The sequence below is a fragment of the Eleginops maclovinus genome, chromosome 4, assembly GCF_036324505.1.
Source record: "Eleginops maclovinus isolate JMC-PN-2008 ecotype Puerto Natales chromosome 4, JC_Emac_rtc_rv5, whole genome shotgun sequence".
Lineage (NCBI taxonomy): Eukaryota > Metazoa > Chordata > Actinopteri > Perciformes > Eleginopidae > Eleginops > Eleginops maclovinus.
The window spans coordinates 34,835,750-34,974,843 of record NC_086352.1 but is presented as its reverse complement, the minus strand read 5'-3'; the positions used below and the strand labels follow the sequence as shown (position 1 = coordinate 34,974,843).

At 41.9% G+C, this 139,094-nt stretch overlaps 7 protein-coding genes across 17 annotated transcripts in view; all 7 read left to right on the top strand.

Moving 5' to 3' along the window:
- fgf19 (fibroblast growth factor 19) overlaps nucleotides 1-11,133 on the top strand; it is a 12,787-nt gene extending 1,654 nt beyond the window's left edge. Inside the window, exon 3 of the mRNA XM_063880608.1 lies at nucleotides 6,142-11,133. Coding sequence (XP_063736678.1) covers nucleotides 6,142-6,459 — 318 coding nt within the window. The 3' untranslated portion in view covers nucleotides 6,460-11,133. The remainder of the gene's footprint in view (nucleotides 1-6,141) is intronic.
- A 6,674-nt stretch (nucleotides 11,134-17,807) lies between these two features.
- vps35 (VPS35 retromer complex component) lies at nucleotides 17,808-37,211 on the top strand. The gene is made up of 17 exons (XM_063881436.1): nucleotides 17,808-17,910; nucleotides 19,422-19,517; nucleotides 20,870-20,966; nucleotides 22,422-22,545; nucleotides 23,889-24,071; nucleotides 24,361-24,580; nucleotides 24,807-24,890; nucleotides 25,937-26,046; nucleotides 26,266-26,362; nucleotides 27,631-27,779; nucleotides 28,823-29,030; nucleotides 30,928-31,083; nucleotides 32,045-32,167; nucleotides 32,250-32,429; nucleotides 33,364-33,603; nucleotides 33,835-33,978; nucleotides 35,810-37,211. The coding sequence occupies exons 1-17, from the start codon at nucleotides 17,908-17,910 to the stop codon at nucleotides 35,987-35,989; spliced, it is 2,394 nt and encodes a 797-aa protein (XP_063737506.1). The 5' UTR covers nucleotides 17,808-17,907; the 3' UTR covers nucleotides 35,990-37,211.
- Nucleotides 37,212-37,837: 626 nt separating this feature from the next.
- c4h16orf87 (chromosome 4 C16orf87 homolog) lies at nucleotides 37,838-47,140 on the top strand. The gene is made up of 4 exons (XM_063882075.1): nucleotides 37,838-38,104; nucleotides 43,039-43,138; nucleotides 45,411-45,590; nucleotides 46,237-47,140. The coding sequence occupies exons 1-4, from the start codon at nucleotides 38,039-38,041 to the stop codon at nucleotides 46,353-46,355; spliced, it is 465 nt and encodes a 154-aa protein (XP_063738145.1). The 5' UTR covers nucleotides 37,838-38,038; the 3' UTR covers nucleotides 46,356-47,140.
- A 1,587-nt stretch (nucleotides 47,141-48,727) lies between these two features.
- On the top strand, nucleotides 48,728-65,045 carry gpt2 (glutamic pyruvate transaminase (alanine aminotransferase) 2). Its single transcript, XM_063881684.1, has 11 exons — nucleotides 48,728-49,137; nucleotides 49,950-50,039; nucleotides 55,641-55,749; nucleotides 56,349-56,482; nucleotides 57,296-57,539; nucleotides 58,448-58,527; nucleotides 59,542-59,678; nucleotides 60,506-60,680; nucleotides 61,305-61,460; nucleotides 63,552-63,664; nucleotides 64,567-65,045. Exons 1-11 carry the CDS (start codon nucleotides 48,835-48,837, stop codon nucleotides 64,709-64,711), a joined length of 1,686 nt encoding a protein of 561 aa, XP_063737754.1. The 5' UTR covers nucleotides 48,728-48,834; the 3' UTR covers nucleotides 64,712-65,045.
- A 5,210-nt stretch (nucleotides 65,046-70,255) lies between these two features.
- mtfmt (mitochondrial methionyl-tRNA formyltransferase) lies at nucleotides 70,256-75,723 on the top strand. Of its 2 annotated transcripts, XM_063880522.1 has the most exons (9): nucleotides 70,256-70,554; nucleotides 71,379-71,576; nucleotides 72,045-72,167; nucleotides 72,250-72,352; nucleotides 72,429-72,504; nucleotides 72,577-72,668; nucleotides 72,746-72,824; nucleotides 73,564-73,637; nucleotides 75,079-75,723. In XM_063880522.1, the coding sequence occupies exons 1-9, from the start codon at nucleotides 70,394-70,396 to the stop codon at nucleotides 75,259-75,261; spliced, it is 1,089 nt and encodes a 362-aa protein (XP_063736592.1). In that variant the 5' UTR covers nucleotides 70,256-70,393; the 3' UTR covers nucleotides 75,262-75,723. The 2 variants fall into 2 exon arrangements, with proteins under 2 accessions (XP_063736592.1, XP_063736593.1); XM_063880523.1 differs by lacking the exon at nucleotides 73,564-73,637.
- A 2,477-nt stretch (nucleotides 75,724-78,200) lies between these two features.
- On the top strand, nucleotides 78,201-103,219 carry celf1 (cugbp, Elav-like family member 1). Of its 10 annotated transcripts, none has more exons than XM_063881463.1 (16): nucleotides 78,211-78,308; nucleotides 78,657-78,773; nucleotides 81,526-81,645; nucleotides 87,873-87,974; nucleotides 89,671-89,858; nucleotides 90,402-90,484; nucleotides 91,448-91,496; nucleotides 92,171-92,305; nucleotides 93,012-93,091; nucleotides 93,180-93,341; nucleotides 93,444-93,513; nucleotides 93,750-93,872; nucleotides 94,086-94,199; nucleotides 95,043-95,228; nucleotides 98,084-98,227; nucleotides 98,844-103,219. In XM_063881463.1, the coding sequence occupies exons 3-16, from the start codon at nucleotides 81,542-81,544 to the stop codon at nucleotides 98,969-98,971; spliced, it is 1,668 nt and encodes a 555-aa protein (XP_063737533.1). In that variant the 5' UTR covers nucleotides 78,211-78,308; nucleotides 78,657-78,773; nucleotides 81,526-81,541; the 3' UTR covers nucleotides 98,972-103,219. The 10 variants fall into 10 exon arrangements, with proteins under 10 accessions (XP_063737536.1, XP_063737533.1, XP_063737532.1 ...); XM_063881462.1 differs by having other exon boundaries at nucleotides 78,215-78,379; XM_063881464.1 differs by lacking the exon at nucleotides 78,657-78,773 and having other exon boundaries at nucleotides 78,215-78,379.
- Nucleotides 103,220-138,502: 35,283 nt separating this feature from the next.
- The window catches only part of tollip (toll interacting protein), a 10,643-nt gene continuing 10,051 nt past the window's right edge, over nucleotides 138,503-139,094 (top strand). The window contains exon 1 of the mRNA XM_063882125.1: nucleotides 138,503-138,683. Coding sequence (XP_063738195.1) covers nucleotides 138,651-138,683 — 33 coding nt within the window. The 5' untranslated portion in view covers nucleotides 138,503-138,650. The remainder of the gene's footprint in view (nucleotides 138,684-139,094) is intronic.

Sequence of the window (139,094 nt, the reverse complement as noted above, 5' to 3'; positions counted from 1 at the left end):
AAATTATTTGTTAGGCTTTTCTACTTTATTCCATTCATGTTGGCTGTTCTGATGTATTTAAGATCTCAAATTCGATATACACCTAGACATGTCATGAAATACTAAAAATAAAATAGAATCAATATCAGTTTTTGATTATGGTTCATTTTCTATTGTTACAAACAGAAAGAGTAAACTAACAGTTATCTTTTATTGTATTTATTTTATTCTGTATGCACCGTGGACAGTCTAAAACATAATTGTCACTATTTAAGATGCTGTACCAAACTACAGTTTCAGAAAGTTCTCATCTTTAGTCCTTTGGCAGGTCAAAAAAACACAATCAGTACAGAATAAACACATACAACACAGAGTTATACAAAAACAAACAGATTGACACATGAGTGTCAGGTAAAAGCAAGTCATGCAAACCATGAGATAAGATCCAAGGTCAGGGACAGAGAGCAGCAGCTTTTTAAAAAATGAGAGCTTTAAAAACTTGTCTAAAAACTTGCTTCACCAACATATACATACAGGAAATATGAGCGCAGCTGCGACCTGCAGTTGGCTGCGGCTCTTCATGTTGTTAATCTGCTCCATGTTGGGACAACACCGAGGCCAGTCAGTCATTCATTAAAACAGACGGCTGGTTCATGGACCTTTGTCCGGTGTGGTGCAGGGTAGGATGTGTTTGCAAAGTGAAAAGCTGAATGAAAGTCCCATCAGCAGCAACAACAACCTTGGCCTCTGACTGGGGCTCTAGTGCCAAAGCAAACAGCCGTCGAAGAACTTACAGCCTGATTCAAGTCTGTTTTTGGCGGTTTCTTGATAAAACGGACCTTATAAGTGCTATTCTAATTCAGGAATCATTTGGCTGTCCCAGCTACTTCCTTACCTGTAATCATACCAGTGAAAAGAATCAGTTTATAACTTAATATATTAAAATATACATGGGTAGAAATGTCCAGCAACATGTAATGGTGATTATTTGATTGATTAACAGTTTAAATACAAATAAAAGTTCATTACATATCATTGTTGGATTCGCACTCTGCTGCACAGAAGCGTTTTATCTTATCTCAATCGTCTGGGTTGTACAAATATAACTGACTTGTTCTGAAAATGTTTACCACAAGTATTCCTGGAGAGGAAGAGACCCAAGGATTTAACACAGTCATAATACAGTTTGATTGGAAATGTTAAAACATTTAACGCTAGCATAAGAAGGGAAGAGTCATCAGAGTAAAGAGTGACCTCAAATCTGTCAAGGAGGAGTATCCATCCAAATATAGCCGGTCTGGTCTGACACGTCAATTTGTTACTTACTCTGCGTTGTGTTGTGGATGACGTGGAATGAGATGAGACCTTCTGCCTTGGCAACCAAGATTTATTTTCTTCACACTGTGTGAAACACAATAACACCAAAACAGCAACTTCACTCGATAGGGCTTCAACATGCACACCTCTCCTCAGCAGATCCTGAAGCCGACTGAGCATGCCATGTATATTATTCTGTTATTAAAGTTACAATTTATTAATATAGAAACACAAAGAAAAAGAGAGATCACATACCTGTGTGAAACACAATAACATCAAAACAGCAACTTCACTAGGGCTGTCACTTTTTGAAAAAATCACAATCGATTGTAGAATCGATTATCCACGTCTACGTTTCAATTTTCAAAATAAAGGCCAACACACTGCCATTAGGACGAACGTAAAGAGGGCGCAAGAGACGTACAGGTCAGCATTTCTGATCATTTATTGCGTGAACTTCGCAACACAAACAGGAGCATTGTTGAAAAACAATAAGCAGTATGGACTGCCACAACATCAATGACGAAAAACATACTGCAGGCTTCTGGCTGTTTACCATTATAACTATGAAACACATTTCGCATAAGCAGGCGATTGTTAAATAGTTTGAAAATAAAACTTAAAATTCACTTGAGGACTAGCCAACATAAAAATAGGTTGAAAATATTTCACTTAGCCAACACGCAGGAACGCTACATTCTCCACAACAGACAGTGAACTGGAACATAGGCTATTGCAGTCTATAACAGGGCTGCATTTATGATTTGATCAAATGTCTCCTACACATTTAACCCATTCTATCCATTATAGATAATTGTTCAACAATGACACTTTTAACTGACTTACCGTACTTGAGAACAGTGGGTATTTTTTTAAACTGAACATAGCCGACACTTATGCTAGGCGTAGGCTACATGAAACGGGCAAATAAGGCCTATCCCAAATTATTGGACAGGAAAACAAGTCGATCAACATTTTCGGGGTTCAGAGCAGAGCGTTTTTAATTCACTATATGTCCAGCTGTTGAGAATACACGCTCTGACCGCACTGATGTCCCAGGTACACTCAGGTACTTCATGCGAGGTGGGGGTATTTCGTAGCTCCCACCTTCCACCACAAAAGCGGGTCGCTGTCAGCTGGCAGTGGTGGCTCCTTTTCATATGTCAGCATCTCCTCTAGGAGGTCGCTTTCGACATTGTGCGCTCTTTCGTAGCCCCGTGTGTACATGTCTCCAAACAGATCTCCCATTGCTGTTAAGGCAGTCTTTCCCCTGCTTGATTGCGAGCTGCATGGCTCCACGGGCTCGTCATTGTTGCCAGACTGCTGTGTCAATTCCTCTTTAATTTGTGCGTACACTTGCTGCTGCTGTTCCCCCGATAAATGAATTAAAGTATGAAAACGAGGATCCAAGTAAGCAGCTTTGTTCAAAAGCATAAATGTTGCTTCGTTTTGGGGGTTATAGCGTTTGCATAAATCTGTCTGGATTTTAGTGGCCATTTCCCTCAAGCCCTCTCGCCTGACTCTGCCTCGAGTTTTTTCACTTGAGACAACAATACATGCTGGAAAGGCACTACAGCTGAGGATGTGGGGTATTGGCATGTGGACAAGGCTTGGGCGGCGACTTTGAAGGGTTTTACTGTCTCTCGCACCTTTTCAACCAGGCGCCACTCAGTTGTGTTCAGTTCTAGAGCAGAATTTTTTTTGTCAAATACCACGGCTGCTACTGCTGCTTGTTGCTCAGATGCCCTACAAATCATATCGTAGTTAGAGTTCCATCGTGTGACACAATCGTTGATTAGCTTCTCTGGCTTTAGGCCTAGCATACGCTGCTTATCCTCCAAGAGGCTGCTGTCGGTGGTGGATCTGCTAAAATGAGAAGCAGTTTTTCTTAACCTAGAAAGCGCTGTGTCTATGGCTCTGACATCTAACCCTTTGCGTACAGCCAGGTTGATTGTATGGGCCAGACACGGTATGTTAACAGCACCCATATTTTAGTGCATTATCCGTAGTGACTGCACAGCTGAATCAGGCTGTATTGCAAAATCCCTCAGTATGCCTGAGATGCACTCTGCAACATGCTCTGCTGTATGGCTACCTCTCAGCTGCTTTGTTTGCAGTAGAAAATCACGGAGTTCCCGAGTCTCTGAAATGAAGTGTGCCGTCACTGTGATTATAGGCCTCTGTAGCGAGGGAACTCCATCCATCAGTAGTCAGAGCAACGTTTTTGCCACTCAAAATCTGCTGCATGTTTTCATGACTAGAGTCATAGATTTTTGCAATCTTCCTTGATACTGTGGTTCGGCAACGTAGGGTATATCTCGGCTGAAGTTTTTGAACAAAATCAATGAAACCTTCACCCTACACTATGCTAATTGGCCGCATGTCTTGACATATGAATTTTGAAAGCTTTCGAGTTTATAGCCTCTTTCCGTGCAGCAGGTAGAGGTGCAGACCGGGGAAAAAAGGTAGTCAGTCTTGGCTGTTTAACTGGTGTCTCTACTGGGTCAAGCTCTTTGTATTCATCGGGATGATGAGTCTGCATATGCCCCCTCGTAGTTGTAGTGCTGCTGTGATATGGGAATTCACGATCGCCAGTTTGCATACCACTTTGTCATTCTCCATAGTTTTGCCTTCTGCCCAAAATCCGAAGTGCTTCCATTTCGAACTCCTCATGTGATTAGGGGTTATCACTCGTCTCTCATGTTGCGCAGGTTGATCCGCGTTGCTCTCCATTTTTTGGCAAAACACTAAGCCGCGGCAGCCGACACTATCAGGCTGTTTCCGGTGAGTACAATTGGTGGGAATTTACTTTTTAGCCCTCGCAATGCCTACTGCACTTCGGAATTATTTTATTTTCTGCTTGTTTGCGAGTTATGTTAATAATAATCATAATGAAATAAAATATGTTTTACTTGTTTAATTTGTTAAAAAATAAGGTTTTATTTGGTAAAAATCGATTCTCTCTTTTCGTTTTCGAAACGTGTATTGGTCGGTCCAATCGATTCTCGAACGTAAAGTGACAGCCCTAAACTTCACTCGGCAGGGTTTCAACATGCACACCTTAAAAGGGAAAAACAAAGACCGGGAACTGCATGAAAAACCATGTGCGTATTCTATTAGCTTAGCTTGAGTTCAGTAAGCTAGCGAATTTGACTTAAGTGCTGTAAATGATAATAAAATACATCCACACAGGACAACAAACCGTCCTTTAACAACGAACAGTATTTGTGACGTGAGCAAAATACAATTTGAGCCTCTGTTAACTGTTTTCTTTTACAGGTTACTACAATGTTCACACTTGCACTGTATTGCTTACCTCTCCTCGGCGAGCCTGAAGCCGATTGTGGAAAGTAGCGCAAATATACCGGAACTAACAATGTCTAGAGTCACAAAATGAAAAAAAAGCATACTTATCAAAATAAAAGCTCCCCAAAATAAATATACAGTAACAAGTATTCACAAAGAAAACATGCATAGAAGTGGATTATTGGTGAAATAGAAATATGATAAATGAATACATCAGTCACACAAAGATTGCCCACATAAGCCAATTTAACAATCAGGTATATTAATAGTATAGTAAATAGATACAAACATTGGGATGAAACAGGTAAAATATGCTGACATGTAAAGAATAAGAGAATTTAGCAAACAAAGCATCATGCTGCTGTGTTACTACTAGGACAGGAGCACATAATACATACCTAAACGATTCACAGTTCATTTTTATGCAACGCATACCCCAGCCAATAACAAATAAAGGTAACTTGTTTTATTGTTGTTGTTCATTTATAGTTGTGTGTCTGGGCTCCCGAATCTGTCTCGGAGCCCCTCTGTCCCTCCTCTCTCCCCCTCCTGGGAAGTGTCTGTAGGCTAAATACTAGTTTAAGCTTTCAACACGTTTTAAAGTTGATCTTATTTTACATAGCTAAATGTTTTGTATTCATGCATATTTTACTAATCACTCCCGTTTTAAACTATATATTTGGTTTACTGTGCTAGAGTATACTACATTGGAATAATTTCATACCTTTTTATTCATCCTAATAATCATAAAGTTGTGCCTTGGAAATATTTCTTTACATAAATGGTGATCAAAACGTCTGAGATTAACTGAAAGGTAACTATCTAAACACTCAGAGAGTCCTTTACCTTACCTAAACTGTAGCTATCAGAGGCTCTCTCCCTTTTTATATCCGTTAGCGCAGCTAGCACCAGATGCTAACAACAACACCCCGTAACCCGCGCGCTCTGCACTTTGGCTGTGAGCTGCGGGCGCCTGATAAGTCTCTATCCCCCACTTTCATCACTTTTTAGTGGCAAATGAAAAATGTAACCGGGGTGAAAAGGGTGTTTCCTCTATTTAATTAGCAATGTATGTAAGGCAGAAAATTAGGATGAGCGCCAAAAATGTTTTTTTGTACCTATGAGATCTACCAGCGCAGATCTGGCGCCCTATGCGACCGCCTATTTCGCCTATGCCAAAAACCGGCCCTGCTTGCTGCATTGCTTTAAAAAAAAATACCATTAGACCACTGTATGATGCTTGGTTTTCATATTCACACCACTGTTTTTTTATTTTAATTTCAAGTATAGAATATGTTGTTCTTGAATTTTGCAACTTTTTTTTCTGTATTGAAAAAAAGAATGTTCTTGTGTTTTATAGAAAATTGTGATTTTTATTAGGCCAATGGGTTTTTTGTATCTCCTGTTTGTCATTCGTTATGTGATGTTTGTGTTTCATTACGCTGTGACAAACCTTTAAAACCATCCGTAGAGAGTCATAGAAATCTCTGTGGTGTCCTTTCAAAAACCTGTGATTAACTTGTGATGTGTCCTCCTCAGCCCACCTACAGCAGAGACGCCTGCACCTTCAGAGAGCAGATCCTGCCGGACGGCTATAACATCTACATCTCGATCTCACACGGGGCCCTGCTCAGTATGGGAACCCCCCGGCAGAGGAAGCAGGGCCGGGACCGAGGCGTTCCGGCTTTGGCTCAGTTCCTCCCCAGGATCAGCAGCCTGGATCAAATCACGTACCCCGGTCCAGATGTCCCTGAGCAGCTGGAACGGAGGAGGCCAACAGAAGAACCTGTGGACGCCATGGACTCATTTGGGAAGCTCTCTCAGGTCATTCACAGCCCCAGTTTCCACAAGAGATGAGACAGCAGTGAAGGGCTCGTCCTGAGGGATCTTTGTCAGAGAGCATGCACTCCTCCCTGCATGTTGTGGTAGCAGGAAGTGTCCAGAGGTTCAGCCGGCTTGCAACCAGAGATGCTGCTGGGACATCCTGCCAGCACCGTCCGGTCAGTCCAGACTGAACAGTGTAAGGTTCCATTCTGTCACTTTCAGTATGCTCATATAGACATGTGTTTGAAAAAGACCAGGAAACATGACAGAACGTTGAAGAGGAAAAGAAGGGCACAGTATAGGTCACACTGTATCACTGTGTAGAGCAGGGGTGTCCAAACTTTTTTCACTGAGGGCCACATATAGGAAACCATACGATGGGCTGGGCCCCTCACTAGAGGTGACGTATTTTGCCTTATAAGTTAAGTCATAAGTTAGCAAAATCAATGAAATGTAGGTCAATTATGTATCTCACTGATTCTTGAAATTAGGGAGAAAACATGTCTCCCGTCTAAATGTTGCAATTTTCCTTAAAAATCTATAAATTATTTCATTTAAAAAGGCTTTAAACGTTGGATATGAAAGATCTGTGAGTGTTTACACACTTAGTTTTGTATGTATTTATATTATTTCATAATAATTCATAAAATACCGGCACTGTACAATGAAAGTCCATGCAAATGAACTTGTCCTCCGTTAGAGGTCACAGTATCAAACTGCAAAAATAAGTGTTAAAAAATGCACAAAAATGCACAAAAATGTATTTGAAGTTAATTGGATGGCTTAATAAGAGATCACAAAATGCTTAAAGTGAACATTGCATTATTTTATCCATTAACAACAGCCTTTCAAAGTAGTGTCCTCACTTCATGTCAACTCCATCAGACTTTTTTCAAATTTGAAATAAATCAGGCATATCTTGGTCAGTTATAACCCTGACCCTCTTTTTGACTTCTTTCTCTTGATGGATGCAGCAGTACACCACATGGTCCCGTAAATTTACATTTTTTGTTAAATATTCAGAAAACAAGTTGAAATCCCTGTGGTCACAGCTTTTATGTGTCAACACTGTCTTCAAATTAGGGATTATTTCAATCAAGAATTTTGAAATAGAAGTTAGCATTTTAGTTTAGTTTGTAGTGGCAGTCGGCAACTGAGGGAAATCAAAATGGCTACCATGTACTAGACATGATTAGATTGAAAAAACATGTAGTTTTGTCAACTCCGTCAGGCGTCAACTCCTTCAGATATTTTGTCTGACAGTGTTGACATGTAAGCTGACGGAGTTGAAAAGTGCTCTAAATACTCAAGTTATTCAAATAATCCTTATACTAAAGTAATGCAAAATAACTGCATAACTTGATTATGATCTAATAACTACATGTTAATTGACTGAAAATATCTAAAATGCCAAATTGCAGCTAAAATGCATGCTTTTATCTGTACCGAAGGCAAACATGGCTAGAAAAAAACTATCAGTTGAAGATCAAAGGAAAAGAAACAGAGAATACCAGAGAAAAAGGAGAGAAAAGGTTAAACAGCAACCCAGAGAGCAGAAGGGAGAATTTAGAAAAGGAGAGAGAAAGGTGGAAAAAGAGGGTCCTAAAGAAAACTGTCAAACAAGTAGGACAATTAGGACCAAGAGAAAAGCGTCATCGCAGAAAATATTGGAGGAAAGCACAGAGAAAGTCTAGGAGGTCCAGAGCTATGCAGGAAAAAGATACCCCACCAGATAGTCCAGAGCAGAATGAGGAGCCAACTACCAGCAGGCATACTGTTGCAGCCATGAGGGAGAGGAGAAAAACCAGAAAGCGGCACTCGAGGGAGGTGAAAGCATTGAAAGAAAAGATTGGGAAATTGACAAAAGAGAGAAAAAGGCTAAAAAAACAGAAATGGCGGATAAAGAAAAAGGCTCAAATTGACCAATCAAATGACAAACGAAGTGATAAATTGATAGTAGATTCTCCACGAACAGCAACAGACAGGATGATAGCAGGAAGCCAACTTAGGAACCCTAACATTAGGAAATCTCTTCTTTTCCACAATGTTCTCTGCCGAGAGCTGAAAATGAATAAAACAACGCCTGTGGCACGGAGACATGCCATTGCTAAATCTGGTCACCCACAACTGGCATTATCAGGCAAGGTTTTAAAGAAGTATCGGCTTCTTCATAGGGTTCGCCAGTTTGGTGTTAGCTACAAGTTAATGAATGACAAAAAACAGACAACAAAGAAGGCGGCAACATATCTGCAACGTATCAGCCATACTGTTAAGGAGTTCATTGTAAACTCATCTCGCATGACAACTGATAAGACAGACACCATCACAAGGAACAAGATGAAACATCAACGGATGATTTTAACAGACTCAATGCTGAACCTCCATAGTGACTTTCTCAAGAAGAACCCGAGCGTGAGGCTGAGTTACTCCTCCTTCTGTGCTCTGCGGCCCTACTATGTTACAGCACCGAAGGCATCTGACAGAAGTACTTGTCTGTGTCGTCATCATGAAAATGCAGACTTGATGCTTCAGGTTCTAAGGTCATCGGGTGTACTAAAATCAAACAAACTGGAGGATAGTTTTCACTTAGTTTGTTGCACTCCAGCAAATGAGGCCTGCCTTCTTCGCAATTGCTTACGGTGCAAAACCAAGCATACAGCTCTGGCTCCAGAAATAAGTGGAATCAGTGTTCACTGGCGGCAGTGGGAGCGAGTTCAAGACCAAACAGCCAGTGGGATCCACTTCAACATGAAACTGAACATGCATAGTGGGAGTCTTTCAGAGTTACTTCATCTGTATGAGGAGAATTGTGTCATATTGTGTCATCAGTTCAGTTAGATATACAGTTTAGTTAAAATACTGTATAGATCACCTATAGAGGACCTCCAGATGGTCTACATTTGTTTTCTCTTTTGAGACCAGGAACATTTTGACCTTTTCATGTGTGCCTTAAATATCCTGTCACCAGGTGTTCTTAAGCTTGACATTCTTTCCCTTGATACTCTCTACCTTGTTCATGTCAAAAGTAGAGAAATATCTTTAATAAGTTTAATTTTCCATTAGTTTGTCAACACCGTCAGTAATGTGTCAACACCGTCAGTTGTGTGTCAACACCGTCAGTAATGTGTCAACACCGTCAGTTGTGTGTCAACACCGTAAGATGAAGGTTTTTCCTTTTTTAAAAGAAATTCTTTTGGCTTTTGTTCAATTGAGAGTCTTCATATATCAAAACTCCAAATGATCTACATGCATTAGTGTCTTGTTTGTGCAAAGCCACTGATTTTATATGGTTAAAATTAAAAAATGAGTAAACTAAATAGAATCGGAGGATGAAACATAGAATCGGAGGATGAAACCCTCTTTATTTGTCACATGCATGCACACAGCAGAGCACACACAGTGAAATTAGTCCTCTGCATTTAACCCATCCTAGTACTAGGAGCAGTGGGCACCTATCGTGCAGCGCCCGGGGAGCAATGGGGAGGGGGGATTGGAGGTGTCCGGTGCCTTGCTCAAGGGCACCACAGCAGGGCCTAGGAGGTGAACTGGGACCTCTCCAAGTAGCAGTCCACTTTCCATATTTCAAGTCTGTTCGGGGACTTGAACCGGCGACCCTACGATTCCCAGTCCAAGCCCCTACTGACTGAGCCACTGCTGGACGAAATGAAAATGAAGGTTGAAATGAAGATAATTTGAAATGGCTTGTCCCAAAACAATGAAAAATAATATTAAAAGTCTATGCAATGTAAATGTATCACTTAACTTTGCTGAGGCACACCAGTTCTACATGCTTAAAGATGTTTCAGTGTTTTTGAATTGATCAAACTAAAAAAATACATATTTTCATGTGTCAGACGGAGTTGACAATTGTCAAGTTACTAAGTAAGTAAAAGTATTTTTTTATGAAAAGTGGTTCAATAAAAAACCTGTTCCTTTTCATGGCATGATAGATAACACCCGTGTTTATAAAGATATCCAATTAAAATAACTGTAATGTAAATTTTTTTTTTTTACTTTTCAAAAGTAGTTTTGTCCCGAATCTCAAGAATCAGTGATCTAATAAATTAAACATTTATTTTAAGTGTTGGCAGCTCATTCCTTCAACAGAAGCCTCAGATTGCTCATAATAAGGAGAAATATGAACAGTAAATTTCAAGCTTGTTATGTAAATACGTGCTCTTTATAAACAAAGATTTGTTAGAAAATGTTTCAGCTTTAATTAACTGACTTTATTGAAAAAATGGGTTTACTGCTGCATAATATATGTTTACATATATATTTAAGAAGTACAATATACGACAAGCACAAGTTTCAGGATTGGGCCATAATCCATTATACTTTTAGAAATTGCTGGGGGCCAATTCAAAATGGAAAACGGGCCACATTTGGCCCCCGGGCCGTAGTTTGGACATCCCTGGTGTAGAGCCACATGAGACAGCACCATGTGGTCCGACATTTTGCCCATTCTGAATGTTGTACAAAGTGTGTTAAACACAAGGTGTTCCAACAGGAAGCAGAGATCCTGAGGACCAGGATGTTGGTCAATTGAACTGCAGTTGGTTAGTGAGCTAAAATATGACTGCTTTTCCACTCCTGACAAAAAGGAATTACGTGCTTGCAGTAATATGTATTTATTTTCTATATTTAAATGTTTTGCCGTGAATGTAAATATCTGTGTGACTTTATTAAAAGAATCATTACATTTTCTGTGGTTAGAATTCTTCATGTGAAAGAGTTGGTATCAAGTCTTAATATCAATAAAGAATTTGAAGCAGACACTTTGTCAATGCTTGTCAAACAATGAAAATAGAGTTTATGAACATTTAAAAACATTAATTGTTTTATTTTTAATAAGTGGGGGGAATTGTAGCCTTATTACTAACATTAGTGAGATGGTAGATACAAAAATAATATCCAATGTAAAAGTAAATTGTAAAGAATATCTGAAAGCAATCAGAAATATGGAGGAGGTAGCGTCTCCTGCACCCATCGGAGCTCCGAGAGAGGCCGGTACCCTTGGGACCACTGAAAGATGGGGCCAGTGGTGGAGCTGGGGTTGTGTGATACTGTTACACATGGTGGAATTTCATAGACCAGGAGGTCAGGAGGATGGGTCATGTGAGGCCACACACCGCAGACTGTCTCCATCTCCTTGGTCATGCCTGGACGTTGGACTGAGGGGGTGCCAGAGGAAGGTTTACCTTGGCTCCCAGGAGACTACAAAGTTCCACACAGGAACACGAGGTAAACTGGGCCTTGCTATGTAACCTAAACATCTGATCAAGATGATGTGTGCAGACTTGCTGGAGGAAGGCAATTTGGGTAAACAAAATGTTTACATTACAGTTTATTTAGCCGACCCTTGTATCCAAATGACTGACAATCAGTGCATTCAACCACATAGATACAAAGTGTAAACAGCAAAGCTTTCAATCAGCCCTTACCTTTGTAAGTACAATCACATTATCAGTATAAACTAAACAAATGAATAGAAGTGAAGTTTTGTTTTATTTTTAATTTATTGGCCAAGTTGGGTGTTCTGTTTATGACGGAATGTGTGTAGACCTTCTGTTGTCCCGATATCAATGGACATCTCGTTCCACCATTTTGGAGCCAGGATAGCAGACTAGCTTCAGCAGGGTGAAGTGTGAATGTGTGGTTTAACCATGTCCTCGATGTAAGAAGGACTGGATCCATTCACAGCACGGTACACAGCGGTGGCAAGTAACTAAGCACATTTACTCAAGTAATGTATTTAAGTACAATTTTGGGGTGCTTTTACTTTTCTTGCGTATATCCATTTTCTGCTACTTTGTTCTTCTACTTCACTAAATCTCAGAAGGAAATGTTGTACATGTAGTTAATTTTAAAATAAATACATTTGTTTTTATGATAAACAAATGTAATTATAAACTAATTTACTCAGTATTTTCAAAAATGTGCTCCATGATGACAAATTACAACGTTAAAAAACTCTGACATGTATGTTCAAATGATAAAAACTGAATAATATAATATTCTATAACAGTACAACACATTTATAAGAGGCATTGTGCACACTCCATCCTTTTACTTTTGATACTTAAGTATATAGCTCAGTGGTACTCAACCTTGTCCTAATCAGGAGCCACATTGACGAAAAAATATTTTTGCAAGAGCCACAATCCAAAAACGCTCCTTTCCTCCCTGAAACCATTATGCATTTGAGAATATGGATCATAGTAATATGTTACTAAGGAATGAAAAGCATAATGTACAGTGCAATAACTGTGATTTATTATTTTCACTGCAACCACAAAACACACATTGCTGATCATCACTGCCCATAACAACAGATAACAGACAGCATGTTTACTGATCATCACAGTCCATATAACAGCAGATTATAGACAGCAGGGGTTGTCAGAAGAGTAATGTTGTACTTACTTCACACTCAATGTGATTTCTGACACTCCTTCTGCCGCACAAGTGATTTGAAGTCGGGCTCTGTGCTGGAAACGGCGATCCGAAGGGCCTCTATTGTGTGCTGCAGACTCAATCTGTTTCGGTTGCGACATTTTATTTTTGAGAGCGCAGAGAATGCTGCTTCACACCGGTATGTGGACGGAAACATTGAGATGATGCGTCTTGCCAGTCTGGAGATATTTGGTAGATGCCCCACCAGTTTCCAAAAGTCCACGACATCTGTAATCCGAAACTGAAGCTGAAGTTCATCTGAGCTCTTTAACTCCACAAACTCCATTTGAAGCTGCACAAGTCCGAGCTGGTCGCTTATTTGCTTCATTTCATTGACCTCAATCAGGAATGGGTTTTTCACAAGTAAAAAAATATTGCTATGGTCCTTGAAGTCGTGGAATCTTGATGTGTAGTTTTGCTTGAGCTCAGTTAGCACGTCACAGCATTGTGATTGACAGGGCAGGAGAGCGTCTGCATGCATCGCCATCACTTTCTGCACGGTGGGGAAGAAACGGTAATCAGAACCACGGACACTTCGTTCAAGTACATCCAGTTTGTCAGAGAATACTCTGACAGCCGTGTAGAGCTCATACACGGTCTTGTTTCTTCCCTGCATCTTGAGATTAAGTTCGTTCAAGTGCTGCGTAATGTCACACAGGAACGCAACAGACAGCACCCACTCTTCATCATCCAAAAAGGAAAATCGGGAAGTCTCCCCTTGGCCGAAAATGAAGGATTTCAGGGGTTCAAGCAGGTCCATGAAATGTGCAAGCATACGTCCTTTAGACAGCCATCTGATCTCGGTGTGTAACACCAAATCTCCATAGTGAGTGTTAAACTCCTCACACAGCAGTTTAAAATTTAGGTGGTTTCTTGCACGGGCCCTGATATAATTAACCACTTCGATTACATTTGCCATCACTTCATTCAGACATTTGAACTTAGCAAACAAGGCTTGTTGATGCACAATATAATGGTATGAGAAAATACCCTCAGCAGCAACCCCGCCGTTTTTCAGCGTTTCTTTCAACAAAGCCACGGCTCCGTTCCTCTTACCAAGCATCGCCGGTGCGCCATCTGTTGTGAATGCTGTGATTTTTTCTGGTCCAATGTTAAACTTTTCTAATGTTTCCAGCACAGCGTTTTTTATTTCAATGCCCGTTGTTCCATTTTCCAGTGAAACCATGTCAAGCAGTTCTTCTGTAATGTCAAACTTACTGTTGATGGCTCGGATAAAGATGAGTAATTGTGGCGTGTCATTGATATCCAAGCTTTCGTCCATTGCAAGGCTGACAAACTCAGCGGATGACAGTTTGTCCTTAGGAGTATGTGCAATGTTCTCTGAAATGTTTGATGCCCTCCTAGCTACAGTAGAATCCGACAGTTGATTTTTTTTGCCTCTCGTTCCAGGTCTTTTTTCTCAGGAAACAACGTTGAACAAGCCAGCAGTATGCAATCCTTCACCATTTCTCCATCAGTAGCTATATGGCTTCATCTGTTTCATCAGTTCATGTGTGATTTTGTATGCCTCTGTCGCTCTTTCACTCGTATTAGTGTGGAATACGTTTTTTTGAGCAGTTCGGTTCTGTTTGAGTCTCGCCAGCTTTTCCGCCCTCAGCTCTCCACCTTTCGGAAAGTCGGTGCTGAACTTCGGGTGTTTAGTGTCGTGATGGCGCTGCAAATTGGACCTTTTAAATTGTGAAATGACGTTGTCACAAAGCAGGCAGATGCATTTTCCCGAACCGGTGGAGACGAAGAAAAACTCGAGTTCCCAGTCCTCTTTAAATGTTCGATATTCCTCTTCATATTTTCTTTTCCTATATTCCTTTGCCATTTTTGCGTAGTGCTGTATGCTAGTTTTCCCAGTGTGACGGAGCATTTATCCCGCGCACCTGCAATCAGAGCGGGAAACCTGAAATCATTTGTGATTGGTTGTTCAGAGGGAGGGGGGAGGGGCGGCTTAATACACGTGACTTGTGAGTGATAATGAAATGTTGATGAATTCTGCTGACAATGTTTTTGTTTTTCGTTTTTTAAAGATTTTTTGAGATTTTTATTTTTTTTAAGTGGGACTTAAAAGAGCCGCAACTAGTCTTAAAGGAGCCGCATGCGGCTCGCGAGCCGCGGGTTGAGTATCGCTGATATAGCTGATGATACTTCTGTACTTTTGCTGTAGTAACATTTTCAATACAGGACTTTTACTTGTAATGGAGTATGGCGTACTGTGATATTAGTACTTTTACTAAAGGATCTGAGTACTTTTTCCACCACTGACAGTACCAGTGTCTTGAAGCAGATTGGCTCAATCACCAGCAGCCAGTGAGGGGATCCGAGAGGGCTGTTGTATGAACTCAGGGAGGATGAAAAGCAGTCGGTCCGCTGAATTTTGGATGAGCTGCATGGGTTGGATGGCAGTGAAACCAAATGTGTAGTATCAGTCTCCAACTGTGAGGATGTGCTTCCCTCTGATGGTGGAGTGAGGGTGCATTGAGAAACCTCAGGGACAGCTGCAGCTTCCTCCTGGTTGAAGGGTTGACCAGTGGAGAAGCACTCTCATTACATTACATGTAAAACATGTAAAAGAAGTGCTTTGAGCGGTTAGTCAAAACATTCATCACCTGCATTCAACACAATCCAGCCACGGCTGCTGAGTGACAAGCTGCAGGCTATGAGGGTAGACACCTCCACCATCTCCTGGATTGCCAGCTACCTCACAGACAGGCCACAGTATGTCCGGCTGGGCAGTGTTCTGTCTGATGTGGTGGTTGGTAGTACAGGAGCCCCACAGGGAACTGTGCTGTCTCCTTTCCTGTTCACCTTATACACAACTGACTTTCAATACAACTCAGAGTCATGCCATCTGCAGACATTTTGGGATGACTCTGCAGTGGTAGGGTGTATGAGGGATGGACAGGAGGAGGAGTACAGAGCGCTGGTGGAGTATTTAGTGAAGTGGAACTGGAATAAACCATCTGCTTCTGAATGTGACCAAGACCAGAGAGATGGTCATTGACAAGTATTCGGGAGTGCTCCTTGACAACGGACTGAACTGGAAGGCCAACACTGATGCTGTGTACAAGAAGGGGATGAACCGACTCTATTTTTTGAGGAAGCTGAGATACTTCAACGTGTGCAGCAAGATGTTGGAGATCTTCTACCAGTCTGTTGTTGCTGGGGGGGTACAGGAGATCATTCCTGCCCACTGCAATAACTCTGTATAATTCACCTCAGGCTGAAAGAGAACTCTCTGCTCCATATAGCCTCTCTGTGACCACTGGACTTAAACCATTACATAATGTACATTCAATATTTATTCTAATGATATTCCACACTTCTCACACTTTTTGTACATATTACATCCTGCTTTATACATTTTTTAAAAATATTTTGTTTTTGTTAATATTTTCTGTACATTTTTTGTCAAAAATGTATATATATTTTTTTCATTTTTGTTTTGTAACACTATTGCCTTTTTTTCATGCTGCTGCAACATAAACACTTCCCAAATTGGGATCAATAAAGTAATTCTATTCTATTCTATACCTCCTCCCTCCCTGACTCTCTGGGCCCACTGCAGTTCACCTACAGAGCACACAGATCCACAGACGATGCTGTGTGATGTCAACTGGTATGATGTGATGTGGTATGCTGATATTTATGGTATGATGAGTTCAACAGAACCTGGGTTTCTTTGACTTGAAGGTGGTTATCAATGGTCTTTGTGAAGCCAGGCTTTCTGACCCAGGCTCTGTGCCTGTTCACATAAAAAAGGACGTATGGAGCATCATTTCACTCATGTACCGGACGAAATGGATTAATCACCACCTATTTCTATTTTATAAGAATCTAAAAAAAACTCACAAGATGAGACAACCCGTTGCTGCAAATAAGTATTAATCGTGAAAATTCACAAGTCACATTTTGAATTCACCACTCTATGCAATCTAAACACCTTCACCCACAAGGCTGCAGCTCTTAGACATGTACTGTTATCATATGACTTATAAACATTACATTAAATGGTAAAACTAACACTTCTACTCAGTGGTGTTGTCTGGCCTGGGCGTCCGGGGCTACACCAGTTGTAAAGATGCCCTCCTTCAGCCTCCTGCCTTCAGGGAGAAGGTTCCGCAGCCTCCGCTCGAGCTCCACCAGGCTGAGGAACAGCTTCTTCCACCAGGCGGTCAGGATGCTGAACTCTCTCCCTCCCTCCCTCCCTCCCTCCCTCCCTCCCTCTCTCACTCTCTCTCTATCCTCCGTCCCTCCCTCAATCATCTGTCTCTCTCCCCTCCCTCCCTCCCTACCTCTCTCCATCCCTCTCTCCTCTCGATCCCCCTCTCTCTCCCCCACTCCCCTACCCCCCGCACCCATCTCTCCCCTGACCTCTTTATTTGACAATAAAGTGGACTTTGACTTTCCTTTGGCACCACTTCTCCAGACAGAAACGAGTATAAATACTCAACATTAGTCCATTTATTTCTTCTTTCAGGGATAAATGGACACATTTTAAACTTAATAAACATACTGAACACTGGAAAAAAAATATTCAAAGGATTCTCTTGACAGGCTTGTTCCCTTCCTTTCAAAAATTTAGATAATTTCATCTACCGACATTAATATCAGTAATCAACCCATTGTTTTTCTCATTTGTTCAAATGTGTGCTTTAAGGGGGGGTTACCAGTCACTTTTTGCTGCTGAAAACCTTGCTGTGTGCCTGGGAAAGAAAGCCTGGGAACACTTTTTACAGTCTATGGTGTTACACTTTAAATATACATTCTATGGTAGTAACCTTTATATACATATATACAGTCTACGGTAGTACACTTCATATATATTTTCTATGGTGTTGAACTTTAAATATAAAGGCTATTGTAGTAGGCTACACTTTATATACAGTACACAGTCTGTGGTGCACTGGCCCCGCCTGTCCTAAGAGGTGTAGCTGAGTGCGGACCGTGAAGGCAGCATTAATGTGTCACATGACAGGCAACCTCTCGGACTGATCAGAGACACATCAAATAATCATGGTAAGCAGTGTCCTAAATAAAGCATTATTGTTTGCATTTAAACGCGTCCTCTGTTTACCTGCATGTGTTAGGTTTCGTTGAATGCATCACCTATTATAAAGTGTGTACTTCAGTCGGTGTAAATGCAGTATGTGAAGCTGCTGTGGCCTAACGCCTCTGAGGCAGCGTCAGACAGCGACTGGCTAGGCTAAAAAACTGCAGCTGAAAACAAGCAAGAAGATAGGGGTTTTACTTCAAGTTTATTGTATCAAAAGCACACTCATCACACCCTGATATTCCGTCTCATATGACGGCTTAATGGAGACAGTGAGTGTAGCCTGTTAAGATTTCCGGGACTAAAGAAGTGTAACAGTAAGGCTAGCTGTTGTTAGCCTAGCGTTTCTCTTCCGCCCTGCTGTGTCACATTTGCTGAGCTAATGTTATGGCCTGCACGGGATAAACAGCAGGAACTATGTCAGCTGATTAGCAGCGGTGCTATTCTAAAAGTGCCATAAGGGAATAACATATATACTGTAATATTTCATACAAGTGTTCGTACACATTCTATATGTACAAACGTTTTTCTTGCGGAGATGTCTGCGTCCTCCGTAAGCATTAGGATGTCTTTACGCTGGATGTGTGCTTTAGTTGGAATTGACAGACGTTAGAGTATTTCACTTATTTGCGGCCGCCAGGGTTTTGGAAGGCAATACATTCAATTAAAACTTTGTCATGTTTTCATTGTACTCTGTAAGTTTGTATCAAGCATTTAATTTACCAATTTGATGTACCCAAAGCTATGATTGTGTGAGGTGTTCAGGGTCCTTTTACGTTTCCATTTGTAATTCAGTCAACTGCTATGTAATTTAAACCATATTAATGCTACAGAGATGGAATGTAACTAAGTACATTCACTCAAGTATTGTAGCCTACTTGATTTAAAATGTAGGGTACTTGTACTTACCTGTGTATTTCCATGTTATGCTAGTTTTCACTGATGCTCCAATACCTTTTTGGAAGCCATTACTGTATGTTTTACTCCATTACATTTATCTGACAACTTTTGTTACTCTACAGATTCAAACGATTGGCTAATTTAAAAAAGAATACTCCTATAAATAAACAAGATAATATATCCAGCAGCAGTAAATAAAGTAATTCAAATTACCTCCTCATTTCCAGCAGTAACACCTTACTGCATCAAAAGTCACAACCCACTACCTAATGCATTTGATTCTAGAATTTCCCATTGCACATAATGAGTACTTTTACTTTGATACTTATCAATATTTTTTACAATATATTTTAATGCCAGTACTTTCAGACTTTTACTTCAGTAAGATTTTGAACGCTGGTCGTTGAGTTGTAACCAAGTATTTTTACAATGTAGTATCACTACTTTCACTTTAGCAAAACATTTCAGTACTTCCTCCCTCACTGGTTTAAGCATTACATGACTGTTAGACTGTATTGATTTATTCATCACTGTGTAAATCAAGCTAAGATTGAAATAAGTTGTGTTTAATCTTCAGCCCACCACGCAGTCTCCCCAAGACGAACAGGAGAAGCTTCTGGATGAAGCGGTGCAGGGTGTGAAGGTCCAGTCCTTCCAGATGAAGCGATGCCTGGTAGGGTTTTTCAGTATGATAAATATATGGGTATAGTTGGGATTATTGTTTAAAACCACAGTGTAGGTGTGCTGAACCCTGCTGAAGAGCTGCACAGCCTTAAGGACCTTTAATCAGGGAAATACTGTAACATCTTCTATCCCTTCTATCATTTTTCTTTATGGAAATGGATTCCTGATGTGGAGGACATTTGCGTATTTACCTTGAACATCTATAGTCAAGCAAGCATGATGTCACCATAACAGAAATGTAGAAGTTGCTACTATTACCAGTAAAATAACACCATTGTTGATACCCAATTTAATACAACGGTAATAAACTAAAAAACTATTCACATTTAGATCTAGTGTTTACAATCTATACATTTCGTTTCATATGAAAAGACTGCATTCAAGTTTCTCATAATTTACTATCTTTTATGACGTAACATTTATACATCACGGAAATATTATAATTTTACTTTGCCAAAGAGAATTTGAACGCATCATAATGTAACTCAATGGAACCTCGCTCTATTACCGTAACCAAGCAGGGCTGTGTTGCCCAATGGCTGCTAACAGCTGCTAGCTCACAGCTAACGTTAACCTTGCGCTCCTGCGGCTGGTTCTTCTCAACCAGGATTTGTTGCTCACAGTGTAGCTTTATCAGGGCAATCAACACACTTCTATCATCCCAGGGACAACAGTAAAACATTAGTATCCTCCTGTCAGCTGCAGTACCTCACGAAAAATCACATACACAGAATTTTAGCACGACACCGAGTTTCCTGTTCTTGTGACCCCCCCCCCCTCGTTCAGGTTTATGCCTAAAATAAATTACAGCTTATTCAACATTGGTTGTTCATATTGGTTGGACATATTGGAGTTAACGCATATTCAAAACAAAACAAAACAAAACTTCCAGAAAAACATGTCTCAGTACTTTGGGCACTGTTGCTAAAGTAGCTAAAAGAGTATATCAAGTCAGAAAACGTCTCATTGTATGTGGTCTCACTGGGAAGTAAATAACCCAGCATGTACAGTAGTAGACTACAGCATGATTATGTTTAATAAGATAAAATCAAACAAGATATACTTAATTAATCCCAAATTGGGAAATGTTTTTGTTGCAGCAGCATGTAAAACAAGTATTGCACATAATTAGGAATAAAAGAGAGTAGAAAACAAACAATTATACAATATAAACATTTAAAAATAGAAGATCAAACAGAACTAAATAAGTGAAAATATAAAAGTCGATGTGAAGAAAAATAGATGTAAACTATCTGACAAATAAAACACTGTTGAAGAGTTAGGGTTGAGCCCCAGTTGTGATTATTGTGCTTGGTAACAGCTTGATCGTGTTGCCTGCAGGACAAGAACAAGCTGATGGATGCTCTGAAGCACGCCTCCAACATGCTGGGGGAGCTCAGGACCTCCATGCTGTCTCCAAAGAGCTACTATGAGCTCTGTATCCTCAACAGCTGTAATTCATGCATGTTGCAAATTGTATTCAAACAAACCTATGGCTATGGTATGATACATTATGGTCACTTCACATACAGTTCTGATTTACTCGTATCAAATATCTAGTGCTGGCTTGTCTCCTAGAAAAGCATCTGAACAAAAATGTTTATATAGACAGTGACTCCACTTGAAGTCAGTTCAGGTGAGATGTGCTTGCTGATTATGGAATTAGAACAGATTTGCCACTAGATATATTTTTTGTATCGGAGTGTCATCATTAATCTTCTAACCCAGTGGTTCCCAACGTGGGGGGCGGGCCCTTCTAGTGTGGCGCGGAGCTACTGCAAGGGTGGCGCGTGAAGCTTAGGAGGAAGTTGTAAACAAACGTTGTTAAATCAGTCAAATATTTGTTATAATTAAAAAAATATATAAATATATGCATTACTTCGTATTGCTACATAACAGTTATCTTGCACATTTGGATGTTTTATCCGTAAAAAAAATATAAAGTGATAGTTGGATCTTTGTGTGTTCATATTATTAGAAGAGAAAATGTAATCTTTGTTCAATTATGTACAATTATCCTACAAATGGAGGTTGGAACCGGGTTGGGGGGGCTCGAAAATATTCCTATTTACTGACTGAAAAAGTTTGGGAATCACTGTTGTAACCCAACTCTTGATGCCCCATCTGAAAGTTAGCCGAGCCAAAGACATCAAGAAGGTGATCGTGACTTGTTTAAAGGTCACCTATTATGCAAAATCCACTTTTTCATGTATTTTATACAGAAACATGTGTCCCCTCTGTGTAAGAGACTCCATCCTTATAAAAACTTGTCTGTCTGAATGAGCTGATCAGATATTACCCACTTTGTGATGTCACAATATTTGTTTGGGTTGTGCAACCATTAGGCAATAGCCAACCATGGTAACCCCCACACACCTTATCTCTTCGATCTCTTGTTAGAGCACCGTTGTGTTTTTTTAAACCAATCATCTCTCACAGGGGCGTGGCCAAAGCAACTCATTAGCATTTAAAGCTACAGACACAGAATCAGCACTTTGGATCAGGGCTGAAACAGAGTGGGTTATGGGATGCTACAATGAGCTGTTTGGTGTTTCAGCCAATCAGAGACAGGTTCTGTATGTTTCAATTTTGTTTTAACAGTATTATCCTTGTGAAAAGGGATGGCTGGGAGCTCCAATTTGAGCAAATAGATATACAATGTGAGTAAAAACCAGACAGAATACAGGTCTGCACAAAGCGATACATCCTCGCCGGATGCCAGTGGAACTCCAGGGACTTGGTATTGGGTTTGAGAGCTGCTAAAGCTCTGGTGACCTGTACAGTACTGTGCCTAAACACTTCCTGTGTAGAAACGTGAGGGTGGGTTAAAGCAGTGGGCTCATGTTGTTTGTGGAGGGTCCATGGTGGCTGTGCTCCCTAACGGTCTCTTCAGATATGGCTATCTCTGACGAGCTGCACTACCTGGAAGTGTATCTGACCGATGAGTTTGCCAAAGGACGGAAGGTGGCAGATCTGTATGAGCTGGTGCAGTATGCAGGCAACATCATCCCCAGACTGTGAGTACCCACATCACACATGACCGGCACGTATACAAGCTGTCTTCAAAAGATCTGGAATTTTTCTATGCTATACAATAACATGTTTGGTGTTGCTGGTAGAATTCTGAGCCTGTAAATGCACAATAGGGCAACTCGAGAAAATAACACTTTATTTATTTATTTGCCCTTTTTATTATTTATTTATGACATTTTTCAGTTACGCTGACACAAATCTTCTCTCTATATAAAAAATAAAACAAGGGAAATTTTTTCGCCGACTGTACTTTGAATATTCTACAGATCCCTGATTATTATTATTATATCTTCATATATGTTAGATTTAAGCAAATCAAAATTTGAAAACTCAAAAATCTGAATTTAAGGTGTTTGAAAAGTAGATTGAAAATACAATTTATTTTGGAAAAAATGATTGCCACAAAAAAATCCAAGGATGGCTCAACACACCATGAAATGGGAAACAATCAGCTCTAACCAAGAGTGGGATTCAAAGGAGCAATACATATGCTTGGCATGTAATGTGTGTGTTTTGGGTGGTATTGGGCTTTCAACTTATTTTATTTCTTTTTTTTTAATGAAATGATGAAGCAATTCTATTGACTGCATCTTTATTTCTTCAGGTTTTTTGTCTGAGTGCGTTCACTCATTGTATTGCGATTGGAATATCATCTCCCATATCTTATTGTTATGTCCATGTTTTAGTCTCTAGCCTGTACCAAACAATTCTAATAAATAAATATCAATATAATATCAAAATATCCTTTTTTTTAATCCAAGTTGTAGTGAATAGGAGGAGAATAGATTTAGTCCCTTTAATTTAATAAGATATGTCTCCTAATTATGTAATTGCTGTAAAAATGTAGATTTGTATATACTGAGTGGGGAAAAAACAATATAATTTGCTTCATTGCACCTCCATTTACACTGTAGTATCATTTATTTCCATTAGCTTCTTATCTTTCAGACAATACCAGACAAATGCATATGGGTTTTATAGTTGAGGAGCGATTCCCTATTCATACCTGGTATGTTATTCAGGTACTGTTTTCCAAGTATAGTGCTAGGGTTAGAAAGGAACTCTAATAGTGGGTTCAGCTTTTAATCCAACGTTAAACACTGATGTGGAGGCTGAGATGGAAAAATGTATCATTTCATAAAGACTTAATCTTGATCAGTCGGTTAGTTGCCCACTCCACTCCATTTAAGTCCAGCATGTTCTCTGATAGATACTCTACGTGTCAGGCTGCATACAGATTTGTGTTGTGTGTTTTGTTGGGGTTCATTCTTTAAAATATTGGCAAAAAGTGATCAGATCCATCCTCTGACGCTCCTCTCTCCCCTAGCTACCTGCTGATCACAGTGGGGGTGGTGTACGTGCGCTCCTTCCCTCAATCCCGTAAGGACATCCTGAAGGATCTGGTAGAGATGTGTCGGGGGGTCCAGCACCCTCTCAGGGGCCTCTTCCTCAGGAACTACCTCCTGCAGTGCACCCGCAACATCCTGCCCGATGACGGAGAGCAGCCAGAGTAAGCCCGCCTCTCTCTGTCACTCATAAACACAACATGCTGTCCTGAGGGGCTGCCGTTACAAAAAAAGGACATTAACAAATCGAATTCTTAAGAAACTATATCATGAAGGGATAACCACAGGAGTATTTCACTGACACAATAAACTCCATGAATCGGTTCACAGCTCTGTTTAAATAACATATATTGATATGGAACTTCTCGTTTCCCTTTTGGATAGAACGTGATCTTCTACCTTTTATCTGTGGACATGCATTCCTGTTCTAAACTCTTTGTCTGTTGATCGCAGGGGAACGGAGGAGATGACCGGTGACATCAACGACTCCATCGACTTTGTCCTTCTCAACTTTGCTGAGATGAACAAGCTGTGGGTCCGGATGCAGCACCAGGGACACAGCCGAGACCGAGAGAAGAGGGAGAAGGAACGGCAGGAGCTGAGGATTCTGGTGGGAACCAACCTGGTGCGCCTCAGCCAGCTGGAGGGGGTCAACGTGGAGAAGTACAAACAGGTGTGTGCACAATGAGGTCATAAAGGCTGGGAAATGAAGTATGACAAATTGTACAACAGTTCTACAGAGCAAACAAAACATGAGGTCAGATTTGTATTGTTATTTTAAATTGTTCTAAATAACCATATGATGTTTCAGTCACATCAAACAGAGACACAAACCGTTCAATCATATCGCTGCTGAGGCCACCTGCCCTGTGTGTGACTGTGTTCCTGTGTGTCTCCAGATCGTCCTCTCTGGAGTGCTGGAGCAGGTGGTGAACTGCAGAGACTCTCTGGCTCAGGAGTATCTCATGGAGTGCATCATTCAGGTACGCACCGAGATCACAGCTTTTATACAAACAGTTCTTCTGTTAAAATACTAGTTGCATTTTAACTATTTTATGTCATTGTATTTAACTAGACGACTTAATGTTATCAGTATATCTAAGAATCACAATATGAAAGTAATTTAATCGGATTACTTTCCGTTACTTTTGGATCACCTCAATATATCAATGGAAATAAATAAAAGAGAAATATATATATATAATAATATAAATAAGATGTTTTGTACTTAAGTGTATTATGTAAGACAACAGAACAACGATACCTTAGAAATTATTTTAGTTTAATAATTGAATTAAAAGCAAACTGTATTTTGGTTGAATAAGTCTACCTACTACATAAAAACAAATATTTAAAATAAAGAAGAATGAACATAGCCTAAATGAAAACAAAAAGATTTAAACTCCGCGCAGTGTTGAGTGGGGGCCTGCCGCTCCCCGGGTCGGCCGTCTGGCTGGAATGCAGCCCAGGCGCTGCGTTTCCCCACCGTAGCGTGCCGCGCCTACAATCGAAACGTGCACTGTCTACCTATGATATATTGATCTATGTAAAATAGTAATAGTGCTAGTTATCCCCATTTATATAAAACGTACCAGTAATCTGATTACACATGATTTTAATGTAGCTGTAAAGGAATACAGTTACAGTTAGTTATTCTATTCCAAATAATTCAATTAAGTACAATATAAACAATCTAGGTAACAACAAAGGGACATCTATAAAAAGCATTATTAATAGTACCAATGTTTAAATGACATTTTGCTGGAAACAATGTGTTTGCTGTTGTCCCCCTTTTCATTCCTGGGAAATGAGGACCTATTCATTGCATAGCTGTTCAGCGCACTAGAAGAATATCTAAATGCTCCAATTTACCTTTCATCATGAAATTATTGGATTTTTTCCTCTGGTTTCTTTTATGAAACTACACTGAGTGGTAGGGGTTTTAATTGTCGAAGAAAGGGGAGTAGAATAGATTGATCCCTCACACACTGCCTTCCTCTCCTGAACTGAAAGACTCCTTCTCTGACAGGTTTTCCCAGACGAGTTCCACCTTCAGACCCTCAACCCGTTCCTGCGCTCCTGTGCTGAGCTCCACCAACACGTCAACGTGAAGAACATCATCATCGCCCTCATCGACAGGTACACCTTGCCCCTCTGCAATTTATCTTAGCTTTGTGGTTTCACTGGGATAGTATCACAGATTTATTTGTAAATAAGGTAGATGATGCAAAACTATAAAATGGGGGCAGGATGAATAGATGAAGTGATGTCATTTGTGAAGTGACTGTTTAAAGAAGAGTCTGTAGGACCAGCTCTGCTCCCTGTTTGTGAATGCACTCTGTTCCCGTTTGGTTTCAGACTGGCTCTATTCGCTCATCGAGAAGACGGCCCCGGCATTCCAGCCGAGATCAAACTGTTTGACATCTTCTCTCAACAAGTGGCCACCGTCATTCAAGTAGGTCATACTGAGTTTAAAAGATCCTTTCATCAATCAGAACACATAGATCCAAAGCACCAGTGATTTAAATCTGACGTATCAGTAGCCCAGCAGCAGTCTGACTACATCAGACCTTCTATGGCTGCCTTAACATTTCTGATGTATGATTTCAGGCTTTCAGATTTAGATCTCATACACACAACTACAGTATAGTTAACTAAAAACTTAGGTCACAGGTTCTTCAACTATGCAATATAAATATATACAAGACATGAAACAAATAAAAAACAATAACTATGACTTAACTAAAAGCACAAGTAATTGACATTCATACATCAGAATATTATTTTATAATTATTGTGTTGCTGCAGAGAAGCAGAACAGTTTCCCCAGGCTATCCCTCCCAAGCTGTGGTGGCTTTAACTTTCCGAATCAGAAATATAAATGTAAATGTACAGATTAACAGCCCAGGGACCGTGAAGTTGAATGGCACAAACACTGTGATGGAAACTTCTGGAGCAATGGAGACGAAACTCAGAGAGACGCGGGGAGAGCTGGAACTTTGATGGCAAACACTGAGGGTTTATTCTGAAGTTAACAGCCGGAGAATTGACAAGACAATTGCTGCAGCCGTGAGTTGACACAGCGGTTTCCCGACCAATTCTGAAGATCTCTACTGCAGTCCGAGGTTTTAACTAGTTCCGAATGGACAATCAACATCATACATCAGCGAGACTAAATAAGAACGGACACTATTTCAAACTAAAACGGTCATCTAGGGCAATAGAATGTGCAGACAAACGGCACCTGGAGCCAGATAAATAGGCGTCCAGATGTCCCTAAACAATAAACTATCTCAGGTCAGCTTGTGCTCTAGTCCTAAAATGGGCAAAACAGAGAAGCCCAGGCTGCCCCTCCTTGATGAACATAACAGCCCCCCAAGGCTGTTAGCCTATGCCAGGGGAAGACACAGAGGAAGGACTAAATGATGAACTGTGTCAAAGGTTAGCAAAATATTCCCTAACACACACGTTAATGAAATAAAATAAAGACCTCTCCAGAGTAAACAATGTAACAGCATTACTAAAGGAAATAAATAGCAGCCAGAAATGTATTAAATAAATTGCACCAAAGCAGTGAAGTAGTAACAATCATACATTTAACAACAGTGAATATTCTCATAGCAGTGCAAAGTGTCACTCTGTATTGGAGTGTGTTTTTGGTCTGCCAAACAAGTGTTGGACCTACCATGCTGACCTCGTCATCCTCTGATCCTCCCTCTTCAGTCTCGCCAGGACATGCCCTCAGAGGACGTGGTCTCTCTGCAGGTCTCTCTCATCAACCTGGCCATGAAGTGCTACCCTGACCGTGTGGACTACGTAGACAAGGTCCTGGAGAGCACGGTGGAGATCTTCAACAAGCTCAACCTGGAACAGTAAGTCCTCACAGTCCTGAAACACTGGAAGACCAAATGTGACAAAGAGGTTTCAGAATCAGAATTCCTTTATTAGTTTGGCAGCGGGAACATTTCCAGGGTCAGAGCAAAAGGGGCATAGCAGGGGAAAAAAGATAAAGGCATGCAGTAATAAAGAGTAAGCTAATTTATTGAGAGCCTAAGTCCCGCCATTCTGCTTCCGACCCACGGGACCTTATTTCGGAAAAAATATGTATGGTAGGTAATGGCGAGAGAGAAATCTTTTTTGATCCCGTTTGAATTGAAACGTTGAATATGATGTTTGTCAATTTAAAAGACCATTTTGCAAGTCAAGAAAAAAAAAAGTTTGTCGTAAAACTGTGAAGTAACACTTGTTTTTGTGTGAAACCGCTCGATGAACTACATCTCTGGTCTCGCACAATACAGGTCACCAACACCAAAAGCGGAAGAACGAGCAAAACCCATTGCTGTTATACCTACAACTTGGTACAAAGCACAAAGGCATCTTGTTAAAGTTATCTTCATAGCTCTTATATTTAGTGGAGGGGAAAAAAACAGTTATGACATCACTTACATGACTCTTGGATTTGTAGAATTTCTAGTTGCATATTTTCATAGTCTTACATTTCAACTGTTTTAAGACAAACTATGACTTTCTCGACTTGGAAATGATTTCTTAAGATTGACAAACATCATATGTTATTTCATGGCACAATTTAAACGGGATGAAAAAATAGTTTTTCTCTCAACATTGACTACAATACATATTTTTTCCGAAATAAAGTCCCATGGTGGTCCACCGGAAAGAGAGGGACTTAGGCTCTCTATTAAATATAGAGAAAGAAAGGACACATTATTAATAGAATAGAAATAAAGACAAATAAGTACACAGGCATGGCTAAAAACCAGTAGCAGCAATTTAAAAAGAAAGTGTCATAAGTCATATGTTAAAGTGTGGAGGCATTATCAAATTGTATACAAAATGGTTTGGAAATTTTAAAAATGTATGTTGCCTGTTCCTTCTCCCCCCCCCCCCCCCCCAGCATAGCGACCAGCAGCGCAGTGTCCAAGGAACTGACCCGCCTGCTGAAGATCCCGGTGGACACCTACAACAACATCCTGACAGTGCTGCAGCTCAAACACTTCCCCCCTCTCTTCGAGTACTTCGACTACGAGTCCCGCAAGAGCATGAGCTGCTACGTGCTGAGCAACACGCTGGACTACAACACCACCATCCTGGCCCAGGAGCAGGTCTGACCCTCACTACTGCCATTGTTGCTTTTTGACAGGATGGGCGGTCACACACACACACACACACACACACACACACACACACACACACACACACACACACACACACACACACACACACACACACACACACACACACACACACAGCAAGCAGTGGTTCCCAACCTTTGTTGTCTGTGCTCCATTCTATAAGAACCCCCCCACTCCTCTGAGTGAAACCCTTTGTAATCATATTCAACCCAACTGCTCCTTAGATGACAATCATTTGTATAACTCAAACTTGACATCAGCATTTATTATCAGTGAAAAATAATAATTTCAAGACTCACTTCTAGCAGTTTAAACTTATTTTGCTAAGACTAGAGCTTTTACACACTTGAGCTTGTCTTTCATAGACTTTGACAGTTCTGGGGGCAGGGCACCGTGTGGAAATATATTGTAATCCCCAATTTTTCTACAAACCCCCTGCAATCCTTTCCATTACCCATAGGGGTCCCCGTATCCTGCCCTACAGTAACTACTTCACTTCACCTTGCGATGATGTGTGACAATAGGATGCATTCAGAGTCATGGAACATGGAGTTTAATCTGGAAAGCTGTGATGCACCTGGCCTCTGGACTGAATAGCACACTTCTGTTGGGCATACGCCATGAAAACGTTTTCAGTCTCTGGTGTGAGGCTGCGTGTCTTAAGAAGCACACATTAGCTCTGAGTAGCCTGTGGCATCACTGCAGCCATGCAAATAGGGCATGGATGTATAAAGGGAACTATCCAAGTGGCTTACAGGCACATGAAGCAAAAATTGGACTGACTTTAGAGTACAAACATACCAATGTCATGCCTGTAGAAAACGGCGTATTCCACAATATGATAGTAACAAGTAGTCAAAATAGTCAGATTTGCTTCGGCTGCTATGCTAAAAGTAGCTAAAATTAGTCTTACACCAGAGCAACTTTCATAACAGCGTTGTGATGCCAAACAGCGCCAGTTCAGACTGAACCACACTGATGGGGAGGGGGTATGCATCAGCTGCTTGTGTGACAGTCAGACAGTGAATACTTCCAGCGGCCGCTGCTGTGAGTTAATGGGAGACTGAACGCTGGTGGACGAGCAGCACTGCAGCGGGCGGTAAATGCCGCTGAACTACATTAATAAACAATGAACCAGGGCACTCTGGAGAAAAGGATAATGAAGGTGTCCTGAGATTGGCTCTCGCGCACCGCCCTGCTTACCTCCTTTTAGCTTGGAGTAGAATCCTTAAATGTGATGTGATCCCTTATGTTACAGTTTTTGCTCAAACTTTAGACTAGTACACCAGGAAACAGTACACACTGTATCGCTGCTCCATCAGAAGCTGTCAGTGTGCACAGGAAGTCACCGCAGCCTCACAAGACATTGTTTTAATGCGAGCAGGAGATTTGTAAAACTTGCCCGACAAGCCTTTGCTAATCTTGCGACTAAATATGCCAACACTGAGGTATAATCGGCCAATCTAAACGTGCTGTGTCATCATTAGAGCATCTTATGGTTCCACTGTCAGGGTACATGTAGCTATTCAGTATTCAGGAGGGAACCATTACTGATTGATACTGGATGATAGCCCACTGGTATAGCACACATACAATATAACGCTTTGAAAATGTACACAATCACTGGGCCAAATAGGAAAATACTTCATTTTAAATACATTTTAAATGTACCATAGTCGCTTTATTTCAGAGGAAATGTGCTTCTGGGTTATTAATGAAAAGGAAGGCCCCGTGTAGTTGAGTTCAGTTGATGAGGTGTGGCCCTCTGACTGTGACCCCTGACCTCATCACACTGCTCCAACCTGCCAAAATCAGTAAGGAATTTGTATAAAAGAAAGCCACCCCCCCCCACACTCTCTTTCCCTAGGTGGACGCCATCCTCTCCCTGGTATCCACACTGATCCAGGACCAGCCGGACCAACCCGCTGATGACCCTGACCCAGAGGACTTTGCTGAGGAGCAAAGCCTTGTGGGACGTTTCATCCACCTGCTCCACTCTGAGGATCCGGATCAACAGTACCTGGTGGGTCCTCTGCTCAACATCACAGTGACTGACGGGTGTTTACAGACACACTCACCTGCTACTACTGAATTACTGCTGAGTATTTAGGAAGCCTTGCTGCACAGTTTTCCTTTTAAAAATATTTTTCCACCAGATAAACATATCCATATCTGTGCAAAACTTGTCTGTTTAGTGTTTTGCTCAAAATACCAAACAGATCCCCCATTGTAGCATGCCTCATCCCCCTCTATCTCAGCCCTGTTCCTGAAGTGCTGATTCTGTGACTGTAGCTTTAAATGAACTAGCTGCTGTTAGCCACGCCCCTTTGGAGCTGCTGCTGGCCACGCCCCTTTGGAGCTGCTGCTGGCCACGCCCCTTTGGAGCGTCATGATCTCTCCTCTGAAGAGAGTTTTCTACCGGGAGAAACTCAGCTAAACGCTGCCGTGATTAAACGCCATATTATGTTCCAAACCACATCCAGCATTATCTCTGAAACAGTATGGAGCTCAAACGTTTCTCTCTCGGTTTACCACAAGGACAGGACCTTTATATTACACATAGTCTCTCCAGTACAGCGTTAGCTCTGAGTGTTAGTGCTGCTTGCTAATGTAAACACAAACCATATTACTTCCAACACAGCTGCGGGGGGATTCAGCTCACCAAATTTATATGGGGAAGATAGGTTGAGACGTGTCATGTGCCTAATTACGTCATAAGAACGGCAAATCTGGATCAGCTCGTTTGTACGCCCATTTTTAGAGACGTGGGTAAAGAGGAAAAGAGAGAGGGTTGTATTTTCTGACACTTTGTGAGTCTACTTACACACCGGGGACACATATCTCTGTTTGAAAGACATCAAAAAGTGCATTTAGCATAATAGGGGACCTTTAAACCATGTGAAACTCTGCTGCACACTCTGGACCTGATACGTGTTAATCTAGAACTGACCCTGCTCAAAGCTAACTCTCTGATTTGTGGTCAGATCCTGAACACAGCCCGGAAACACTTTGGTGCAGGGGGGAACCTGCGGATCCGCTACACACTGCCCCCCCTGGTGTTTGCTGCCTACCAGCTGGCCTTCAGATACAAGGAGAACTCTTCATCGGTGAGCAAACCCTCCCTTCCTACCTCTCGCATGCTTTGTCTCCTGCAGCCTTTCTCATGCCTCCCCCTCTGTCTGCCATCAGGACGACAAGTGGGAGAAGAAGTGTCAGAAGATCTTCTCCTTCGCCCATCAGACCATCAGTGCACTTATCAAGGCGGAGCTAGCCGAGCTGCCTCTGCGACTCTTCCTGCAGGGGGCGCTGGCTGCGGGGGAGATCGGATTTGAGAACCACGAGACCGTAGCATATGAGTTCATGTCACAGGTAAGGTGTTTCAGGCCTGTGAATCTCTTCCATTGAAAAGCCAGACGTTAAAAGTGCCCGGGGTGGAGAATGTGATTTCTATAATCATCAATGGTTTCTTCGTTTCTCATGGATCCACGTGGAAATCAAATGTTTATGGATTAAGAGAAAGCCTTATTTTGCTTTTGGGGGTTTTCCCTCTCGTGTAGTGTGGTTTATAGGATTGTGTGCATGTAAAGGGTCTGCAAAGGCAGAAAGTATATATTTTTTTCTTAAATATTTATATTGAAGACGCATAGAAAAGACATTTAGCACATTAATAGGAACCAACAACTAACAGAACTAAAGAAAAAAATGTTATAATAATAAAAACAATTCTAAATAAAGAATAATATTAAACAATACAAAGACAAAAAATAAATATACATTGAAGAGGAAAGAGGGGGGGGGCGATTGGAAGAAGGTTAGTGTAAAACCTACAGGTTTTACCTCTTAAACAATATTTAATTTTCTCCAGTGTTGGAAAAGACATAACATCCCTGAACCACTGAGCATTGGAAGGAGCTTTTTTTGGATTTCCAGTAGAAATCCCAAAGTTCTGAGAAAAATAAAGAGCTTTTTGAACATTATAGTATGTAAACATGTCACCGTAGAGACACTACATAAAAATATGAACCTGGAAAAGTAAAATGACCAGAATATGTCCTATAACTAATCATGTGTAAGGGAAATGTCTTTTATAATATGTTAAATAAATAGTTTGGCTACAGACCTTACTGTATTTAAGACATCTACAGAGAGGGAGTGAAGAACAGAAATAATGGTGGATTCGCTTAAAGCCTAGATTCTTAATTTACACATTTGGCAAAAGATTTTTTAAAACTAGACCCTCTCCTTTTACATGTTTAATCTCACTCATATTCGTCCCTCCCTCATTCTAAATCTCTCCCCGCAGGCCTTCTCTCTGTACGAGGATGAGATCAGTGACTCTAAAGCGCAGCTGGCAGCCATCACGCTGATCATCGGGACCTTCGAGCGGATGCGGTGTTTCAGCGAGGAGAACCACGAGCCTCTGAGGACCCAGTGTGCGCTCGCCGCCTCCAAACTGCTGAAGAAGCCTGACCAGTGCCGGGCCGTCAGCATCTGCGCTCACCTCTTCTGGTCCGGACGCAGCACCGAGAAGAACGGGGAAGAGGTGGGTTGGAATCACTCTCTTTGTTTTTGTTGTGACAGGTGTTGTAAAGGAGAAATTTGATCACATGGTCAACATGTTAGAGCCTAAAGCTACCAAAGAAATGTAGATTAAAGTAAAGAGGAACCGGTTGTTTTAGTTTTCCAACAATCATCTTTCATAAATAAACCTGCCCAGTCAGTCTGCTGAGTGTGAATCCGTCTTTGCTCAGTTCTGATGCTGTTCCGTTATCAGATCCGCGACGGTAAGCGTGTGATGGAGTGCCTAAAGAAAGCCCTGAAGATTGCCAACCAGTGTATGGACCCCTCGCTGCAGGTCCAGCTCTTCATCGAAATCCTCAACAGATACGTCTGCTTCTATGAGCGGGAAAACGATGCGGTAAGACGACTCTTAACACCTACATGGTTAAGGATGTTTCATGGTTCTTAGTAAACAGGTTACTGTCTCACTCTGCAGGAACAGGGTTCTATAATGTTGTGTAAATGATAAGAACAGGTTTCTGTATATACAGCTGTGGAGAAAATGAAGAGACCACTGCAGCATTCTCAGTTTCTCAGGTTTTATTATTTATAGGTTTGTCTTTGAGTTAAATTGTTCTTTTTTAATTATTGTATTCTATAAACTACTGACAACATTTCTGTGTTGGAATTCAACAGACACTGAAATGGCTGCCATACATGTAGAGATCAAGATTTAAAAACAAATGGGGTGGTCTCTCAATTTTTTCCGGGGTTGTATATAGAGGAAAAAAACACAGATTGCCCCTAATGAGAGAAAATCATTGACCTCTAACAGATGAAAGATATAAATAGACTGCTGCTCAGATAATTTAATTCAAAATGATTTGATTTAATAGAAGAGAATAGTGCTTTAATGATTCCAAATTGGGGAGTTGTTAAGTTACAGGAGCATGTTTGCAATGTGTTGCACGTTATTTAACATTTATATTTAGATGTGTCAAATACAGAAAAGGTGAGATTAAACTGTAATAGACCACACTACTACTTAAACACACTCTATAAACCTAGGATAATATAAACATACTTTATACAAGTGTTCAAGTTGCAGTTACTTAAAATCAAAAGGTTATATTAAAACTGAAATGTAAAGGTTTATTTGTTATAAGATGCACTTTGTTGATCCCAAACTGGGATTCTTTTTGCTGCAGCAGCATAAAAAAAGGCATTGCACATAATTAGAACTAAAAAGACTAGAAATAAACAATTCTAAAATATAAACATCTCAAAATAGAAGTACTGTAACCAGCATCAGAGTAAAAAAAGATATACAGTTGACCGTGAAGATACAAAATTAAAGGGCCAATTTTCTGTTAACAGAATATAAAGCAGGGTATTTTTCATTTATAAAGTAGCTTAGCTGTTTTCATGTTAGCATTTATTACTAACTAAAATGTAGTGTGTGATCCTCAACATGTTGTAACACATTTCATCACTCAGCATATTTTTAAAAGCCATTATAAAACAGGTCCTTTAATTCGTTAATTGTTAATGTCCATGTTTGCTACACCTCACTGTGTTACTGCCCCCCCACTGCCAGTCAGCGCCATGGTGTGACACTGGCAGCAGCATGTCTGTAGTAACACAAGGGCTTGTTGCGTGTCCGTCCTAAATCATGATAATAATAAAGTTAATTAATTAAAAACTAAAAGAAGTTCCCCTCAGATAAGACCTGTTCAGGCAGCATAGCAACAAAATATAACATTTCAACATGAAAATTCCTCTGGGGAAAAATAAGACACAAGACTACAGTGAGTAAATCAATGCAAAGATATAAAACCCTATAAATAAAAGCAAACGTGTACAATAAAATGTAAACAGATGATAGTAATAAAACTTTCAAAATTATAAAAAAGGGTACGAATATTAAAAGAAGTGGCTATTAAAACTGCTAAATAAATAATAAAAGACTAACGGACCATTTAAAGGGGGGTGTCGCTAATACAAAGCTAATCTAAAAAGTTTTGTAAATGCAATCGCTGTTTGGAGCAACTGAAAGCCTTGCTCTGTAGCCCCCCCCCCCCCAGCCTGAATATGTCCACACTTCAGGTGTGTCGTTTCGATGGCTTGAAATGACTGTGGTATTCAAACATGATTGTTTTTAAACGTCAAAACTGATTGACAGCTGCTTATATATGATGAGAGAGTCCATCAAGCTCTTCCCCCTAACACTATCCCCCCCCCCCCCCCAGGTCACTGTCCAGGTATTAAACCAGCTCATCCAGAAGATCAGGGAAGATCTCCCCAGCCTGGAGGCCAGCGAGGAGACGGAGCAGATCAACAAACACTTCCACAACACACTGGAGCACCTCCGTCTGCAGAGGGAGTCCCCTGAGTCCGAGGGGCCCGCCTATGAGGGCCTGGTGCTTTAAAACTAGATGTTTCACTATATTATGAATACACTCACAAGAACACATACAGTCCCATCACATAGGATGGGAATAAAAATAAATGTCAAGAAGAGCTAAAAGAACTCATTCCTTCATTTTATAATTATTATACATTTTTCTGCATAATTTCCTCCTCACTGTCCCTCACTATAGGACGTGTTTCTGCAGCAGGCTGGAGATGTTACATTTTCAAGAAGCAACACTCGGCTTCAGTGTGTTGTAGGCGCCGCTCCTTGATAATGTCCTGCTGATCTGTCTCTAACCGTATGATTTTATCGTCACTCGTAGACTTTCTCGCTGCTCTAGGTGTTTCACTGAGTCATCACTTGTTCACATCTTCCCATATTGAGAAGTGAATCTATTAGCGTGAGTGTATTATGGCTACAGAATCTAGCGGTGGATTTACAGATGTGTTGCATACAAGCTAGTCTCTCCCCCCGCGAGTAATACATCCTCTGCCCTTTAGGATGGCTTTTAGGCAACTTTAGAACCAGTTGAGACCAAACAAGCTGAAACAAGCGCCATTGAAGCATACACAAATACATTCACTGTTTTCATCCTGCCGGTCATTTCAGTTCATAATTATGTGGCATGATCCTCAATCCTTCTGTACGAAATGACAAATAACATTAGAAACCGAGTATTTGCAGGTTGGAAAATAGTTACATACAGTATTTCAAAAGATCCTATCCTCATACTAAAGCACTGCTTCTGTTTTAATAACATCATATTTATCTCTCCGTCTCTCTGTAAACTCCATATTGTCTGTTATTTCAGGACCAATGGGTGGAGAGCTGCAGCATGTGTGCATGCTTCAGTGAGCCGGTACAGGCTTGGTTTTTGGTTTGCTCTTAATGAATACAACCAACAACAATGTCTGACTGTTCCATTCGTTTGTTTTCCAATGAGATCCTGATGCTCAGTGATGCTTGTCTCAGACAAATCTGTTGCGGGGAGTGCAGGGGGTCCTCAGGTCTGTGTGCTAGTTGACAAGTTGCCATGGTGAGTTGATGATGATGTACATGTTTGCTGCAGCATCCGACTGTGTCCGCTGATTCCTCTTTCTTAGCTATTATGATTTGTTCTCTCCTCTTTTTAAATCTATGTGTAAACCCACATGTAAATCAGATAAATAAAAAAGCAGATTAAATAGCAATTGTCATTGTCATTGTCATTTGCTGAAATAAAATTGAAATTAACAATACATTTTTGCATTCTGTTAATTTTACATAGGGCATATAAATATAACACACTAAGCAGAGGCTGGAGGCAGACTGTCAGTCACACTGCTGGCCAGAAAAGCTGACTTTCTGATGTCCTTATATCAATGACATCATTCCACCAGTTTGATGCCAGGATAGCAACCAGTTGATAAATAATTGAAATACTCAAGTAAAATACAACTGCTTTAAAATTGTACTTTAGAACAGTACTTTAGTAAATATATTTTGTTATATTCCATGACTGGGTTCAACCACATACATGTACCAGTACATGTATGTGGGATCGGGATCGGGCAGCCTCTAGTAAACTAGTAAAGGGAGCGGATGAGTATTGTGGGAGTACTTAGGGAGGTTGAAAACCAGCTGCTGCATTGTGGGTGAGCTGCAGAGGTCTGTTGGCAATTGCAGTAGGTTGCAATAGAGAACCTTCCTGACGTTGAAGTGTATGTTCAGCTAAAGCCCTATCAAATCTGCAATAGTAAACAGCAAATATGGAAAACAAGTCCAACCATCTGTGTTTAAAACTTCATTATAAACTGAGGGATGAGAACCAGAATGCGGATAGCCTTCGTACCGATTCTTTCAATGGAACGTGAATGCAACACAGCAGCAGGAGGACTCTCTCTGCGCATGCTCGCAGCTTTAGCATTATTAGTACACTGTAACGTGTATTTGCTTCTAAACTGTGCTGTCATCTCACCACATCTATGTGGTGTTAGTTGCTCGCGTGACTTAGTGTACCTGCAGCAGTCAGGGTCGTCCATGATTCAGAGAGCTGTAGCTTCGGTACAGCAGGAGGGAAAGCACTATGTCCGCGAATAAAACAAAGAAAGTCAAAATGGCTACTAAATCTTGTCCTGAATGCGACCAACAGGTGAGGAAAATGCATTTGTTCAATTGTGAACGTTGTTCCTGATAGTGTAGTTTTATGATATGTTGTAAATTGTGTTTATATCAGTCAACAAACAGCCAGCCAGAGAGGCTCCTGCGGCCACACCGTACGCGCTGTGTACTGATTAAGTTAGCTCAGAAAGCCTTCGGATTTCCTCACATTTCGAAGGAATTCATATAAAATGTCAGTTAATAACGTTTTCTGACTATTTAGTTTTCAATACATCACATTTTTAGTCAAATTCATACTTCAATTTGTGATTTTAACGTTAGTTATCTCCCCAGAATATTGTGGACGTTGCACGGTGGAGAACTGTAAGCAGTTAAAAAGTTAGAGCCAGGGTTATCACTGAAAGCAGAGCTGTTTCCTGTGTCTGAACCCAACGGAGAACTGGTGCACAATTCACAATAGTATAGGACATTTGATGTGCAATACCAATGAGATAAGGAAAAGCGAAAAGCAACGAGATTCAATTAAATTAAAACAATTTTCAATAATGATAGTTTCTCTAAAGTATAAACTAGTATGTCAGACTGTTGTTTTGTGTACATGTGGATTTTAAGCAGAAGGTGAATTACTGCAACACTCCTACAGCTAATATTCTCCTGATTTCCCCAAAGTAGCATACCAACCATTCCAAGATGTCCTTGGTCAACACTTGATTTGTATTGGTTTGTTATTGCTTGTTCCTTGGTGCCTTTAATCATTTAAAGGGATTATTTTTTCTAATCAAAGTCTGTCTGCAGGGCTTGGAGAGTAAATTATGAATACATTGTTTCTTGAGACATTTTTAGGCCTCAAGCAGGAGCTGCCATAATCTGATAAATTCTCAGGTGATGTCACTTGAGGCATGAGGGTGAAATAATGTGTAGTTAGCAGGAAGTGATCTTTTCAGGCTTTTGTAGCCCTCGAATTTAATTACCACAGAAGTAACACGTTGTTAGCGTATCACCTCAAAGCAAAACACCCTGCTGAAATTACCTCCACGGGACCTCGCCAGTCTACACTACAGGAGTGTGGCACTCGTGGGCAAATAATGAAACCTGTAAGTGAAAAGTTAACCAATTCCTTGGTTACTCGGATAGTTAAAAACTGCTGCCCAGTTAGCACAGTAGAGGATGGTGGACTGAGAGAAGTAATTTGTGTTGCATCGAGAGATACCTCCCGCTTTTAGCTAGGATTTTTTTACAGGGTGTCCAATTTGTTTTCAATGGCCTAGCAACACGCGAGCACCTTAGGCGCGAGTATTGTAGGGGGGCCCGGGGGCATCCTCCCTCGAAAAAAATTGAAATTCATAACTCTCTGAAACACTTTCCTGCATTTTGAGGGTCACATTTTGTGGAATACAGCCACGTTTTTGTCTTTGTTACAACATTATGTTGATGCTGAGGCTGGGAGGAGAAATGTGTGTGTGTCGGGGGTGGGGAAGACCAGATCATTTTTTGGTAATATTATAATTACACTGATTGATATACAATATAATATGTTTCATAAGTTAATACATAAGAAGAGTGAGTGTAACTGAAACTAAAAGGTACAACTTAATTGTCACATACATCTTGTATGTCTACTTATTCAATTTTGTTCATCTATATCATATATTTATGCAAGACACTTAGCAAACAGCTGTATTAGCTATGTGTTTGTGATGGTTTTCTGACCTTTCACACCTTTGAACATTCACACAAAAAAACCATTCTTACATGACTACTCTGCTGGAAGAAGCTGGAGATCGTTGTCTGTGTTCTTCCTCTTTTCCTCATCTTTTACAGTAACTTGAAGAAAGAATTTTCATTTAGCCTTCATATCAAATCAATCAACTATTATAAAGGACATTATCAACTGTAAATACGTCAATAGTGGGAATTAAGTACAATGATCTCCACAAACAACATCCATTTATCGATCTTTTAAAAGTAAAGGCTCCCTATTATTCAAAGGAACCATACAAACTTTGATCTCCTCATGTGCCCCCCTCCCCACTACAGTTCTCGCCGGTCGCATCGTCCTGACGTTTTTGTTGTTGTTTTTCCCCCGGTTCATCGACAGTTATTGCCACCAAAGAAGCCAGAAAAACTCCGAAATACTCCTATAGTTATCAGGCTTTCTGTCATGTTTGTAAAGATTGTTAAAAGTTTCAAGCTTACCTGCACTTTCTTCCCGCGTAAAAGGTTAAAGAGATATCAGATATTCCACCAATACAGCGCCCGTCCACGCTGCGTCACGGAAAATCGACCAATGCAATGCGAGTCTTGCGACTCGCCGCGAGTCACTCGCGAGATGTGAGCTTAGCGCGATTTCGGCTTGAATCGGCAAATTTTGATCACATTCAGCGAAGTTACCGGGGAAAACAGCGGAGGAAAAAATTAGGGCGTCTTGCCTAAAAGTAGGGCGTCCAATTTTTTATTACTTTTAGTAACGCCCACCTACCTAAGCGCCTGCTCGAGAGGAACCATCGTGTCAAGAATACACACGTTGTATGCAGACGCGCAGCTTGTGAACAGGCGAGGCAGGCAACTTCTTGGGGCCCCGAGCCGCTAGGGGGCCCCCAAGAGCTGGCATGTTAAGCCAACTACTAGTGAAAGTAAGTGTTTATCACCGTCAGACTGATGCTAGAGAGATAGCAGAAAACCTAGAGATTGATATGAAGTTTCCTGAAAAAAGAAAGCGGAAAACAACCAGGCAGTTCCTGTATGAGGGCAGAGAAGAAACGCAGTCCACTCCAGATGAGCACTTTAACAGAGAGTTTCTTCTGCCCCTAGTGGACACAGCCCTCACTCGTTTGGATGAAAGATTTTCAAAAATGGAGGATGTTTATGCCCTTTATGGTTTTATCTTCTCCAAAGAAAATATGTCAAAAAATATTCAGGGTGGCAAACTTGAAGACAGCTGCAAGAAACTGGAAAACACACTACATGACATTGATTCTGAGGATTTGGTTCTGGAGATCAGGGCTGCTGTCTATGCCTTTCCTGATCATGTCTGCCTCCCCAAGAGAGATGCTTGATTACATTTACAAGGAACAGCTTCTGGATCTTTATGGAAATCTCAGCATTGCCTTCCGTCTGCTATTAACTCTTCCAGTCACTGTTGCCTCTGGAGAGAGAAGTTTCTCAGCTTTAAAACGAATCAAAATCTATCTCAGGTCAACCATGTCACAAGAGAGACTTTCAGGACTGGCTCTTATTTCAATAGAGCACAGTGTGCGAAGGTCTGTGGATCTGGAGGACATAGTGTCAGCATTTGCACAAGCCAAGGCCCGTAAGCAGCATTTGTAAAAGACACCGGTCGGAAGGGCCCCCTGGGAATTTTTGCTTGGGGCCCCAACAGACTCTGGAATCGCCACTGGTTGTATGAAGATGAGAGGGCAAAGCGGACGAACATGCTTGAGCAAGCAAAGCACATCGCTGTCACAGGTGACCACTGGACGTCTGTCAACAACGATAATTATTTGGGCGTCACGGCGCATTTCATTGATCAAGACTGGACTCTGCAGTCGTTTGCACTTACTGTGAGTAAAACCGAGGAGCGACATTATGCCGAGGCATGTGCTAACCATTTTCTGGATGTTGCAAACGAATGGGAAATCCAGGATAAGTTGACCACACTCGGCACTGACAGCGCTCGTAACATGGTAGCTGCCGCGAGGCTACTTCCATTTGAACACCTGCCTTGCATGGCCCACTGTCTGCAAAGAACGGTCACAGTCTCACTTAAAGACAGTGGATTTGAAAGTGTTCTGGCCAAATGTCGCAAGATTGTCGGGCACTTTAAGCATAGTCCATCTAACGCTCAGGAATTAAACGAACAGCAGGTTGCACACGGACTTAATCAAGAATCACTTGCTCAGGACGTTGCAACAAGATGGAATTCTACACTGGAGATGGTAAAGAGGATGCAGAGAAACACATCTCCACTCACCACTACCCTGGCGCAGCAAAAGAGCAAGGTTGCCATGTTGACTGAATTATGTTTTGTATTTGCACTGTGCATGTGCACCGTAAGCCATTAAAATGGTCTGTGAATTTAAATATACTTTGTCTGTGTTTATTTTACATTAATTTCATTTTACATAAATAAATATTCCTTATAAGCTTCAGTCAAGTAGAAAAATGCAATTAATTTATTGATAGATTAATCGCGATTAATTAGTTAATTTTTTTTAATCGGTTGACAGCCCTAGTTTGTACCAATTCCTCTGTTAGGGTATTTCTATTTCTCCTGCACTTTATTTATATTAGATGCATAACAGCTCACATACCGGTAAAAGAGGTGATGGGTAGCTGCTTCTGTTGCTATAGATAGACACTATCCTCCAAAGATGGCTGCGCCACCTCAGAATGCACTGCTGTAACCATTCCCTATTCATTTGACTGTGAGTAGTCGGTTCAGGCTGTTTGTAAGAAATTGAAACATCATTTACTTTTGGAGAAACCCGACACCACGCAGGGGGGCAATCACATCATCCCAATAATGGAAGACAAGACAAGAACTTTCATTGGCTAGTGTCCATTTGTGTAAGTAACAAGACAGGAAAAAAGAACTAGGTCAAGGTTTGTCCCTTTTATGACAACCTTTTCCTTCTGCTTTCTAGTGTGACATTACAGAACAACACTTAGAAGAATGACCAACACGCTGTACACGACCACTGCAGCTGCTTCTTATAATCTGACATTTTTAGTTGCTCTGGGGAACAAAATGCTGTATGAAACAGTTGCAAAAGATTAGGTGTTACGATATTTATTATGGAACTGGCAGATATAAATGGTTCTGTAAGTATAACAAGAAACAAGGTCTCCAGGTCATGCTAACCCCGTGCTAAGGGCTCATGCTAGCATTGTCACTGCTTCCCTACAAAAGAACACAGTGTGAACAGTCGTTACATCTTCTGAATGTTTCCTGTTTGATTCCTCCAGATTCCTGTGGCGTGCAAGTCCTGCCCATGTGGTTATGTGTTTATCAGCAGAAAACTCCTCAATGCCAAATTAAATGAGCGCTCTTCTCCGGCCATAGCAGGTAAGGTCCAGCTCACTCGATGCTCTGATTAGCTTCTTCTTTTTTTATTATAATCCAAACTTTCTTGTTCCTTTTCTGTATGTCTTTCTGTGGAACTGGCTTTTAATATTTGAGAATCAGGAAGGACATTTTTGACTATCTTTCCTAATTTAGACCATTCGAGGTCCGTGCCAAACCTCAACCTTCTCACAAGAGTTTAACACTTCCCTTGTCACCATTTAGAGACATCACAACACCAGGACCTCTGATGGGAGCCCAACCATCATGAATGTTATTCAATACACCTGTGCCACCTGAAACATTAAAGGTCTTCTATTATGCTATATTTGAACAATATATATAGGGCCATATCTATACAAAACATGTCTGAAGTGTTTTGCTCAAAACACCAAACAGATCCCCCATTGTAGCATGCCTCATCCCCCTCTATCTCAGCCCTGTTCCTGAAGTGCTGATTCTGTGACTGTAGCTTTAAATGAACTAGCTGCTGCTGGCCACGCCCCTTTGGAGCTGCTACTGGCCACGCCCCTTTGGAGCTGCTGACCACGCCCCTTTGGAGCGTCATGATCTCTCCTCTGAAGAGAGTTTTCTACCGGGAGAAACTCAGCTAAACGCTGCCGTGGTTAAAAGCCATATTATGTTCCAAACCACATCCAGCATTATTTCTGAAACAACTCTGTCTCTCCTGCAAAACACACAGACACACAGACACAGAGGTGCTGCGGAGGGGATTCAGCTCGCGACTGTATATGGGGGACGTGGGTGGGACGTTGCCAGGAGTTAAATGTAAAGCCAGCCCACATTTCCCTTATTATAAGTCATAAGAACGGTAAATCTGGATCAGCTTGTTTGTACCCCCGTTTTTAGAGATTTGGGTAAGGAGGAAAAGAGAGAGGGTTGTATTTTCTGACACTTTGTGAGTCTCCTCACACACCGGGGACACATATTTATGCATAAAAGACATCAAAAACTGCATTTTGCATAATAAGGGACCTTCAAGAAGCCTAATCAGAGAAAATAACCTCTTGCCTGAAGCTTGAGAAAGTCTGCCTTTAAGATTTTTTAAAGAATTTAAAGGCCTAGTCATGTGGTATAAACGGAACCCATAAAGGGACATGGGGAAATAAAAAAACGTAAACGTTTCTTTTGCTCACACGAAAGTTTCAAACCTACCAAATGTCAGGTTCGGTCATAGGCAGTGTTCCTGGTTTAATTATTATTTTATTTAATGCATTTAGCATTAAAACAAGCTCTCCTTCAGAGTGAATTAAAGTGTGGTTGAAGTTTTTTCACTGATTTCAATGACATTCACAAGACTGGGGTTTCCATCGGTTATCAGCTTTTGGCCGTATGTTGACACTGTCTGACGAAACGAGACCTTAATAAGATCTGACAGGGAGCTTATGTACTGCTGTGTGTGTACTGCTGTGTGTGTACTGCTGAGTGTGTACTGCTGAGTGTGTACTGCTGAGTGTGTACTGCTGAGTGTGTACTGCTGAGTGTGTACTGCTGAGTGTGTACGGCTGAGTGTGTACTGCTGAGTGTGCTTATGTGCTGCTGCGATACGTTCTCGTGAGCACGGGAAACTTTAACGGTTTTTTTTCTTCCCCATGTCCCTTTACGGGTTCCGTAGGTATGAGTCGTTGATAGTGCGTTCACACCGGGTGAAAGTGGATATAATCATTTCATCAACCATGTCCAAATAACAGCTGCGGCTGCTTTGTACGTGGAAGTCTCTGATACGTGGGAAAACACATGTCCTTTTAACAAGTCATATTTGTTAGCAAAATAAACCGATTATACCTTGATTTAATTACAATAAACATACGAAAAAAATACCAAAATAACTACATGATACAAATGTGTAAAAAGCCTGGATGCTTTGTCAGGTCGATCCAAAAAGTACAACTCTTTCTGATGAGGGGTTCCGACCTACATAGAGCTGGGACATCGATGTGAGACTTGATATCATCTTATATTTCGGTTTAGTAATATCGTCAAGTGTCGTTTCCTGGTTATAAATGATGCGTTACAATTACTAGATGAGATTTTCTGAACTCACCTGTCAAGACTGTTGTTGCTGTTACCTACTAATGAGTAATTATCATTTCATTGTGTGAGTAATCAGTTAAACCACCAATAGCTTACTGCACAATTTCATCACAATCTTGATAAAAAAAATGCACAATCGAAGTGTCAGCCTGCAATCAGTCTTTATGCTGGAACCAAATCATAGTGAAATGCTTTTTATTTTCTGTATTTTCTGCTTCAGACAAGCTGGACTTAAAGCGGAGGAGGACGGAGCGCATCCGCAGAGAGAGGATAGACTCTTCTCTGACCAATGACATGGAGAACAGGAGGAGACCCCGCACCAACAGCCAATCAGATCCCATCCGGAGGGGGCGGGGCAGACCAAAGACTGTGGGACTGAAGAAACAAGAGGAGGACAAAGGTAAGGAAGTGATGTTACGCAGTTTATTATTACAGGCTTACCTGCCTTAATGGAACAGGTATCAAAGGAGTTTCTCTCATGAGTGTACAGCAGACATTTTACTGTGGTAACCTTTTCATCTCAGAGAGTTGGTGCTCCATCATTGGAGGCACTGCTTCCAGCCAAGCTTTGACTGCGTTCTCTGCAATAAACACAACCATAATGTCGGCTGTTTTGATGTTGAGCCGGGGACAGGTGTGATGGACACTACAATATTTTTGTTGATGAAACAAATCTGGCATGATTTCTGGCAGGTTCTGTGGAGGAGTACAGGGCCTGGGGGGTTAAAACTCATGTGGATGCTGCAAGTTGGACTGCAAACAGTTTGTTTAATGCAGTAAAAATGATGTTTGTGAAAGGCTAAATGTCAAATATAGACAGATATTTGGCGCGACAAACATGTTGTGAATAACTTTTCCAATATCTCTACTTTTGGACTGAGACCTTCATCAACCCTGTTGTGATGTAGAAGTATGTTCCCCCCTGCTCTGTCATACTTGCTTCACTAACAGAAGATGGTTTGTCCTGTCGAATTAACTTTAATTGTATTGACATGACCATAGTCAAATAACCGAAATGGGTTCCGTGTGTTTTATTGTGTTTCCAGAGAAACAGGAGAAGGAGGTGGATATGTATGCCAGTCTTTCCGATGAGAAGGCCTTCGTGTTTTCTGTCGCCTTGGCTGAGATCAACCGCAAGATCCTGGGTCAGAGACTCATCCTATAGACCTGATAGGTTCTATCACGGAAGAACTTCTAAATGGAGAGGAAGACCAAAGAACTGGACTTTGACCTGGAAGTGTTTCACTCTGATGACGGCATGAGGCTGCTGAAGCTTCACACTGAGGGAGAGGCGTCCACCACAGACTGCACACACACGTCTGTAGACTAAAAGCACCAGCATGGTTTGTGTTGTTACTAAGGGAAGATGCATTGATGATATTTCCCAACAGTTGTGTAGATAACATTTCCGAGTATAAATATCCACACCCATCCCCACTATGATGGGCTCTCGATTTAAAATGGATGAAGAAATACTACATTCATCTGGATACAGGAACACCGTCAACAGACAGTAGATCACATTAATGGAAGGCAGCAGGACTTCTAGCTGTGTGCGTTCTGATGAGCTGAAGCTATAATAAGAACGCCATTATTCCGTGACTTGTGAGGAATATGGAGCAGGTTAGCCACCTGATGAGTTCAAGCTTCGACTCCTCTAATGAACAAGATGAACAGGATTCATTTCCTCTCAAATTTTAAAAACCATAATGTCGTAAATAACTGCTACGTACAGTACACACCGTGTGTTTAGTTAGTTTTATGGGCAAGTTGGATTATTTAAGATAAATGTTACCTTGCATCGTATGTGGATGAAACTAAATAACTGCAACCAACTCAAGACAGTGTGCAGCTGTCCAGCTATCAGACAGGAAGTCAGACAAATATTTATCAGATTGTGAGATAGTGCTGAATATGTGTCTTTTTAAAATAAAATATTTTTTTTATCAATCTGTTTTCTGAAACCCTCCTTATTATTCAATCCGATATAGTGGCCATAGCAGAGTGGTATGCGTGTGTGTGTGTGTGTGTGTGAGAGCATCTTTGGAAGTTTTCCCCTCTAGCTTGTGTCACTTATTCCCAAAATTGGGTGCTGTCTTTCTTCCACCATTTATGATCACAAACTAGATCTACAAGGGGCAATTTGATATTTTCTCGAAGCACCGCTGACCTCTGCACTGTAAACTGCTTTTTAAAAAAAGTAAACATATTTTTACTCTGCAGGTATTTTAAGTCCTTAGCCACTTCACATAGTTCAGGTTTCCTACCAATATGAAAAAGCATGGAATTAGATTTAGCAGTTAAAGTACTCAATTTTTACTCAAGAATAACATTAAATGCAATGAAATACATGTCAGAAAATAATGGTTAGTTGCAGGCTTACTGAATTTGATTCTTCTGTAGCTCTCCCTGGCTATAACATTTTGACATTTGATAAACCATGGCATGGTTTGTTATTAGGAAGTGAAATATTGCAGCCTCTCAGTGATGTCGCATCTGTGCGACATCACTACTGGTTTATCTGATCTTTGTTTACAGTTTAGGAGATGAAACAAAACCAGAGGGAATTCAGTTTAAATGTTTTGAATGCATTCTATGCAAATGTGAGGAATTTAGTTGCAAATGGCTTCATGAAGAATGAACTGGCCTTCTGTGTTGTCTTTTTTTTTTACGTGTTAATAAATAAACTAATGATATAGAATATTCCACAGTTTTGTGGATTGATTTGTATGATTCCATACTTGGCTACAATCTTCTGGCAATTACCTGGCAACATCAGAGCAAACATAGACAGTGTGCAATTTATATGCTAACCTTTGGCTTTTAAAAACATTTATTTACATTTTTATTTTAGGCCACTTGAAATGTGAGTCTGGAGAAGTATGGGATTTATTTTTACTGAAACTAGGAACACCACACTGTAGATACAACTGTGAGTTCAAGGAGTATGGCGTCAAGGTATGAATTAAGAATACATTGAAAAATAAATCACTTAATATGCGGAACGGCCCATTTTATAATCATACTTATATTAATAGATAAGTACTTCTTAAATTACTGCTGTGTTTAATAACATTTTAATAAACAAGTTGATTTATATTTTATTGTGATCTAAATCGTTTTTGTTCATTTGTAGCAACAAAAACAGTAGGGTAAGAGTAAGTTGAAAACATTAAACCCATCCCTTGGAGAGCCTGCACCAGCAGCTGGGCATGTGCTATTTATTTTATTTTACCTAATGGTGTAATTCATTAAGAAAAGTGTATTGTTGGTGACTCGGCTACATATGGCATGACATTAAGCATTATAAAATGTGTGTCTCAAGGCCCACAAAGCGGTGTGAATTATCACGCATTGTTTTAAGATTTTTTAAAATAATGTTCTTTGTTTTTTTTGTCTGTAACATGCGTTGTCAATGTGTTTATTTCAGCATCCGGTCCACTATTAAATTCACTTTGCTGCATTGAATCAGGTAATCTAAATCAATAAAGTTTTCGCGGGGAAAAAAAGGAAGTCGCTATCAGAATAGCACGAGCGTAATTCGGTGTTGATGTCAGACAGCTAAATAGTGAGTCAGCTGTCTGCCTCAGTAATGGCTAACTAACAGCTCCACCTGGCTGCTGAAGCACCGACCCTGAGGAAACATGCTCCGTCTGAGAGACCTCGTACAGCGGTCTGTTCCGCCTCGGAACTCCCCGCTTTATTCCGGTATATGGCAGCGGGCTGGATATAAAACGCAGCCCGGGCCTCAGGTTACGGAGCAGCCCGGGCTGGCGCGCTTCAGCACGGCTGAGGCCACCGTGCAGACCGGAGCCGGACACCCTGGCCGGATGCGAGAGAAGAGCCTGACCATGGCGAGCCTTAGCCCGCAGGTGAAGGCGGTGGAGTACGCTGTGAGAGGGCCCATCGTTATCAGGGCGGGGGACATCGAAAGGAGGCTGCAGCAGGTCAGGCATTGTTACATTACCGTATATATGTGTGTGAAGACAGAATAATGGGAGAGTCTGTCAAAATATATTTTATTCAAAGCTTCCTTATTAGGCTTTAAGTAAAATACAACAAAGGGTAGTACACTGGTTAAACGGCGCGCGGAGCAGAGCAGCAGAGATTGCATCATCCCGGATCCTGGTGCCTGTCTGAAGGCAGGCCGGCTGTGAGATGCTCTGGCCGGTCACTGTGCCCACACTGCAGCGATGAGAGTGTAGGAATACTGTTACAAGTACAAGTCCAGCGTTCAAAATGGTACTCAAGTAAAAGTACAAAAGAATCATCATCAAAATGTACCAAAAGTACTCCTCATGCAAATGATATTGTTTGTCATTAATCAAACTCGCCAAATAACTAAAGGTGCTATGTAAATGTAGTGGAGTAAGACTAAACGAGTACACAAGTAGAAGTGCAAAGTACCATAACATGGAAATACTCAAGTGAAGCACATGTCCCTCAAAATTGTACTTAAGTACAGTAGTTGAAAAAGTAAGTAAACATACTCATTTACTTTACACCACTGCTAAAGGTATTAAATAAATGTAGTGGAGTAAAGGCACATGATTTACCTCTGAATTGTAGTGGAGTTAGTAGAAGTGCAAAGAAGAAAACATTGAAAATACATTTAAGAAATGTTATAAAGTACAGAAGTTGAGTAAATCTACTTAGTTACTTTACTCCTCTGCAGTGATGACAGTCACAGTGTTTGACCTTGTATCAAAAGCATGGTGATAGATGTTTATGATATTTTCTTCTTTTCTTGTCTCTCTAGGGAGTGAAGGAGTCTTTCACCGAGGTGATCAAAGCAAACATCGGGGATGCTCATGCCATGGGTCAGCAGCCAATTACTTTCCTCCGTCAGGTGAGGGGACAGCACCACATTAAGGAGCAACAGACCTGCTGTGTGTCCTCATGCTCACGTCCTTCACTGTTAGTTCTTACTGTGAGCTCACGCAGAAGCGTTGCTAGTGCAGCAAGAGCTTAAATCTGGCCTCAGGGCAGGGTGTAGGTTTGATTTTGATATTTGTTGGGACATAAAAGTTAGCTGGGGCCCACGTGGCAGCTGAGGCCTTAAAGAGAGACTATGTCAACGTGCCTCTGTGAGTCTCAAAAATGGTAAAACATAAAAAAGCTCAAGCATTTGTTTTTGACTTTCCATTACTTCAAATTCTCATGACTTCAAATGCACAGAGATGGGAAAAGTACACACATCCTTCACTCAAGTAAAATCAGAATCAGAATACCTTTAATAGTCCAACAGAGGGGAAATTTGCAAAAAAGTACAGATACTCGTTGAAAAGACTCCCTGGATTTTCGTCCTTTTTTTCAGTTATCTTTCTAATATGGTGAATCTGCCAAACTGAATCCCACTCCACCTGCCAGCTAAGGGGCGGAGACTATAAATAGCCTGCTCACCCTTTAGTTTTTCCTTTGCACTCCCTGCCAGCACACCAATTTAACCCTGTGTCCTGAGTTTCCTCCACATATCCTGAAGTGTGCGTCTTCAAGTTAACGTGAGTGGTCAATTCATTGTTTATTGTTTCATTTGTATGCCTTTGTGGTAGTTTTGCTGATCCCTTTGTTCTCAGACATGTGCTAGGAGCCATGTGGGAATTGTTTGTTGCTTGTTTGTTACTTTGCTGTTTAGTTGTGGATTGCGTATTCACACATGATTGTTGCTTGTTCGTTGCCTTTGCTGTTTAGTTCTGAATTGTGTATTTGCACATGATTGTTGGTTTCTCTGTTTGATTGACCACTTCGTTATTTAATTGTAGTTGTATTGTTTCTTTGTTTTCTCATGCAGCACACAAAATAATCAAGACCAAAAGGGAAAATAAATACTGGTTCTTGCATTAAACCCTGCCTTCTCCTTGCCTCATTGCATCCTTGCCCTTTGGGTCTTCTGACCGAGACCCTGTCTGCTCGCCACACTCACTCTCCCCGAACCAAATCACCCCTACAGTTCCTTCAATGGTCCTTCGAGCCGGATACTGAGTGAGTGATACCATGGCAGGCAACGGTAAGGAGTCAAGAGAGTTGACGTTGCCAGAGAAGGCCCCCCAAGCTGGAACCAGAAGTGAGGGGACGGTATCCAGACCTACACGAGAGAGACGTCCACCTGACCGCTATGGCTTCCTGGATCCTGATGGGAAACTCTCCAGCCAGCCCAAAAGCCTCCCTCGTCACAGCCAAGCAGCCGTACTGCCGCCTCCACCCCCAGGTGCTGTTGATGTCCAGGCGGATGACCATGAAAACCCTGATCAGACGCTGAGAGAGAACACAGCCGCTGGGGAACGAGGAGTGGAGGAGGAAGAGACGACAGTCGAGGAGGAAGAAGAAGAGGACTATGAAGTTACCCACGACTATGTCCAGCTTGAATCAGCAGCTCTTCAGCCCGCTCCACTGCCCGCTCCCCTGCCCGCTCCACTGCCCGCTCCACAGCCAGCTACACAGCCAGCATCTGCTCCGATCCACCTGAGAGATGTGAGACCTGGCAGATCCAGGGGCAAGAGCGACAAGCGTGAGCCACCACCAAGGTCGAAGACGGCCTTCTCTTCGAGCTCCACTTATGCTAGTGGAAGCTCCCGAAGCTCACGCAGGAGCCAACAGGTGGAGCTCACCCCACAACAGGCGGCCATGGTCGATGAGAGGAGGAAACTTGGAGAACTGCAGGAGATACAGCGTCAGATTGAGGAGGAACAAGCTATAGATGAACGGGCACAAGAACTGGATAGGCGAGCACAAGAAGCTTTGAAGGAGAGAGAGAGGATGACCCGGTCTCTTACTCTACAGCGACGACTACGGAAAGTCCGAAGAGAACTGGAAGAGGCTCGATTAATCACATCCTTCACTGGGGATGTAGGAATGACCACAGAACATCCACCCGCTCCGCCAGCTATGTCCAGTGTGAATGACCCACCTCAAGTGCTTGCTCCTTTTTCCCTGAGCTCCAGAGTCCTGGATTCAGCTGAACCTGTTGATCTGTTCTCCGAGCAGCAGGCTCCCCCTGAGGTTCCTCAGACATCGGTCTCCTATCAAGTTCCAGTGAGTGAACAATCTCTTTCGTACCACCACTTACCTCCAGCTGTGAGTCTACCTGTAGATGCTGTGAGTCAAGCAGCAACTTCTGATCCTACTGCTGAGAGTCACACATTACTTCAGACTTCCAGTCCCGAGCATGCGGCTCCATCACCTCCTTTGTTTCACCACATAGCGCTGACCGCACCTCGTCCGGCCAGGAGTCAGAGGCCTTCAGATCCGGTTCGTGAGAAACCTGCACCTCTTTCCTTGCCTAACCCCATTGAGAGGGTATCAGAGGGCGCTAGTATAATGGAGCTTTTAGTAGCGACTGCCTTTGGCATCCCGAAGCCAAGATTGCCTTATTTTGAGAGCGGAAAGGAAAGTGACTTTGTTCTGCTTACCATGGCGTTGGAGAATCTCTTAGATATCCACGCTCACCTTTCTGAACAGTACAAGTTTCAGGTCCTTATGGATCACTTGAGGCTGCCAAGTGCATACAAACTGGCAAAGTCCTATATGCACGCCTCAACTCCCTACACTTCCGCTCTTGCTGCCCTTAAGGCAAAGTATGGCCAGCCACGGCAGTTGGTCCAAAGTGAAATAGCTAGCATCCTCAATTCACCACCTGTCAGACTTGGTGACAGCAACGCTTTCCAGGACTTCGCTCTTTCTGTACATTCATTGATTGGCATGCTGAGGTCAGTGGAAGGTGCAGACGGAAGTGAGTTACGGTGTGGCTCTCACGTAGACAGGCTTCTTGCCAAGCTCCCCATTCAAAACCGAGACAGTTTCATTGAGCACTGTTTGCTTCGTGGCATCTTGAAAGAGGGTTCAGAACAATCATACACCTTGGAAGATTTTTCAGCATGGCTCAAGGTTAAAGCCCGGGCCAAGAGTATTGCCCAACAAGTCTCGGGACCTGCGTCAGTGGAGAGACGAGAGCCAGTCCAGAAGAACCTGGGGAGAAGGGCGACGCCGACCACGATGTACCTGAGCAACACCGCCACTGTGGAGAGCCAGCCTGATGTTCAACCAAGCCATGGAAGGGGGATGACAATCCATGGGAAACCCAAGTTCCAACCTTTTTGTCCATACTGTAACAACAAGGAACACTTCCTGGGAACTTGCCCGAAAGTTAAAGAATTTAGCCCGTCACAACTGAGAACCTGGATAGAGAGGAATGATCGTTGCTACAGATGTGCCCGCTGTCATAAGCCAGATAATTGCACCCTCAAAAAGCCTTGCAATGTCTGCAAAGAGTTGCATCTCACCATCCTGCATAACATCATACCTCAACCGTCAACATCTAAAGGCCCCCATGGCTCAGAGAAATCAGCAACGGGAAACACCCTCAATCTGCTCGTCCGTGCACCTTGTTCTGCAGACACTCTGTACATGGATCAGCCAAACAGATCTCCCCGTGTGATGTTGAAGGTAGTCCCAATTTTCTTGATCAATGGCCGGCAGAGGCTGAAGACATATGCCATACTTGACGATGGTTCAGAAAGAACGATCATCCTAACCTCTGCAGTGTCCCAGCTGCAACTAAAAGGACCAGAAGAGGTCCTGAATCTCAGAACTGTGCGTCATGAGGTGATTCCCATAAGTGGTGAGACAATCTCCTGTTCAATCTCCCCAGTGAGCCAGAAGAAAATCAAATTCCTTATAGCCAATGCCTTTACTGCTCCTGTCCTCAACTTGGCTGAGCATTCCTGTCCCGCCTCTGACCTGCAGAGGGAGTATTCCCACTTACGAGGCCTACCCTTACCGGACTTTGTCCAAGCCCGGCCGCTGATCCTGATAGGCTCAGATCATTCCCACTTGTTGGTGCCCAAAGAGCCTGTCCACATGGGACCTTATGGGGGACCCATCGCCGTCCATACTGCCTTGGGTTGGGCTGTTCAGGGCCCAGCCAATGCCTTACCTCGACTTCAGACTTCTGATGTACAAGCCTTGTTCACACTCTGCAACACTGTATCCTGCCCAGCTACTGCTGAGTTGATGGAGAATGTGGAGAGACTGTGGAGACTCGATTCCTTTCCACACCGTAAGGAGAAGGAAGTAACCCGCTCTAAGCAGGATCATTATTGCCTGGAGCTGCTCGAGACGAAAACTGCAGTGAAAGAAGCAGGTGGAGTGTCTCGATATGCTACCCCATTGCTCAGAGCACCGAACAGTCCACGGCTAACCTCTTCAACCCATAACTTGTTGCCATGGCTGCGAGGAACTGAACGCAGGTTGAAGAAGGACCCTGAGCTCATTGAGATCTGCAACCAGGAGATCCTGAAACTGGTCGAGATGGAGTATGTGAAGGAGGTGGATCCCAAAGATGATCAGCCAGGTTCAGAATCTTGGTATGTTCCACATCACATCATCAGACAAGCGAGTGGAAAACACCGGCTGGTGTTCAACTGCTCTTTCCAGCTTCATGGCCTGAATCTGAATCGCAGCCTTCTTCCTGGTCCAACTCTGGGTCCCTCTCTTCTTGGCGTGCTCCTCCGTTTCCGTGAGCACAGCGTGGCCATCAGTGGTGACATAAAATCTATGTTCCACCAAGTTCATCTACTCCCTGCTGACAGGCCACTGCTAAGATTCCTCTGGCGAGCTATGGCTCAAGATACCTACCCAAAGACCTATGAGTGGCAGGTGTTACCTTTCGGTACAACTTGTAGTCCTTGTTGCGCCATTCATGCCCTGCAGCGTCAAGCCAAAGAGCACCCAGAGAGTGATGAGGGAGTGTTCAAAAATACTCTGGTGAAAGTTGAAGTTCTCACTAAACTTTTTTTACTGAAGTAAAAGTAAATAAGCATGAGCTTTGAAATGTACTCAAGTAAAACATAGCCATAACTACTAACTGTTTTATAGAACATCTCCCTCACATGGGTGATTAGGAATGTCTCTGTTCTCAGTCAAGTCGAAATCAAAAAAACAATAATGATCACGCCACCAAATACTGATCAAAACTAAACAAACCTGTTTTGAATATGTATGAAGTAGAAAGTGAAGGTATTTCTGTTAAAAATGAAAGAATTATACAAAAAATAAATAGTTGAGTAAAGTAATGATACCAGAAACATTTACTTAAGTACTATAACAAAGTATTTGCACTTCAATACTTTCCACCTTTTCAGTGCATATGCTGATCTATCTGCGTTAGGCTGAAATCAGCTGTCTGTGTATCAGGCACCAGCGTCTGTCCCCCTGCACAGTGTCCCCCGTCCCGCCTACTTTTGAAGATCCAAAATATGCGTCAGCTGGAAAATGACTGTGTTCATTGTCTGTATATTGCAAGTCATTTTCCATTCCACTTTCCGTTTTGCTTCTCCAAACTGTTGACTGACTTGTCCTAATATTGACTGTGTGATCCATTAGCTTGAGAACACATGAAGCCAATATTTGAGAAGTTTCTTCCCTCTCTTCTTGTGATGTTTGAATCCTGCAGGTGGTTGCTCTGTGCTGTTACCCTGAGCTGCTGCAGAGTCCCGCCTTCCCTGAAGACGCCAAGCAACGCGCCCGGCGCATCCTGCAGGGCTGTGGAGGACAGAGCCTCGGTGTGTGTGTGTGTGTGTGTGTGTGTGTGTGTGTGTGTGTGTGTGTGTGTGTGTGTGTGTGTGTGTGTGTGTGTGTGTGTGTGTGTGTGTGTGTGTGTGTGTGTGTGTGTGTGTGTGTGTGTGTGTGTGTGTGTGTGTGTGTGTGTGTGTGTGTGTGTGTGTGTGTGTGTGTGTGTGTGTGTGTGTGTGTGTGTGTGTGTGTGTGTGTGTGTGTGTGTGTGTGTGTGTGTGTGTGTGTGTGTGTGTGTGTGTGTGTGTGTGTGTGTGTGTGTGTGTGTGTGTGTGTGTGTGTGTGTGTGTGTGTGTGTGTGTGTGTGTGTGTGTGTGTGTGTGTGTGTGTGTGTGTGTGTGTGTGTGTGTGTGTGTGTGTGTGTGTGTGTGTGTGTGTGTGTGTGTGTGTGTGTGTGTGTGTGTGTGTGTGTGTGTGTGTGTGGACATACAGCCATATTTACCAAGAAGCATTACACTCCTGCTGTGAAACCAGAGAACAGTAGTCTCGAAACATGACATTGCATAATGTCTGCCGTGAGACAAAGCGTTATTTTCCTCAGAATGAATACATGTTAAAACCTGTTTGTGTATTCTGTGTGTGTGTTCAGGCTCGTACAGTGCCAGTCAGGGGGTGGATTGCATCCGTCAGCATGTGGCTGAGTATATCACAGAGAGAGACCAGGGCGTCCCTTCAGACTGGAACAACATCTACCTCACCACAGGGGCCAGTGACGGCATCATGGTAGGAGCAGCACTCTGGAGGAGGGGGGCATTATGAGTTAATGACAGTTTTCGTCATAGTGAGGGAATCTTCAGGATTGCTGCTCTGTGCCACAGAAGGAAATCAAGGCACTTTTAAGCCAGTGGCAGCTTTGTTGTAGATTGAAATTGCGTTATAGACTGGTGACAATACTCAAATCACAGGAAGCACCATATTTGTTCAAAAGTAAATGTGTGTTTAAATGAAGTATTGTGTAGCTGCAGAGATATCCCGGTCGTATTCCACAGACTAAACAAATCTTTATTTGATAATGATCCCGTTAATTAACTTGTTTTTTCCAATGGAAAGGTGAATAATTACGCAAATAGGATCAATCCAAAAAAGAAAATATTTCAAAATCAATATATATCTACAATATTTACAAAGAAAGCCATGGTGCTTTTATGGCAAGGTTATTTGTGCCATTTCTCAAAGCAGTTTGTCAGAAACAAGCCAGAGGGCCCCAGTACACGTTCTACACCTAAATGAATAAAAACATTGTTAAAAGAAAACACTAAAAACTGTACTCATGCCTCAAGAGCATTTGGGGTTAGAATCTCGACCAATGACACTCCGACATGTTGGCTGAAGAGGCTGGGGATCAAACCACTGACCATGTGACTGGTACATGCCTATTTAACCCCTGAGCCACACCCCCCACCCCTTTCACTTTCACTCCATCTTCCTGAACGTGGCTGTGATTCCTTTAGTTGTGCTGAAGGCTTTAACATGCATGTGATTGTGCTAGTGGCGGTGTGTGAGCCTGGATCACATCAGAAGTGTGTGTTGTTACAGAGCATCCTGAAGCTGCTGGTGTCGGGGGAGGGCAGCGGCAGGACGGGGGTGATGATCCCCATCCCTCAGTACCCGCTGTACTCCGCCGCCCTCTCAGAGCTGGACGCCGTGCACATCAACTACTACCTGGACGAGGAGAACTGCTGGGCGCTGGACATAGAAGAGCTGCAGAGAGCGTACCTGAGCGCCAAGCAGCACTGCCAGCCCCGAGCGCTCTGCATCATCAACCCCGGGAACCCCACCGGTAACAGAGCAGGGAGCTGGCAGAGAGCAGCTGAGCCACACTTTGCCTACTCCACCTTTTAATGAAGCCATAATATTTCTTAGTTAACACACATCTGCATTGCTCTCAAGTCAGGTTTGTCTGTAAGCAGTGTGACAACTGGGTTATCAAACTATATAATAGTTTGTTATAGAACTGCTTCTAAACCAAGATCACATTATAATACTCAGTTCTATTGCGTTAAGGAGCATTATTTGGCGAGGATCAATTATAAAATCAAGACCTGTCGAAGCATAATCTTGTCAAATCTCATCTTTGGTGAAAAACTAAACAAGTAAAGTTGTTTAGGCGGATATTTCACATCAATAGAAATGGTATTTCTTTTTAGAAAGTAAATACTCAAATAAACAATACAGGAAACAAAACAAAAATCTGAGACATGTCATGTACTGAGTCAAATTCTTTTACTGATGATATTATTGAATGACAGCAACCACAAGGAAACTGTATGGATATAGTATGAATATGAATAGTATACTTTTTAGATTTCATAAATTTGAAGACGTGGAAGTTAGATAATACATTTACATTTTTTCTCACATGTATTTTTTTGCTAAATATCATCTTCTTTAGTGCGTTCTCATTTAGGCTTTGCATGGAGAGTCTGAGTTTCTACTCAAAGACACACCCCGTCTCAGAGCCTAAAAGCTGCTTCTCTGATCAGTTTTCAACAAGTCACAGACGCTACACCGCTGACTTGTTTTCTCTTTTAGAACATTTAAATGTATTATCAAAGTGTTTGTGTCTGCATCACGCTCTGAAGGCTGAGGGCTGACCATTGTTGTTGTTCTTTAGTAGCTGGGCCAATGGTTTCCCCTGTGAGTAGCTTCAGCAGTTTGTGATCAGTGTGATCTCTCTGTCCCTCTCAGGTCAGGTGCAGAGTAAGAAGTGTATAGAGGAGGTGCTGCACTTCGCCTATGAGGAGAATCTGTTGGTCATGGCTGATGAGGTACCTGCCCTACAGAGTCCATAGCACACCTGCTCAGGAGAAATACACTTTTTAACATATTATCCATTCATTTTAAATATATAATATTCAGACCCTGTGTGTTCCTGTGCCCCGGGACAGTTGAAACGGCACTCATTCAGAGACAGTTCTTATTTTTTCAGGTGTGATCAGCAGAGACTCAGATATTCAAACCATGCATAGAACGCATTCAATCAAAATCATATCAATACTTATGTGTGTGCTGTATCCAAGATATTTTATTTCAGCCAGTCTGCTGAAATAAGATCCCCCCCCCTCAGAGTTAGTGCTGTTTACAGGGACTGTGTCCTTGCAGTATGGTCTGTGTGTGAATAACAACCAGGCTTTAGCGACCCACCAGAGAAACAGGCACATCTAATGTAATCAAACATCAACTTTTCTGATTCCTTCCTGTAATTCACATAAAACCCATTAAAAGAACACAGGCTAAAGAATTATTTACAACACGTTTCTCACCATATAAATCACAAGAAACACCAATATGTTCCTAATGTAGTTGTTACCAAAGTTATAGTTATAGTTATATTTGATTATCATATTTCCAAACGGTTTTATTACCAAGTTTACATATGCGAGGAATTCGCTCTGATGTAAGTGGTGCATACAAAGACACAGAAAGAAGAACACGTTTTTTTGTTTAAGAAAAGAGCATAAAAAGTACTATTATAAAAAGAAATGAAAGACTATTGTAACAAATTAAATACTTAGAAATAACAACTAATGTCCTTATGAGAATGATTGATCCATGTTTAATCTGTAACTGTATCTTCCTAAAATGTCTGGATAATGAATATAGGTATTTATATTAATTATAAAAAATTGGATTAAGAATTTGATTTTGCAAGAAAATGTTGCCACAATATGGATGTATGTAACATTGCACGTTCAGTTGCCGTGCAGCTGACAGCGGCTGCAGGTGGAGCTGGTGCTGAGCTGATGCTAGAGCTCTGTAGTTTAACCTGCGGTGTGTTCCAGGTGTACCAGGACAACGTGTACTCAGCAGACTGTCAGTTCCACTCCTTTAAGAAGGTCCTGTATGAGATGGGCCTCGAGTACTTCAGCAACGTGGAGCTGGTGTCCTTCCACTCCACCTCCAAGGGCTACACCGGAGAGTGAGTATCCGAGCACCGAGCCTCCATGCTGGGAACACACAGAGCATTAAAGTGCTTTTAATACATTTTCATAAAGTGCTTTTCAACTCCGAAAAGTCTTTTTTTTTTCATGTGGAGGATGAAGAGGAGAGAAGCTGCTCTGTAGTCTGAAACAGAAACTGACTGGCTGAATAGTCTGTGTTTGTATAATTATTATATTTCTTTATCTGACAGCAGGGCAGCTTTTCAATGTTTCTTTGATAGTGTTATCTTGACCACACAACACCGCTGTGCTATTACACAGTAGCCCTGTTGCCTTTATCTATCTCTTTAGCTAACTTTATGTTTGATTGACATTGCTTTTTTTACCACAAGTAACCGGGGGATGCTTGCTCTCTGCTTGGTATGAATGATCGATCATCCCTCAGTCGGACAGCTGCAGAGCGAGCACGACCACCAGCACACAGAGATAAAAATACAACACTCAGCACTGGCAACATTCAGATCTGCTACATTTAAAGGGCTTTCGGTCTTTCTATGATAATGTCTTTCTGAAAGACGCGGTCAAACACATCTGTGACGTCACCAGCCATTTTTCTGAAATGTTGAAATCATTTGGAATTAAGCGCTCCAAATGCGGCCGCACAAATTAGTCGAAGTGACACACTGCTCTGCTCTAGCTCACTGTGAATCTAAAAGGCTCCGCAGCAGTGGGTGTAAATTACTCCCTCCCCCCTACCTTCACTGCTACCAGCGGCACATACAGGGATGATTCCGATTTAACAACCCTGATGTGGAGTGTCCCTCTCATCTTATATCTGTGCTTCTCTTCGTTTGCCCCCCCCAAGGTGTGGTTTCCGTGGAGGCTACATGGAGGTGCTGAACATGGACCCCCAGGTGAAGGATCAGCTGGTGAAACTGCTGTCTGTGCGCCTCTGCCCCCCCGTCCCGGGACAAGCAGCTATGGACGTCATCGTAAACCCCCCCAGAGAGCACGAGCCCTCGTACGCTCAGTTTATCAAGGTGAGTGCCTTTACCTGCTCACAGTAATTTATTGGTGTTAGTGACAGGCACCAGCCCTGACCCCTGACCCCTGAGAAGAAGCATCCAGCGATACAGTTCATTAAAATCAACACCTGAGGACGTCGGCATCATTAGAGACGGTCTGTGTGTGTGTGTGTGTAGCAGTAACTTTAGATAGCAGCCTGCTGAACCACAAGAGACACTCAGGATTCAGCTCCATTGGAATCAAATGGCATATCAGATATCTTCTGGCACAGTGGGATTAATCTAACAGTGTTTCCATTGGTCCGTCAGTAAAACGGGTAGGAGGTGTATCCACACTATATTGGACCCTGGTGTAACAAGAGGCGAATGCTGCAGTCTTCTCCAATATAGGATGAATATGTATGATAAATAAATGAAGACATGATCCACTGAGAAACGCCACATGCTGTTTCAGATTTATGGTGTTTCCCTTAGTGCAGGGATCTCAGCCTTATGAACTCTGCTCTACATTAATAATGCCATTGATGAAACCGCTTAAAGTCGATCAGATGTTCTACTGAAGCCATGACTTAAAGCTGGTGACCGACACACAGTTGTGTATTCTGGCCTCAGCCTTGTGTATTGTGTTGTGTTGTCCAGGAGAAGAGCTCGGTCCTGGACGTCCTTGCTCAGAAGGCCAGGCTGACGGAGCAGATCCTGAACTCTGTGCCTGGGATTAAATGCAACCCGGTCCAAGGAGCCATGTACGCCTTCCCTCGGATATTCATCCCCCCCCGAGCCATTCAGGAAGCCAAGGTCTGTTACAGCATGTATTTTTGTAAAAGGACATCAGAAAAAACCAACCCATCCACATGCTGCCTGTCCGTCACACATATTTGGTTCATATTTATGTAAAAGAAAATCACATGACTTCACGTCACCACTGCTAAGCTAAAGGCGGCTAATGTTGGGCTATAAAGGAACTACAGCACGGTCACATGACTTCACGCCACCACTGCTAAGCTAAAGGCGGCTAATGTTGGGCTATAAAGGAACTAACATCACGGTCACATGACTTCACGTCACCACTGCTAAGCTAAAGGCGGCTAATGTTGGGCTATAAAGGAACTAACATCACGGTCACATGACTTCACGTCACCACCTCTAAGCTAAAGGCGGCTAATGTTGGGCTATAAAGGAACTAACATCACGGTCACATGACTTCACGTCACCACCTCTAAGCTAAAGGCAGCTAATGTTGGGCTATAAAGGAACTAACATCACAGTCACATGACTTACTGTCACCACTGCTAAGCTAAAGGCGGCTAATGTTGGGCTATAAAGGAACTAACATCACGGTCACATGACTTCATGTCACCACTGCTAAGCTAAAGGCGGCTAATGTTGGGCTATAAAGGAACTAACATCACGGTCACATGACTTCACGTCACCACTGCTAAGCTAAAGGCGGCTAATGTTGGGCTATAAAGGAACTAACATCACGGTCACATGACTTCACGTCACCACCTCTAAGCTAAAGGCGGCTAATGTTGGGCTATAAAGGAACTAACATCACGGTCACATGACTTCACGTCACCACCTCTAAGCTAAAGGCGGCTAATGTTGGGCTATAAAGGAACTAACATCACGGTCACATGACTTCACGTCACCACCTCTAAGCTAAAGGCGGCTAATGTTGGGCTATAAAGGAACTAACATCACGGTCACATGACTTCACGTCACCACCTCTAAGCTAAAGGCGGCTAATGTTGGGCTATAAAGGAACTAACATCACAGTCACATGACTTCACGTCACCACTGCTAAGCTAAAGGCGGCTAATGTTGGGCTATAAAGGAACTAACATCACGGTCACATGACTTCACGTCACCACCTCTAAGCTAAAGGCGGCTAATGTTGGGCTATAAAGGAACTAACATCACGGTCACATGACTTCACGTCACCACCTCTAAGCTAAAGGCGGCTAATGTTGGGCTATAAAGGAACTAACATCACAGTCACATGACTTACTGTCACCACCGCTAAGCTAAAGGCGGCTAATGTTGGGCTATAAAGGAACTAACATCAAGGTCACATGACTTCACGTCACCACCTCTAAGCTAAAGGCGGCTAATGTTGGGCTATAAAGGAACTAACAGCACGGTCACATGACTTCACGTCACCACCTCTAAGCTAAAGGCGGCTAATGTTGGGCTATAAAGGAACTAACATCACAGTCACATGACTTACTGTCACCACTGCTAAGCTAAAGGCGGCTAATGTTGGGCTATAAAGGAACTACAGCACGGTCACATGACTTCACGTCACCACTGCTAAGCTAAAGGCGGCTAATGTTGGGCTATAAAGGAACTACAGCACGGTCACATGACTTCACGTCACCACCTCTAAGCTAAAGGCGGCTAATGTTGCGCAATGAAGGAACTAACATCACGGTCACATGACTTCATGTCACCACCTCTAAGCTAAAGGCGGCTAATGTTGAGCATGATGATTTCTAGTTGTCTCATTCAGACACTTGTTAACACCATTTTGAATCCTCCAGTGGGGTATTTACTGATGTGTTTTATGTCGTAGACCAAAATGTTAAAATCTCTTCAGCTTGTGTTAATCGCAGATCTTGTTTCCAGCATCTCACCACAAATGCTTTCAAAAAATGCTGATTGCTAGAATACGCAACCAGATGTGGTGAAATGCTAACTCATTTCCATATTTCGGACTCATTCCTCTACTTCTTTATAAACAAGAAATTATACTGAGAGTGTATCCCAGCATGCAATGAGCAGCAGCAAGTGGATGTTCCTGAACACATCTCCAGTGTGATGCCTGATGCTGAGCAGCTGACGCGTGTGCGTGTGCGTGTGCGTGTGTGTGTGTGTGTGTGTGTGTAGGCCCGCTCCATGGCTCCTGACATGCTGTATTGTCTGAAGCTGCTGGAGGAGACTGGGATCTGCGTGGTTCCAGGAAGTGGCTTCGGCCAGAAGGAGGGGACATATCACTTCAGGTTGGACAGGAAGCCTTCCTTCATCTCTTATGCATACTGCTAACAGGATGTGACATCATGACCATAGGATCCTTACATAAAGACTGTTGTTAAAGTGTCAAACAACAAATCTGTCTTGATTTGAAAAATGAGAATGCCTAAGAAATAAAGCCATCATGTTTAACTGTTGCATCCCCCTAAAGAAGCGGCCCATTCAAATGTAATGCCCATCCTCTCAAGAGATGTGGCGCTGACAGCCTAGATAGCCCAGTTACCCACAAGACCTCACTACAGGTATCTCAGTGGCTATCCAGAGCTGTTTCATTTCATTTGATCACAAACAGTTTAATTAAATTGCAATCGCATGGAGAAATGTAAAATGGGACACCCCGATGAACTATCAAAGCTTTACAATAGGGGCCCAGACCCTCAAGAAAATATCTCACCAAATGTCACTAACATTTCAAATTGAAGTGAGATCATGTGAAACATTTAAGCTAAAAAACTAACCAAATACCTTAAAATAACACTGTTCATCACTACTAAATATCCTGAACATCCATTTAATCAGTCTAAACATTGGTTTAATTAATATGTAATGGTGTATGGTAAACTCAGATATATGACACAGAAAGAATGTACAAGTAGAGTGTAGTCCTCAGATTGTTTTGTAGTGAAGCTTTAACATATTTTAATAACTGCTGCCTTACTGTCTTCTTAAAGAAAGACACAGATAACAAATATTTAATAGTGTTATTATTCTCATTAAATACCTGTGACCTCAGCAAACCACACCAACGCTGCTACGTTAGAGTGTCTCCTGCTTTCTGCAGTGCAAGATAAGAGAGCTGATTATTGTATTTCATTGTCTGGTTCAAAGTGAGAGAGACTGTGTGTAAAATATGTGTTTCTTCGTTCCTTAGAATGACCATCCTGCCGAGCCCAGAGAAGCTCACAGTCCTCCTCGGTAAGCTGAAGGAGTTCCACCTGCGGTTCCTGGAGGAGTATTCCCAGGAGGAGGCTCAGAGCAGTAGCCGTCACAGAGAGGAGGCACAGCAGCCGGACTGAGCTCAGACCGAGCCTGCCTGACCTTATTAGTGCTATGGTTTGAACTTGTGTTACAAAAATACTGTGCCTTCTCCTCAGCTGATGATTGAGGAGCCAAGGATCCTCTACCAGACAAAGGCAACGCAGAACAGTTACTGATCTCCCAGAGTGCATCATGCTCTGTCCACCCACACACATCTAAAGATGCTGAGCCGAGCACTGCAAACATCAGGTTATGAAATATTATGCGTATGACGAGTTCTATTAAGGTGCAGTTTTAAGGTTTTTCAAAGGTCATTTATTATTTGTTGGTTTTGCTATTGTCCTATAATATTAAAGGCTTTGTTTACTCTAATCCGTTCTGTCGTTTCTAAGTACAATGGGTTTATGGAGATACAGGAGTGAGAAACTCAATGAGTTCTTCTGCCCAGCTACCTCTGTTAAAGTTATAGTAAAATAAGATCAGTGAAACTGTAGTGATGGAATAGTGCTTTTGCAACAACGCAAGGATTGCAAATGTATATATATATATATATACATACACAGTATATAGTGAATCTAAAAGAAATCATTTAAGATGAACACATTTCCTACAAGTGAGACCATACCAAGAGTCACACCGCAGCATGCAGCACACCCAGGAGAGCCTGAGATTATTAAAGAAACAAACCATATTCAGAATATCATAACATTCACAGGACAGCAATGGGGTATCACGTCTCTGACCCCCGGACCATCAGCACTGGTTCCCCTCTGCTCTTCTCCCTGTACACCAACAGCTGCACCTCAAGTCACCACTCTGCCAAGCTCCTGAAGTTCGCTGATGACACCACCCTCATCGGACTCATCTCTGGGGGGACGAGTGAGCCCACTTTAAAATACAGCTCACCGCAGTCTGCCATATATTGCCATCTTTTCATTGTCCTAAGTGTTTCTGTTTTTTTAGCTTTTAAGGATCTTTGTATATTCAAATTAAATGAAAAAGTGATTGTTTCAGATCTGAAGATAGACTCACAGACTTCAGCTGTGCCTCTCAGAGACTGCAGGTTCAGTACTTCTGCTTTACCTACTGAGGGACATCAGGAGATATGATGGTGAGGGAGTGCTTAAATATCTTACTGACAAGATAAGAATGAGCCTCATTCAGTCCTTGATCCCTGCAGACTGATCCCTTTACTTGAGTATGTTCACTTATTGCGACTTTATAATTCTATCTCATTACATTTATTTTACAGTTTTAACTAACTCACTCTAAAAATTAAACTAGTGGACTAACTAGTTTTGTCACAAAGATTCAAATTATCAAAATATTTTTAGAAAAGTAAATCAGAACTTTGTTTGTCTACAACTGAAAAATAATACTTGCAACAGTACTATCTATAAATGTCAAATATACATAGTATTATACACACACAAAAAGGCCGTTCTCTGCATAATGATTCTTGTACAGTATTAAACACATCAACAGATATATATTTTCCAAAACGCATTTATTGATAAAGATAAAACAGAAGTGTTCTCTGATCATCTCTGATCCTCTCTGAGTCTCTGATCGTCTCTGATCGTCACTGAGTCTCTGATCGTCTCTGATCGTCTCTGAGTTTCTGATTCTCTGATCGTCTCTGATTATTAGTGTTATCACCCCGACGACGTCATAGGTCAAAGGCTACAGTAACCAATGGCTACTGACACTGAGGACCTCAGGTCAGGTTCAGGGCACAGGAAGTGGTATAGGTTTTTCACAATAAAAGAAGATAGATAGAATCGGAGGATGAAGCCCTCTTTATTTGTCACATACATCATGCACACAGCAGAGCACACACAGTGAAATTGGACCTCTGCATTTAACCCATCCTAGTGCTAGGAGCAGTGGGCAGCTATCGTGCAGCGCCTGGGGAGCAATGGGGAGGGGGGATTGGAGGTGTCCAGTGCCTTGCTCAAGGGCACCACAGCAGGGCCTAGGGGACACCTCAAATCCCCCCTCCCTATTGCTCCCCGGGCGCTGCACAATAGCTGCCCACTGCTCCTAGTACTAGGATGGGTTAAATGCAGAGGACCAATTTCACTGTGTGTGCTCTGCTGTGTGCATGATGTATGTGACAAATAAAGAGGGTTTCATCCTCCGATTCTATCTATCTACAAGACTTCATGTAATCACGAGGACAAGTGAGTTATGATGAGCCTCTATAGAGCCAGGGTGTTCCGTTTTACAAAGGTAGGAACACCATGGCGGTTAATATTTCAGAAATAACCCATCCGGACCACGCTATGTTCAGAGAAGATTTAAAGTGCTTTTTCAGGTGTATATTTGTACTTTATGGAAGCCCGTTTGCACCACAAAAGAAAAATAATCCTGCAAGTCATAACTATGACTTACTATCTCATTAGTCGGTATAATGGTGCTCAGGAGGACAACAGCTTTCCTTTTCTTCGGCACATAGCTCACCATGGTCATGTTGCCACTGAATCCATATTCTGAGCTATGCTTCTCCCTCTATTTGGAGGGTCAAGATAGGTCAAGTAATCTTCAAATATTATGTACAGTTATCATTCGCAACATATTAAATAGTTTCTTAAGGTAAAAGAAGTACAAAATAACACTTCAAAGAGTCCAATGTGCCAAAGCAACCTGTTGAGTTGTGACATGGTCTGAGGTTTGGCATGTGAAAAGTAGACTACAGTAAACATGTTCCTAACTGCAAACATTTACAAATCAAAGGTTCTTGGTCCACTTGCTTCTTGGATCACTGCTCAATCAATTATGTTTAACAAAATGATTATTATAGTATGTATTTTTTTCATTTTTATCGCACTTGGCATACATGGGTAATTTTTGACCCATAAGTGTAAACCTGACGTGGTGATACAAAAACTGTTTCAGTTCATAAATTAAAAAAGGGAGAATGAAAATAATGATTTATGTTAATCAGAAACAAGATATTTAATGAACATTTGGAATATTAAATGATTAAAGATATTGATTTCCAAAGAAACAGCAAAGAAACCATCAGCCATGAATGAAATAACATTGTAGGTCAATACGGGTCATTTGTTATGTTGTTCCTTAACCCTTTGTTACACAACATTGGTCAAAAGTGACCCAAGTGAGTTGTAATTATAAAATTCTTTGCAATAAATTACTTGAATAAGTCAGAACTCCAAGGTATTCATCAATTGACTTGTTTTTAATCATCACAAAGTCTTATTTTAATTTTTCCTTTCTTACTTTTTCAATAAAAATCACTTTTGTATCACTACACTTCTAAGGGACAACATGGGTCAAAAATGACCCGTATTGACCTACAATGTTATTTCATGCATGGCTGGATATTGAATTAGACCCATCAGATGTAACAGCAATCTGCTGAATAATGTATGTGCATACATTGGAGAGGAGGCAGACTTTACAAATCTGTAACAATCTTCGTATTGGAACAAATCGTTTTTAAGTGTAGTCCCTCTCTGTTATTTTTCCTCCTTCCTACAAAATAGATAATGAAAGGATAAGATGTCATTTGTCAGTATAGCCCTGCTGTTCCATAAAACCTACTTATATAAATAATAAATAAACTATATTATTGTAATAACAGAGAAAGTCACTACTTTGTCCAAGATAGTCCTAATCTCACCAAAATCACACTGGTGTTTGCTGTTCACCTGTAGTCTTAGTATTGTAATTTACAAACCTATTGTAATCAAGTGATGAAATGGAAAAGTGTGGACAATTTGGATGAGGGTAAAAGATACTGTTCTTTATTTGGTGTTCATCTTGGGTAATAAATAATGTGTGCGCTGTTGAAAGACTTTAAAGGTCCCCTATCATGCTACTTTTCAGGTCCATATATGTATTGTGTTGCTCCACTATGACATGTTTTCATGCTTCAATGTTGAAAAAGCGCTTTATTTTCCTCACTGCCTGTGCATAAATGATCACTTTTCACCCTTTACAAAAGTGCGCTCTGCACTGATTGGTTTGCTGGCGACTGTGCTGTGATTGGTCAACCGCTTAGAGATTTGTCAAATGTCCCGCCCCTGAATAAAACTGGAAAAATGACATAGCTTGTTGTGCCGTACCAGTTTATTACAAATAAATAATGATGGATTATCGGTAATCATTTCAAAGGGACACAGAGACATTGGATTAACCTTCAGCAGCGTTTTTATCCCCTTGAATACAACTTTTGATCACATACACCAAAGACTGTTTATAGCTATGGCTCTGTAAAGTGAAGCCGTTTTCTTGCTCTTTCTTGGCTGCTAGTTCAGTGAGTTAACTTTATTATAATACATAACATTAAGGCATTTTTACACTTTGAAGTCCATCCAATACGACATTTCCAAATATTTCTTCCTGTAATACATGCAGATTGTTCAGTGACACAGTGAATATAAAATAAAAAGGGATTTATTCACAATATGTGACATTCTAAATGCACTTGCAGCATGGTAACAATATCCATCATTTAACATAGACTAGGGATGGTGTCAAACCTGCGTCTGACTAAACCCTGTATTATGAGGTAGTGAAAGTCAGCCTGTAAGGGTATTTACATCAAAATGAATGGTGTTCGACTGACAAGTCATCTGTGGTATCCTCTTTCAAGGAACCAAAAGTAATTGGACAAAGTAACATTATTATAAATCAAATAGTCACTTTTAATATTTGGTTGCAAATCTTTTCCAGTCAATGACAGCCTGAAGTCTGGAACCCATAGACATCACAACACGCTGGGTTTGGTCCCTGCTGATGCTCTGCCAAACCTCTACTGCAGTTTTCTTCAGTTCCTGTTGTTCTTTCGGCAGTTACCCTTCAGTTTTGTCTTAAACAAGTGAAATACATGCTCAGTTGGATTCAGGTCAGGTGATTGGCTTTGCCATTGCAGAACATTCCACTTATTTGCCTTAAAAGAGCTCTTTGTTTGCTTTCGCAGTCAATGTGCATCTGCACTGTGAAGCGCAATGACTTCTGAAGCATTTGGCTGAAAATGAGCAGATAATATTGCCCGGAACACTTCAGAGTTCATCCTGCTGACAAATCACACCATCAATAAATATAAGGGAACCAGTTCCATTAGCAGCCATACATGCCCATGCCGTAACACCACCAGCAGGCTTATCTCTGATGAGGTGTATGCTCTGGATCATGAGCAGTTCCTTCCCTTCTCCATACTCTTCTCTTCCTACTGTTAGGGTATGATATAACAATACATAGGTTATACAGTATAAAATCCCATATACTGTCCTCCCTTCTATGCCACCCTGCCATGACCTCTTGCCCCTCCTCTGCCACCCCATATAAAATGTTCTAGAACCCCCACTTCCTACAAGAGAACTAAAACAAATACATAAAGGGGGGATAATGTAAATCAGCAGAACACAAAGACACACAGAATAACTGGGTAAGTCTTTTTACAATCGGAAATTGTAGACTAAGAAAAATACCGTTTTAGACTGATAGGCCACAGTTGCTCGGGACTGTGGGCACGGATAACTGGACAGCACCGTTAGAGGCCAGCAGAGCGCCATCATTGTGTCCTCTCTGCCGAATCCACAGAAGAAGAAGACGCAGGCGGAAGTGTGATGGAAAACATGGCGGCGTCCTATGTACACACATTTAGGGCAAACTAACTACAGGGACAGACATTTGCCAAAGCCCGCACTGACACTGGAGACATGTCGCAGTGAGCTGACGCTGCTGTTCGGATGTGGCTGCTGGGCAGGACCGCGGCGCTCCGCTGCCTGCAGGCCGGCGGGAGGCAGCGGCCGCCCCGCAGACTCTCCTCCTCCGGACCCCCCTGGAGGCTGCTGTTCTTCGGGTCAGACCACTTCGCTGTGGAGTCTCTGAAACTGCTCTCATCCAACAGGTGAGTCCCACACCCCCTGGGATACACACTGTGTGAAGACTGAACCCCAGCAGCGTTGTTGTCCCCACAGCCTCTTCTGTTACTGGGTCTACCATCTTAATTTACAGTCCTCTGTAACTGCTGTGTAATGTATGTCAGTCAGTTGGAAACAATACGCTAGATTTCTATGGGTCCCTGTTAGAATCCAGTTTTAACACCTCCCTGATACCCCAGGGAATTGTACAGTAACATATGGCTTCACATCATTGTTCTTTTATATCACTTCTACACTTCTGTCCTGTTTTATTGAGTAGTGCCAATGCCTTGTCTACATTTCATGTGAAGAGATGCATTGAAATATGTTTAATAAAAAATAAAATAGCTGAGTTTCCTTTTATGGAACCAAAATCAACACAAAGGTGTATTTGACAAAAGTGTTGTATGGAAAAATTGGTTACTTTTCCTTTACTTTCCATTTTCGAGTCAAGTTACCTCCTTATATTAAATGGCAATGTGTGTTTTTTAATTTATCTGACAAAACTCTTGTACACCTGCTTGTGATTGGAAGACACAGCGGTTTGGTTTCTTTTCTTATCGGGACAATCCCATTTCCACAAGTGTCATCATTGCTCTATAATCTGGTGTTCATTTTCATCTTTATCCTAGACTTTGAAATAAATGTGGGGTTAGATTTCCAATCTTCATATCAATTCTAATGAGACCACAGAAGACTTCAAACTGGTGACGGTGAGGCGGAGTGAGCCTCCTCCTCCTGCAGCTGATGAAATGCCTTGTATTTCCTCATGTTAGCGCACGTTGATAACCAACCTCCATGTCATTTGTAGGAGCTCCAGTGGGGGGGTGGTGGAGTCCCTTGAGGTTGTGGCTCTGCCGGGGGACGTCCCGGTGAAGAGGTTCGCTCTGCAGAACCAGCTCCCAGTCCACAGCTGGCCCCCCCACTCTGTGGAAGGACAGTTTGATGTGGGGGTGGTGGTGTCCTTCGGATGTTTGCTCCCCGAGAAGCTCATCAACAAGTTCCCACAGTGAGCTGCTTTCATCTCCTACATGTGATGCTCTAAACCTGAAGAGGGAGCCCTGCTGCCTCTGGAGGTCTTGGTTTGGTTTCTGTGGCCCCCTGTCGTTATACCTTAGTATGACGACTATCAAGATATTCTGATTCTAAAGTGACAGCAGAGATCTCAGTGTGTGGACACGTCTCTAAAAATAGATTCAACAATGCATTCACATTTTAAACAATTAATATTACATTACTAGAAATGATGGCCAAGACAAAACGTCTTATTTACTCATATCATAACCCTCACCTGAACATACAATTATTTAACTTTATTAAAGAACAATTTTAAATAATGTTTCAATTTATATGATCATTTCCAAACTATTAGTAATGTGTGTGTGTGTGTGTGTGTGTGTGTGTGTGTGTGTGTGTGTGTGTGTGTGTGTGTGTGTGTGTGTGTGTGTGTGTGTGTGTGTGTGCGCGCCCTCTGCAGTGGGATTCTGAATGTTCACCCCAGCCTGCTGCCCAGGTGGAGGGGTCCGGCCCCCATCTTCCACACCATCCTGCATGGTGACTCTGTGACGGGGGTCTCCATCATCCAGATCCGCCCTCACAGGTAACCTGAGGGGAACCCCCCCCATGCTTTTCCTGTTTTTATATTCCACCATCACACAGAGATTAACATGCCTCCTCCCCAGGTTTGATGTGGGCCCCATCCTCCAGCAGGAGCTCCATCAGGTCCCTGAAGGCTGCACTGCAGACCAGCTGGAAGCCGCCCTTTCCACTAAAGGAGCGCACCTGGTGGGTGGATGGAACATGTCAGGTATTTGTTTACTCACAGGAAGCTAACTCGGCTGTGTGTGTGTGTGTTTTGCAGCTGGTTGATACACTGATGACTCTGTCTGAGAGAATAGCTCAGAAAAAAGAGCAAAGCCGGACCGGAGGAACATTTGGTACGTAGCTCTGAACTACACAGACACATTCGTGCATCAAACCACTTTATATTTATTAATTTCCTCCAATAGCCCCAAAAATCAATACCTCCATGAGCTGGGTGGAGTGGGAGGAGCAGACCTGTGATCAGATCAATCGTCTCTACCGCGCCATCGGCTGCAGGGTAAGGAGACATGGAGACGTGTTGGGTTGAGGTGTGGAACACACTGTTGAATATCTCTGATGCCTCTCTGCCATCAGACTCCTCTGAGGACCACCTGGATGGGCAGGACGATAAAACTCCTGGATTTTGTAGGAAGATGTCATATTTCATTATTAGGTAAGTTTGGGAAATCCTGTTGGAACAAGAATATATGTCCCATGAAGCACTGCAAGCGGGAACATCAGTCAAGTAGCTCAAAATGCTTCTATTTAAAAGTAGAGCGGTGAGGAATGAGTCTTAAAACCTGGAAATGAGTCAGCATTTTGGCTCTTTGAGTTTTTTACCCATTTTTGGTCTGAACGATGCTGGCAGCATTTTTTCTCACTGTGTACCATTTCTTTATAAAGTGACTACTGAATTGTCTACAGCTCCTTTACTCTAGACTAACTGGACGCAGCAGATTTAAAAGTTATACTTAAGTACTACGCTTCTTTTGGCCAAATCAAAGTGACATTAATTGAATTATTATTCAGTGTAATAAATATGAATAGATCATTTAATTTTATAATTGATTAGCTGAGCCAAACAAATGTTAGCCAATCAGGATGAGCATTTGAAGGAATTAAATAGTATTTGATATACAAATAAAATGTATACAGATGAGTTATATGGTGACCCATTAATATATGCTACCTGGGATTTTATAGAAGGGTTCTTTTAGAGCCCGAAAAAAATATATATTATTATTTAGACCTCCTGCATCACTGAGCTCTCAAGAAAACACAGCACAAAGCACAGAGTATGCTGTAGTCTAAAAGTACTGCTTTGTTCCGCACTGCTAATGTAACAACCAGAAGTTAGAGCAGGCTATGAGTATAACGTCACTGCTGTCTTTGATCACTCCATGTTCCTGCAGATGAGAGGAGCAGAGTGGCCCACGGCTCAGTGAGCTATCAGAAGGAGTCCGACACACTGGCTGTGTGCTGTAAGGTGTGTTACACTCCCCCTGCATTCAGGTCCTCTGTTTGCTCTCTTGATACTGCTGATTTGATGATGGTGACATCTAGTGGACACAACAGGAACTATGTTATTAATGTAAATATTAGGCCGTCTCTGGCTGCAGGTCCCTCTGTTCAATATTAGTTTGCAGCACTTAAGGGTTATTAATACATGTCATTTCTGAGCTTCCAGGAGTGCAAAAGAATCAGAAAGACACATTTCATGCATTTTATTTTCCAGTGATATTCTGAATACCCTGGGCCAATTTTCAGAATGCGGGATTAGTTCCAACTGTTGGAGGAGAAAACTCTGAGGTTCAAAAAGAGCTATCTCTGTGTAAACCTTACCTATTGTGAAGGTTTAATTTAACAAAGCCTGAGTTCCTCTCTTCCCATCCCCTGTACAGAGTTCCTCATCCAGTCTGTTCAGTGTTTACTTGTCAGAATCTCAGGCCTGGTTATAAGTTATTTGTTGCTATGGGCTGTCTTTAGGAACCATTTTAATGTCAGTCATTTATCTGTACATTAAAATATATTTCATTACGCAAAAGCCGCCTTCAGCTCAGAATAATTCCTATCATATTGTAGATTATGTAAATTGTTGTGTTTGAGTAGGATTGTGGTTCAGCTGCAGAATATAGGTTCAAGGGTTTTTATTGTCGGATGCACAGCTGCTACAGTGTAGTTCTGGCAATTAAAATCATAGGTCCCGAGCTCCTCCAACAATGCAGCAAAAATTACAAAATGAAACAGAGTAGTTTAGTTTGAAAGTGTGTATTTTTATAGTTTAGGTATGGTTGAAACATGTTTTAACAGCGTTTTATAAAAAACCGAATGTGTTAACAGGAAGAAGCTGAAGAAAGCCACTACATGATGGGGTCCATATACCTGTATTTTAACCTTGACACGTGTTTGAGTGCAAATCTCCAAATTTAATCAGAATCAGAATTCCTTCACTCCTCCCACAGAGGGGACATTTACATCGTTAAAGCAAAGAGACAGTAACAATAACCAATAAAATAAAACAGCATAGATAAGTGGCAAGCACTCATTTATAAAATTAGAAAATCAACTAAGGACACATTCAAGTAGAAAAGATAAGTAGCAGAATTTAAAAAAATGAAGTGGAACAAATAAAGTAGTAGCCAGATGACGGTAGTATTAGTAAAGTATAATTTGCACTTTTAATTTGTCATTTTACAACATTGTTGTGACAAACACACATTACTGCTGCAGCAGATTGTGAGCTTGCAGTTATGCATTATAACAAATCAACCTTATTCATCTTTAGTTGCTGGCCCCTGGGTTTTTGCCCTTCATATTAAAGCTGGTCACATTCATTTAACATGTAGTGAAGGCTATGGCCTGATTAAGGAATGTCACTGAGTCTGTGTACCCCTCATCTTTGTGTTAATCTGTGCTCCATGCTGCAGGATGGCTGGGTGGGATTCAGGTCTGTGGTCCTGAAGAAGAGGCTGACGGCAGGAGACTTCTATAATGGCTACCTGCACCAGACCCTGCATAGGAAGTCAGAGTGTGACATCACAAAAGGACTGTTTGTCAGCAGGAAACACGGAGGAGAAGCAAAGGACCTGAGAGAGAACTCTACGTCATGATGTTTCCTCTTTGATATGAACTCTGCAGATGCCGTCAGCTGCTGGGAATTATTAATGTGCTACTCTGTCTGTTTTAAGACATCTGCAGGTACAGTATGACTGTATCTGAACCTTGCTTTTATTGTAATAAATGAAATCGCTGCTGACTTATCAGGTTCAAACAGGAACTGTTTATTTCTATTAAAACTAAGACGGAGAACATATGTCACTTCAAACATGAGCATTGTGAGCATGTTAGTTTGTTGATGTTATCATTTAGCCCACAACCGAAGTGCAGCTTCACAGAGATGTTGGACGGCTGGAGACGCACATCAGGTTAACATGAATTAACACTGATACAGACTACATTTTGTATAAGTATATATTTATGTCTGCCTTCTTTGATTGGCTTCAAAAGTGAATTGTTAATTGGTCTAATGATGTAATCACTTGAGTTTTGAATATTAAATACAATGTTCAGAATCAGAGTTCCTTTATTCGTCCCACAAAGGGGAGATTTCCGTTATAAGTATTGTGAGAATTATTTACCCTCAATAGGCCAACTAACACATGATACTTGGGAGGAAGTTGTAAACAAACATTGGTTGCTCTTTGTTATAATAAAAAAAAATGTAAATAAATAAATCTGTCCATCAGCTGGCCATCATATTCAGATGGAGAAATGCACAGCTTTCTGCCATAAATCGAAGCTCTGTTGCCCAAATTACTTGCAAGATGGGAGAAAAACTAAAGTCTGATTCAAAGGTTGATTATATTTCACATCATTAATCCAGATCTGCAAAGTAACTAAAGGTATTAAATACATGTAGTGGAGTTAAAGTACACCATTTACCTCTGAATTGTAGTGGAGTAGAAGTACAAAATTGCAAAACCTGAAATACTCAAGCAAGTACAAGTATCTGAAAAGTGTACTTAAGTACAGTACTTAAGTAAATGTACTTAGTTAGTGACTGCAGGTATGATATGTGCGCTAGCAGCCCAGAATCCACAGTATATTAAACAAAGCAATTTTAATTCTGTTTCCAATTTGTTAAGTATTTCCCTAAAAAATACCATTCATTTCACAGTTGTTTATGTTCTATCCATAATAACGTACACAAGTATAGTTGGATCTTTGTGTGTTGTTATTATTAGTAGAGAAAATGTAATGTTTGTAGAACTACATACAATTAATCCTACCAATGTAGGTCGGAACCGGGTTCGGGGGGCTCGAAGATATTTCCATTACCCAAGGGGGGGCCTGACTGAAAAAGTTTGAGAACCACTGTGTTAGAGGCAAGCATTATGTTAAGGGAGACCGATGAAACATACAGTGTAAGACTTACTGTATCATCATGAGTGGATACTTCTACATGCTCGGAATAAATGGCAGCGATGACATGGTGCCTTTTTCAATCCACTGAAAAACCCTGCTCACAGCCCTTTGAAAATAAACACATCAGAAACATACTTCCCACACGTTCTTTTTGAAGTGACAAACCTTTCAACTGGAAAATGAGCTAATCCGACACAAATGATTTATCAAAACAGGGTACATCTGGTGTGTGTTGTGTTGTTGTTCCGTTGCTCTCTACATGTGTAACACACCCTGCCAGCTGCCTGGAGCTCTGTGTAGCTGCCTTGTACACACACATTGACCTTTAATTCTAAGGTTGAATATCCCTGTAATGTCCCTTCTGTGGAACGAATAATGGTATTCTGATTCTGAAACACATCATGCCTCCTTACCAACACCCCTGTAGAGCGTAGACAAAGTCTGCCAATTGGCACACAAAGACTGTAGCCATCACACACACTATGTGAATCATAATATATGAAACCATAATTTATACACAAACATCAATAGCATTTTCACCAAAGTATTTATTTTATGTACGCAAAGTAAGTTGATAATTATTCATACAAAGAGCAGGGGAGTGAGGTCTAACCCCAGACAGAGACATGTTGGTGCAGACAGAGCCTCTGAGTTTTGCTCAAGTCATGCTGCTTACTAGTTTCATTCAGGATCCAACCCTCGCCACTAAACGGATACCTTCATTATAGGTAACTGTCCCATCTCCAAACCACAGTGTCTGGGCAAAGTGTTGGAAAAAGTCATTCCAAACAGAGATTCATTTCATTGTGAGCAGGGTTCTGCTCAGGGTTATCCAGGACTAGCTGGCACAGAATGCATCAACAAGACTAGCCACAGGATCCAGTAGAATAACGCATACAACAATACATGTAGTGCGTCTCCATATTAGTTGCTTGTATGTTTTTGATAATGTTTTAAGTTTTTAATGACCAAATTACACATTTGGGATTGGCTGTTTATGAGTCACTTAAGTCTTGTGCTGAAGATATTCACTTTTATATTGTATATTAATTGAACTGGTACATCTGTTTTTTAGGGGAAATGTAGCTTCTGCATAATAAGGTATTACACTAATATTTCAAGTATCACTGGACTTGGGTACTGCTTGTATAATGCTTACATTACACTGTTGAGTCTAATTGCTCTATTGTAGTTCCTATTTAATGATACTTTCTTTTTTTTGGGCTCTATATTAAATTACATACTTTATTTGTATCTTTCTCTATGTAAGATACTTATTTATGTTCTCTGCTGCAACTCCAACATTTTCTTCCTGGTCATCAATAAAGGTGATCTTGTAATTAGACATAGAGCTCGTGCAGCGCTTGGACACACATTACAGGTTGCGAGTGAAGATGATCCTGCTGTTCCTCTCTGGACTGTACCACGTTACACTTTCACTCCGGGAGCTGTCCACTGCACTTTCACTTCCCTTTTAAAGAAAACTACACATCAAATAAAGTTAATGAATAAAATGTTTTCCATTAAAGTATAACTCTACATACAGTCAATGAAAGTTATGTTGAAGCAAATAGCACTTATCATGTTGGCTCTGCCCCCACCCCCCCCCCGTGGTAACGGTTCAGAGAGACTTCCATTTTACACAGTGACTGCTAGCTGAACCTAAAGTGACAGAGCACAACTTCTCCAGCAGCCCGCCTCTCTCCAAAGACAGCATGCTTAGCGTTATACAGTAAGCTGACCAAACCAAAACGACATTTTGTTTTAAGCACAAGTCAATTTAACAGTGGCGTAGAAACACGGGTAAGTTTGAAATTATCAGACGCTATTGTAGCTAGCTAACGTTACAGTGCCAGTGTGTGTAGCTGCCAAACGAAAGTTGTGTTAATAAAATAAAGCTCGCGCGAGTGTTTTTAAAGCTAGTTGTACTGTCCACTGTCACTGTTATGGCAGTTTAATATGACAGTAATGTGTTTATGAGATGACGTCATGATAGAGTTGCTGTGGTTTGCACCAGTATGATGTCAGCTGTTTGTGGAGCGGTGAAGCAGCCCCGGTAACGTTACGCTTCGCATTTCAGAGGTCTAAAGAGAATGTCACCAAACCCGGAAGTGGTCACTGTCACTCCTCCCTGTTAGCATCTGTCACTCTCACAGGACCCTGCTGAAAGGCTGATTCTAAAGACTTCTGGCATAAGGTACTACTGTCAAAGTACTTTTTCTTGATACTTTTAAAGAGTATGTTCATCTAATGATTTTGAGCTATTAAGATACCAAATGGCTTTGGGTATCAATGATTGCATTTACATTTGTCTATTTATGTTGTCATACACCTGAAATAGTCATGACATAGTTATTAATGGATGGTCCATGACAGCCACTCTATTACCACCATCTGTGTTTTGGCTAAATCATTATTTATTCTGGGGACATTGTGTGTCACAATCATCTTTATTTTACTGGGCTGACTCAGCAATGCTTTGTTGACCTGGTACACAGTGAAACACAGAGCCACACGCTGCCTTAGTCCGGACAAAAGGCTGTTAAAGAGAGGAATAAATGTATTTGTAAATGTTATCGGCTTAATGGGAACGTTCTCTTAGAATGAGCGCCTGCTGGTGAGTCCCTACTGCTGCTGAATTTAAAAGGTCAGAATCCTTAGGTGTCACTGCAGTCCAACATCATTCAATCATTTGTTATTAAGTTCATCTGTAATGAGTGTAACAAATTACAGTCATTACATCACTATGTCTACTTCACTAAGTATTTCATTGTCTTATAGATACTTGTTGCAACACACGGTATTTATGAAGATGTTGGTACAGTATGTGTTTTTAAACCTTTCAAATCCTTAGCAATAAGCAGTCATGAGGCACATGTCTATTACTGTTGATTTCTGCCTCCTTTTTAATCCAGTATTGTGGCTCTTCTACCTATGCTTAGGTGTTTAACCTTTGACCTAGTTCATGATTTTCTCCTTCCTCTGTCTCTATTCCCATGGCATATGTCTTTGGCCTTGGGGGTGCTGTAATCTCCCTTAAGGAGGGGCAGCTCTGGCACTTTGATGCCAGTTTCTGACCGAGCACAAGCTGACCTGAGATAGTTTATTGTTCAGGGACGTCTAGAAGCCCTTCTTATCTTGAACGTAGGTTCCCTTGCGTACATTCTTTTCCATGGACGACAGCTCTAGTTAGATTCAGGGTCCATATTTGTCTAGTCTCACTGATGAGGAATGTTGATTATACACTCTGAACTAGTTAAAACCTCGGACTGCAGTAGAGTTCTTCAGAATTGGTCGGGCAGCCGCTGTGTCAACTCGTGGCTGCAGCAAATGTCTTGTCAATTCTCCGGCTGTTAACTTCATAATAAACCCTCAGTGTTTGCATCAAAGTTCCAGCTCTCCCTGTGTCTCTCTGAGGTTCCTCTCCATTGCTCCAGAAGTTTCCATCACAGAGGAAGTCTACATCCTTGTAGTGTTAGCACAAATCAGTCCTCATTTACATATGAGAACTATTTAGCACTGTTATCTTTAGAACAGGTTATCTCAAACCATAATTGGCATTCAGATGAGAATGGTGCGAGTGTTAATGTGGCTCCAGATACTGCTGTGTTTCTCTCACCGGTTTGAAATTGTAAGATAGCTTTTTTTAAAGACGAACATGTATTCATTTGCTTCAAAGTGGTCTGAACTGATAACAAAGGTATTGGTCATGCAGGAGACCCAGCTCAGGTTTAAATGTTGAACCAGTTGATTTGAAGTCGAATGTCATTCATTTACCATATACCTGAGCTGATTTTAGTCTGCAAAAAGATTTGAGTCTTATCAGTCCGGTGCAACTTGCACAAATATTACAACACAGGGAACCAACCACCAGGGGGCACTGAACGGCACCCTCCTGTCAAACAGTCAGAGAGCAGACAGTAGGAAAGAATGAGGGACAGACAGCTCCATGTAGGCAGCGTGCAGAGAGAGGACCCACAGCCGTCTAAACAGTCAGAGTTCTGAGTCAGGGGTCAGCCCTCGTCTTGGAACAAATACCATGATTATAACCCTATTTACAGAGGTTCATTCAAAACCTTCATTTGTTTCGTATTATCTTTCATATTTTGAAAAGACAGTAATGCAATGTCAAATACAGACAGAACCTTCTCGCTGGGGACTGATGATGAAAACTATTCTCATAATAATAAGGAACATTTCAAACATGTCTGTATAGGCCAAGTAGTATCTCGTTTTAAGGATATTTCTCATTTCCACAAAAATAACATTTGAAAAAAATGACATCTGGATTTAGAAGGAGCACAGCTTGGGATGATATTTAAAGCGCTTTAATTTAAAAACGTCTACATCAGAATGTGCTGATATTGTCTGAGTCTCTGTTGAAGTGAACTTGGTCTGCAGAAACAGGAAGTCTCAGTGTCCTCTGAATTTAAACTCATATTGGTCTTGTGTTCTATATTAATACATTTGATTAATTATTTACACAATTGAAATGATTTTTTCCTCTAATACAGTTTGCATGCAGTAGTTTTAAAAATAAAGAATTCATTGTATTTGTTATTTAACATTCACACAGATTGATCACTGGGAAAACAGAGGTTGGCATGGAAACATGTAAAGGCCCCTGATGTTAGCAGTTTTTATTCATCACTGCTGGATCCTGTTTTGAAAGGACACAGGGGGTTTGAAGATACCCCTGATATTTAAAGGATGAACCCCCCCAGCCCTCACATTGGTGTTCCACGCTCTGTTACATGTGTCAATATGTGTGTGTGTGTCTTTATGTTGTGTATTTATTTGTAATTGTTTCCTGTGTGTGTGTGTGTGTGTGTGTGTGTGTGTGTGTGTGTGTGTGTGTGTGTGTGTGTGTGTGTGTGTGTGTGTGTGTGTGTGTGTGTGTGTGTGTGTGTTTGTGTGTGTGTGTGTGTGTGTGTGTGTGTCATGAGTAGTAGTGCGAGGCCCTGGATGGATAGCCTGGACCCTGAGAGCCTGTATGTGTCTCCAGACCAGATGGGACAGCCCCCACTCACCCTCCCCACCTCTGAGGTCTCCACCTTGGCATTAGAGGGGTAAGAAGCTCCGACAGCAGTTTGGGGGGTGTTACAGGTGGTTATGGAAAATCTGTGGACCTCCAGGACCCCCTGCCCCACCCTGTAGCCATGTAGCTCGCTCACAGTCAATAAGTCTTTACCATAGACTTAGAGAGAGTGAAGTGATGATTAGTGTAGCCACCCGGAAGTGAGCTAGGGCTCCCTCGAAGAAAAGCTAAGAGATCTCTCCATTTGATTTTGGAACATTTCAGAAAGTAATCTCTTATATTAACAGTACTTGTACTGATTGTTAAAGTACTGTTATGTAGTGTACGATTATAAACAAATTACAGCATGGTCACATGACTTCACGCCACCACCACTAAGCTAAAGGCGGCTAATGTTGGGCTACAAAGGAACAACAGCACGGTCACATAACTTCACGCCACCACCGCTAAGCTAAAGGCGGCTAATGTTGAGCTATAAATGAACTACAAGACGGTCACATGACTTCACGTCACCACTGCTAAGCTAAAGGTGGCTAATGTTGGGCTATAAAGGAACTACAGTACGGTCACATAACTTCACGCCACCACCGCTAAGCTAAAGGCGGCTAATGTTGAGCTATAAATGAACTACAAGACGGTCACATGACTTCACGTCACCACTGCTAAGCTAAAGGTGGCTAATGTTGGGCTATAAAGGAACTACAGTATGGTCACATAACTTCACGCCACCACCGCTAAGCTAAAGGCGGCTAATGTTGAGCTATAAATGAACTACAAGACGGTCACATGACTTCACGTCACCACTGCTAAGCTAAAGGCGGCTAATGTTGGGCTATAAATGAACTACAGCACGGTCACATGACTCCACGTCACCACTGCTAAGCTAAAGGCGGCTAATGTTGAGCTATAAATGAACTACAAGACGGTCACATGACTTCATGTCACCACTGCTAAGCTAAAGGTGGCTAATGTTGGGCTATAAAGGAACTACAGCATGGTCACATAACTTCACGCCACCACCGCTAAGCTAAAGGCGGCTAATGTTGGGCTATAAAGGAACAACAGCACGGTCACATGACTCCACGTCACCACTGCTAAGCTAAAGGCGGCTAATGTTGGGCTATAAATGAACTACAGCACAGTCACATGACTCCACGTCACCACTGCTAAGCTAAAGGCGGTTAATGTTGGGCTATAAATGAACTACAGCACAGTCACATGACTCCACGTCACCACCGCTAAGCTAAAGGCGGCTAATGTTGGGCTATAAATGAACTACAGCACAGTCACATGACTCCACGTCACCACCGCTAAGCTAAAGGCGGCTAATGTTGGGCTATAAATGAACTACAGCATGGTCACATGACTCCACGTCACCACTGCTAAGCTAAAGGCGGCTAATGTTGAGCTATAAATGAACTACAAGAGGGTCACATGACTTCACGTCACCACTGCTAAGCTAAAGGTGGCTAATGTTGGGCTATAAAGGAACTACAGCATGGTCACATAACTTCACGCCACCACCTCTAAGCTAAAGGCGGCTAATGTTGGGCTATAAAGGAACAACAGCACGGTCACATGACTCCACGTCACCACTGCTAAGCTAAAGGCGGCTAATGTTGGGCTATAAATGAACTACAGCACAGTCACATGACTCCACGTCACCACCGCTAAGCTAAAGGCGGCTAATGTTGGGCTATAAATGAACTACAGCACAGTCACATGACTCCACGTCACCACCGCTAAGCTAAAAGAGGCTAATGTTAGGCTATAAAGGAACAACAGCACAGTCACATGACTTCACGTCACCACCTGTAAGCTAAAGGCGGCTAATGTTGGGCTATAAAGGAACTAACATCACGGTCACATGACTTCATATCACCACCTCTAAGGCTAATGCTCAGTATGATGACCTTTAGTAGTCTCATTCAAACACTTAGCAACCACTATTTTTAAGACACAAAAAAGCTTCAGACCTTCACCAGTGGGGTATTTACTGACATATTTTATGTCGTAGAACAAAACGTTAAAATCACTTCAGCTTGTGATAACAACAGATCTTATTTCAGGCCTTTAAAAAAAAAAATAATTCAGAAAACATCGACTTCAGACAAGGTCACCTGACGTGCTAAAATGCTAACACATTTCAGGGTTATAGGACTTATTTTTTCATCACTCCGTAGGGTCCTAACATAGAAATATACAAACAGCTAAGCACATACCCACAGTTCAGTGCCCTTTAGCCAAAAAGGAAGTAAAAATGTATTCTAATGTTTTAACTGCAATATGAGAGCTGCCTGTTGTTAGCATGATCTGATAACATGTTTTTTTTATCGCCATGGCTTCTTCTATTAATATAACTCATTTGCTACATTATGAATGAGTTGTAGTTATTGCTTAAAACAAAGGAAAAACCCCAGAGTCCTGTAGGCCTGGCCAACCTGCACAGAGGTGACTCAAATATGTGTGTGTGTTTGTATTAACCTCATGATCCTGCATGACAAACGGGCCTGTTGGTAAACTCTGAACACTGCTGGAACATACCATTCAGATATTCAGAGCAGCTTCCTCTCAGAGCGGCAGAGTGGCACTCCGTCAGATGGAGGAGTAGAGCCCCACACTGCATTGGATACGTGAACGTTTTTTTTTTTGTCATACTGTTTGACTAAATGTTTAGGTAGCTAACTAGCTTACATTTTTTCCATCTCAACATTGGCGTATTGTACAGGCTATAATGTCTCATCACAACTATCTCTTACATTATATTTGTCACTGAATAGAAGGTTGAACTACATTATTTTATTATATATCGATAGAACGTTTTCCAATTCATGTATTTCAACCTATTTAAATATAAAAATATACCGCTCTGCTTCTTCGAACGCTCTTATTTTAGTGTTGGGCGTGCTATTGGATCAGGGGTCGCTCCCTATGTGGAGGGCACAATATGTGCGCTGTAATAAAGATATAGCTGTGATAAGCACAGGAGGTCCCCATATATTGTTGGGTTAGGTTATCCAACAAATCTCCTTTATCTGAAGCCATCTAGAAAGATGGTTTTGTTATTTCAAAGACTTGTGTTTTTTAGAAATATGCTCCCTGGGATAATAGTGTGCTGTCATGTTGCAGAATGAAATGCTCCGTTGTGTGGACGGAAACGATGTGCAGCAGCATGGGGTTAAGTCCAGCCAACAACCACCTGAAGGCAGGTTGTAGTTGAGTGTTGCATGTTGCAGAGTTTATGTCATTGCAGAGGTGCGGGGGTCTTTGTGTGTGCGCTGTGGGTTGCACAGAGACAAAAGCCAGTGTCATATGACATCGGCTTCCTTCTGTTTTTACACACATGAATCACACACAAACCACTGCAGGCTGCAGGACAACAGGGTAAACAGAGCCCCCCCTCCAGCCGGAACCTAATTGTTAGCCCCTGGTGTGGCTAGTCCAGGGATTAGCTACTGGCTGGGGAGTACTATTCACTCCCTCTTTCATTCCCTCTGCCCACTGGGCCTTATCACCATCAATCTGACACCATGTTTATCTGACGCTGCAGCCAGATCTGCTGGCCTAGGAGAAACGTTCACAAAGGCCGTGGATCATCAGCACTTTGATTGTGGGAGCCCAAATGGCCATTACTTCTCTGGCCCCAGTGATCCCAGCAGCCCCCCATGATCTGCATGCAGTGGTCAGACCCGTCCCAGAACCTGGAAAGCCAACCTAAAGGCCTGTCACTTTGTGTCTGTCATTTGTTCCTCCATCTCAAAGGAAGGCGGTGCAGCCACACTGTGTTTGTTGTGTTTGTGTTCCAGTGGACGGGTTCTCCATGTGCATCAGTTTGTTGCGACACACTGTTTTTCTCTTCCGTTTGTGCACTGTTATACCCTTCACCAGGGACCTACCAATAAGTGTACCGTCTGGAGTTTACCACCAGCATCTGATCACTGCGTCCAGTTAGTGCCACTGTCCTGTTGTGTTCAGAGAAGGAGAAAGAAACGGCATCATGGCTTCTTTTAAGTTGGATTTCCTCCCTGAGATGATGGTGGATCACTGCTCTTTGAATTCTAGTCCTGTGTAAGTAGCTCGCTCTGGCCGCTCTGTGAGTATTCAATGTTTCCTAGGGTTGTCCTTTGTTTCTGGGAATCGGTCTGAATGGATGTGTCTATTTTAAGGGCTTTATTCTGATTTACTTGCTAGCAGTACTACTCCATGTTGTAGTGTGTCAGGTGATGAAAGCCTCCATTAGATTAAATGTTCTTCCACGCAGCCTTCAGTGAATAAGAGGTGTTAAAGTTACATCCTATTCCTTCTTTAGGCTATGTATTATTTGACTGATTCTGATTCCAGCTCAGATGGTCATCAGCTCCTGTTCTGATGGAAACCTGTCTGTTAATCAACACATTAAAAAAGGGTTATGTGCTAAAAATTGTTCATATTAACAATGAATGCCTACCTAGTAGTTCTAATAACTAACTGTAGAAATGTCACAGTATTTAAGTATTTTATCCTCCTTTGGGCCTTTCCCTTGCAGCACATCCCTGGAAATAGGATTGTTAACTCCCAACGTTGTATCATCACTGATGACAGGGACAGGATTTCCCCCAGACATCAGACATTATATTGGTAGACATGATGACAAGTAAAGTAATGTAATATAATAAGTGTGCGTCAGTATTTTGTTGGGGAAAATATACTCTCTTTATTCTCAAAAACAGAACTATCAGAAACTACAGCCATTAACACCACAGGGAAACGGAAAAGAAAAAAACACACACAGAAAACACTGAAAATAACGGAACATATCGGTCCATTTAACTCGTCTCCCACTGCCATGACGTTATCCAGCTTTTGATGACTCATATGGAAAAACAAAACGTTGACAAAAGCAAAATTACATTGTTGAATTTATTCCGTCTAAGCCATGGAAATGTACATTCTGCTTAGTGAGCATGCAGATCTATAACAGGCACCAGGAGGGTATCCAAGCTTTGTATTCTGAGCTGGCATTGGTTGGTTTGTATCGGCCACGCCCCCAGCCTTAATATGGAAGTTCTACATCCTCCTCTGACCTCTAAGCAGTGCCCAAAATAAATAAAACATGATTGGAGCATAATTCAACCTGTCAATTAGGGAAATAAATAGTACAAATGCAGAGATAATTGATAAGAAAACTCTGCTGAAGTGCCTGTTTGTGTGGACAGAATTTCAGAGGTGCATTAGTGCAGTAACACGAGCTAGTGAGGGGGGCAGTAGTGGAATCAAGCCCCTGCTGAAGCAGCTCAACATGTAGCTTGTAGTGAATTGAACCGCTCCGCTGGCTCTCAGCTTGTTGGAGCCTTTTCCTCTAGACCAGCTTATTATGCTCATCATGAACAGTTCTTAAACAGTTGCTACGGGTGTGTCAAATCTAAGCCTTATTGGCCATCTGTGTTAGGGAGCGGACTCCTCCTCTACCAGCAGTACAGTCCAGCAGCAGGTTCTTCACATAGTAGGACTGGGATGGGGCATGGGGGGAGGAAGGGTAACACAAGGACTGTAGAAGGTTAACAAACAGTGGAGGCAGAGGGCTTCAGGTAAACAATAACACTAGACATACTTGTCATAAAAAGTAACTCGATGTATTACAAGACTAGATATAGAGAAGACTCTCTAACACTGGTGATTTATTAGAGACATAAACGTGTAGTCGGTGATTGTTCTGTGGAAAACATCATTTCTGTTAGCGGCATAAAATCACCCTGCTTCCTCTTTGTGACTTTGTTTACTCACTAAATTTGTTCAGCAAATGCAAAGCAATTACCGAATAATGCTTAGAACGTTTTTAAAGAATTTTAATTCAACACATGGCAACCAGTAAATGCCAGCTTCTGACTGAGAGGTATTCATTCATTTAGCGCTTTTCCACCCGCTTCACATTACATATTACATATATTCCACATAATGCATACTGTGGACCCACAGGAGCAGTTAGGGGCAAGGGGTTTCTTGCACAGGACTCAGTGGCATGTTGACTGCAGTGGCGGCTAAGGTGGAATTGAACCTGTGCCTCCTAAACCCCTGCGCCATAGCCTGGTTTGTTGCCCACCGTTTAAAGCCTTGAGTTTGGCATTTTAGCCGTCATTATTCTTGAACCACAATTCACTGGAATCACTTTTGAAGGATTATTCGTAAGACAAAAACAGTGCAATTCATATGCGTTACTTTGTGGGTTGTTCAGTATTGTGTGAGACAGAAGAGTGACGCAGGTTTCTTGTATTTGTGTAGGAACAAATTGCAGTGCCGGTTCGACATGTGCGAGCCCCGCTGCTTCTTTGGTTTTGAAGTGAATGCGCACGTTAACGGTAGCATTGCTACAGACTATGCAAAGTAAGTAAAAAGTCAAAGCCCCCTGTGGGGGTGTATGGCCCAGTTTCACATATGTCAGCTGTGCGCCTTGAGTTGGAGTTGTTCCTGAGAGAATCAGCTGATCTACAGACACAGCGCTGTTGCATGTCTTCCAGGTGTGCCAAGCATGAAGTAGATCGAAGCTGAAATACACACACACATACACACAGAGACACACACACACACACACACACACACACACACACACACACACACACACACACACACACACACACACACACACACACACACACACACATGCATATATACAAATACACAGAGACATCATTCACTCTTTGCAAAGTCATCCGGGCTTTGACCCTTTGGCAGGACAGTTCTGTCCCTGCAGACCCTGACCCCCCAGGCAGACGGTTAGATGGGAGCCGTCACCTGGCCTCTGTCCTATCAGTCAGCATGCTTTGTCTCACATCATTGGCACTAGTCCCCCCCCATAGGCCTTTGATGCCCTCGTCAGCTGTGTTTTGGCTGCTGAGTCAAACTCTTCTTGAATCAGAAGCAGAATGTAACATTCCTCTTCAGCTTGTTGCTCTTTTAGGGAATGTGTTTGACAGTGTGAGGGTTAAACGGTGTGCTTTGTTTGATGGCAGCTCTTTAGCTGATAAACTAAATGTGGGTGTTCAGTGTTTCCTTCAGGATGTTTTTCAGCAGCGGGCTAAAAGGGTTTTGTTGTGCTATGCCAGTGACTTGCAGATGATATGTTATTAATGATAGTGTCACTAACTCAGCAGTGCACCTCAGTACAGAACAGGAGTAAATAGATCTTTCAGAGTTACTTGCCTCTTCTTATAGTTCTCATGGTTCTGCTGAGAGAGAAATCCAAAATACTTTTATACACATATATACACAATGTATGGGTAATATGACTTCATATACTCTAAAAATGTGTGGCTCTTCATTGGTATTAGTTCTGCTGCACAATAATCTGAGCTGTCATCCCTGATGCTTTCCTCTAGAGCAGCACTCATCTGGTTTGTCTTTCCGACTTTGATTGGTTTCTAGTCCAGCCTATAATAAACACAAACTGAAGCAGCCCTGCTACAGCGCATGTTTTTTTGGTTTTACTTTAAGAACACACTTCTTCTTTATTACATTAAATTACATTACATGTCAGTTGCCTGACAGTTGAAGACTTTTGACCTTCATACACTTCAATACCGTAGACATGCCTACTGGAGAAATGTGGGATTGAGTATCTTGCCCAAAGGACACTTCGACTTGGCTCAAAGAAGCTCATACCAACTTTGTTGTATCTTCTTATGATGGCATTTTTTCTTTTCTACTAGCCTCCATATGACAGTTAGTCTGTATTAATAGATATCTGTAGTGTTTGCTGACAAAAAGTAACTCAATCATGGGCATGTTTCTCAATAAATACTAGCCTTAATGTGATATGTAGTCTTCTATGACTAGTCATAGAAATAATGAGTAGAATATGTGATGATTATTATGGGAGGTTAATACTCAGCATCATCATTTCATAAAACTAGAACACTTAGAGCATCCTCACTTCCTTCAAATTGATTTCCTGCTAACTTCACTGAACAATCTGAAGCTTGACCGATTTTTCCAGCATGCTGTTGTTGAATATGTGCAGTTATAAGTAACAATATAATATTAGGAATACCGTATAGCGTCCAACTCAGATTTGTCTGTGCAGTGGGAAGAAGATGAACGGGTCTCTGGATCACCCCGACCAGCCAGACGTTGATGCCATCAAGATGTTTGTGGGACAGATTCCTCGCTCCTGGTCGGAGGAGCAGCTCCGGGAACTATTCGAGCCGTACGGAGCCGTCTACGAGATAAACGTTCTCCGAGACCGCAGCCAGAACCCTCCACAGAGCAAAGGTCAGCCTGCAGAACCGATAACACATACAGATGTCGTATAACAGTTTACTGGCTCATATGTACATGTTTTGTGAGTGTATGTGATATCATGTGGGTTCAGACACTGTGCCTCCCCAGTGTTGCTGAAGAATGATTCTTCCTCCTCTCTCTTATAACCATCATAAAAAAACTGTTATTTGTGCTAGTTTTTTTTTTATGAACTTAAACCTCTACATATTCTATTTATTCATTAATGAAAATGGGGGTTCCTTCCATTTTATTTCTTTTCATTTGTATATTTAGTATCTGTAACTTCGTGCCATCTTCTTAAGTTGGTCACAAAATATCTGGGCTCATATTGTGTTATCCATTGTCCAACATAAAACCCCCTTTATTCCCCGCGTTATAATAGGGTTGGGTTTTGGTGTTACTTGAGATATTTGATCAAAGATCACAGTGACCCAACAGGAGTACTGCCCCGCAGAGCCTCCACAGAGCACACAGGATGTAGTGAGTGTGTTCCTCAGTTGTGATACTCGGGTTTCTTTCCTCCCTCCCCTACAGGCTGCTGTTTTATAACGTACTATACTCGCAAATCAGCCCTGGAAGCACAGAACGCTCTGCACAACATGAAGATTCTTCCAGGGGTGAGTGGACACCTCCTCTGTGGACACTGCAGTGTTTGATCAACATTTAAAAAATGTGTCTTGGCAATACAAACTGTTGCACAAAGGAAACACAAAATAAGACGAGTGTTTTATATAAGAATACAAAGTTGCTTTAATGTTGCTTATGGTCTTATTTGCAACTTTCCAAAAATGAAGTCAGGACATGACATTTAGGAGAAATAGACACAACATGGTGACAAAATATCCCTTTGACGCCAAAAGGATCTTAAGAACAGATTATTAAATATCACCAGAACAGGAGTGTGTAATTCAGAGGGAGAGGGTGGGGAGACGTCTTGTTTCCTTTAGAGCATACAGTTCACTAACAGGCGGACCGCGGTCCTGGTCCGGACCCTGACGCCAACCTATACGGACCCGGACCTATAATCAATACTTTAATAAGGGATTTTCATTCATTACAAATATCTACAGTATTATTCTGTACATCTGTATAGTTCAAGTGACAATAAATATTGTTGTTTTGAATTGTACTTTGTTTGTTTGATGAGACAGTCAGTTGTTGATTACAGGCAGACGTTGATACAGCTACTAGGTCACAGCTAATGTATATCACACTCACTCATAACGCCAGTTAGACATTTTGATGTTCCGGACCTTTGCTTGAGGACATTTTCTCTAACTGGACCTCGTTGAATTTTAGTTGAATACCCCTGCCTTAGAGGATCACACAGGACCACGCTTAACAGGCTTTACATATTGTGAAAGCATTGTCCCCAGGGGGTTGTTCATCACAATCTAACATTCTTTTATTTTTTTTGTCAAAAAACAAACAAGTGGGGAATAAAATGTTTGTATTTTATCATTAAACAACAGAGGGGCCTTCTCCATACTTTACTCTGTCGCCCGTAGTCCAGCCATGATACTCTGAAACTATATTTCACCAAATATAAATACTAATGTGTCATTTGTTCCTCTGTTCAGATGCACCACCCAATCCAGATGAAGCCCGCTGACAGCGAGAAGAACAATGGTAAGGATTTTCTAGCATTCTCCTCACTAACTACCAAATCAGTATTGACTAGTAGATGCATCCATACTGACAACACTCTTAGCCAATTAAAATCTTCCTGCATGCCATTGATTATATTTCCTCTAATATGCCCCGTAAATATAATTTACTCTGCAATATAAGATTGGCTTTACGTCACAGAGCTGCATTATCTGAATAACCCAGCAGTGTGCACGTGACTTCAATCCTTTTTGGTATTTGTCTTACTGGCCATCGAAACCTCCCTCCATAAGTCATTTCTTTGTGCAGAATAAGTTTTTCTGAAGCGTATCTGAGCCTGCTCCAGTGGTCTAAGTTAATCACATCAGAGGGATATGTATTTGCACAGAAAGATAAGTGTGGATCCTGTCCCCCATCACTCACTTTGGAATCCCATTACAGTAGGGAGGGGTCTGTTAAAGCTCAGTTTGAACAGGAAGAATTATTACAGCCAGCGAAAGCCTTCAGTGTTTAGGAATGATCAATAAGAATCCATTAAGAGCCACAGAGCTCAGCTGTAGATATTGTCCTCAAGTCATTCATTTCGTAACCTGGTTTGCTACAAAAGCCATAATGAAAGATTTGTGCGTCTGATCTGGCTCCATGTACCTTGACACAGAGCAGGTGTGTTTGATGTTGTGTTGTGTTGAATACAGCAGTGGAAGACAGAAAGCTGTTTATTGGAATGATCTCCAAGAAGTGTAACGAGAATGACATCCGGCTGATGTTCTCTCCGTACGGACAGATAGAGGAGTGCCGGATACTGAGGGGCCCCGATGGGCTCAGCCGGGGTGAGGCATCTCATTTTATACACACACATGCATACATTCTCAAAGACTGGTGCTTTATGTGTGTGATGGTCTGTAGAAAGGATTTATAGTATAGTATATAAGCCTAATAACCACCAAAATAAACATTTTAAAACTAATTATATCTTGAATAAATAATAAAAACCAAGCTTGTCACACGCTGCCAACAGGGCAAGGTCTAAAGACTATATCGCATATATTCTATTTCAAGAATCTTCCAACTGAAGATTTTTTACAAGATTACCACTACAAAAAAACAACTCAACATTTTGAACCATCACCATTATGTATATTCTGTGATGAAGAAGAGGAAGACCAGATGCATTTATTTTTTATTGTCCATATGTTGCAAGTCTGTGGTCTAAGACTCAAAATTGGCTGAAGACACTCAATATTGAATTTACATTTACAGCAGCACCTCTCCTTTATGCCGCAATCCCGACCTGCAGGAGTAACACCCTGAAAATGAATTTATTAATACACACTACACAATTTCATGTTGTAAATGATAAATGAATCAGACGAAGTAAATGGCTCCTGCATAAATATCTAAACTTAAGGTGAAGCCTGAATCTCACATTGTTGCAACATCATCATTTGAGACACACACAGAGGCACATCGCTATCTAGGCTGGTAGAAACTGTTGAATGAAGGCACTGAGAGTTCTGTGATGTTTCTCTCTTTCAGGATGTGCATTTGTGACGTTCACAGCCAGACAGATGGCCCAGTCAGCCATCAAGTCAATGCACCAGTCCCAGACCATGGAGGTAAAACAACCAATGCTTTTGAAACAGTCTCAGTTTTTTGACATGCTCTTGAGTTGCAGATGATTATATATTGTCGGTCTGTGCTCAGGGCTGCTCCTCGCCCATCGTGGTGAAGTTTGCAGACACTCAGAAAGACAAGGAGCAGAAGCGCATGGCTCAGCAGCTGCAGCAGCAGATGCAGCAGCTCAGTGCTGCCTCCATGTGGGGGAACCTCACCGGCCTCAACAGCCTGGGGCCACAGTATCTGGCAGTGAGTGTGTGTTACTGTGACATGTCAAACTTAGCTTGGTACGAATCACTTTCTCCAGGTTAACTGTACAGTCCGCTCAGCGTGTTCCCTCCTCTCCCTCAGCTCTACTTACAGCTGCTGCAGCAGTCAGCCACCCAGGGGAACGCACTCAACAACCTGCACCCAGTTTCAGGTACACACACACTCACACACATTAATATAATGTTCTATATGAACCATCATGCAATCATGTACAATTGAATGTGTTGGCTCACAATGCTCCCTGGTGGCTTCAGGGTCATAAGGAGCTTTGTGTCATTCCTTCAGCCTCCAACCTGAACTGCAGCTCCCTCCAGAGGACACTGCTGATAGTGATCACAGGACAGGGGGGGGGCTGCATGTTGAACTTACTGTGTGTGTGTTTCCCAGGTCTTAATGCCATGCAGAACCTGGCCGCTTTAGCAGCAGCAGCCACTGCCACACAGGCCACGCCCACAGGCTCCAGCGTCATGACAACCTCTAGTAGCCCACTATGTGCATTAACAAGCTCAGGTAAAACCATATGACATTAAATAATGATACAATACTGTAGTCAAGGTTCCCGCAGGAGGAGATACCATATGAGTCCAGGATGTGTTTCCAGACTCTACTTCTCTCAGATTGATTCGATTAGTGGTGGTTTATCTCTGAGCTGCAGCACACACTGTAGCGCTGTGACAGTCTAATGTGTAGATCCAACATTAACTCTACATGTTCCCTGAGCAGGCTCCTCCCCCACCTCCAGCAGTAACTCCTCAGTGAACCCCATGGCCTCTCTGGGGGCCCTGCAGTCCCTCGCTGCTGGTGCTGGAGCCGGCCTCAACATGGGCTCCCTGGCAGGTACGGACCCTATACTTGACCCGTACATCTCCACTGATTAGATCCCTGACAGGAAGTACGCTTGGTGTACACCTCTAATTCTACAGAGCAGACAGGGGTAATATAAAGATTAGATAAATATAAGATGTACTTTAGTGAGGTTTTTTTTTGCAGCAGCATGGCATAAGGCATTGCACTTGAATTAAACAAAGAATAACTTAAACAGTAAATATAAACATATTCAAAATAAAAAAGAGTATCTGTAGCGTGCTTCTAAAACAAGTCAGAATACACTCCAATAGACTAAGTTACGACTGAGAGAAACTATATCCTAACATAGGATATATACATTATAACGTGTGCAAAGTAGTTGTAGTTTAAACATTCAAATCTAAATGCAGTGAGGCAGTGTGAGGAATAATACTGCATGTGAAAATAATTCAGGGTTATTGCAAGAGAAAACTGAGTTCTCTGCTAGCCAGAGGGGGGTGTTGTAGAGGTTGTCCTGTGAATGTAATTAAAGGTAAATGGACGTTAATGTTAGCTGTAGCTGCCACAGGCACGTCTGCTGCCAGTACGACAGCATACGGAAACCAGCAGTTTGTCCTCCAGAATCTGGACTGCACACTGTCTGCTGTTATTGTGTATTAGCTGTGTCACACCTACGGGGGGGGCGGGGGGGGCCTGTACTGTGTTTGAAATCCTTTTATTTAATTCATGTGAAGCATCTTTGAGTATCTTCAAAAGTGCGTTATACATTATATTTTGTATTCATTCTGACCCTCACAGCTGTCCTTGTCCATAAACAATGATATCCATGACTGTATTACTGGCTGTTTCATGGCTGCTGTCACTGTGATGCAGGCATAGCAGCGCTGAATGGCAGCCTGGGCTCTGGAGGTCTGTCTAACGGCTCAGGAAACACAATGGAGGCTCTGAGCCAGGCGTACTCCGGCATCCAGCAGTACGCCGCTGCCGCCCTGCCCAGCCTCTACAACCAGAGCCTGCTGTCCCAGCAGAGCGTGTCCGCCGCAGGCAGCCAGAAGGAAGGTGGGTTCTATGGGCTCAGAGGAGAGGAGACATGGGGAAGTGCACAGAGATTTGATACTTATCATGAGAGGGGCTGATTCAAGATGGTCAATGTTTAAAAATCACATTTATGGAAAACTGTTATAGTTTATTTTATGCATTAAAACTGATTAAACAGAATCCAGTTGATATAGTGTTTTTGAGAACCAGTACAGTATCACAACATATAATATTGAGATACTGTACTGCCACATTGTTTTCTTACACCACTTACAAAGAGGTGGGGAATATTAACTATTTAATAATTGAATGCATCTGCATGCTTCAAAGTTATCCTTTCTTCAGTCCAATTTTGAAATCCAATTGTTCAAACACTCACTGAGATGTTGAATGCAGAATATTTCAAGAAAGAAGGGGTGTGAGCAGACTCCATGCTTGATATGAAGTTGTGTTGTTTGCAGGTTGGTACAGATGTGTGGTGTGTATGTGTGTGTGTGTGTGTGTGTGTGTGTGTGTGTGTGTGTGTGTGTGTGTGTGTGTGTGTGTGTGTGTGTGTGTGTGTGTGTGTGTGTGTGTGTGTGTGTGTGTGTGTGTGTGTGTGTGTGTGTATGTGTGTTGACCTTATCACCTCCTAAGCATTGTGTCTTGTTTTAAATCTGCTGCGTCAGCGGGCGACAGTCGCAGCACCGGTAAGACGTCTCAAACCATCTCTGACCCGGCCTCATGCCATCCTGTCACCGCTCCCCTATAGCAGGAGCTGAATGTAGAGGAACTTTTAACACAAACGAGGACAAGCTCTATCCTTGTTTGTGTGTCAAAGTAAGTCCCTATACCACAGAGCCCTGGGGGGGTCATGTGCCCAAAGAATGATTGATTCTTAAATTCAGATTGGTAGGCTATGCGCACGGATTCAGCCTACATTGAGGAAATATCATCTGAATGGTGGAATTCACTTGACTGCAACGCGACAAAGCTGAGCCAGCACTGAGCGGCACGGTACACTGTTTGGTTGCACGAGTTCCATTGAATTACATTTTATTGACTAACTGGTTTTTCTGATAGAAAATGTAGAACATCTATATTATTGGAAATCTATATGACATGCAACAAATATATAGTATAATTACTTATTGAGCCTGGACGACAATATTATATGTCACATCATGGCATCATTTAGCTCACATAGTTTGGAAGACATCCTGCTTTAAGAAGCTTTCATGGTTGGAGGGAGAGTTTATATCCATATCCAAAACCATTTCTATATTTAGATTACACTCTGCTGAACTGGCTGTCGGTACTGCAGTTGCTTAACCAAATGTATAAAGACCACTTAGTCTGCAGGGCGCATTCGAGTATTGACTCGCATGAAATGAATAAACCCAGATACCTTCATCGTTCCATTTAAGTGCTTTATTCCAAAGTTTTCAATTAATCCTGTGTTGGCCCTCTGCTGACTCGAGACTTCTGCTCAGCACAAAGTAAATTGATAGAAACAAAAATACAACGGCCGTGGGGACGCGTGCGGTCAAAAACTCCAGCCTGCGCACTACCGTCTGTATAATTCTATTCTATAAATAACGAAACATAAACTTAGGGCAGACCATAAACAAAACAAAGCTTTACAAAAATGGTATAATTATAATTAAGTTCATTAAAGTTAACTTAAAAGAATATGCAATGTGCTCATCAAACCCTAAATAATTACAATAAATAAAATGCCCAAGTGGCTCTTACAGGTACTCTACATCTATGCAGACCAGAGTTTGAAGGAATACCTCTCTATAACTTCTGCTAATATCTATTACTATTTATGTATAATAAGCTAACAAACCTGAACTCCATTAACTCCTTATTTGACACTTTATTTTAAATGCTACTACTTTGCAAACTGTCTAATTTCCACATCTGAAACACTGAGTTCATGCATTGTGTTGGTTCATGTATAAAAGTAAAAGGATAATACTGAGAGAAAAAACTGTTAGTATACATTTCTCAGGAAATAACTGAAAAAAGCTTGTCTGTATGGAATGTTGTCCCCCTGTATACATACATCTATACATCTGTATATCACTTATTTTCTTTCAATTGAAGCTCTTAGTTGGACATGCTGGAGGCAAAGCGGCTTGAAACATGATGTCTTATTTTTAGCTGTGCCCAGAAGCTCTGCCGCTCGCTCTCTGGGTTGTTTTGCTTGGAAATTCCAACTCCTTGCAGCACAGTCTATACAGTAAGAGGAGGAAGGTCCAGTATGTCAGAGACAGGATTGATGGAGGGGAACTTGTCGTACACATGCTAAATATGTGGAAAAGTGAAGAATAAAAAGAAAGCATTATCTGTGAAGAGATATGTGATGATGTAGCTGAGAGTAATCAAACAAAGTAACTAACTGAAGTATATCAGCAGCAGCTGTCCGTGTCTCATAGTACCCTAGATCTTTTTCTTCCTGGAAGGTTTTTGCGTGTCGGATGATATATTTAAGCTGTGAAATGTTTTTCAAATCTGTTTCATCTGTTTGATACTCCGTCAGATTACTGTAGAGAACATCGTGCATTTCTTTTTGTAATCTGTCAGCGCTGTAATAAAGTTGCCTGTGAACCAGAGACATGCGTTGTGTTGATTAGAGTCACTCTCTGTAGTGAAGGATTACAGTTTCATATTCAGACCAGGTTTTTTTTTTTTACCCTTCTACATGCATGATCACCCTTTCAAACAATCACATGTCATAGTAATCTACACAGGAAACTTACTAACCAAGTTTAAAAATGGACAAATCCTTCCCTAAACATAGAGCACAGTAGGCAGTGTACTGGGGTTCCCACAGGTTTCCACGTCAGTCATTAATATTAATTCATATATCACTACTGGTTTATTGGCAGGTCCAGAAGGAGCCAACTTGTTCATTTACCACCTGCCGCAGGAGTTTGGAGACCAGGACCTGCTCCAGATGTTCATGCCCTTTGGAAATGTCATCTCTGCTAAAGTCTTCATCGACAAACAGACAAACCTCAGCAAGTGTTTTGGTGAGTTACGCAAAGTACATTTAGTTTAAAAGCCTTCTCGTGATCAATATGAGTCAGACCCCTTTAAATTATGTATAATGTGGGTTTTTTTTCATTATTGACCACCTCGCTGCACATTACCATTGTTTGACTTAGAAATGATTGTAGTGCTTCCGCTAAGAAAAGAAAACTATGTTCCATGGCGTATTAACAGCTGGAACTGAGACAACAAGAAGGTAATTTAAACTGACAGCAGCACTGATCGGTTTTCTGTAACTGTTCAAGTCTGTTCACCGTTTGTGATCCACTAACAAGTCCTTAAACACTGCAGAGTCCATACCATCTTCCTGTTTGTGTTTACTTCCTGTCCGTCTTCTTCTGGTGATTTCTCTGACGTCCAGCGTTCTGTCTTTAACCTCTTTCTTTCTCTCCAATGACCCTCCTTAGCAACGGTCATTATTGTACTTAACAGCGGTGTGTTAGCGAGTATTAACAACCTCTGAAATGTCCAAATTCGACCAATCAGAACCAAGTATTCAAAGTAACCATGTAATAATCTTAATAACCTAGGTTACCAGACTGCAGATTCCCTGAGGGACTTTTTAAAAAGCTGTTCTCCTTCATATCCCTCCTGTAGGATTTGTGAGCTATGACAACCCCGTGTCCTCGCAGGCCGCCATCCAGTCCATGAACGGCTTCCAGATCGGCATGAAGCGGCTGAAGGTGCAGCTGAAGCGCTCAAAGAACGACAGCAAGCCTTACTGAACACTTAGCTAGGCAGGGTGCTGTCATGGTAAGTGGAGTATGACTAACGGAGCCTGGTCCACTCAGAACTCTCTATGCATTACAGGGTGCCGCTGCTCTGCCTCTCTGGGCTCTCACATGTCCAAGCAGCGAGTCACATGACGGAAGAGCTTTCAGGCTACACTGGATTGTTCCTGTGTTATGTTGTGGTTTGTGCACTTTGTTTTCTTTTCACTAACAAGACAAACAGGTGTCTTTTTTTTTAAAGTTGAAATGTTATCAGTTTGCTGTGGTACTTTATACACATAAGAGTTGATTGTTAGGACGTGTTGCACATGTTTGGTCAGAGCCGTGCCAAATCCATCTGTGCCCCCCCCCCCCCCCCCACACACACACACACTCAGCATTATGCTCCTGATGAACAGAACTCATAACTATGTTTACTTTACAATTTCTCAAGCCTAAATGGCTGTCTTCCCTGCCTTTATATTTGACCCATGTATTATCTCTTAAAGGAGAGACAGTGATAAACACAGACATGAGCTGTCAGGGTCAGGGTACAGAGGCTGACTGTTCATGAGGAGGAGGTCCACTCAAACATGCACACAGACTTTAGACATATTAACCCTCAGTGTGAGTTTGCAGCATGTGTGTGTGTGTGTTGCAGTTGTGCAGCAGTGTGATGCTGTGGACATCTCCGAGCTGAAGGAACCCTCCTGCTGACTGCTGATTGGCTTAGCAAGGCGCCTATAGGTTTACCTGTAGTCAGCACTGGCTGGAATTGGTTTCTGTATGACGTGGATATAACAGAGTGGTGCAGGAATGAGTCCTAAAACCCTGGATATAAGTTAGCATTTTACAACATCCAATCCCCTCGTCTCATTTGTTCCGAACTTTTGGGGATTTGGAAACCTGAAATAAGGTCTGTGGTTAACACAAGCAACACATATTTTTCATGTGTTTCCTACATGAAAAATATACCATATAAAACACGTGAGTAAACCCCCCACTGGTGAAGGTCTGAAGCTTGTATGGGCTAACAACTGTCTAAATGAGACTAAACGTCATCACACCAGACATTAGCCGCCGTTAGCTTAGCGGTGCTGATGTGAAGTCATGTGACTGCTGCAGTTCCTTTATAGGAAGTTAGTTTTTTACTTCTGGTGATAGCATTTACACTTTAAACAACATAAAGTAATGTTAATATGCTGAATAAAAGGTATAACTAGCATAAACATGTGTTTGCCACAGATCTTATTTTCTGCAATATTTCAAAATCAGAGGAACAATTCCATTGCGTTTCTTCGCTAGCTTTTGGGTTTTGTCGACCTACAAAAATACATAATCACTGCACCACTCTATAGCTACTGTCATTTATTGCACTCTTTTACCTGGACGTCAGACGGACAGAGCATGATTCAGTGGAGCTCCTCCTGTGCTGTCAGCTGTACCTGGCAATACTGTGAAGTTTAAACCAAACATGATATGTCTGTTTCCCTCATCTGAATAACCAGAGTCTGTCTGATGCACATTTAATGCTTTGTTTGAATCTATTTTATGGTTTTGGCTACGTTCTACCCTGGTGTTGTGTAAAGAATCATCAACACCCCTCAGCAACTGTCCGGCTAGCTAGCAGCTAGCTCACAGAGGGCTACACCGCTGTGTCTCTCACTGAACTTATTCATATCAATGTCAACTTGCCCAAGGCAAACCTGTTAGATGTGCAAGATATTGTTTTATTTAATTTTATAGAACTAGGAAGTGAGACAATTGTTGAGCTGTATATTTAAACTATTATGCCTTTTCTATTTTTGTATAGGTTTTATACTTCCCCTGTGTGTCGGGGAACTATTTATTGCCTAAATTATTTATCTGAATTGAAATTTTTTTGAAAGTCAAATGTTCAGTCCAACAGCTGAACTTGATCTCCGTGTGTGTGTCTTCTCCCTGCCTGTTTGGTGATGTGTACTTTGTGTCAGTGTGGCATGGACTGTGTGTGTAGGACCCATCTGGTACACACTTCTTACATCTCTTTCTGTCATACATGCCTTCATCTGAATAAACCACTCATTTTACAAAAACACAGGGAGCATAGTTTGTTCTAAAGGTCAACATGTGTCTGTCCTGTCTTCATGTGAGGAAGAGTGCGATCTCTTTCATTGTTATCCACTTTACACCGGGCCAGGTCCTGGTCCAAGTTCTAGAATTGGGACTAGACCATCAAACGTCACCACGAGGATTACTGTCACTCCCTGTGTTCCCACTGGAAGAGTCTTACTGTACCAAAGCATTCTTTAAATTGCACAAACATCATAACTGTGAGTGGGTGTGTGTGATTTGGTGTGTGTGTGTGTGTGTGTGTGTGTGTGTGTGTGTGTGTGTGTGTGTGTGTGTGTGTGACAGATTAGACAAAAGAGGAGCTTCCAGAAGGTAAACTAAAAAGGGTTGAGTGTTGTTTAAGAGAGATTCACAGATTTAAATGTTACGAGCCAATATCATTTTCTATCTTATTAAGAAGCTTATCTGATATCATACACAAACAACTGTTGCCCCTGTTGTTTACACCTTGTTTGTCCTTTAAGGGCAACTTTACTGCTGGTACATTTTCTGAGTGAACAGGGGTCAGCTGAATCCCTCTCAGGGTCTGTCTCTATGGCTCATCGTTCAGGAAACTTCCCTTCATGTTCATCAGACGTCAACAGTGACACATTTTGTTCTTCTGTCTGAGCAGTACATTTTTACTGTGGCACACCAGCTTAATGTCTTGAATTAACAGAAACATATTTAAAAGGAGTAAAAAAATAAAAAGTAAAACATAATAATGAAAAGACCAAAACCAAGAAGGTCTCTGGCTGTCTTTGGGGCACATTCATCCGGACCACCTTAGGTTTCTCAGTTGGGAAAATAGTGCATTTGTTTGGGACTATTTTCAGCGGTGGGTTAGTCCACATTTAGAGTTCTTGTGATATTTCTGGAAGCCACAGGTTTATATTTATTCCTCTGTGACATTAGTATGCCAATCATCAAGCAACAACAATGTGACTGTGACACAAATCAGTCCTGATCAAAGTGAACCCATCCACTGTCTCAAGAGCTTACTAAAATATACTCAAACTATAAGCTGATTCTATGGTAGAGAAAATGCAACATATGCACAAAGGTTAGCTGTGACAGCAATTATGCTTAAACATGCACTACTGCTAATATGGTATATTTAAAATAAAACAATGTAAAGCACTTCTCAAATCCATTCCTTCATCAGTCATTTGGAGTAGCATTGTTGTGGAACATTTACATTTTTATTCTCATCAATTTTAATTGCAATATCTGAATACCATTGAACCCTTAATAGATAAAAGCAGATCAGTATTAAATATAATATATTATTATTATTATTATTGTGATTATTATAGCAGTCGACCTCTCCGGATGGGATTGTTTATCTCTGTTGAACCTGCATGTTGTCATCGATTCTGTGCTGGCCTTGTGTTTCAAATGTCGTGTGTGTGTGTGTGTTTGTGTGGCTCATCCTCTGTCCCTGACACTGATGTTTTCTCATTCTTACCCCCCCCCGTCTGTGTTCCATTGCAGTTTCATTTAGTGTGTCTCCCTGTTGTGTTTTCTTTTTGTTTTCTCTAGATCTCTTCCTGTTTGCCCTAGCATGTCGCTGTGGCGTCACTTCATCGTCCAGTCCTTGTCTTCTGCTCTTCTCTGACGTTTCCAATGTCACACTGACCTTGTTTTTGGCATTGATTACCAGGAGGTTGTGTGTTGTTGTCATCCATTCTGTTTGTCCTCTGTCCCGCCAGCCGGGGAAGACTGCCCCTGGAAACGTTTAAGGGTTCCTTTCAAAATTGTTACAGCCAAACAGAGAATCTATTTTTCTAGAACTGACACATAACCAGTAGTTTTTCCAAAATCAGTTTGAGCGAAGGGTGACTTTAACTTATTGCTGTGTTGTGGGCAGTCCTCCAGAGCTCTGTGTGTGTGTGTGTGTGTGTGTGTGTGTGTGTGTGTGTGTCACATGTTGTTATTGGTCATTTAATGCTAGGCTAGCAGAGGGTTCCAGTAGAGAGATGTTCTGAGGACTGAAAGCACAGCTGCTGTTCTGCTCTGTGAGAATCACACACAATCCAGAGGGACTTTTGTCACATAAATACAGTGTATTTAGTATGCATGTTTTTGTATTATCTGCACTGAAATTGTGATCTAAATTGTGTTAAATTAAATTATGAATAAACTGGTGCCAAATGTTTTGCACAATCAGTATTTTTGCTCTTTTCATGTAGTTGCACAGGTGATGTGTGTCAGACCGCTTTATGTTAGTGCCACTCGTTGCATCATGAAGGGGTTTTGTGAGGTGTCGCGGATCAATATTAACCCCTCTGTGTGTGTACTGTATGTATACAGAGTAGACCCACACTGAGGGTAATTTACCATTCACCCATGCTCTCATCCTGCTTCTGTTACATCTTATTTTTCTTCTTAGTCCTTTCCTGGTGTGTGACAGGGTTAGGAAGACTACCTTCTAGAAGGTTCAACCTGCAGAACATCAGCTTCTCACATGAATAGGCAAACATGGCACCTCATGTCTCGGTGTCAAAGCTGAAAAAGCTGACTAAAATATCATCCATCTGAAGTGTGGAGTGCTCAACGTTGATGATATTATGATCGACAACTAATGACAAATGCCAACTAAGTTTAGAGACATCTTTCTTACTGAACTGTTGCTTTAGCTACCATGCTACACAGACCTTGCTAATCATTTTAAACCGATGCTAGCCCCACTTTATCGCTAGTTATTACATGGTTTAGTCGAATACTCGATTCTGATCAGTCAATTCAGAACATGTTGTTAATCCAGTTGTACAGACCACTGTCAAGGACTATATTGACAGTTGTTAAGGAGGATAAAGAAAGAGAAAGGAAAAGATGTTAAAAGAAGGAGTGCTGGACGTCAGATAAACCACCAGAAGAAGACAGACTGGTCTGGGTTCTGCAGTGTTTAAGGACTTGTTAGAGGATCAGAAACTCTGAACAGACTTGAACAGGCACAGAAAACCTCGATCAGTGCTGCTGTAAAGTTGTGGTCGCAGTTCCAGCTGTTGGTGCACCGTGGAACGGAGGTTTTATTATATGATCATAAAGCGATGGTAAAAAATATATATAATAAAATAAAATTGGTATTTTCTTTATGTTTCTGCTGTTGTGCGTTTCTAAATAGTTTCTGCATTTCCTTAAGGTTATATAACATTTTGGAGGACTAACATGCTAGAGAAGGGCACCCTATCTCATAAGATTCCATCATATAATTTTGACATAGAAGAGGGAGCAAGGGCGCCGCGAGCGCTGAGCGAGCAGGCACTAGTACTGAGTTGCCGTCCATGGGGAAAGATGGATAAAGCAAAAAAGCTGTCGGGAGCTGAAAACAGGAAAAGAAAGACGGAAAAGGAGATGGCCTGTCAAGGGATGTGACAACAGTTATGGTGAAAGGCAACAGGTAGGATGATTTAAAGTGTGACGTGACAAAAGCTACATTATTGTTAACAGAGAGGGTTCTAAAGGATCTTTGTTTGGTTATAGCTAATGATAATGTTTGTAACTGTTAATTCTTTAATTATGGTAGGCCTATAGTGGCTGATATACTTTAAAATAAACCCTTATTATTTAAAGCCCATCATGATGATGCCTGGCAGACTCATTTATTTATTAAAATTGTTGCTGCATACAGGGCCGGTTCTTCCTACAGGCCATCAAGGCGACCGCTTAAGCACACATCTTTGTTTTAACAACATTGATTAACAATTTTTTTTTTTTTAAAGCATGGGATATAAAACCCTCATTGAATTAAATGAACATGCCCCAACCCATATTTCGAATGAAAATGTAATATTATATTATATAAAATATACGTGCATGGGGGGAGGGGGCGCAAAATCTCAATATCGCCTATGGGCGATGGGCTAGAACCGGCCCTGGCTGCATAACCCCCTGACACTGGGTAGCTGCGCCCCTGTGTGTAGTAAGCGGGATAATGTGCTGATCAAGATCCGTCCGCTTCACATCGGGCTCCCTGACCAGCCTGTCGGGTGTTCTTTTCCCGATAATGACCGCCTCGTTGCACATTATCCCTTACATAAGTCAGAAGCAGGAGCAGAGAAGAAGGGACTTCTGGGGCGGAGATAGAACATCTGCACCTGTAGGCTACAGAGAATGTTAATTGTTTAAAATGGTTTTGAAAATCTTCAAAGTGACAAATGTTTTGCTATCTAAATGTTAAATCATGCACGTTGTCTGACCCTTATGATCTGATATCATAACTTCCCTCAGTAGTCATTACCAGTGTTGCTACAGTTACCTTGAAAAAGTAATCTGATTACTGATTACTCATTTAAAAAGTAACTTAGTTACTTTACTGATTACTTGATTTTAAAAGTAACTAAGTTAGATTACAAGTGACTTTATTAGTTACATTCAGCAGCCCCAACTTCCAGTTCCCTCCTCTCAGAGTCAGTGGGATTTCTCCGTAGGATTTTGGAAAATAGCTCGAATTAAGGTCTGTGGTTGACACAAGTTTAAGAGAAGGATCACGTTTTGTTCTATGACATTAAATACATCAGCAGTGACCCCCCACCCTCCAAAATGACATGTGGAGATTATCCGGCTGAACAAAACGCGCTTTTATCAAACAGGTTCGTTTTCCACAGATCTTACTTTTTACAATATTCCAAAATCTTACGGAGAAATGGCATTGCTTTTCCATCGACGGAACCCATGCGCAGCTTACTTCCGGGTCGGCCTACAAAAATATGTCTTTCTGTGCTGCTCTATGGATAAAAATAAACAGCTGATTCCTCAGAGGGTACTGCTTCTGGCACAGACACAGCAGCCTGTTGTTTCTTTCTTTAAAATAGTGAGAAAACATGCCTCTGGTTTATAATTATATTGTGGAGATCGTATTGAAACGCAGGAGACGTTCATTAAAGTTGAGCACACGAATGCGTGTCTCGTTTAATCACACAGTCAAAGTTATAACAAAACAAGATGGCGCTGTCCTGTAAACCAACAAGCATGGGGCTCCACGTCATCGTAAACACAGATTAATTAAAGGGACCACGATCCCTTTTTACAGTTGTACTTTTAAGCATAAACCAACGGTCATACTTACAGGCATGAAACAACAGTGTGTAGAACCACACTTAAGAAGGAGGTGAATTCTGTATATTACATTCACTACACACGTCCCCCCAGAATTCACCATATAAGAAGAAAAACAAAAAAACAGTCATCGGTGAGGTGGTCGTATTAAACGGCCACAACGGCTGTGCCGTACAGGAGGCAGAGGAGGCACTACTGCGGCAGGTGTCTCACCATGACACGGGTGTGGGGCATGCAGTGTGGGGGTTTTGGGAGGGAGGGGAGCAGGGGGTGGGGGCAGACCTGGAGGTCGCCCGCGTCTTGGGGGCTGGGCCAATTCAATGGGCCTAGCCCAGACATGGGCAAACTACGGCCCCCGGGCCACATACGGCCCGTTAGGCTTTTTAATCCGGCCCGCCGAACTTGTCCAGATTATAGTAAAAACTCCTTCATTTTCCACTTTCCCTGCAATGCCCACGTTTCCTCAATAGATGGCGCACTCTAACCACATTAACCGTTATTGGAGTGGCGAATATTACCGTATTTCCGCACCATGAGGCGCACCGGATTTTAAACCGCTTTATAGTGCGGTAAATACGGCACTCTTTATTTTCACTTGAGCCCTTCTGTGAAAATGAGCGGACCAAAGAAACGGAAAGTGGACAGCGAATGCCGAGTGTTTAATAAGAAGTGGACAACAAAATACTTTTTCACTGAAGTTCGATCAATGGCTGTATGTCTGATATGCCAAGAAACTGTTGCGGTTTTCAAAGAGTACAATATCAGCCGTCACTTTGCCACGAAGCATGCAAACTATGCTCGCAAGCAATCAACACAAGAACGGGTGGCTACTGCTCAGAGGTTGGCAGCTAATTTACAGAGTCAACAGAACTTTTTTCACCGACAAACTGCGATTCAAGAGTCAAGTTCCAAGGCAAGTTATTTGCTGGCATTCAAATTAGCAAAGGCTAGCAAGCCTTTCTCCGAAGGCGAGTTTTTGAAAGAATGCATGGTAGAGACAGCAGGTCTCTTGTGTCCGGAGAGCAAAGCCAAGTTTGAAAAAATCAGTTTATCACGCAGGACAGTGACTCGCCGCGTGGAACTGATTGACGAAGATATAGTCAGTGAGTTAAACAAAAAGGCGGAGTCTTTTAAGTTATATTCACTAGCGATGGATGAAAGTAACGACATAAAAGACACTGCTCAGCTCCTAATTTTTATCCGAGGGATTAACGACAGTTTTGAGATAACGGAGGAGCTTTTGAGCATGGAATCACTGAAAGGGAAAACGCGAGGAGAGGACTTATATGAACAGGTGTCTGCTGTCATCGAGAGAATGAAGCTACCTTGGAGTAAACTTGCCAATGTCACCACGGATGGATCGCCAAATTTAACTGGAAAAAACGTCGGGCTGCTGAAAAGAATCCAGGATAAAGTGAAAGAAGAAAACCCTGACCAGGATGTTATTTTTCTTCACTGCATCATTCATCAGGAGTCTTTGTGTAAATCTGTATTGCAGTTTAATCACGTCGTGGGTCCAGTAGTAAAACTTGTTAACTTGATACGAGCAAGGGGACTTAATCATCGCCAGTTCATTACGTTCCTGGAAGAAACTGATGCGGATCACCAGGACCTACTTTACCACTCTCGCGTCCGCTGGTTAAGTTTGGGGAAAGTGCTTCAACGAGTCTGGGAGCTCAAAGAGGAGATTCGCTCATTTTTGGAGTTAATGGGGAAATTCGACGAATTCCCTGAGCTGAGCGACACAAACTGGCTTTGTGACTTTGCGTTTGCTGTGGACATATTTTCACACATGAATGAACTGAACGTGAAGCTACAGGGGAAAGATCAGTTTGTGCACGACATGCACACAAATGTGAGAGCCTTCAAATCCAAGCTGGTTTTATTCTCCAGGCAAATGTCAAACAAATCTTTCACACATTTTCCCACACTCGCCGTGCAGAAAGAGGCAGCCCGAAATGCGAAGAAATACTGCAAATCACTGGACGACCTGCACAGAGAATTTTGCCGTCGGTTCTGTGATTTTGAAAAAATTGACAAGTCACTTCAACTGGTGTCCTGTCCCCTGTCACAAGACCCCGAAGCAGCACCGCAGGAGCTGCAATTGGAACTGATCGATCTTCAGTCTGACTCCGTCTTAAAGGAGAAGTTCAAGTCTCTTAAACTGAATGACTTTTACGCTTCACTTAACGAGACCACGTTTCCAGGCCTCCGGAGTACTGCACAGAAGATGCTGGTGTTGTTTGGCTCGACCTACGTGTGTGAGCAGACGTTTAGCGTCATGAACATCAACAAAGCCCATCACAGATCCAAGTTAACTGACCAACACCTCAGATCTGTCCTGAGGATTGCCACAACAAAACTAACTCCAGACTTTGATGCACTGGCAAAAAAGGGAGACCAACAACACTGTTCCCACTGAAATTGGTGAGTTTTTCTGCTGTGTTATAAAAAAATGCATATGGAAAGTTTGGAAGTGCGTCTTTTAATTAAGAGCAATGCGCATTTACGCACAGCAGCGGTACAGTAGCTGAATTAACACGCCACACATCGCTCTTAATTTTAATTTTCAGCTGCAGGTAGGATATTTAATACAGCCTGTGTCCGTGTGCTTGTGAACGATATACGTGTACTATTTGCGTATGAAGGTGAGGGCGTCCGTGGCGAGTTTGTAGAGCGCGCAGTCAAGACAATCCATCCATGATTTTGCGGGGTTTAACACAAGTAGATATTATTGAGCTTGAATATTTCGTTGTGTAATAATATGTTTTGAATGTTGAAAAAGTGATTCAATTTTATCAATGAATGTTGATTTCTTTAACTTTGCACCTTCGATTGAAACTTATTAAAAACAGACGCAATCTTGATAAATCACAGTGTGTATGCTATTTTAATCTATTTACATTTCCTCCTCCCAGTATCGTGCAAAATAGTGTGTAAACGCCATATCTTGCATATTGCTTGAGACAAACTTATTAACTGATAAGGGCTATTTTGCTCATTTGAAAGATAGTTAATAAATTGGGTTATAGTGTTCTTACTGTGCTATAAGGTTTGCACACACTACATGTAATGCTTTAGTATATCCGACCCAAACACTCCATCCAAATGCTCCTGGCCCGGCCCCTCTGTCAAATTTTAGAACCCATTGTGGCCCGCGAGTCAAAAAGTTTGCCCACCCCTGGCCTAGCCACATCCAAATGAGCGGGTTTGAGGCGGTCAACAGAGAGTCGCTCCGGTTTGCCACCCATGTCCACCACAAAATGTTTATCCCCTGTCTCCAACACACGGAATGGACCTTCGTAGGGCGGGCGTAGCGGTCCCCTGTGGGCATTGTGGCGAATGAAAACATAATCAGCCGTCTGAAGCCCAGCGGGGATGTGCGACTGAGGGAGGCCGTGACGGGAAGTAGGGATAGGAGCGCCGCCATGACACAGTGCCCTTGACTCGCCAGGAAAAATTTATCAGCCTCTTCAGCCAGTCTCCGACAATCAGTGATTGTGGTGTTTGCTAATGCAGCTCTGACTTGGGAAGGCAGCTGACGCAGAAAAAGTTGCATGAAAAGAAAATCGGGTCTGTGCTCACCTAGGAGATCCAGCATACGGTCCATGAGCTCAGACGGTTTGCTGTCACCCAGTCCCTGAAGGGAGAAAAGCCTGCTGGCTCTCTCAGCATCTGACAGTTCAAAAGTTTTCAACAGGTGGGCTTTAAGTGTTGCATACTTTTCAGCTGCGGGAGGATTTTTAAGGAGGCTCACCACTCTGGATGCTGTTGAATTTCCAAGAGCTGATACAACGTAGTAGTAACGTGTAGTATCAACGGTGATTTCACGCAACGCGAACTGCGCTTCAGTCTGGGCAAACCATGCTGACGCAGATGATTCCCAGAATTCGGGGAGTTTGAGGGTAACAGCGTTCACCGTCATTTTCGTGTCGTGTCGTGTTGTGTCTCTGGATACGTCCAGCAAACAAACGTCAGGGTCACCAGTGTGGAGATCGTATTGAAACGCAGGAGACGTTCATTAAAGTTGAGCACACGAATGCGTGTCTCGTTTAATCACACAGTCAAAGTTATAACAAAACAAGATGGCGCTGTCCTGTAAACCAACAAGCATGGGGCTCCACGTCATCGTAAACACAGATTAATTAAAGGGACCACGATCCCTTTTTACAGTTGTACTTTCAAGCATAAACCAACGGTCATACTTACAGGCATGAAACAACAGTGTGTAGAACCACACTTAAGAAGGAGGTGAATTCTGTATATTACATTCACTACAATATAACATATTTTCTACATAAATGGTGGGTTGAAAGCAATACGGGAGGTGACAATAATTACACTGTAGAATACAGAAGTAACTGTTGATGCCGGGGCTTTATCTGAAAACTGACGGCATAATCACATTTACTGCCCGGGACACACATATTAATTTGGATATTTTTTAAACAAGATTGAATAAAAGGCTGGAGTGTTTCATTCTCTGCCGGGGTACAACAAGGGGGGGTTTATCTCTGATTACAGAAATTAGGAAAAACGGCCTACTGTAAAGCTGCGGGGTCTCATAACTTTAACAACAGAAAATGAGTTGTGAAAAAAAAATGACAAAGTTCCAAGTGAATTTTCATTAAAAAAAATTGTGATATAAATAGGTATTTAGAATACATTTTTTTGTTATTGGTCCAAAAAACAGGCACCCTAAAGGTATTCTAAATATCTAAAATCTTGAATTCTAGGATGTCAAAACCCTTAGGATCACAGATTGAAGCTTTTAATTCTATGGTCACAAATAAATCAGTAGATATCTACTAAAGAGAATAAGACTCTATGAACTAGATCTCTCCTTTGAGGGAAGTTTGTTTTTCATGTTTAGGAAACACAGAAAAATACTTAAAAACATGATAACTGTGTAAAAGTACAAAGTCAAAATACACCTGTACCTGATAAAGACATATGTTGTAATACTAAACCCACAAACAAAAAATAAATTATGAATATGATGACATTTGATCCAGTGTAAATGATTATCAAATCATTTGTCAACCTTTAAGAAATACATCTTTTACATGTTTTGGTCACAATTATTTAAACCACATTTTAGGAGTCCTTATCATTAATATGTGTTGTTTGATAACATTTCAACTCACTTTAGTTTGAATCTGCGTTTGGGGCCTTGATCATTATTATTTAGAGTCATTATGTGCCTATTAATTTTAACACTATCCGTGTATCCATCATTTCCTGGTCTTCTCTAAAGAAGAGGGACCAATGAGAACTCGGCTCCAGGCTATTCCCATCATCCCCTGAACCAGAAGCTAGCAGAATAATGGCGGACATAAGGATAGAAGCGGAAGAGGCGGAGAAGGGGATGAACCAAATACACAGAGCAGCAGAGATATTCATCTCCCTCACCCACGGCCATACGTGAGGGAGATGTTCGCTATTATCGGCGCACAAAACTATTCATGCTGAATACGATGTGAATTGTGTTGACCCAAAACTCAGGAACTTTTGTCCTGTCCCCACGCTGGTTTTCTTGGCTTGTGTTCTAAATGGTAGTTGTTCACCGTTGAAACATTCATTAGCTAACAATGACATTATTACAATTTCAAATGGAAGATCTTTGAGGTTCTATTAATATAAAGTGAGCTCCAGTTACCAGGTACTCTATAAAACAGTTGGTAGTTATCTGTACTTTTGACCTGAGTACATTTCCAAGCCAGTACTTCTTTATTTTTACTGGAGTAAAGGATGTGTGTACTTTTACCATCTCTGGCCCCGGTACTTCTGAAAATAGCACTACACCCCTGTAAAGAACCAACTTAGAAGCCATCAATGGCAACTACAAAAGATCAGCCATGTTTGTAAAAATACCTGGCAGGTGATTGGATGATCCATCTGTCAGACAAACTTGCAAAAGCAGGTCAGTAAAAACTCAAAAATCATGTTTTCCATTGAGAAACACCTTCAGTACCATTTATTACTGTACTTTCAATGAAAACATACTCTACATTTCTAATAGAACTATATGATATGTGTTACTGCTGCATCCACGCTAACTTCTTGCTAGGAGATGCTATTGTTGAGTCCTCTCGTCGCGTCAAACACCTAAACCATGGCTGTGAGTGCCAGCAGCTCCTCAAAGAATGCTGGCTGCTTCACAACACAAACACTTTACTTGAATCCTGAAGATTCAGGTGAAAACTGCTCAGCACATCACCAGGATAGAGCTGCCATCCATGGAGGACCTCTACACCCAGCGGTGTAGGAAGAAGGCCGGTAGGATATTAAAGGACCCCCATCACCCCAGCAAAAATCTGTTCCGTCTGCTGCCGTCTGGCAGACGGTACCGCAGCGTCCGGACCAAGACCACCAGACTCAGAGACAGTTTTATACCACAGGCTATAAGACTGCTGAACTCCTGAGCTCTGTGAATGTCTACTCACATCTGTTTATAGTACACACACACACATATATATTATACACATCTGCCATACATATCTGTTATACGTAATGCATCTGTCCATACCTCCTCATTCAACAGTGTAAAGTATTTAAATACTTTCAATGTATTCCACATATGTATATATTTCACCTCCACAAATCTTTATTGTTGTTATTGTAAATATTCTTCTCTCTTTTTGCACTATTTTATTTATCTTATTCGCACCATGTATGTTGAGTTGTTGGAGGAGCATGGGATATAAGATTTTCATTGCCAACATATACGTTGTATCCGCTGTGCATATGACCAATAAAACCTTCAAACCTTGAACTTGAAAGATTCAGATTTTATTGTGATCCGCTGATTTTGCAAAGAGTTGCCGTGCAAAGTAAACGCTCTGGCCGCTCCAGTTGGATTTACAAGTGTGGAAGTGGTGAGCAGAGTTCTTGCTACTTCTAGTGAAACGCTTTGATCGACAGCATGAAAGATAAGAAAATCCAGCTTGTCATTTATCTTATAGAGATTTCACTGTTTGACTGATATGATTTATAAATATTCTTAGCCATTCTCGGTCCAACATTTGTACAAAATGAGTGACTATTTCAATAAAAAAAATCCCAACAAAATAAAAACTGTTTATACGAACTTTATTTACTCTATCAACATCATATGAAACAGGAGTCTTCCAAACTGATTATTACATTTGAGCTGTTTTCAAAGGAGATATACATTAACTAAATTATAACACAGCGTACAACAATAATTAAATAAGGATAGATGCTACAGTGGTATGCAAAAGTTTGGGCACCCCTCTGAGATTTCATGACAATTTGCTTTTCCTTTATAATAGAAGATCACAGCAACAACATTTGTTTTCCTACAAAGATGTAGACGTTTTAGTGTTTTCCAGACCAAAATTCTTAGGGTAGCATTACATAGTTTTATTATAATAAAATAAAATGCAAAAAATGGGATGTGCAAAAGTTTGGGCACCCTTATAAATAGCATTCATTTCAACACCTGTACGGATTTATAGCTGACAGGTTGCTGCACAAAATTGCTTTGATTAGCTCATTAGACCTTCAATTACAAAGACAGGTGGAACCAATCATGAAAAAGGCTATTTAACATAGGTAATAGCTGGCTGTGCCTGGCCTAGGTTCTTTCTTAGGGAGTGGCAAGATGGGGACCTCAAAACAACTCTCCACTGACCTGAAAGCTAAGATAATCCAACATTATAAATTAGGAGAAGGGTACAAAAAAATATCTGACAGGTTTAAACTGTCTGTCTCCACAGTCAGAAACGTAGTTGTGAAATGGAAGGCCACAGGAACAGTCCGTGTGAAGGAAAGATGTGGTAGGCCGACAAAAATAGGGGAAAGGCACAGGCGAAGGATGGTGAAAATGGTCACAGAGAAGCCACAGACCACCTCCAGAGAACTACAACAACATCTGGCTGCTGATGGTGTAGTTGTTCACCGTTCCACAATCCAGCGTACTTTGCACCAGGAAGAGCTCATTGGAAGGGTGATGTGCAAAAAGCCTTTCCTGAGTGTTAATCACAAGAAGAGTCGCATGAGGTATGCAAAAGCACATCTGGACAAGCCAGAAGCATTTTGGAACAAAATACTGTGGTCAGATGAGACCAAGATTGAGTTATTTGGTCATAACATGAACAGGTATGCATGGCGAAAAAAACACACTGCATTCAATGAAAAGAACTTGTTGCCCACTGTAAAATTTGGTGGAGGATCTATCATGTTATGGGGCTGTGTGGCTAGCACAGGTACTGGAAAACTTGTTAAAGTTGAGGGCCACATGAATTCCTTACAGTACCAGGAGATTCTTGACAAGAATGTTCTAGAGTCAGTCACAAAGTTGAAGCTACGCCGGGGTTGGATTTTTCAGCAGGACAATGATCCTAAGCACCGATCAAAATCCACCAAGGAATTCATGCAGAAGCACAGGTACAATGTTCTGGAATGGCCATCCCAGTCCCCAGACCTTAACATCATTGAAAATGTATGGATTTATTTGAAGAAGGCTGTCCATGCACGGAGGCCAAGAAACCTGACTGAACTGGAGACGTTTTGTGTGGAAGAATGGGCCAAAATACCACCTGCCAGGCTTAAGGGACTTGTCTGTGGCTACAGGAGGCGTCTACAGGCCGTTATTGCAGCAAAAGGAGGCAATACTAAATATTAATGGAATTATTTCTTAGGGGTGCCCAAATTTATGCACATGCCTATTTTTGTTTGAATGCACATAAACATGTTTCTGTTTGACCAATAAAAGTTATTTCACTACTGAGATGTTTCTGTTACCATAAGGTATAACATATGTTAAAATGAAGTTGCTGCTTCAAAAGCTCAGCAAGTGACAAACTGATGCAGTGGTTTTCCTAAGGGGTGCCCAAACTTTTGCATACCACTGTATATAATGCATGTGTCTGTATGTAAATTCGACTTTTGTTAAACATAGTTCAACCTCATTCTTTTTGCAATAATTAGGACTTTATTAAATTTGTCAAAATAAGCTAATAACATTTAGCAATAAAAAATGGGAACACTGGTCAAATGACACTGACTGACAGAGTTCAGCAGATGTTTTTGACTGATAATTGACTAAATATGATAAAACCATCTACATAATACCTTTGAAATTCTGTATATTTCTGTATGAGTCCCTTCTATGTCAGAAATGATGCCATATAACTTTCACAGCAGGTCATTGTTTATTTAGCTGTTCCATTTGATTATGTGCATAAAAACCCGGGTTAATAAAGGTTTGAAATTATGCCTTAAAACGTGTTAATTAAGGTTTGAAAATATGTCTTAAAACGTGTTAATGAAGGTTTAAAAATATGCTTTAAAACGTGTTAATAAAGGTTTAAAAATATGCCTTAAAACGTGTTAATGAAGGTTTAAAAATATGCTTTAAAACATGTTAATAAAGGTTTAAAAATATGTCTTAAAACGTGTTAATAAAGGTTTAAAAATATGCTTTAAAACGTGTTAATAAAGGTTTAAAAATATGTCTTAAAACGTGTTAATGAAGGTTTAAAAATATGCTTTAAAACGTGTTAATAAAGGTTTAAAAATATGTCTTAAAACGTGTTCATAAAGGTGATTTAATTGAAAATAACTGTTAGATTTCTTAAAGTTAACGATAAAACATTAGAGACGAATGTGTCAAGGACAAAACCATGGAAATTAGGAACATTTGAGGAAGAATTTAAAGGATAACACCAGATAATTGGGAACATTAATGCTATGCACATGTATTACATTTATAAGCATCTTAAAGCAGATAAAATAAATAAATGATTAAATAATAATCTGCTCATCTCCATATGCATTTTATTTCTTTATGGTCATGACGAATGTCACACATTTCTAGAGTCTCCTGTTCACTGTGTGCAACTTATAATTGCCAATAAAATATATGTATAATGAAATGAACACAAATGTCTCTTGAGAAATGTACAGAAATTAGGAACATTTAAAGAACGTTAATGAAAACACAAGATTGTTAAGCACACTGCAGTAAGCATTAACAGTGTACACATTCATTAAAGACAAACATCTTATAGCTGATTCAATAAATTCAAATAAATAATAATCTGCTCATCTCCATATATTTAACATCTTCATTCTAAAGGTTATCACAGAAAGGTTCATAATATATAGCTGGATTTGAATCTGATTTTTTCATTCATCCAACTCACATTTGAAACACGTTGGTGTGCAGTGGAATGGACTATTTTATAGGGGGGGGGGGCTCCAATTTCCCCATTTTGATTTAATTGAAAATAACTGTTAGATTTATTAAAGTTAACGATAAAACATTAGAGACGAATGTGTCAAGGACAAAACCATGGAAATGAGGAACATTTGAGGAAGAATTTAAAGGATAACACCAGATAATTGGGAACATTAATGCTATGCACATGTATTACATTTATAAGCATCTTGTGAATATGCCTTAAAACGTGTTAATAAAGGTTTAGAAATATGCCTTAAAACGTGTTAATAAAGGTTTAAAATATGTCTTAAAACGTGTTAATAAAGGTTTAAAAATATGCCTTAAAACGTGTTAATAAAGGTTTAAAAATATGTCTTAAAACGTGTTAATAAAGGTTTAAAAATATGCCTTAATACGTGTTAATAAGGTTTAAAAATATGCCTTAAAACGTGTTAATAAAGGTTTAAAAATATGCCTTAAAACATGTTAATAAAGGTTTACAACTTTGCCTTAAAACGTGTCAGTAAAGGTTTAAGAATTTGCCTTAAAAACATGTTTATAATGGTTTAAAAGATGTCTTAAAAACTGTTAATAAAGGTTTAAACATATGTCTTAAAACATGTTAATAAAGGTTTAAAAACTTGCATTAAAACGTGTTAATAAAGGTTTAAAAATTGCCTTAAAACATGTTAATAATAGTTTAAAAGTATGCCTTAAAACGTGTTAATAAAGGTTTAAAAATATGTCTTAAAACGTGTTAATAAAGGTTTAAAAATATGCCTTAAAACATGTTAATAAAGGTTTAAAAATATGCCTTAAAACATGTTAATAAAGGTTTAAAAATTTGCCTTAAAACGTGTCAATAAAGGTTTAAAAATTTGCCTTAAAACATGTTAATAAAGGTTTAAAATATGTCTTAAAACATGTTAATAAAGGTTTAAAAATATGCCTTAAAACATGTTAATAAAGGTTTAAAAATATGCCTTAAAACGTGTTAATAAAGGTTTAAAAATTTGCCTTAAAACGTGTTAATAAAGGTTTAAAAATATGCCTTAAAACGTGTTAATAAAGGTTTAAAAATATGCCTTAAAACGTGTAATAAAGGTTTAAAAATATGCCTTAAAACGTGTAATAAAGGTTTAAAAATATGCCTTAAAACGTGTTAATAAAGGTTTGAAAAATATGCCTTAAAACAGTTAATAAAGGTTTAAAAATATGCCTTAAAACGTGTTAATAAAGGCTTAAAAATAAGCCGTAAAACATGTTAATAATGGTTTAAAATATGTCTTAAAACGTGTTAATAAAGTATAAAATTAGTCTTAAAACATGTTAATAAAGGTTTAAAAATATGCCTTAAAACGTGTTAATAAAGTTTAAAAATATGCCTTAAAACGTGTTAATAAAGGATTAAAATTTGCCTTAAACGTGTTAATAAAGGTTTAAAAATATGCCTTAAAACATGTTAATAAGGTTTAAAAATATGCCTTAAAACATGTTAATAAAGGTTTAAAAATATGCCGTAAAACATGTTAATAATGGTTTAAAATATGTCTTAAAAACGTGTTAATAAAGGTTTAAAAATATGTCTTAAAACGTGTTAATAAAGGTTTAAAAATTTGCCTTAAAACGTGTTAATAAAAGTTTAAAAATATGCCTTAAAACATGTTAATAAAGGTTTAAAAATATGCCTTAAAACGTGTTAATAAAGGTTTAAAAATTTGCCTTAAAACGTGTTAATAAAGGTTTAAAAATATGCCTTAAAACGTGTTAATAAAGGTTTAAAAATATGCCTTAAAACGTGTTAATAAAGGTTAAAATATGCCTTAAAACGTGTTAATAAAGGTTTAAAATATGTCTTAAAACATGTTATTAAAGGTTTAAAAATATGCCTTAAAACATGTTAATAAAGGTTTTAAAAATAGCCTTAAAAACGTGTCAGTAAAGGTTTGAAAATTTGCCTTAAAAACATGTTAATAATGGTTAAAATATGCTTAAAAACTGTTATAAAGGTTTAGGAAAATATGCCTTAAAACAGTGTTAATAAGGTTTGAAAACTATGCCTTAAAACGTGTTAATAAAGTTTAAAAAACTGTCTTAAAAGCTTGTTTAATAAGGTATTAAAATATGGTCCATACAAAACATGTTAATAAAGGTTTAAAAATTTGCTTAAAACGTGTTAATAAATTTTTAAAAATATGGCCTTAAAAACGTGTCTAATATGGTTTTAAAAATATGCCTTAAAAACGTGTTAATAAAAAGTTAAAAACGCCTTAACAGTGTTAATAAAGGTTTAAAAATTGCCTTAAAACATGTTAATAAAGTTAAAAGTATGCCTTAAAACATGTACTAAAGGTTTAAAAAATTATGTGTTAAACGTGTTACTAAAGTTTTAAAAATATGCCTTAAAACGTGTCAATAAAGGTTAAAAATATGCCTTAAAACGTGTTAATAAAGGTTTAAAAACGTGCCTTAAAACGTGTTAAAAGGTTAAAACATAAGTCTTAAAACATGTCAATAAAGGTTTAAAAATATGCCTTAAAACATGACTAATAAGGTTTGAAAAATGCCATAAACGTGTCAATAAAAGGTTTTGAAAAAATGCCTTAAAACATGTATAATAAAGGCTTTAAACAATAAGCCTGTAAAACATTTTAGTACTGGTTTAAACATATGTCTTAAAACGTGTTAATAAAGGTATAAAAATTATGTCTTAAACGTGTTAATAAAGGTATAAAAATTATGTCTTAAAACTGTTAATAAAGGTTAAAAATATGCCTTAAAACGTGTAAATCAAGTTTTAAAATATGCCTTAAAACATGATTATAAAGGTTTAAAAATATGCCTTAAACCAGTGTAATAAAGTTTTAAAAATATGCCTTAAAACGTGTTAATAAAGGTTTAAAAATATGTCCTTAAAACGTTGTTAATAAAGGTTTAAAATTTGCCTTAAAACGTGTTAATAAAGTTTAAAAATATGCCTTAAAACATGTTAATAAAGGTTTAAAAATATGCCTTAAAACATGTTAATAAAGGTTTAAAAATATGCCTTAAAACGTGTTAATAAAGGTTTAAAAATATGCTTAAAAAGTGTCAATAAAGGTTTAAAAATGTGCCCTTAAAACAGTGTTAATAAGGTTTTAAAAATATGCCTTAAAACGTGTTAATACAAGGTTAAAAATATGCCTTAAAACATGTTAACCAAGGTTTAAAACTATGCCTTAAAACGACAAGTTATAAAGGTTTAAAAAATGCCTTAAAACATGTTAATCAAAGGCTTTAAATACTATGCCTAAAAACATGTTAATAAGGTTTAAAAATATGTCATTAAACCATGTTACTAAAGGTTTAAAAATATGCCCTAAAACGTGGTTAATAAAGGTTAAAATAATCAGTGGCAGCGGTTGCCAAGCAACGGTTGTAACGCTCCGGTCGTTGTGTGGGTGGCGGGGCTTAGCGATCATTCGGTGCTTAGATCTCTGACGTCACGATCTTGGCTTTGAAGATCAGACTGGGCATAGGCATATTCAGAATGACAGAGGCATATTTTCGTGCAAAGGGAGCAGTTTCTCCCTGTCAGTCAGTCTTTTGGTTCTTACCTACTGATCAGTTTGTTCAAACTCACGCACAGAAGTCCACACAGCATTGAAAATAACCCACATTAGTCTTTGAATATCAGGACATTTAAATATAATCCACATTATTTTAGTAATTGTTAGATATTTAAAAATAATCCACATTGTTTTTTTAAATATCTAGATATTTAAAAATCATCAATAATAACAGTATTGTTTAAATAGCTGGTTAGTGCATTAATACCGTTATAATGACCATGAGCAGCCAAGAAATGCCAGATCTCAGATTGACTCTGTTCCCTGTTGTCGAATCCTTTATTAAAGGGATTACAGGAGATCAGTGGCTTCTGTTAAGATCAGGCAAACCTGATGACGCCACCTTAATCGTAGTGGCCGATCTTGCACTGGAGATTGTCATGTCCCTAACTAAGGCCATTTTGAATGCTTTTAAGGGCATAAAGAGGTCCGTCTCTGAGGAGAGCATCAGGTCCAGTCTGGGGGACGCGCTCTCCCAGAGTTTTGCCCAAGCTCTGGACGTTCAGAGCCAGGTCCAGGAAGACAGCTTTGAGCTTTTAACAGCTGTCATTAGCAAAGAGGTGGCAGAGAGCGTGAACTCTGCCCTCTCTACCCCAATGCACAGTGCTGAGGGCGTTGTTCCCCCCCGCAGGCTCAATGTTATGGTGGAGCACACCTGCACAATGCTGAAGGCATTTTCAGGAAAAATTAGAATTGGGAGATGCCGCCGTAGAACACGTGTGAGAAGATTGGATCTCGTCCCGCTGGAGGAACCATTGCTCAATAATAAGGAGTCCAGAGCCGAGTCCCCGCTCTCAGTGATTTCCTTAATACTAGGAAGCGAGGGGCAGAGTTCCTCAGGGGACTCAGTCATTGAGATCCGGAAACAAAAATCAGTTGAAGAAATCATTAACCAGGAGGTGAGAAAGATCATGGATCCTGTCCTGGAAGAATTGCCTGACCTGGCCTATGCTCTGCTGCAAGAGGAGCGCTCTCTGGAGATTGCGAACACCGCGGAGGGCATCACAATCCTTCTGAACGAGAATGAGGAGAATTTGGAGGAGACGGATGTTCACAAGTCCACCGGTCAACAGAGCCAGAAGAGCAAATGCAAGCAGGGTATAAATCTGAAGGTCAAGAACTGCTTGGCAAAGCGTTTTGCCAAAGCTTGGATTCATCGCATGGTGGTACAGCTAAAAAAGAAATTCCACTCAGAACCCAAAGCGGAAACTAAGAAGTCCATGTTGTCACTGATGAACAGCGTAGGCGTTCTTCTCGCGACTGAGGGAGGTGAACAGGGGGGAAAGGAAATGAGTGTCTCTAAAAGGTTCAAGGACAGCTCCAGTGTCAAGCATGTAGTGTTTACTCAGGCACTAATCGACATGTTGTACAGACATGTTGCTAGTGGTATGTCACAGAGTGATTTCCCGCAGCCTGCTAGGCACTCTTCTGTCAGGACATTGGCCATTCCTCAGGCGCACGCCGACATGTACGCGGAAATCCGCAATCGGTCGTGGCGTTTTGTGTCAATGATGAGCTGGTTTGTGAACACTCAGGTCGGCACTCAGAGTCAAAGGGTCCAACAGGCCATCATGGGGCCTGATGCTCCGTTTCAGTCAGAGGCCTTGGTTAAGAGGGAAGAGGCTATTGAGCGAGCCTCGGTTTGTGAGGAGACGACTGCCAATCGTTTGGAGGACGACGTAAACAGGCATTTGAATAGAGTCTTTGTTCAGATTTTTGTGGAGAAGCTTGTCACACGAGCCTTCAAGAAATCTAAAGTGACCCACACTCTTGTGGACCACGGGGGCATCATTCAGAGTCTCTTTGATAGCATTTGGGCTGAAGTAGAGGGCGTGGACTTTTATATCACCCCAATAACCTTCGCTGACCTTGACAAGACTGTTTACCAGCTCTTGTGCGAGAATGAGGGCTCTCCAGATATGGTCCTGGCCCTTTTGGCTTTAAAGGACCCAATACTTGGAGGTTTTATTGCCGGGACCGTAAAAATTCACCTGCAAGAACCTCCTCGAAAACGTAGCCCCATCTGCAGATTCTTTAGGTCTGTTGGAAAAGTCATCTCCAACCTCTGCAGAAGCGTTCAGTAAGTGAACTGTGTCGCAGGGTTTTCTCCAGGTTTTCCCACATTTTAGCATTTAACTGCAAACAAATGAAAAAACTGTAGCGTGCGTTATCTAGGGGTATATTAAGGGTAGATTTCCACAGGTCTTTAAAAAGTAAGATTTAACATCCATTTGGAAGGAAAAAATGTCCAGGTCTTTCTGCCTTCAAAATAAAGGGGGGTGGGGGGGGGGGGTGATTTAATTGAAAATAACTGTTAGATTTCTTAAAGTTAACGATAAAACATTAGAGACGAATGTGTCAAGGACAAAACCATGGAAATTAGGAACATTTGAGGAAGAATTTAAAGGATAACACCAGATAATTGGGAACATTAATGCTATGCACATGTATTACATTTATAAGCATCTTAAAGCAGATAAAATAAATAAATGATTAAATAATAATCTGCTCATCTCCATATGCATTTTATTTCTTTATGGTCATGACGAATGTCACACATTTCTAGAGTCTCCTGTTCACTGTGTGCAACTTATAATTGCCAATAAAATATATGTATAATGAAATGAACACAAATGTCTCTTGAGAAATGTACAGAAATTAGGAACATTTAAAGAACGTTAATGAAAACACAAGATTGTTAAGCACACTGCAGTAAGCATTAACAGTGTACACATTCATTAAAGACAAACATCTTATAGCTGATTCAATAAATTCAAATAAATAATAATCTGCTCATCTCCATATATTTAACATCTTCATTCTAAAGGTTATCACAGAAAGGTTCATAATATATAGCTGGATTTGAATCTGATTTTTTCATTCATCCAACTCACATTTGAAACACGTTGGTGTGCAGTGGAATGGACTATTTTATTCTTAGCAGACGCAATACGATCATTTCTAAGTCAATAAAATCATTAGAAACGTATATTGTGAGTAAAGTATTCGGCCTATTTAGCTTTCCTGTTGTCTTCAGGTCAACTTGATAAAAAAGGGTTATTATACACACACACACACACACACACACACACACACACACACACACACACACACACACACACACACACACACACACACACACACATACTCAGCTCCAGGCTATTCCCATCATCCTCTGAACCAGAAGCTAGCAGAATAATGGCGGACGTAAGGATAGAAGCGGAAGAGGTGGAGAAGGGGATGAACAAAATACACAGAGCAGCAGAGATATTCATCTCCCTCACCCACGGCCATACGTGAGGGAGATGTTCGCTATTATCGGCGCACAAAACCATTCATGCTGAATACGATGTGAATTGCGTCGACCCAAAACTCAAGAACTTTTGTCCTGTCCCCACGCTGGTTTTCTTGGCTTGTGTTCTAAATGGTGGTTGTTCACCGTTGAAACATTCATTAGCTAACAATGACATTATTACAATTTCAAATGGAAGATCTTTGAGGTTCTATTAATATAAAGTGAGCTCCAGTTACCAGGTACTCTATAAAACAGTTGGTAGTTATCTGTACTTTTGACCTGAGTACATTTCCAAGCCAGTACTTCATTACTTTTACTTGTGTGGTGTATTAAATCTGGAGATATAGCAGGGCAGATACTCTCTGAGGTCAGAGGAAGGTTGGGTGGAAGAAGAGTGAAAAACAACATCTGGAATACGTTAAAGATGCCCTAGGTCACCGAGTGGGGCATACAAAGTTATGGCCTAGGTGGTATAGTAAATCAGTTCATATGCAGTTGTTTACTCGCTGAGGTCATAGAGAGTGCAGAGAGTGATGTGGTACGACAGGAGGTTGTAGAACAAATCTCTGGACAACGTCAGAAGACCTCTAGGGATGAGTAAGACAAAGACTTAAGTGGGTACACATCCTCATAGAACATCCAGTTTGACACACACACACACACCCACATTTCTCCTATAAAGTGTATGCACAAAGACTGTTCGGGGGACTTCCACAATTGGCTCTGGGAACCCCGCATCGCCCGTGTTGGTGTCTGATACTATGCTGTTCTAATAAACCTTATTATATACAAGCTGGTGTCTCCGGAGACTTCTTCATCATCTTCACAAACATCGCTACAAGATATACTTCAGAATTAGCGTCACGAACTTGGCCGTCTTGCGATCTTCAGGCGACTCTACAACACCTCTCCTGCCAAGGCATCACAGTCCGGTGAGCATTTGTGGGGTTGGATGTGCTGGGTTGCTCTGGTTCGCACCGGGCGAACTGATGTGTGGGGATATGCCATGTTTGTGTTGATGTTGGAGTGAGACTACGTTCTAAATTGGGGATTTATTGCGTAGTGCACGACGCAATAGGGGGGAGTGTATTGAAGTAAAAGAAATAGGGAAACAGGAATAGGAAGGAATATAGGTATAAATAAAGGATGTGAAGTTAAAAGCAAAAGGGTAGAATAAGCCTAATTAGTAACGAGAAAGGGAGCTACACAACGGTGCAAGATTAACGAAGACGGGCCCCCAGCTTCTTAATGGTAAGACATTTGTAAAGTAGACACTGCGTGAAAATTGACTTTGAAAGATAGTCAGATTTGGAAGCTAAGGTAAATAACCCTGGGCCCAGGGCAGTTGGTCAACGGTAAAAATATAGAAAGGAATAAGGATAAAGGAAAATAAAGGAAAAGGAAAAATAGCCGCGGATTTGGATAAAGCCCTCAGAAGAGGCGATGTTAGATGGGCCTAAAAATCCTGAAAAGTTACTAGGTTGATTTTTTGGGTCTGTTCTGGGAACTGGGTGTAGAATAAGAAATTCATTGGTTTCTATTTGGCATTTGTTGACGAACAAATGTTGGGATTAGTCATTTGAGTATTTTATACCTATTAAGGTAGCAGAAATTTAGAAATAAAGGGATAATAGGAGCGGCAAGGAAAAGCATGCTATAGGGAAATGTATGAATGAGCACTCTGGGTGAAAGTTAGGATTGAATGCATACTGTGTGTTTGGAAGAATGCTGAATTTATGGGGTGCTGGACGGAGCTGGGCTCTTCTGCATCTGTGTGTGTGAAGGGCTAAAAATAGCCCAACGTTTGAGGGAGAGATACGGAGGAGAGAAGAGATTCAGTAAAATCCAGGAAAAAGGATTCTGTGTACTGTTAAAACATATGAGCCTCTTTGAAGAAGATGTTTTGACTTCGTACTAGTAAAATATATGAGCCTCCAAGAAGAGGACATTTGGAAACAGTAAAAAATATATGTAAATATATATATGAACTTTTTCTCAGAGGACTTCTATTTGGCTAAAACTGATGAGCTTTCTGGGGAACATTTTCGAATCTGATACAAATGATGAGTCTCTGTTAAGGGAACATTTTTAAATTGGTTAAAGTGTATGAGCCCCCAGAAAAGACGTTTATGATTTTGAAGAAAAGTGGAGAGAGCGTTGGAGACATTTATGTGCCTATGCAGGACTATAACGTAACTTTTTGAAGAAATATACAGACGCTGGTTATCTATTGAGTTTGTCTTTGCCAAACGGAGACCTGCAACTTCAATTTCTTTTTCTATTTTATTCTGTTGGAGTTTGGTTGAGAAAGGGGGGTCTCCTCCTTCCTCCCCATCATCTGTATGTGGGGGAGCTGAAACGCAGAGAAGGGGCTGCAGAGGACGTGAAAACCTGGCCAGGATCCGATAGGGACTGAGGATTGCTGACTACAGAGGGTGCAGCATCAATCCAGTTTGAATCCAGGCCAGTGCAGTTCTTGTCCACAGCTCTTCTATACCTGCTTTTTGACTATATTCAAGTGTGTTCATTTATAGTTAACATCACTGATATGCCTTTGGGGTACTTTCATATATTTTATTATATGAGTATTTAAACACTTCTAAACCGAATTGGGGTTAATAAACTGCAGGATTTGCATTCACGAGTATACCTGCTGTAGTTGGTTTGGAATAAGGCTTGGCAACAGACTGAGTACACGCATTTGAAATAGTTATCAGAGTGTTAGGTTTTGGAGCTTGACTCTGTTGGGAGCGCATGGGCGTGGATTATTGGTTGTCGGTTCAGACTGTAGTACCTGTGGCTTTGTTGTGGTGGCTTTGTTTTTATGGAAATAAGCTGTTCAGTCCCTTACAGTGGGGCTTCCTTTATATCTTTTTCCATTGAAATACTAGATTACAATCGAGTAATGAATTGAGTGCGCAACACCTAACATTGATTGATTTGATTTGATTTGATTGATTTGATTAGTTGGTCGATTGATTTTGTCGATTGATTGATTGATTTGGTTGATTGATTTGATTGGATTGATTGATTGGTTACTTGATTGGTTTTGTCGATTGATTTGATGGATTGATTGATTTGGTTGATCGATTTGATTAATTGGTTTGATTGATGGATTGATTGATTGGATTGATTGATTGGTTACTTGATTGGTTTTGTCGATTGATTTGATGGATTGATTGATTTGGTTGATCGATTTGATTGATTGATTTGATTGATTGATTGATTAATTGATTTGATTGATTGATTAATTGGTTTGATTGATTGATTGATTAATTAATTAATTAATTCACGGCTTGATTTGGCAGATCGATCAATTGATTGATTAATTGATTGATTGATTGGTTTAATTGAGTGGATGATTTATGGAAAAATTGATAATAAAATAAATAAAAGAGAGGGAGAAGTGATTACAATAGCTTTAAGCAGTTTAGAAGTTTCAGCAATAGGGTTAACTTAGGATTTGGGAACGTAAAACACTTGTCAAAATGAAGAAAAAGAACATTAAAACTACCAATCCAAATGTAATTACTCCTGGGGATGTAGTACAGAAAAATAATCCTTTAATTAAAGGTATTGAAAAGATGTCTGAGAAATGGCACAAACGTTGGCCTGATATTGAGCAACCATGGCCAGTAGAAGGGACGCTTAACCTCGATGAAATCAAAACAATGCAGGTGCTCGTTTCTACCTACAAAACTGACCAAAGGAAGGGCAAGAAAGGGAGGCAACGTAAAGAAAAGAGACAGATAGAGCTCGGCATTCTTCAGTTGTTTGAAAATGAGGGACCGAAACGGTTAAAAGTAACAAAAGGTAAGAATGATAGAAGCGCGGATGTAATTCGGAAAAATGCAAAAGAAATACAAAAACTGGCGGCGGAAATTAATACACCTTTTTCGCATACGGAACCAATGAAGAGCCCTCCACCTTATAAGAAGGAGGTGACCATTGAGGAAATCTATCCCCAGCTCCCAGTGATCAGCCAAAGGGGTGGTTACCGCATCCGAGATGAAGATGACCAAGTAATAGAAACGGGACGAGCGAAAACAACTATAAGAATGTATCCAAGTGCCAAAAGTAAGAAGAAAACGACCTGGTTGGAAACAGGGGGGAAATTGAGGATCAGGAGAAGAAATTCCGTGGATGATGACCAGAGTGATCAAGAAGCGGCTAGGGGCGGATATGACCCTGCAGTCAGGCGGATGCTGGCTAAAGCGGAAAAGAGAGGAGATGGCACAGAGACGGAAGAGGACTCGAGAGATGATGAGTCTAGTGAATGTGAGATTGGAGACGAAGATGAATATTCAGGGGGCGAGGGTCCCTCGACGTCAGTAGGATTTGATCCTACAATCTCCAGTACTACAAGGAAGGAAGACAGAAAGAAGGTTATAAAACAGATGGAAGAAATGATCGACGAAAGTATAGCGGCTTTGGAGTTAGCCACTACATCAGAACGTAAAAGAAGGTTGATATGCCGCATAGAAGAATTGCGGACGGAGAAGGAAGAGCTGCAAGGAAAACAATCCCGAGGAACAAATGCAAGATATTCACTTCGCCCAAGAAAAGGAACACTTAAGAACATGCTTCCTGTAATAGTTCGTGGACAGAATTTGGAGTACAAGCCTTGGCAGAATACCGATATGTCAGATATAATGGAGAAGTTGCCTTCTCAAGATGGAGCACATCCATGGACTTCAAAGATGGATGAGCTCATGGTGGGAACACAATTCGCCATGGGAGATATCAAGAGATTGTTAGCTAACCTTCATGGGGTTCCAGCTATGGAAGAGATTCTACAGAGAGATGGACTCAACCGATATGTGGGAACTGCTGTAAACAATCCAGAGCTGTTTTCAGCAAATAGAGCTCGTGTGTGGAGAGCACTGAGGGATACATTTCCAACAAATGTACACCCTGACAATGTTCTTATTGAACAACTGGGGCAAGAAGAAAATCCAAGGGCCTATGTGTCAAGAGCCATTCACAAGTGGAGAAACATTACTGGAAATGACCCGGATTTAGGTCGAATGGAGCAGTCAATTTTACGAGCCAAAATACTGAAGGGGCTTCCTCAGCCAGTGAGGAGTAAACTAGCCGAAGTGGTTGGTCTTGGAAGCATGACGAAGAGTGTTTATATGGACCATATAGCTCATCAGGTGGAGCTACACAGGTAGAAGGAAAGCGATCAGAAAGAACAGGATCAAGAGATCCTCCGAAAACTCAACCAAGTGCAGTTGATGGATACCAAGAAGAAGGAGAAGATGCAGGCTCTGGTGATACCGAGTCAGTCTCTATTGAATCAACAGCTACCACAACCACAGCAAAACCAAGTTCAGTTTCCACTAGCCCAGCCAACATTAGTGGTCCCAGCCGGTCCCTTCACACAACCAACTTCCGGTCAGATGCAGACCTGGAGAGGAAGAGGTAGAGGAAATTTAGGAGGAAGATTCGAGCCATATTTCCAACCATCTTCAGAAGCATGCTATAATTGCGGACAGGGTGGCCATTTTGCCCGTGAGTGTAACTTCAGAGGAAACTCAAGAGGAGACTTTTGGAGTTGGAGAACAGATGAGGGAGGAGAAGGATGTTGATTCATCTGTGACAGCTCAGGAGGTTAATCTAGATCTGGAAGAGGAGTTTGTTGATTTTGATAGGAGGGAATACATGATAGGAATCAATCTAATAGTCTCTCCGAAGGTAGAAAGAAAAGGGAGTTGGCACAATTTCATAATTTGGAATCCTACCATTGGAGGATCAGTATAGGAGAAAAATGGGGAATAGGTCTATTTCCATGGTATGGGGTGACATTTTTGGCGGATCAAATTGATAATATCACTTATACCTTGCAGGGGTTTGCGAATCAAACCATAAGGGGATTTGACTTCTTATCCAATACTCAAAAGAGCCATAGGCTGACATTGTTAAAGCATGACATGGCACTGGAATATATTTTGGCCAAACAAGGTGGCCTATGTGTGGCGTTGAATTTAACCGGAGACGCTTGTTACACGTTAATTCCAGATAGTTCGGACAATATAACTAGTGTGATAGACGCATTGAAGCATATAAGGGATGCGTTTGGCCTGTCACAAGGAGCAGGATGGTCTGCAAATGCTTGGTTGCAGAACAAATTCGGACTGCTAGGAGCAGTATTGGTTCAAGTCATGGTGGCAGTGCTTATATGAGATGGGTTGGTGTTGTGATGCCTGGTGATCCATCTCAGATGCCATTATTACAGGTGGCTAGTAAAGATGGCGACGAGGCAGAAGTGTGGAGAGAAGGGAAGGTACTGGAGAAATATCCATAATGAACGTCCGATTTTGATATACTCATGACATTTATATCTATTAGAGTGTTGTCATGAGGTAGTTATACTGGGGGATTCTAGGTTTAGGGGGGAATATGGAAATCATAACCTCTAATAATATGATATCGTGAATCTGACATTATAATCAGTGTTTGATGTTTTACTTTGCATCTGTTGTTTTCTGCAAAGATACTGGTTTTTGTTTTTCTTTCCTTCCATAAGGACAAGGGGGGAATTTACACTGGAGGGATCCAGACACTCAAACTGGACAATTAAAATGGACTGAAGGATTCTGAACAAGGACGTTGTGACAAAGTGTTCGGATTCGACATATGAGCGACCCTACACTGAGAGTCGTCAACGCTGCTGCAGAGGAGCTGCAGTGTGAACCACTACTGTGTCTTTTTCTTACATATATTTGTATGAGTTATGCTTAAACGTCCATAATATTGTCTCTGTATCAATGTGTGGGGAATGATGTTATCTGATATTGAGTAAATATATTGGGACCTCAGATGTTTTCTTTTTCTTTAACGCCTAGGGAAATTGGGTCTAGGCAGGGAAAGGTCCATTGGAAGGTGCGATGGGTCGACCAGCCAGAATTTGGACATCGTTTCGATTTTGGTTTTTGAGGTTTCCATATGTATTTGCTTAAGTTATATTCTACACATATTGTTATAAAGAATTAGAGTTCCTCCGTTTGATAGGTCTGGAGTACTTTGTGTGGTCGCCTAGGGCAGAGGGGCCGTGAGAGAATTTTCCTGTCTAGATTGTTTGAGGGTAACTTGGGAAGATGGCTGTCGGACAGGTTTGTCGCTCTCACACTCCATAAAATTATATTAGTGTTAAAGTTATGCTGTAAAAAGCATGTAGTGGAGGAATTGTTACCTATATCAAAATTGTAGTCATGTATGGTTTAGTATTTTAGTTTCGAGACTCCGTGTAGTCTCGAAGGGGGGAATATGTGGTGTATTAAATCTGGAGATATATCAGGGCAGATACTCCCTGAGGCCAGAGGAAGGTTGGGTGGAAGAAGAGTGAAAAACAACATCTGGAATACGTTAAAGATGCCCTAGGTCACTGAGTGGGGCATACAAAGTTATGGCCTAGGTGGTAGGCCTATAGTAAATCAGTTCATATACAGTTGTTTACTCCCTGAGGTCGTAGAGAGTGCAGACAGTGATGTGGTACGACAGGAGGTTGTAGAACAAATCTCTGGACAACGTCAGAAGACCTCTAGGGTTGAGTAAGACAAAGACTAACGTATATCTCACCTTATGTGGGTACACATTGTTAGAAATAATCAATATATTAGAGCGGAACTTTAAAAGATAATTCACTGTTTCTGGACGGATCATATTTGTCCATTTCCGGTAGTATTACAGGATGTTGTTTTTAGCCTCAGATAGCATAAAGCTAATATTGTATTGTATATATGAGTAGAGGGAAAAGGACCAGTGGAGTTACATACTAAACACACCGCCTCTACCTCTCACTCATTGATGCTGCAATTGAAGAGTTTATCGCCGGCCACTAGAAGGCAGTGTCACTGCTGTCGCTGCCCGGTTATGCCGCACTCTGACCCGGTAGTGCCGAGCGGCCATTTTAGTTTCAACATTGTTCATTCACTCCGCCTCGAGTTGAGACGTTCGTTCATTCATTCATGTAAGACTGTTTTCACTATTATATTATACTATATTATACTACTATACTCTGTTTTGTGGTGTATATTTGTGTTGAGTAACTTGCATGGATGTAATACTTTGTCAGCTTATCTTGCTGCATTACTCTGTTTCAGGGTGTCGTCATCTGTGTCAATAAATTACCGAAACTGACATTGAGGAGTGTGTTTCTTCATGACGACACCATGGTCGTTGTTGGATGCCCTGTCCCCGGCTGCGAGTTCAAATCCGATGACTTGTCTGAAGCACTCGTCATTGCTATAGGCCTATTGACGATTCATGGATGTAGCCACCAGCACGCAGCGCCTGTCATGGCCGTGCCAGCCCAGGCCCCAGCCCCTCATGGCCCGAGACTCGATCGGCCCAAAGTTGATGTGGGCGTGTCAATAGAGGAATGGAACGTGTTCATCCGCCATTGGAACGTATTCCGCGCCGGCTCAGGCATAGGGGACGCACAGGCCCCCTTCCAGCTGTTTCAGTGCGCTGGGCCTGTACTTGGAGACAGCCTGTTGAAAGCTGTCCCCGACGCCCCTTCTGGACCCTTGCCAGACCTGATCACCGTCATGCGTTCCCTAGCTGTCATCCCAGTTGCTACATGCGTCCTGCGCACCGAACTACTTCAGTTACGCCAGGAGCGCGACGAGGCATTCTGCGCATTCGCTGCCAGAGTGCGGGGTAAAGCAGAGACATGCGCATATAATGCGGTATGCGAGTGTGGTAAGGACGTGGACTATACCGACCACATTATCCGCGATGTGCTGCTCAATGGCATCTATGACTCGGACATACGCCGCGAGACGCTGGGGACAACTGACGTCCTGGTCAAGCCAGTTAACGACGTGATTGCACTCGTCGAGAACAAAGAGATGGCCCGTAACGCTCTCCCGTCGTCCTCCCTATCAGCCATGTCGTCATTCCGGCGCCTGAAGACGACTCCACAGGCGAGCCCCGCCCCGAGCCCTGCGGATGGGGCTAAACGTGCCTCGTGCCCGGGATGTAAGAGCGTCTTTAACGTCTTCACGGAGGGGCCTCGCGGGTGGAATCCTAAGCCTCACCAGGTGTGCATCGGCTGCTACAGGGCCCGCCGACGACAGAGGCGTCAACAGCCGTCATCCGACAGTCAACAGGCCGCCATGGGGTCGGAGCTGGTGTCCCAGGTCTCGTCAGTGCAAGCTGGAGCCTGCCCTGGCCGACGTCGCGGGAGCCTTCGGCGACGCCGCGCCCTTACGTCGCACGGCTGTGTCGACAGGCCTGCACCTATCAGACTCGAGCACCACATCTTCTCCAAGGGCGAATGGAGGCGAGCCAGGCTGAGAGACCACCCCCGGGCAGTCATCACCATCTCGATGGACATACCAGTCGGGCTGAGGGATGGCACCAGCAGCCGGGGCTCGGCCGACGGAGCTCGAATATCCGCCGTCGCGGACACTGGCGCGCAGTCGGACCTTTGGTCTCTGGAGGAGTTCCTGGCCTGTGGTTTCGCGCGGGACGACCTGCGACCCGTCAGCCTCAGCCTGTCGGCCGCCAACCGCTCCCCTATAGCCATCGAGGGAGCGTTCTTCGCTAGGCTCTCGACGACCTGCAGCGGGGGCATACTACATCCTGCCGTTCCATGGTATACGTGAGCAGCTCAGTCCGGGCCATGTACCTCTCCTATGAGTCGTTGCTCAACCTCGGCCTATTGCCCATTAACTTCCCGTCGGACGACGTTGCAGGGGGGCCCAAGGACAGGCGTAATAATAATAATAATAATAAATTAATTTTATATAGCGCCTTTCAGGACTCTCAAGGTCGCTTTACAAAGAGTGTGTGTGTGTGTGTGTGTGTGTGTGTGTGAGTGCGTGTGTGAGAGTGAGTGAGGGTGCAAGTGCGCAGGGCGCCAGGTGGGGTTGTGAGGGGGTTAAAGTCCATAGGCCTCAGAGAAAAGGTGTGCCTTGAGGTGCTTTTTAAATGAATCAACTGAGGGGGCACAGCGGATGTGTGGGGGGAGTTGGTTCCACATGGTAGGGGCAGACACACAAAAGGCCCTGTCCCCAAAAGTCTTAAGTCGGGTGCGGGGTACTGCCAGCTGGTCCTTGACAGAGGACCTGAGGGACCGCAGGGGGGTGTAGGGGTGTAGGAGGTCGGAGAGGTAACGGGGGGCAAGGGCGTGGAGGGACTTGTAGGTGAGTAATAGGATTTTGAATTTGATGCGGAATTTGACAGGTAACCAGTGGAGCTGCATGAGGGTGGGGGTGATGTGCTGCCAGGGCTTAATGCCAGTTAAGACCCTAGCAGCAGAGTTCTGTACATATTGCAGTCTGTCCAGGGTTTTTGAGGGGAGACCTGTGAGGATGGCATTGCAATAATCCAGGCGGGTGGAGATGAAGCAGTGAATGAGGGTTTCGGTTACTGAGGCTGAAAGTGAGGGTCGGAGTCTTGAGATGTTTTTCAGGTGGTAGAATGCAGATTTAGTGATGTTGTTAATGTGGGACTGGAATGATAGAGTGGGGTCGAGAATGACACCCAGGTTGCGGACAACGGGTGATGGGGTGATGTAGCAGCCATCCACTTCCAGGAGAAGATCCCCAACCTTCCTGAGCAGTGGCTTGGGCGCCACAACCATGAGCTCAGTTTTATTGCTGTTGAGTTTGAGGAGGTTAGAGGTCATCCAGGTTTTTAGTTCTTGCAGACAGTTGATGAGTGGGCCAGGTGGGAGCAGAGTGGAGGGTTTGGTGCTGATGTACAGTTGAGTGTCGTCGGCGTAGCAGTGGAAACTGAGGCCGTGGTGACGAATAATTTGGCCGAGGGGGAGCATGTAGATGGTGAAGAGGAGAGGGCCGAGCACAGATCCCTGGGGTACGCCATGATTGACTGGGGCCAGGATGGAGTTGGCATCTTTCAGGGTGACATATTGTTTGCGGTTGGAAAGGTAGGACTGAAACCAGGAGAGAGCTGAGCCCCTGAGGCCGATGAGCTCAGTGAGACGGGAGAGGAGGATGGAGTGGGACACTGTGTCAAAGGCTGCAGAGAGGTCGAGGAGGATGAGGATGGAGATGAGGCCATTGTCGGCGGCAGTGAGCAGGTCGTTAGTGATTTTAATGAGGGCGGTCTCGGTGCTGTGTTGAGTTCTGAAGCCAGATTGGAGGGGTTCAAAGAGCTCATGGTGTGACATGTGATGTTGAAGCTGGGAAGCCACTGCTCTTTCCAGAATTTTACTTAGGAAAGGAAGGTTGGAGATTGGACGATAGTTGTTAGGGTCGTCAGGGTCCAGACCGGGCTTTTTCAAGGTGGGAATGACTGCAGCTGTTTTGAAGCCTGAGGGCACCACACCAGAGTCCAGTGAGCAGTTTATGATGGCGGCAATAGAGGCAGAGATGACAGGGAGGCAGGTCTTCACCAGGGTGGTAGGCATGGGGTCCAGCTGGCTGGAGGAGGTCTTCGCTTTGGACACCAAGTCATGCACCTGGTCAGTGTCCAACATGGTGAAGGAGGAGAGGCAACACTGCAGTGGGCAGGCAGTAGGGGTGTCGGCACCAGGATGGTGGGGAGAAGGGGGGGGTGGCGTAGAATATTGCAGAAGGTGATTATGAATAGTTTCCACTTTTTTCTGAAAGAAGTCCAGGAACCTGGAACACAGATCAGCTGCATCAGAGGGTTGGGGGGAATCAGGAGGGCGCAGTAGTCGGTTGATTGTTATGAAAAGCTTTTTAGGGTGGTTTTGTTGGTTATTAATAAGTATGGAGTAGTAGAGTGTCTTCGCCTTCAAGAGAGCCTCCTTGTAGTCCCTGATGTGGTCTTTGTAGGCCTCATGGTGTACGGTGAGGCCAGATGTCCTGTAGCGCCTCTCAAGCTGGCGGCCGGCTGCTTTCATGAGGCGGAGCTCAGGAGTAAACCAGGGAGTAGCCCTGACACGGCTGACACGCCAGTCCAGCCCCTGTCCATCAATGCGACGAGGTCAACCAACGGCGGCTGCATGGGGCCAAGTGACCCCCGGGACGCCCAGTGCTCATGTCCTCAGCGCACTGTCCCCCCAGCGCGCCCCGCAGTACTGCCGTTCCCTTGTACGCCAGAGAACAATAACCGGATGAAAGGATGGCTACTCGGGAGATATGCCTCATCAACATTCAATACTTGCCCCCATCGGGCACTACCATGCATGGAGGGGCCACCTATCGAGATGCACGTGGACCCCGCAGCTACGCCTAAGGCATGCCACACCGCGGCTACGGTGCCTCTACACTGGCAGCGGAGGGTTCATGATGACCTCCTGCGGGACGAAGCCCTTGGGGTCATTGAACGCGTGCCATACGGCGAGCCGGTGGCGTGGTGCCATCGTATGGTAGTCACTCGGAAGCACGACGGTTCCCCCCGCAGGACCGTGGACCTCTCCCCCCTCAACAAGTTCTGCCAACGTGAGACCTTCGCCACTGAGTCCCCGTTCCACCTCGCACGCCGCGTCCCGAAGGGCACCTGGAAGACCGTCACGGACGCCTGGAACGGCTACCACAGTGTCCCCCTGCGTGAGTCGGATCGCCACCTCACTACCTTCATCACGCCCTTCGGCCACTGGCGCTACACCAGGGCACCACAGGGTTACCTGTCATCAGGGGATGGCTACAACCGTCGGTTTGACGCCGTCCTCTCCGACTATGAACGCAAGGAACGTTGTGTGGATGACACCATCCACTATGACACCGACATGGAGCAACACTGGTGGAGGACCATCGACTTCCTGATGCGTGTCGGCCGGTCGGGCATCGTGTTGAATCCGGACAAGCTTCAGTTCGCGGAGAGGTGCGTCGACTTTGCTGGCTTCAGGGTGTCGGAATCTACCATCGAACTGCTCCCGAAATACTTGGACGCCATCCGGGACTTCCCCACCCCAGGCTCCACGACGGACATCAGGAGTTGGTTCGGCCTTGTCAACCAGGTGGCTAACTATGCCCAGTTGCGTGACACGATGGCTCCATTTAAGCCGTTCCTCAGCCCACGCTGTGTGTTCCTATGGTCCCCCGTTCTGGAGGAGGCCTTCCAGACGTCCAAACAGGCCATAATGGAGGCCATCCGCGAGGGCGTGGAGATCTACGACATGCAGAAGCGTACCTGCCTCCGCCCTGACTGGTCCATGCGTGGCATTGGTTACTTCCTGCTCCAGCAACATTGTCACTGTGCCTCGGGCATGCCGGACTGCTGTCCAGGAGGGTGGAGGATCACCCTCGCGGGTTCGCGTTTCCTGTCCCCTGCGGAGCAGCGCTATGCGGCCGTCGAGGGAGAGGCCCTAGCTGTGGCCTGCTCCCGGTGCCGCAGTCGCCGCCGACGCCGCCGACGCTGCCGACGCTGCCCCAGCCGATTCGGCCGGGCCGCGTGAGGAGGCCACCTGCACGTTACGAGCCCGAGTCTGGCAGCTGGATACGGGGTCTAGACCGTTAACCTATTCCGGCCCATAGCTTTCCGGTCTGGGGGGGGGGATGAAGAGTTTATCGCCGGCCACTAGAGGGCAGTGTCACTGCTGTCGCTGCCCGGTTATGCCGCACTCTGACCCGGTAGTGCCGAGCGGCCATTTTAGTTTCAACATTGTTCATTCACTCCGCCTCGAGTTGAGACGTTCGTTCATTCATTCATGTAAGACTGTTTTCACTATTATATTATACTATATTATACTACTATACTCTGTTTTGTGGTGTATATTTGTGTTGAGTAACTTGCATGGATGTAATACTTTGTCAGCTTATCTTGCTGCATTACTCTGTTTCAGGGTGTCGTCATCTGTGTCAATAAATTACCGAAACTGACATTGAGGAGTGTGTTTCTTCGTGCCTACACGCCGGCCACACCCAGCGCCCGTGAGCAGTTGGCGGCGCCGCCGCCGCCCGCTGCCCTGGGTCATCAGCCCCCACCTATCCACCCGGGCTGGGCGACGCCCCAGGGGATGGCTCAGCAGCCGGCTGTCGGGCCCCGCGACTCGGCTAGTGGCGCTTCCCCACCAACGCCTGCTGATGAGGCGTCCTCTGACCTCACTGGTCCTACGGGTGCCTTCCTGGGTGCACCGCTCCCGGTGCCGCAGTCGCCGCCGACGCCGCCGCCGCATTACTCTCAGTTATTAAACAGTTGCCTGTTTAATAACTGATAAACCTCCTAAGAATTGCATAATAGACTATCGTAGATGAGAGCTCCAGGACTTCGCTAACAAGATGGGGACGGTGACGTCATAAGAGGACCCGCCCCCGACGACGTCAGCCTATAGAGGAGGATCCAGCCCCCCGCTACCAACCAATGAGAGGACGACAGCGGGGCGCGTCTGATTTTGAGGTTGTTTATTGTATGGTCGGAAAGGGGTGGTTCTATAAAACATGTTAGGATTGTGAAATCGAGCTCTCGTTTGTTCCGGACCGCCAGACAGTAACTACTGATGAGCTCCACTCAGTCAGTGGCCTGTGGACGCGTGTCCCGGGCTATTGAGCCACAGCTGTGAAACTTTTGTAAAACCTACTACTGCATCCTTTTATTAAACACTCCTTTTATAACTTTTAAGGGAGTTTTGCTTTCTTTATTTTAAACCGACTCCTGGGCTTCAAATAAACGAACATTTCTTACAACATCCTCATAGAACATCCAGTTTGACACACACACACACACACACCCACATTTCTCCTATAAAGTGTATGCACAAAGACTGTTCGGGGGGACTTCCACAATTGGCTCTGGGAACCTCGCATCGCCCGTGTTGGTGTATGATACTATGCTGTTGTAATAAACCTTATTATATACAAGCTGGTGTCTCCGGAGACTTCTTCATCATCTTCACAAACATTGCTACAAGATATACTTCACTTGAGTAAAGAAGTTTAGTCAGTACTTTTTACTTTTAGCAGAGTATTTTTAAACACGAGTATCTGTACTTTTACTTGAGTAAAGGATGTGTGTACTTTTACCATCTCTAAATCTCATGGAGTTTCCTCAAACAACTAGCACTGCTAACTGAGACTGAACTCTGAAAAAGGAAAAAGCTACCTGCTCATATGGGCGGAGCAGCAACTCATAAAGCCTTCAGAAATACTCTGTGATCCAGCCTTTGAGAATAAAAAACAATCATTGTTTTTTCTATTTTATATATTTGTACGATTTGTACACTAGCCTTCAATAAGGAAGACGTCTTATTACATTTTCATTATTATTTCGTAACAATAAATTACTCTTCATCACGAATATGTTTATTTGTGTTAACAATAAGTAGTTTTAATCACGTTATATATTGGGTTTCTGCTCAATAAAAGTTGCATATGTATTCAGAATGGGGAACTTGTTTGTAAATAAAGCTTTCTTTAAGAAAAAAAAAACCACTTCCGGGTCAAAGCTAACAAATCCGAGCCAGATCCGATCTGATCTCTGACAGCTCTGAAGTTGGGATTTCATTTGCTCAACACGTCTGTGATTAAAGAAATCTCGAGAAACTGATCTCCCGCAGACCGAAGAGATAACATGGCTACTACCATCAGCACCCAGCGGGGACAGGTACAGCTCTGCGGCTCTGTGTTACTGTCTGTCGGCTGAGAGAACCCGGGGCAGGGGCTAGGCTTAACTAGCCTGCACTGCTGTTTACACACAGCTCTGACAGTTAATAACTCAGTGATTAAACAGCAACACACAGCAGCAGGCAGCCCGGGGCAACACGGACACAATTACCGACATTTATATAGATAAGGAGCTAATTTTAGCTTAGCATAACTAGCCTAACAGTCTGTCAATAAAGCGCTACATCAGCTAATGCTAATACACAGTGTTGTCTTTATACCACAGTGTTGTCTATATCAACAACAACAAATAACCTCGGTAAACAATACATTGTACTGTTAGTAGCTTCAGAGCAGGTGGTCTAACCACAGGGTTGGGTTACTTAGTACCGTTACTCATTACAAATCAGTG

Coding starts and splice junctions, on each gene's coding strand:
- vps35 (XM_063881436.1), top strand. Junction 24,891..25,936: donor TCATGGAGTGCATCATTCAG/GTACGCACCGAG, acceptor CTTCTCTGACAG/GTTTTCCCAGACGAGTTCCA. Junction 32,430..33,363: donor CATATGAGTTCATGTCACAG/GTAAGGTGTTTC, acceptor CTCTCCCCGCAG/GCCTTCTCTCTGTACGAGGA.
- celf1 (XM_063881463.1), top strand. CDS start 81,542: ATGGATAGCCTGGACCCTGAGAGCCTGTATGTGTCTCCAGACCAGATG. Junction 87,975..89,670: donor ATTGCTACAGACTATGCAAA/GTAAGTAAAAAG, acceptor TTGTCTGTGCAG/TGGGAAGAAGATGAACGGGT. Junction 92,306..93,011: donor CCCCGATGGGCTCAGCCGGG/GTGAGGCATCTC, acceptor TCTCTCTTTCAG/GATGTGCATTTGTGACGTTC.
- c4h16orf87 (XM_063882075.1), top strand. CDS start 38,039: ATGTCCGCGAATAAAACAAAGAAAGTCAAAATGGCTACTAAATCTTGT. Junction 43,139..45,410: donor CTCTTCTCCGGCCATAGCAG/GTAAGGTCCAGC, acceptor TTTCTGCTTCAG/ACAAGCTGGACTTAAAGCGG. Junction 45,591..46,236: donor GAAACAAGAGGAGGACAAAG/GTAAGGAAGTGA, acceptor TTGTGTTTCCAG/AGAAACAGGAGAAGGAGGTG.
- gpt2 (XM_063881684.1), top strand. CDS start 48,835: ATGCTCCGTCTGAGAGACCTCGTACAGCGGTCTGTTCCGCCTCGGAAC. Junction 49,138..49,949: donor TCGAAAGGAGGCTGCAGCAG/GTCAGGCATTGT, acceptor TTGTCTCTCTAG/GGAGTGAAGGAGTCTTTCAC. Junction 59,679..60,505: donor TCCAAGGGCTACACCGGAGA/GTGAGTATCCGA, acceptor GCCCCCCCCAAG/GTGTGGTTTCCGTGGAGGCT.
- mtfmt (XM_063880522.1), top strand. CDS start 70,394: ATGTGGCTGCTGGGCAGGACCGCGGCGCTCCGCTGCCTGCAGGCCGGC. Junction 71,577..72,044: donor CTCATCAACAAGTTCCCACA/GTGAGCTGCTTT, acceptor CGCCCTCTGCAG/TGGGATTCTGAATGTTCACC. Junction 73,638..75,078: donor CACTGGCTGTGTGCTGTAAG/GTGTGTTACACT, acceptor TCCATGCTGCAG/GATGGCTGGGTGGGATTCAG.